This window comes from Ovis aries, chromosome 1, assembly GCF_016772045.2.
Source record: "Ovis aries strain OAR_USU_Benz2616 breed Rambouillet chromosome 1, ARS-UI_Ramb_v3.0, whole genome shotgun sequence".
NCBI lineage: Eukaryota > Metazoa > Chordata > Mammalia > Artiodactyla > Bovidae > Ovis > Ovis aries.
In genome coordinates, this window is record NC_056054.1 from 112,793,972 (window position 1) to 112,915,648 (window position 121,677).

At 55.3% G+C, this 121,677-nt stretch overlaps 40 non-coding genes across 40 annotated transcripts; 26 read left to right on the forward strand and 14 right to left on the reverse strand.

The window, feature by feature from the left end:
• Positions 1 to 7,749: 7,749 nt before the first annotated feature.
• Positions 7,750 to 7,822, reverse strand: TRNAV-CAC (transfer RNA valine (anticodon CAC)). The gene has a single exon. It is a non-coding gene; the product is annotated as a tRNA-Val (tRNA).
• A 37,959-nt stretch (positions 7,823 to 45,781) lies between these two features.
• On the reverse strand, positions 45,782 to 45,853 carry TRNAD-GUC (transfer RNA aspartic acid (anticodon GUC)). The gene has a single exon. It is a non-coding gene; the product is annotated as a tRNA-Asp (tRNA).
• Positions 45,854 to 46,416: 563 nt separating this feature from the next.
• On the forward strand, positions 46,417 to 46,499 carry TRNAL-CAG (transfer RNA leucine (anticodon CAG)). The gene has a single exon. It is a non-coding gene; the product is annotated as a tRNA-Leu (tRNA).
• Positions 46,500 to 47,997: 1,498 nt separating this feature from the next.
• On the forward strand, positions 47,998 to 48,068 carry TRNAG-GCC (transfer RNA glycine (anticodon GCC)). Its single transcript has one exon. It is a non-coding gene; the product is annotated as a tRNA-Gly (tRNA).
• A 692-nt stretch (positions 48,069 to 48,760) lies between these two features.
• TRNAD-GUC (transfer RNA aspartic acid (anticodon GUC)) lies at positions 48,761 to 48,832 on the forward strand. Its single transcript has one exon. It is a non-coding gene; the product is annotated as a tRNA-Asp (tRNA).
• Positions 48,833 to 49,623: 791 nt separating this feature from the next.
• Positions 49,624 to 49,695, forward strand: TRNAG-UCC (transfer RNA glycine (anticodon UCC)). Its single transcript has one exon. It is a non-coding gene; the product is annotated as a tRNA-Gly (tRNA).
• A 276-nt stretch (positions 49,696 to 49,971) lies between these two features.
• On the forward strand, positions 49,972 to 50,043 carry TRNAE-CUC (transfer RNA glutamic acid (anticodon CUC)). Its single transcript has one exon. It is a non-coding gene; the product is annotated as a tRNA-Glu (tRNA).
• A 1,054-nt stretch (positions 50,044 to 51,097) lies between these two features.
• TRNAD-GUC (transfer RNA aspartic acid (anticodon GUC)) lies at positions 51,098 to 51,169 on the forward strand. The gene has a single exon. It is a non-coding gene; the product is annotated as a tRNA-Asp (tRNA).
• Positions 51,170 to 51,879: 710 nt separating this feature from the next.
• TRNAG-UCC (transfer RNA glycine (anticodon UCC)) lies at positions 51,880 to 51,951 on the forward strand. Its single transcript has one exon. It is a non-coding gene; the product is annotated as a tRNA-Gly (tRNA).
• A 276-nt stretch (positions 51,952 to 52,227) lies between these two features.
• Positions 52,228 to 52,299, forward strand: TRNAE-CUC (transfer RNA glutamic acid (anticodon CUC)). Its single transcript has one exon. It is a non-coding gene; the product is annotated as a tRNA-Glu (tRNA).
• A 5,020-nt stretch (positions 52,300 to 57,319) lies between these two features.
• Positions 57,320 to 57,390, reverse strand: TRNAG-GCC (transfer RNA glycine (anticodon GCC)). Its single transcript has one exon. It is a non-coding gene; the product is annotated as a tRNA-Gly (tRNA).
• A 1,481-nt stretch (positions 57,391 to 58,871) lies between these two features.
• On the reverse strand, positions 58,872 to 58,954 carry TRNAL-CAG (transfer RNA leucine (anticodon CAG)). The gene has a single exon. It is a non-coding gene; the product is annotated as a tRNA-Leu (tRNA).
• Positions 58,955 to 59,512: 558 nt separating this feature from the next.
• Positions 59,513 to 59,584, forward strand: TRNAD-GUC (transfer RNA aspartic acid (anticodon GUC)). The gene has a single exon. It is a non-coding gene; the product is annotated as a tRNA-Asp (tRNA).
• A 740-nt stretch (positions 59,585 to 60,324) lies between these two features.
• TRNAG-UCC (transfer RNA glycine (anticodon UCC)) lies at positions 60,325 to 60,396 on the forward strand. Its single transcript has one exon. It is a non-coding gene; the product is annotated as a tRNA-Gly (tRNA).
• A 276-nt stretch (positions 60,397 to 60,672) lies between these two features.
• On the forward strand, positions 60,673 to 60,744 carry TRNAE-CUC (transfer RNA glutamic acid (anticodon CUC)). The gene has a single exon. It is a non-coding gene; the product is annotated as a tRNA-Glu (tRNA).
• Positions 60,745 to 65,785: 5,041 nt separating this feature from the next.
• TRNAG-GCC (transfer RNA glycine (anticodon GCC)) lies at positions 65,786 to 65,856 on the reverse strand. The gene has a single exon. It is a non-coding gene; the product is annotated as a tRNA-Gly (tRNA).
• Positions 65,857 to 67,337: 1,481 nt separating this feature from the next.
• TRNAL-CAG (transfer RNA leucine (anticodon CAG)) lies at positions 67,338 to 67,420 on the reverse strand. Its single transcript has one exon. It is a non-coding gene; the product is annotated as a tRNA-Leu (tRNA).
• A 558-nt stretch (positions 67,421 to 67,978) lies between these two features.
• TRNAD-GUC (transfer RNA aspartic acid (anticodon GUC)) lies at positions 67,979 to 68,050 on the forward strand. Its single transcript has one exon. It is a non-coding gene; the product is annotated as a tRNA-Asp (tRNA).
• A 738-nt stretch (positions 68,051 to 68,788) lies between these two features.
• On the forward strand, positions 68,789 to 68,860 carry TRNAG-UCC (transfer RNA glycine (anticodon UCC)). Its single transcript has one exon. It is a non-coding gene; the product is annotated as a tRNA-Gly (tRNA).
• A 278-nt stretch (positions 68,861 to 69,138) lies between these two features.
• TRNAE-CUC (transfer RNA glutamic acid (anticodon CUC)) lies at positions 69,139 to 69,210 on the forward strand. The gene has a single exon. It is a non-coding gene; the product is annotated as a tRNA-Glu (tRNA).
• A 5,052-nt stretch (positions 69,211 to 74,262) lies between these two features.
• Positions 74,263 to 74,333, reverse strand: TRNAG-GCC (transfer RNA glycine (anticodon GCC)). Its single transcript has one exon. It is a non-coding gene; the product is annotated as a tRNA-Gly (tRNA).
• A 1,480-nt stretch (positions 74,334 to 75,813) lies between these two features.
• On the reverse strand, positions 75,814 to 75,896 carry TRNAL-CAG (transfer RNA leucine (anticodon CAG)). The gene has a single exon. It is a non-coding gene; the product is annotated as a tRNA-Leu (tRNA).
• A 558-nt stretch (positions 75,897 to 76,454) lies between these two features.
• TRNAD-GUC (transfer RNA aspartic acid (anticodon GUC)) lies at positions 76,455 to 76,526 on the forward strand. The gene has a single exon. It is a non-coding gene; the product is annotated as a tRNA-Asp (tRNA).
• Positions 76,527 to 77,265: 739 nt separating this feature from the next.
• TRNAG-UCC (transfer RNA glycine (anticodon UCC)) lies at positions 77,266 to 77,337 on the forward strand. Its single transcript has one exon. It is a non-coding gene; the product is annotated as a tRNA-Gly (tRNA).
• Positions 77,338 to 77,614: 277 nt separating this feature from the next.
• On the forward strand, positions 77,615 to 77,686 carry TRNAE-CUC (transfer RNA glutamic acid (anticodon CUC)). The gene has a single exon. It is a non-coding gene; the product is annotated as a tRNA-Glu (tRNA).
• A 5,069-nt stretch (positions 77,687 to 82,755) lies between these two features.
• TRNAG-GCC (transfer RNA glycine (anticodon GCC)) lies at positions 82,756 to 82,826 on the reverse strand. The gene has a single exon. It is a non-coding gene; the product is annotated as a tRNA-Gly (tRNA).
• A 1,483-nt stretch (positions 82,827 to 84,309) lies between these two features.
• Positions 84,310 to 84,392, reverse strand: TRNAL-CAG (transfer RNA leucine (anticodon CAG)). Its single transcript has one exon. It is a non-coding gene; the product is annotated as a tRNA-Leu (tRNA).
• Positions 84,393 to 84,950: 558 nt separating this feature from the next.
• Positions 84,951 to 85,022, forward strand: TRNAD-GUC (transfer RNA aspartic acid (anticodon GUC)). Its single transcript has one exon. It is a non-coding gene; the product is annotated as a tRNA-Asp (tRNA).
• Positions 85,023 to 85,761: 739 nt separating this feature from the next.
• Positions 85,762 to 85,833, forward strand: TRNAG-UCC (transfer RNA glycine (anticodon UCC)). Its single transcript has one exon. It is a non-coding gene; the product is annotated as a tRNA-Gly (tRNA).
• A 278-nt stretch (positions 85,834 to 86,111) lies between these two features.
• TRNAE-CUC (transfer RNA glutamic acid (anticodon CUC)) lies at positions 86,112 to 86,183 on the forward strand. The gene has a single exon. It is a non-coding gene; the product is annotated as a tRNA-Glu (tRNA).
• Positions 86,184 to 91,245: 5,062 nt separating this feature from the next.
• Positions 91,246 to 91,316, reverse strand: TRNAG-GCC (transfer RNA glycine (anticodon GCC)). Its single transcript has one exon. It is a non-coding gene; the product is annotated as a tRNA-Gly (tRNA).
• A 1,484-nt stretch (positions 91,317 to 92,800) lies between these two features.
• Positions 92,801 to 92,883, reverse strand: TRNAL-CAG (transfer RNA leucine (anticodon CAG)). The gene has a single exon. It is a non-coding gene; the product is annotated as a tRNA-Leu (tRNA).
• Positions 92,884 to 93,442: 559 nt separating this feature from the next.
• On the forward strand, positions 93,443 to 93,514 carry TRNAD-GUC (transfer RNA aspartic acid (anticodon GUC)). The gene has a single exon. It is a non-coding gene; the product is annotated as a tRNA-Asp (tRNA).
• Positions 93,515 to 94,255: 741 nt separating this feature from the next.
• TRNAG-UCC (transfer RNA glycine (anticodon UCC)) lies at positions 94,256 to 94,327 on the forward strand. Its single transcript has one exon. It is a non-coding gene; the product is annotated as a tRNA-Gly (tRNA).
• Positions 94,328 to 94,604: 277 nt separating this feature from the next.
• TRNAE-CUC (transfer RNA glutamic acid (anticodon CUC)) lies at positions 94,605 to 94,676 on the forward strand. Its single transcript has one exon. It is a non-coding gene; the product is annotated as a tRNA-Glu (tRNA).
• Positions 94,677 to 99,726: 5,050 nt separating this feature from the next.
• TRNAG-GCC (transfer RNA glycine (anticodon GCC)) lies at positions 99,727 to 99,797 on the reverse strand. The gene has a single exon. It is a non-coding gene; the product is annotated as a tRNA-Gly (tRNA).
• A 1,482-nt stretch (positions 99,798 to 101,279) lies between these two features.
• On the reverse strand, positions 101,280 to 101,362 carry TRNAL-CAG (transfer RNA leucine (anticodon CAG)). Its single transcript has one exon. It is a non-coding gene; the product is annotated as a tRNA-Leu (tRNA).
• A 557-nt stretch (positions 101,363 to 101,919) lies between these two features.
• Positions 101,920 to 101,991, forward strand: TRNAD-GUC (transfer RNA aspartic acid (anticodon GUC)). The gene has a single exon. It is a non-coding gene; the product is annotated as a tRNA-Asp (tRNA).
• A 742-nt stretch (positions 101,992 to 102,733) lies between these two features.
• Positions 102,734 to 102,805, forward strand: TRNAG-UCC (transfer RNA glycine (anticodon UCC)). Its single transcript has one exon. It is a non-coding gene; the product is annotated as a tRNA-Gly (tRNA).
• A 278-nt stretch (positions 102,806 to 103,083) lies between these two features.
• On the forward strand, positions 103,084 to 103,155 carry TRNAE-CUC (transfer RNA glutamic acid (anticodon CUC)). The gene has a single exon. It is a non-coding gene; the product is annotated as a tRNA-Glu (tRNA).
• Positions 103,156 to 121,677: the final 18,522 nt, after the last annotated feature.

A 121,677-nucleotide genomic window follows, 5' to 3' on the forward strand; every position in this document is an offset into this window, starting at 1 on the left:
CCAGCTGCTGGTCCTCGGAGCCTTCGGGAAAAAACGAGGAAGGAGGGGTTAGGTGGAGCTTGGACGCCCCCAGGAGTACGAAGGCGAAATCACGCTACCAATTAATTTTTGGAGAAATTCGCGATTTTGTAACTTTGTTAATGCGTCCATATCTTCTTTGTCTGTGTAATAAAAGTTTATAACTTCGCCTTTACGTAACTAGATTACTCTCTTCTCATGATATCGTGTGTCTTTTTAGCCTGCTTGAATTCGGCTACCCATTCCAGAAAATATCCACTGACATTTTCACTTAAAGTTAGGTCGCATACACTTCTTTCTATTTAGTCTTAATGGTATTTTTAAAATTTAAAAACATTTGATAATTATTGAATAGGTAATGTATCAGTTCAGTTCAGTCGCTCAGTCGTGTCCGACACGTTGCGACCCCATGAATCCCAGCACGCCAGGCCTCCCTGTCCGTCAGCAATTCCCGGAGTTCACTCAGACTCACGTCCATCGAGTCGGTGATGACAATGTAAAAAAGTAATAAAAATAAATTCATACCCTAAGAAAGTTGATACTGAGACCAAAGGGGAGAGGAATAGGTGAGGGAGGTTAAGTGGTACAAACTTCCAATTACAAAGTAAACGAATTAGGAGTGTAAATAAACAGCGTGGTGCTTGTGTATGCTAGGTGTGGGGAATATAGCAAATGACAATGGAGTATCTTTGTATAGTGACAGACGGTAATCACTTTGAAGTGTATAGAAATACTGAATATGTTGCGCATCAGGAACTAACATAGTATTGTATATCAAACATACCTCAAAACCAAGCAAACTAATAAAAAAAATCAGGGACTTCCCTGGTGGGTCAGTGGTTAAGACTCCACCCTTCCAATACAGGGCCCACACGTTCCATCCCTGACTGGGAAACTAAGATCCCATGTGCCACACCTCCTGGCGTAAAAAACAAAACAAAACTATAAATAACATTTTTTTTAAAGTAACTTAAAGAGAAAGAAAAATATTAGATTTGCAGTCTGGGGAGAGGCAGAATTGGATGAAGATGGTCAAAGGGTACAAACTTCCAGTTATAAGTTAAATAAGTACTAGGGACATAATGTGCAATATGATGAATATAATTAATACACATGGACATCACCAGATGGTCAATACTGAAATCAGATTGATTATATTCTTCGCAATTGAAGATTGAGAAACTCTATACAGTCAGCAGAAACAAGACTGGGAAATGACTATGGCTCAGATCATGAACTCCTTATTGCAAAATTCAGACTTAAATTGAAGAAAACAGGGAAAACCACTAGACCATTCAGGTATGACCTAAATCAAATCCTTTACAATTATACAGTTAAAGTGACAAATAGATTCAAGGGATTAGATCTGATAGACAGAGTGCCTGAAGAACTATGGATGGAGGTTCATGACATTGTACAGGAGGCAGTGATCAAAACCATCCCCAAGAAAAAGACATGCAAAAAGGCAAAATGGTTGTCTGAGGAGGCCTTACAAATAGATGAGAAGGGAAGAGGAGCAAAAGGCAAAGGAGAAAAGGAAAGATACATCCATCTGAATGCAGAGTTCCAAAGACTAGCAGGGAGAGATAAGAAAGACTTTCTCAGTGATCAATGCAAAGAAATAGAGGAAAACAATAGAATGGGGAAGACTAGCGATCTCTTCAAGAAAATTAGAGATACCAAGGGAACATTTCATGCAAAGATGGGTACGATAAAGGACAGAAATGGTATGGACCTAACAGAAGCAGAAGATATTAAGAAGAGGTGGCAAGAATACACAGAAGAACTATACAAAAAAGATCAACATGACCCAGATAACGACGATGGTGTGACCAGTACCAGACATCCTGGAGTGCAAAGTCAAGTGGACCTTAGGAAGCATCACTATGAACAAAGGTATGGAGGGGATGGAATTCCAGCTGAGCTATTTAAAATCCTGAAAGATGATGCTGTGAAAGTGCTGCACTCAATATGCCAGCAAATTTGGAAAACTCAGCAGTGGCCACAGGAATGGAAAGGTCAGTTTTCCTTCCAATCCCAAAGAAGGCCAATGCCAAAGAATGTTCAAACTACCACACAATTGCACTCATCTCACATATTAGCAATGTAATGCTCAAAATTCTCCAAGCAAGTCTTCAACAGTACATGAACTGAGAACTTTCAGATGTGAAAGCTGGATTTAGAAAAGGCAGAGGAACCAGAGATCAAATTGCCAACATCCCTTGAATCATGGAAAGAACAAGAGAGTTCCAGAAAAACATCTACTTCTGCTTCATTGATTACACTAAAGCCTTTGACTGTGTGGATCACAGCAAACTGTGGAAAATTCTGAAAGAGATGGGACTACCAGACCACCTTACCTACCTCCTGAGAAACCAATATGCAGATCAGGAAGCAACAGTTAGAACCGGACATGGAATAACAGACTGGTTCCAAATTGGGAAAGGAGTATGTCAAGGCTGTATATTGTCATCCTGCTTATTTAACTCATATGCAGAGTACATCATAAGAAATGCTGAGCTGGATGAAACACAAGTTAGAATCAAGATTTCTGGGAGAAATATCAATAACCTCAGATACGCAAATGACACCAGTCTTATGGCAGAAAGCAATGAGGAACTAAACAGCTTCTTGATGAAGGAAAAAGAAGAGAATGAAAAAGCTGGCTTAAAACTCAACATTCAAAAAACTAAGATCATGGCATCAGGTCCCATCACTTCATGGCAAATAGATGGGGAAACAATGGAGACAGTGAGAGACTTTATTTTCTTGGGCTCCAAAATCACTGCAGATGGTGACTGCTGCCATGAAATTAAAAGACGCTTGCTCCTTGGAAGAAAAGCTATGACAAAACTAGACAGTGTATTAAAAGGCAGAGACATTACTTTGCCAACAGAGCTGTCTATTCAAAACTATGGTTTTTCCAGTAGTCATGTATGGATGTGAGAGTTGGAGCATAAAGAAGGCTGAGAATGGAAGAATTGATGCCTTTGAATTGTGCTGTTGAAGAAGACTCCGAGAGTCCCTTGGACTGCAAGGAGATCAAACCAGTCAATCCTGAAGGAAATCAATCCTGATTATTCGTTAGAAGGACTGATGCTAAAGCTGAAGCTCCAATACTTCGGCCACCTGATGTGAAGAGCAGACTCATTAGAAGAGGTCCTGATGCTGGGAAGGATTGAAGGCAGGAGGAGAAGGATATGACAGAGGACATGATGGTTAGATGGCATCACTGACTCAATGGACATGAGTTTGACTAAGCTCCAGGAGACGGCGAAGGACAGGGCGGGGCATGCGGCAGTCCATGAGGTCACAAAGAGTCGGACACAACTGAGTGACTGAACAACAAGGGACGTAATGTACAATGTGATAAATATAATTAATACTACTGTATGTTACATATTAAAGTTACTTAAGATAGTAAATTTCTAACAGTTCTCATCACAAGGGAAAAAAACATTTTAATGTTATCTTATTTTGTATCTATATGAGGTAATGGATGTTCACTAAACTAATTATGATAATCATTTCATGATGTATATAAGTCGAATCATTGTGCTGTACACCTTAAACTTATACAGTGCTGTATGTCAACTATTTCTCAATAAAACTGGAAAGGGGGAAATTGTTAAATTAAAGGCTTTGAAAATTTCCTGAGCAGCTTAATTTATCTTATTTTGCAAGACAAGAGAGACTAACTTGACTTGGTCGCTTCTTGCTTATGCCTCTGGAAATCACAGGCACAACTTACACTCTTTACCATGTTGATATGAGGTAACCACTAACCAATTCCTTATCATTTAAGAAAATTCTAATTCTATAACCAATGCCATAAAGAATAAGCAGTCTCTGCATCCTCACTAATACAAGCAGTTTTATAACAATACAGTTGGCCCTCTAATACAAGCACTTTTATAACAATACAGGTGGCCCTCCTTACCCATGCATTCCACATTCTTGGAGTGAACTAGCCAAGAATCAAAAATAGTTGGAAAAAAAAATTCCAGAAAATTCCCCAAAGCAAAACTTGAATTTCCTACAAGCCAGCAACTATTTACATGGAATTTATATTGTATTTACAGCTATTCACATAACATTTGGGCTTCCCTGGTGGCTCAGTGGTAAAGAATCTGCCTGCAATGTAGGGGACCTGGGTTTGATCCCTGGGTTGGAAAGATTCCCATGGAGAAGAGAATGGCAGCCAACTCCAGAATTCCACAGATAGAGGAGCCTGGAAGACTACAGTCTATGGAGTTTTGAAGAGTGGGATACGACTGAATGACTCACACACACACACACACACATGCACTCACACTCACACATACAATAAAAAGAAAAAAAGAATCTATGACGGCATTGTCTGTCATCCATTGGAGTGGGTCACAATCTAGTATCTATAATGGGGGGAAGAAAAGTAAAATGAGTGGGTGCCACTGTGAAATTATTTACATCAGCTGGAAACAAAGACTGAATGTGCACACAGCAAGCTGGGTAGACCCCAAAGTCACATGCTAAGTGAAAACCATATGCGAGATTAGGAAACAATTACACACAAAACAACCACACACCCTGTGAGGATACATACAAATTCATAAGACATAACAAACACATTAGAGAGGGGGCGGAAGTAGGGAATAGGATAAAAGAAAGTAATAAATTGACATGAATAAAGCAAGAGAATGCACCCATCCATGTGAATTAAGGGCAATGAATTGAGATTAACACTGTACCCAAGGTCCACCCCCAAGTTATTCAATGTTATGAATACATAGTTTAATGTCATACAAAAATTTTAATAAGAAACAAAAATATGTATTTGTATGAGCATCCAGAACAGACTTCAAATACACGTGTTGTTTTTTTTTTCTGAGGAATTCTAAAACAATCATTAACAGCTGTATTAGGGCATACTTGACATACAACAAAGTGAACATATTCAAAATGTACAAGTTGTTAAGTTTTGACAAAATGTATAGATCTGTGAATGCATGTTTATAACGGGGGACTGACTGGCCCATTAGGTACAGGAGGCATACACCTTCAAAAATGTGTCAACTTTTTAATTCAAAATGTTTTAATTTTTAAAATTCCTTTAAATTCAAAAGAACATATTAAAATTTTACAAACGTTTTTATGTAATATTAATGTACTATGCTCAGTCACTCAGGCGTGTCTGACTCTTTGCGACCCCACGGACTGTAGCCCTCCAGGTTTCTGTGGCCACAGGATTCTCCAGGCAAGAAGACTGGAGTGGGCTGCCATGTCCTTCTCCAGGGGATCTTCCCGACCCAGGATGGAAGCTTCGTGTTCTGTGTCTCCTGCATTACAGGCAGGTTCTTTAACCCACTTATATCAAAGCAGCTGTATAATATCTTAGATCAATAAATTATATATTATATAATCATATACTACAGTCAGTTATCTGTGGTATATGTAAATAAACTTTATTAATAAATAAAATTTGAATTAAAAATATCAGACAATCCTAAAGGAAATCACTGGAATATTCATTGGAAGGACTGATGCTGAAGTTGAAGCTCTTATACTTTGGCTACCTGATGCAAAGAACTGACTCATTGGTAAAGACTCTGTTGCTGGGAAAGATGGAAGGCAGAAGAAGGGGATGACAGAGGATGAGATGGTTGGGATGGCATCACAGACTCGACAGAGATGAGTTTGAGCAAGCTCTGGGAATTGGTGATGGGCAGGGGAGCCAGGCGTGCTGCACTCCATGGGGTCACAAAGAGTCAGACACGACTGAGCGATTGAACTGAAATATTTCAACATTAATATTTTAATACTTAAACATTATTTTTTATGAGAGGCTCCACGAAGATCAAAGTGTCTAGGGCCAGTGAAAGTCACAATGACAGCCCTGCCACAGTTAAGGTGGACATATCCATTGTTTCCCCTTCCTGACTTTCCTTTTCTAATACTTATTGCCTGCTGTTGTCTTTCCTCTCATCAAGCAATCACTGATCTGCTTTCTGTCATTATAGTTTTAATCTTCTACAATTTTATATAAATGGAATCATACAACACTTTTTTGATTGAAATTTTCCCCCAGCATAAGAGTAATAATAATAATGTTTCCTGAGTAGCATTCCATTTTCTGGATGTAATAATTTATCTTCACCTATTGAGTGACATTTGTATTGTTTCCAGCTTTGGGCTGTTATAAATAAAGCTACTATGAATATTCATATACAATTCAATGCACATACACTTAATTTTCTCTTGTAAATACCTGGGATTAGAATGGCTGAATCATATCATGGTAGTTGAACTTTCCAAGAAATTGTTAACTGTTTTCCTAGGTGGATGTAACATTTTACATTCCCCTCAGCAGTGTATGCGTGTTCCAGTCCCTCCACATTCTGGACATCTGGTATCATATGCACTGTTTTACATGTGTAGTGATTTGTTGTTTTGTTCAGCTGCTAGGCCTTGTCTGACTCTTTGTGACGCCATGGACTGCAGCACGCCAGACACTCCTGTCCTTCCCATCCTTTGCGTTCATGTCCATTGAATCCGTGATGCTATCCAAACATCTCATCCTCTGCTGGCTTCTTCTCCTCTTGTCTTTGATCTTTCCCAGCATCGGGGTCTTTTCCAATGAGTCAGCTCTTTGAATCAGGTAGCCAAAGTATTGGAGTTTCAGCTTCAGCAACAGTCCTTTCAACGAATATTCAGGGTTGATTTCCTTTAGGATTGACTGGTTTGATCTCCTTGCTGTCCAAGGGACTCCCAAGAGTCTTCCCCAGCAGCACAATTCGAAGGCATCAGTTCTTCCGTGCTCAGCCTTCTTTATGATACAACTCTCATATCCATACATGACTACTAGAAAAACTATAACTTTTACTACACAGACTTTTGTTGGAAAAGTGATGTTCTGCCTTTTTATATGCTGTCTAGCTAGGTTTGTCATAGCTTTCCTTCCAAGGAGCAAGCGATGTGTAGTGATATCTCATTGTATTTTAAATTTGCATTTCCCTAATGATTAATGAAGTGGAATATCTTTAGATAGGATTATTTGCTATCCCTCTATCTTTGGAGAAGTGTCTGTGCCAACTGCCCAATGAGGGTGGGAGGAATGTGTGTGAAAATAACTTTTAATTCAAAGAAAATAAATATTGTTTTCCCCTGATTTAGAACCATGGGCCTTAGGGCTTTAGGATTCCCTGTGGGAAAAGACTCAGAGGAGGGAAGGAGGAAGCATCTCCATGACTGGAAACTTTAGTACTGAATGCATGGGAATAGCTTAAAACGAGAATAGAAATAGGAAGGGTGGGTCTGGTAGTGGTGAGAGAGCACAGTGAGTTGGGACACTGGCTCTGCAACTATGTTCCGTCCATTCCTCTGGACTGCAGGGTAAACATACCTGCTGTCAGCTTACAGCGAGATAACATCAGGCACATAGCTGGGTTTTGATACAGGTTTGCAAATTCTCTGCAGGAGACAGCCCCTAGCGGTCCGCGCTGAATTGTCCGGCGCCTGAGCAGAGGACACCGCCCTGAGTCAGAACTTGGTCCAGGGGATCTGGATAGAATCTATGACTTCATCTGAGTGGCCAAAATTATTTACAGTGTCAGAAAAGATAACGAAAAACTGCAAGGGCCGACGTCTGCGAAGGTGCCTGCTGAACTAGTCTTAGGGTTCTGGCAGGAATGAGTCAAGAACCGCTATCCAGTCAGGGATCAACCAGCGGGGGGGAAAAAAAACAAACTCTTTTGTTTCCGCCCGGTTTCGAACCGGGGACCTTTCGCGTGTGAGGCGAACGTGATAACCACTACACTACGGAAACTCCGCAAGGCTAGTTGCTTCAAAAGCTCATCTTGAGAGACATCAGCTTGTCACTGTGTCCGTGGCTAGGAGGAAAGCGTGGGGGGCATCGAGCACAGCCCTGCCTGACCCCAGCGCCTGGCGGTGGCCTGCAAGGCCCTGATGCGCGCCCTGCCTCATGGCCGCAGAGGAAGCCCATCGTGCCTTATCTGGAACTTCAGGCGCAAGTGAAGCTCCAGCCAGTGTTGTTGCTGTTGAAAGCCGGAGTCTGCGGGCCAAAATTCCAGGCTTCCTCAAATGTTTGTCGGGCAATTTTCCCGATCCTGGTGGTCCCGGAGGAACGATGGCGGGGAGCCGGCCCGCCCTGGGGCCAGGTCACCCGCCGGCGCTTAGCTCACGTCCCGTGCTCTGAAACTGGAGAGAAAATGGCGCAGTAGCTACAGTAGGAAGAGACTTGGGTGACAGATTCGGTCACGATAAGGAAAACCAGCTCATGCGTGAAACAAACATGCACCTTAACGTTTGCCCAGTGCTTACTTGTTGTGAAGGCAACTGTAACGGGAAGACACAGTTCTCCCCTTCCCATGTCTTTCTTCCCTTTGCTACTCACGCCAGGACTTCACTTGTGGTTACCAGGCGGGAGGCCCCACCCCCACCCCCCCACCAGGCAAATCTGTCTGACACCAGCTAGGTGTCCTACAATTTAACTCAGTTTTGACACTGACTACTTAGAGATAGTGTCAAGTCCACAGGTTAAAGGCCCAGTCCTTCCTTATAAGAATGCGCCCACTTCCTTCAGATGCCAGTCTCAAGCCCGAGTTATTACCTGCACTTCTTTTTAAAATTGAAGTTTAGTCTATTTGCAATATTGTGTTAGTTTCAGGTGTATAGCAAAGTAGTCTACATGTGATTGTACATTTATATGTATATATTAATTTTTTCCAATTCTTTTCCATTATAGTTCATTACAAGATATTGCATATAGTATTTATGCTATAGGTAAATCCTAGTCGTTTATTTTACGTACGGTAGTATGCATATGTTAATCTGACACTCCGAATATATCCTTTTCTCTTTGGTAACTATTAGTTTGTTTCCTATATCTGTAAGTTTGTTTCTGTTTTGTAAATAAGTTCATTTGTACTTTTTTTTTAGATTCTACATACAAGTGATAGCATATTTGTCTTTGACTTACTTCGCTTACTATGATAATCTCTAGGTCTATTCATGTTGCTGCAAATGATGAATACACCACATCTTAAGTCAATCATCTGTCAGTGGACACGGGTTTTTTCCAATAGTCCCAAATGTCTTGGCTATTACCAGTTATGCTGCTATGAACGTGGAGGTGCATGTATCTTTTCAAATTAGACCTTTCATTTTTTCCCAGTATATGCTTAGGAGTGAGATTGCTGAATCATATAGTAACTCTATTATTAGTGTTTTAAAGAAATTCCATACTGTTTTCATAGTGGCTGCGCCAGTTTACATTCCCACCAACATTGTAGGAGGGTGGGTTGCTTTTTCTCCACACTTCTAGCATTTATTATTATTTTTTTAGCATTTATTATTTATAAACTTTTTGATGGTGGCCATTCTGACTTGTGTGGGGTGATATCTCCTGTTTTATTTGCATTTCTCTAATAATTAGTGATACTGAGCATCTTTTCATGTACCTATTGGCCATCTGTATGTTTTCTTTGGAGAACTATCTATTAAGGTCTTCTGCCCATCTATTGATTGTGTTGTTTGTTTGTTGTTGTTGTTGTTTTTTAGGAATATACACATATATGTATTTAAAGGATCTGATAGTTCCTTGTTAAGCAAAATCAAAGTCTGACTACAGAATGACATGAAATATCTTAAGTTACAGTCAACACAGGTTGCTTACCTAAAGACTTATACCTGTGTTAACATAAACAGCGTATCACCAGCATAAAAGCACACCCCAATTTAACTCTCTTAAGGTACAAGTTAAACATCTGTCTGTTGAGTGGTATCATCTCCAGAAGTCTGTATATTGAGTTCAGGTGTGGATTCAAGATTTTCTTGGGTCTCTCTCAAGGGCTCTCCTTCCCTTCAATATTTCTCACTATGCACATTTTCCTTCTACTTACATGGAATTGCCATTCTTAAATTTAAATTAACTAATAAATTTATTTGGCCGCACCAGGTCTTAGCTGTGGCATGTGCAGAATCTTCAGTCTTCATTTCGTCATGCTGGGTCTTTAGTTGTGGCATGCAAACTCTAGCTGCAGCGTGCAGGATCTAGTTCCCCGACCAGGGAAGGAACCTAGGCCCCCTGCATTGGGAATGCAGAGTCTTAGCCACTTGACCATCAAGGAAGCACCTGCCATTTTAAAATTTAACACCTCATTTTCATCACTTGTCATGTCAGTTCCTTGAAATGTTATTGTCCATAAACCTTGACATGTATTTTCATAACAGAAGCAGAAGCTAAAACATGTGGACACCACACAATGTAATCCAATGAGTATTTAAAAAGTATAAAGTAAGAATTCAGTTGCCAACTTACTGGATATCACACATTATTAAATGTCTATTTTATTTCCATGATCTGAAACTGACTTCTCACCCAAGAAAAGGGATTCATTTCTATGCATTTATGTCTTTCTTTGATGAACACAGAAAAGTTTCCTCTTTGACAAAACTGTCCCAGGGCAAAAAACAAACGCTTTCCAAATTAGAGCACAAGTCTTCCTTAAATGTCAGTGTGAGGTAAAATAAAATATGGTAGCAGTCTTTTAAATTTCATGAAAGCTAGTTAAGATGGTTTTTGCCGTTTTGCAGATGGTCCATCTGAATTAGTTCTGTTATCAGTGTTATTTTCATCTTCTGAATCATCTTCATCATCACCAATTAGCAGTCACTTCCCCGTCCTGGGTCGGGAAGATCCGCTAAAGAAGGGTTAGGCTACCCACTCCAGTATTCCTGGGATTTCCTTGTGGCTCTGTTGGTAAAGAATCCACCGTCCAAGGCCTCGTCGGGAGCCGCCGTCCCCCAGTCCTGTGCTTCCGGCTGTACCTGAGAGCCGAAGAACTCAGTCACCAGCTCCCTCATCTGAGCCACACAGGACAACAAGCTCTGGAAAGGGTCGGTGATGCCCGGCGCCTCACAAGGCACCCGCAGCTGCTGTCGCTGCCCTTCCAGTCCGATGCGCTCGCCCAACAGCTCCATAGCGACCGCTATGCTTCAGGAGCGCACCACAGTGAGATGTTTGTTGTTATTGTTGAGTTGTCTGAGTTGTTTGTATATTTTGGAAATTAAGCCCTTATCAGTTGCATCATCTGCATGTATTTACTCCCAGTCTGTAGGTTCTTTTCATTTTGTTTACGGTTTCCTTTGCTGTGCAAAAGTTTATAAGTTTGATTAGATCTCATTTGTTTATTTTTGCTTTTATTTCTATTGCTTTGGGATTCTAACCTAAGAAAACATTGCTTGATTCATGTCAGAGAATGTTTTGCTGTGTTCTCTTCTGGGAGTTTTGTGGTGTCGTATCTTCTGACCCGCTGCAGATGATAGATTGGGGGTTTCAGTGATCCCTTCATCAGACTGCATTTGCTAGAACTCTTACTTGCACCAACTGCGTCAGTGTATTAAAGAATATGATACAGGATACAGATGGACAACCATATACAGAAATACATCAGGCAAGATCTGGGAGGCTCTCTAGTGCAGAAACTTCTGTCCCTGTAGAGTTAATGTACATCCTCCTCTTGGTGTTCCAGCTTCCAATCTGGAAGCTTTCTAGACCCCATGCTTTTGGGATTTTATTGAGACTTCCCTTTCTGATGGATGGAGCTGAGAATTCCAAGTTTTTAATCATGGCTTGGTCTTTCTTGTGACCAGCCTCAAATCTAGTAGTCAAGCAGGAGCCCATTCAGCGTCACTTCCTTAGAACAGAAGATTCTCCTAGTGCTCTTATCACTTAGGGAATTAAAAGGGTTTTAGGAGTTCTGTGCCAGGAGTCAGGGACAGAGACCAATATGTATATTTTCTCTTTTCTCACAGCCCACTCACCCTGGTCTTTGGCCACTGACCCCTAATCCATCAAAATGATACACAAGTTCAAAAGTACAAGTTCACATTACTGGAATCCAAAGTGGTCATTAAAGATCATTCCTGTCCATCAGCATATTCTATGAGACTGTCTCCCGGGGCAAGACCACTCCGGTTTGCAGGCTTTCATTCCATCTTGTCAAGGTCCGAAAGCAGGCATGCTCTCAGCAAACATATGGTTTCACCCTTTCAGGCATCTTACATAATTGAGCTGAGGCAATATCATGTCTTGCTCTGAGCCTCTTTCAAGGTGTTGATGTAACATGGGAATTTTTCCTTACAATTCATTTATTCTTTACTGTTAACTGCTATTAGTCCTCCTTCTCTCTGTTTATACCCACTCTTTTGCCTTTGGAAGGGATATTGGACAATGCTGGGGTGTCCTGCAGGCAGTAGTACTAGTGTGGGCTGTGCCTCCCCATCAGTCCACTTCTGTTCAGGTGAGCTAAGTTTGCATAGTGCAGAACCAGTAGGCTATCTTAGCCACCAAGCCATATAACTGTCTTCCCTGTTAGCCCCAATTTTGTCAGTAGGTTGAATCCTGCCCCAATAGGCTCTTAGTAATTATGACATAAAGATCAGAAACACAGTTGTACTTTTTGGTTAGGATTATGCCTATTTTCAGCTCTAGCTGTAGCCCTGGTCCTGTGACCACTGCATCAGTAAAGGAGACAAAAAAAATCAAGGTGATGTGGGGAAGAAAGAATGACTAGCATCCTTCCCCACCCCAGTCCCCCAGACCCACCAGTAAAACAGAGATACATTGAGCAGGGAGACTCCTTTAGTCCCTCATATTTTGAGTGTAAGCACCCTCTGACTCAGTTCTGTTCAGTCGCTCAGTCATTAATGACTCTTTGCGACTCCATGGACTGCAGCATGCCAGGCTTCCCTGTCCATCACTAACTCCCAGAGCTTGTTCAAACTCATCGCCATCGAGGCAATGATGCCATCCAACCATCTCATCCTCTGTCGTCCCCTTCTCCTCCTGCCTTCAAACTTTCCCAGCATCAGGGTCTTTTCCAATGAGTCAGTTCTTCACATCAGTTGGCCAAAGTATTGGAGTTTCAGCTTCAGCATCTGTCCTTCCAGTGAATATTCAGGACTGATTTCCTTTAGGATTGACTGGCTGGATCTCCTTGCAGTCCAAGGGAATCTCAAGAGCCTTCTCCAACACCACAGTTTGAAAGCATCAATTCTTCAATTCTCAGCTTTCTTTATGGTCCAACTCTCACATCCATACATGACTACTGGAAAAACCATAGCTTTGACTAGATGGGCCTTTGTTGGCAAAGTAATCTCTGCTTTTTAATATGCTGTCTAGGTTGGTCATAGTTTTTCTTCCAAGGAGCAAGCGTCTTTTTCATGGCAGCAGTCACCATCTGCAGTGATTTTGGGGCCCAAGAAAATAAAGTCTCTCACTGTTTCCATTGTTTTCCCATCTATTTGCCATGAAGTCATGGGACTGGATGCTACGATCTTAGTTTTTTGAATGTTGAGTTTTAAGCCAACTTTTTCACTCTCCTCTTTCACTTTCATTAAGAGGCTCTTTAGTTCTTCTTTGCTTTCTGCCATAAAGCTGGTGTCATCTGCATATCTGAGGTTGTTGATATTTTTCCTGGCAATCTTGATTCTAGCTTATGCTTCATCCAGCTCGGTATTTTGCATGATATACTCTGCATATAAGTTAAATAAGCAGGGTGACAATATATAGCCTTAACATACTCCTTTCCCAATTTTGAACCAGTCTGTTGTTCCAGGTTCAGCTCTAACTGTTGCTTCTTAACCTGCATACAGATTTCTCAGGAGACAGGTAAGGTGGTCTAGTATTTCCATCTCTTGAAGAATTTTCCTGAGTTTGTTGTGATCCACGCAGTAGAAGGCTTTAGTATAGTAAATGAAACAGAAGTTTTTCTGGAATTCTCTTGCTTTTTCTATGGCCCAAGGGATGCTGGCAATTTGATATCTGATTCCTCTGCTTTTTCTAAATCCATCTTGAACATCTGGAAGTCCTCAGTTCATGTACTGTTGAAGACTTGCTTGGAGAATTTTGAGCATTACATTGCTAATATGTGAGATGAGTACAATTGTGTGGTAGTTTGAACATTTTTTGGCATTGCCCTTCTTTGGGATTGGAAGGAAAACTGGTCTTTTCCAGTCCTGTGGTCACTGCTGAATTTTCCAAATTTGCTGGCATATTGAGTTCAGCCCTTTCAAAGCATCATCTTTTAGGATTTTAAATAGCTCAGCTGGAATTCCATCCCCTCAGAGAAGGCAGTGGCACCCCACTCCAGTACTCTTGCCTGGAAAATCCCATGGATGGAGGAGCCTGGTAGGCTGCAGTCCATGCTAAGGGTCGGACACAACTGAGCAACTTCCCTTTCACTTTTCACTTTCATGCATTGGAGAAAGAAATGGCAAACCACTCCAGTGTTCTTGCCTGGAGAATCCCAGGGACGGGGGAGCCTGGTGGGCTGCCGTCTATGGGGTCGCACAGAGTTGGACGCGACTGAAGTGACTTAGTAGCCACTAGCTTTGTTCATAGTGATGCTTCCTAAGGCCCACTTGACTTTGCACTCCAGGGTATCTGGCTCTAAGTGAGTGATTGTGGTTATCTGGGTTATGAAGATCTTTTTTGTATAGTTCTGTGTATTCTTGCCATCTCTTCTAAATATCTTCTGCTTCTGTTAGGTACATACCATTTCTGTCCTTTATTGTGCCCATCTTTGCATGAACTGTTCCCTTGGTATCTAATTTTCTTGAAGAGATCTCTAGTCTTTCCCATTCTATTGATTCTACTTAGCATGTCTAATTAACGTTGCTTGAAGGGTGGATGTACATGAACCATGTACATATCATGTTTTACAATATTAGAGAGGGAAAATATTCTCCAGTCAGATCCAGTGTCCATCCCCATAATACAATCAGGTAGAAGATACATAACCACTTCACATAAAACCTGTTCAAACATACCAATTCTCCTGCCAACTAGTACTGTAATTCCACAAATATTTATGCTCCTAACTGTGGCCTCCACTAGGAGTTCATCAATAGATTTTGAATTTTCAATACTAGGTAAGGGAAGTGTTCCCCAGCCAGACATAATATCCATTTCCAGGAAACATTCACACAAAGGAGACACAGCTTTACATGAATCTTGTTTGGATAGTCCCACTTCTATACTCTTACTGGTGTGCTCACATGTTCAATCCCTGAGTCAGAAAGATCCCCTGGAGGAGGGCATGGCAACCCACTCCAGTGCTCTTGCAGGGAGAATCCCATGGACAGAGATAGGGTCCCATAGATTCAGACACAACTGAAGCAATTTAGCATGCAATCTAACTGAAGATGTCATGGTTTCACCAATAGGTTTTGGTACCATAGTGCATGAGGAATCCTATATCGCCTCTATGTGTATATATATAACACCATCTGTGATTGTTCAATAGTGAACTGTGGGTCCTGTCTTAATGTAAATGTGTCCTTCCACTCAGCAGCATTTAAAACGAAAGACATAGCCCCTAAATTAGTCATTCTCAGCATCCGTTGTAATGAAGGTGCTTCAGGAAGCTGATGCTGCTGGGAGACAACCCTTCACACTATACTCCCTGTTTCAGTGGTTTGTTGGCTTTCCCCTCCCCCCACATTGATGACCTTCTTGCTAACCAGAGGTCTTAGAGGTACTTTATGTTGTCCTGGCATAATTTTTCCCACTGTGGGCAGCCTTGAGGTTAGTGGCTGAAGTTCAGACCAACCCAAGTCTGAGGCTGGATGAACATCAAGTTCTGACCCAGCACTTTCTTTATTTTAGCTATTACAGATAACGATGACCAAGAGATTATATGTTTAGTGTGCTTTTTATTATATGCAGTTCCTTCTTATTAAATGAGTCAGCTCTTCAGGAGTCAGATTTATTCCCGTCTCTAAATTCCATTAGTAGAGACTTGAAGTTTAACACCATGGGTGATCAGGTAGACATCTAGGGGTCAAAGGTTCATCAGACACTACCCTCTTATCCTTTCTCTCCCCAGACCACATGTTTCCATGAGCCAGGGTGGTTCTAGCAAATCCCACTTCACTGACATGAACTATAATTTGGAAAAACCTCAGTTTTCCCCTTCTTATGTTTTTCTTTCCTGTGAGTCTCCTTTATTACTCACACAACACTTCATCCTGTCACCAAATATGTGGAAGGTTTTCTCCATAATAATTCCCAGTCTGTGACACCAGCTTGATGTCCTACAGTGTAACTCACTTCAGACACTACATAGTGTCAAACAGAGAATTACTTGGTGTGGGGGAAAATCTCCACACGTTTGGTGACCAGAGTGATGTGCTGTGTAAGTAAAGGAGACTCATAAGAAAGGAAACATACAGGGGGAAACACTGGGATTTTCCCTACATAGAAGAAGGCGAACTAAAGTTTTCCCTTCTTAGCACTTTCATGCTGTCTCACATTTAATGAGAGTTTTCATAGCACTGCTATGAAGGAAGGGAGGCAGGAGATAGATGGGTCCCAGGCTAAATAGTTTCTCTGCTGTAGACAGATACTCCAAAACACCAGGGGTGAGAGAGGAGCTGGGCCTTGCCCAGATAAGAGATAAAAGACCACATATTCCTCATTCTTCTTTTTTTTTAAATTATTCCTCATTTTTGAAGTCAGAGAACCTCCCCAACTATACCTGTGCAGAAAGGCTCCTTGGAAGTCAAAAAGGGAGGGTCGCCACTCCATAGTAAGTGATGTGATGCCTATCACCCATCAGCCTCTTCACTGGAATTCATCTTGGCCAAGGTGTGTGCACGCACACAAGGGAGGACCCTGTCATATACCAAATACGGATTCAGAACCAGGCAAAGCAAAATGATTGGCCCATAGAAACTTGAAAGAAATGCCCCATAAAGGTGGCTCAGACTACCGCAAGGGTGTCTTTCTCCCTGAGCCCGCCCATGGGTCTGTCTACATGTACTGTACTTGTTTCCCTCCTAGTAAACACTTCTCTTGTTTCATTACTTTCTGTCTCTTGCGGGATATCACTTCTGCACAGCTGATGGGCCAGGGCCTTGTCACTGGCCACAGGTCCCTGGCGGTCTAGTGGCTAGGATTCAGTACACTCAGTGACAAGGCCTGACTTCAGTCTCTGGCTGGGAACCAAAACTCTGCTTCAAGCCACTACAGGCCGAGGCCACCTGAGATAAGATGTGTTAAAGATGTTTTAAAGCGTATAGAGATGAAGAGAGTGAGCTAAGCAAATTTGACTTGCTTAAGATGGAAGAGTCAATTAACATCAAAAAAGAGTGCACGAGCCTGATAGTCTCAGGCTGTATCTAGTCTTACCAGGACTATACCTCATAATCTGAGGAAGCAATAAAGAGTGGAGACCTAAAGACTACACACACTGGAGTGACAGTATGCCTGGAGGGGTTCAGGAAACATCTGTGGATGGTAGGCAGAACCCCAAAATGCTTTGTGTAAAATGATTGCTGAGGTCAAATGACCTCATCTTCTCAATGGTGTCAGGGGTGAAGTTATCTGAGGAGGTAAGAGGTAGAGACAGTTTTGTTGGGTCCAGCCCCGGTGGATCCAGGGTAATTTGAAATGGGGACGGAGTCGGCGATTAAAGAGAGATTAATTAGAAATGTAAAGAGAGATTAGAGAAGAATAATGTAGTGAAAAAATAGAGGAGAAGAGAGACTGATATTTTTTGGTTTACACGGAAAGCTAATAAAGTCTCAAGACAAGAAACTTGTACCGTCTACGTTAGGCCACAGGCGCCTGCTTGAATAGCAGAGGGTGCCCTGCCTTGGGCTCCCTCTCGCATGGGTCTTAGAAGTAGACACATGGGCAAATAGGTAGACATGGAGAGCCTCTGTGTTTCAAGGGATCAGTCTGAAAAAGAGAGGGAGGGAGAGGGAGAAAGAGAGAGAAAGATTCGACAGAGGGGAGGCCAAGCTTGTGTAAAAACCCCATAACTTTATTTTCAAAAGGAGCTTATATACCCTAAGTTTTACATAATGGAAGATACAGAGTCATGTAGGGGGAGCAGTCCTGACCCTTATCAATACCAGGCTTTTTTTCTGCATATCTTTCCGTATACAAAAGGTCTCAGGTGATTTACATTATCTTCTGGCCAAAAGGCATGTTAACATTTTATGGCTCTCTTCCTTAATGAATGTTAATCTCATTTTCCCTGTAGTGTTTTTCTTTAATCTGCATCACCTTCAAAGTACTAAATAAAGCTACATCCTTGTAGAACAAAGGCACAGTGGGTTATAACAAAGAAGGTACTTAACTCAAAAGATCTATGTTGCTATTTGTTTTTTTCTATATACCAACTATATCAACAAATAAAAGATATGAAAATTTGGCAGCAAGTATTGCTCAACAATGAAACCCTTAATCAGTTTTATTCTAATGATTTTCCCTAGAATTTCTTAAGCTTTCAGTGCTTCTCCGGTTGGGAGGCTGTAAACAATTCACATGCGCAGTTGTAAAATTCTGGACAGACCAGTCAGGTAAGTTAGAAAGCTATCAGAGGGGTTTAAGCCAAGACATTCTTTTTAAGTCCAGGAGACTTATTAACTGGAGCTCTAAGTCAATTCCTTTTAGAGGAAGGTGGTGGGGGACAGCCCCTGTTAATGTCAGAAGCATAAGCGAAAAGCATAATGCAGTAAGGCAGGCAGACTCTGGTTTTGGGGCAGATGCACGAGCAGATCCAGCAAGGCTCCCTTAAGGCCTGACTCACCTTTGCCTGTTGGGCCCCTTAACCTCATGACCCTTGCCAGGGTGGGACTCCTCGTGCTGGCTCCTGGCACAGTTTGGGTATACCATGTGAGGAAAACATTGGGAACTTAAGAGAAAGGTGAGAATATTTCCAAAATAGCAGTGGAGACTTACTTGTGGTTGGATGATACACGTTTCTGGGGGACTAGACATGGAACAACAGACTGGTTCCAAGTAGGAAAAGGAGTATATCAAGGCTGTATATTGTCACCCTGCTTATTTAACTTATATGCAGAGTACATCATGAGAAACGCTGGGCTGGATGAAGCACAAGCTGGAATCAAGATTACCGGGAGAAATATCAAAACCTCAGATATGCAGATGACACCACCCTTATGGAAGAAAGTGAAGAGGAACAAAAGAGCCTCTTGATGAAAGTGAAAGAGGAGAGTGAAAAAGTTGGTTTAAACCTCAACATTCAGAAAACTAAGATCATGGCATCTGGTCCCATCACTTCATGGGAAATAGATGGGAAACAGTGGCAACAGTGTCAGACTTTATTTTGGGGGGCTCCAAAATCACTGCAGATGGTAATTGCAGCCATGAAATTAAAAGATGCTTACTCCTTGGAAGGAAAGTTATGACCAACCTAGACAGCATATTAAAAAGCAGAGATATTACTTTGTCAACAAAGGTCTGTCTAGTCAAGGCTATGGTTTTTCCAGTGGTCATGTATGGATGTGAGAGTTGGACTGTGAAGAAAGCTGAGTGCCGAAGAATTGATGCTTTTGAACTGTGGTGTTGGAGAAGACTCTTGAGAGTCCCTTGGACTGCAAGGAGATCCAACCAGTCCATCCTAAAGGAGACCAGTCCTGGGTGTTCATTGGAAGGACTGAGGCTGAGGCTGAAACTCCAATACTGTGGCCACCTCATGTGAAGAGTTGGCTCATTGGAAAAGACTCTGATGCTGGGAGGGATTGAGGGCAGGAGGCGAAGGGGATGACAGAGGATGAGATGGCTGGATGGCATCACCGACTCGATGGACGTGAGTTTGAGTGAACTCCAGGAGTTGGTGATGGACAGGGAGGCCTGGCGTGCTGCAATTCATGGGGTCACAAAGAGCTGGACACGACTGAACAACTGAACAGAACTGAACCAAGAATGGCACCACATTGGCTGACTACTCCAGGAGCTCTAATCTGGCAAGAGCCTAGAGGAGAAAGTGGATATCGGATAAATAAGCAAAGGTTAAGGAAGTTTAAGGAGCTATGAATAGCAGTGTGAGGGCACCAGGGGAGTAGATGTTTGTGGGCTGAGAATGTGCTGAGTGTGAAAAGACATAAGAAATGGCTAATGGACTGAATTCTCAGTGGAGAGTCAGAAGTCTATCAGATGAAGTCATATTAACAGAAAATGGCATAAATTGGCTTGCTGCTGCTGCTAAGTTGCTTCAGTCATGTCTGACTCTGTGTGACCCCATAGACAGAAGCTCACCAGGCTCCCCCGTCCCTGGGATTCTCCAGGCAAGAACACGAGTGGGTTGCCATTTCCTTCTCCAATGCATGAAAGTGAAAGTGAAATGGAAGTCACTCAGTCGTGTCCGACTCTTAGCGACCCCACGGACTCAGCCCACCAGGCTCCTCTGTCCATGGGATTTTCCAGCCAAGAGTACTGGAGTGGGGTGCCATTGCCTTCTCTGATAAATTGGCTTACCTATCCTCAAAATGGCACCATCAGCAACTTGGATTATAGGCTCCGTTGCTGAACAGTAATTGTACTATAGATAAACAGGATGGGATGTGCTTCTTAGTTTGAGCCAATCAGGGCTACTCCTGAAGTTAGAGGTAGGATTAATCCTACCTGGACTCGATGGCTGACAAATTCAAGGTTTTGTGAGGTATGCCAAAGGAGATGGGAATGCTGAGGTGGCAACCCTCAAACGGTCTTACAGAGGATAAGATGGCAAAAAATGACAAAAACTGGGGGGAAGGATGGCATACACTTTCAGCAACTGGAGCAGATGTTAGGAGAATTTCTACTCTAAAGGAGTTTTCCTCTGAGTAGTTCCCACTCTGTGAGGTCAGATGAGACCTAGGACAGCCCAGAACACAGGACCCTCCCCCGTATCCCCACAGACCACTGTCAGTGTGGGCTCGTCTCTGATTCTCCTCCCCTGCCAGGATCAGAAGAGACCGCGTCAGTGCCTTTCCCCATGAGCAGCCTCTGAGGAGGCAGGGCTTTCACACATCGGACCCCAGGGTCAGTGGGTCTCTGCGAGAGCTGCCGGGCTTCACCCTCATCACACCTTATCTGGCTCAGGAGAATCTCTCTTCATCTGCTCCTCACTACTTTTCACCTGGGTTTCTCCCTACAGCAACTCCTTGGGGGAGCTATCTCCCTGAGTACACAGCGACACTGACATATTTAATCACATCATTCTGGGCAGAGGTGGTGGCAATCCTCCAACAAGAAGTTGAAGTTCCCTTTCTGGGTTGCATAACAAAATATTCTTGGCTCTGAAAAGTCATGTCACTCCTCCTGCATCTCACCCCTGCCCCACCCTATCCCACTTCCTTTTAAAACTTGACTCTGTCCCTGACTCTTTGCGATCCCATTGCTTAATGTCTTCCATCACACCCTTCTCCTCAGGACTCTAATACTTATGTAATTTCAGGACTTGGCAAGAGACAATGGGCAAAGGCTTCTTTGTGGCATGGACACAGGTGGTGGTGAGGAGGAGGCAAAGGATGTTCTAGAACTAGTTTCCCGTAGAGGAGGCACAGTCTCCGGGAAGAAAATGACACATTAAATTTGCAATCTGGAGGGGAAGCAGAGTTTTGAAATGAACTTTAATGGCTTCCAGATTTCACTCTCATAACCCTGATGCTAGACAGTGTCTCAAAGAGGCACAGTTGTTTTGATTAACTGCATAGAAAATGAAGCAGAGTCAATAAACGACTAGACTAAGAGAATTCAACAAGGCTGTTGGCTACAAAATGGACACACAAAAATCGATATCATCTACCACATCAGCAGTAATCCCCTAGGAAACTTAAGAGGACATAACCTACTACTTACAACAGAATAAAAGCCTAAAGTACCTACAACAAACCATAGAACAAATTCACTTCATCTTTGTATGGAGAAATATTTTAAATTACTGAAGGACAAGAGGAGAACTATTTAATGAAGACGTCTACATTAGTCACAAATGAAGTAATTTGATAGTATAAAGATGACATTTCCCCCCAAATCCTCCTACAAAATCCATGCAGCATCAATATACCAACAGGGTGGCTTTATAACTTGACAACTGATTTTTAAACTTACATGAGTACATAAATCTGTGGATAATTAAGGGAATTTTGAAAAAGGAGACTGAGTAGAGACTTACTATACATGATATCAAAAGATAATAGAAAGCCGTAGTAATAAAATGGTATTATTCTATCATTGGTATAGGATAGAAATAGCAGCATAAATTAATGAGTTGCTTCATAGATAATCTTGGGTAAAGTGACTTACTGTATATTATAAAAAGAAATTTGGATTGTAACTCACATAATTACAAATTTCCAATAGAATAAATATCAAAAAGTGAAAGATTGAACTACAGGCCGAGTACGAGAACAGGCAGAACAGTGCTTTTGCTACCTGGAGGTGTGAAGGGATTTTTTAAATATAAGATCCTAAAAGCACAAAGCACAGAGAAACACAGATAAATCTGAGCAAATGAAAAGGAAAGACTTCGACACAGTACCACATGGACAGAGTCAACAGCAACAGACAGGGACGAGATATTGCAGCATCTAAAACAAATGAGGGACTAATATTTAGATTCTAGAATATACAAAGACCTTTCTTAAAAAACGGAGATATAATTGACATGTGAGGAACTTCCTCAACCATAATCTCGCCCCTCAAAAAAATAAATAAGAAAGCCAACTGGAAACCCAATAGAAAAAAAAAAATGGGCAAAGACTGTGATTAGTCAATTCTCAGAGGGAAAAAACTAGATGGCTAAAAATTTGAAGAGACGGGGTGAATCTTACTAGTAATTAGAAAAGTAAAAATAAAACTGAGATATCACTTCACATTTTTGAGTGGGAACCATTAGAAAGTTAGTAAGTTTAACTAAAATATAGAGAAATGAGCATACTCATGTCTTATTGGGAGAAGTTCAGATAGGTCAGCATAGTGGAAGCAACCTGGAAGTCCTTACGTAACTGTGCACTCCGACTCAGCAGTCTTCCTAGCTATGTGCCAGAGACACGAACACGTAGGTCTAGTAGGAAATGTGTACCAGGATATTCAGGATAGGATTGTGTGTGACAGTGAGAACTGGATGCAATCCGGATGTCCATGCTAAAGTACAGATTAATTAGTGCTTGACTGACTTACGCTTAGGCAACATGGATCTTGTCAAGGAAGTGATGGTGCCACTGGCTTTTGTAAGTCACTTTATTCACTCTGGAGAAAACGGTATGTACAGATAGGCTACTCTGCACTGTTGTTGACTGGTTTCTGTAAACTGCTAGCCGCTATTCCTTTGCTCTCCCCGTCTCTGTGTTTTCTACCTGTTTAAAATCTCATGCTATTGTTTTACTGAGGGTGGAAGAGAGTGAAATTAGATACGCATATGCAGTCTCCCATCTTCATGTGTAACTTCTTCTTGCTGCTTGTCTTTAGTCCATTCAGGCTGCTATTAACACAACACCGCAGACTCGGTTTGTACACAGCAGAAATGCATCGCTTACCATTCTGGAGAGTAAATGAAACTGCAGAGATGTATGTTCTAACGTGGATTATTACACTGAAGCCAACTGTCATTATTTTAACATATCTTGGCAAAGATCCTTTGACACAAGGGAAGAAAATTAAATATTAGATTTTCTAATGCAGAGGAAAACACAAACATTCCCTCAAAAGAGGAATTATCTCATATATGCATCCATATCTACATATATCTGAAAAGATACAGAATATGCTAGTATCTACTGCTTCTGGGGATAACTACATGGCTGAAAGGTTTTTAAACTTAGAGTTTACTCTTTGCCCTTTCAAACTTTGCAATGTGTACATATTATTTATTTAAAAAATAAAAAAAACTCCTCTGCTTCAGAGTTTATTGTAGTAGGAAAAGGGCAGGCCGCCTTGCTCTCTACAGCAACTGAAAAAATAGAATATTTAAAAAATATATATGATATGATATATTGCAGTTTTATATATAATACATACCATGTGTGCATGCTAAGCTGCTTCATGTGCAACCCAATGAACTGCAGCCCACCAGGCTCCTCTGTCCAAGGGATTCTCCAGGGAAGAAAGCTGGAGTGGGTTGACATGCTCTCCTCCAGGGGATTTTCCTGACCCAGGGATCAAACCTGCATCTCTTACATTTCCTGCATTGGCAGGTGAGTTCTTTACCACTAGAGCCAACTGGAAAGCCCAATACATACAGTATTTTAATATAAATATAATATATAAACTGTATGTAGTTTATGTAGTAAACTGTAAATGTAATACTTTAAAAAGTTATCAGAGGGCTGTGAAGCAAAGAGGACTAGATGAACTAAAATTATACAGAGAAAGAGCCTCAGGTAAGCTGAGATTGTTAGTTGTTCTCTTCCCTCTGAGAATTTTCTGAGTCTGGGACCAAAGTGAGAATTAGATATCATCTAGGCAGAGTATTAAGCAGCAAAGACAGCACTTTGCCAACAAAGGTCCGTATAGACAGTCAAAGCTATGTTCTTTCCAGTAGTCATGTACTGATGTGAGAGCTGGACCATAAAGAAGGTAGAGCACCAAAGAATTGATGCTTTTGAACTGTGGTGCTGGAGAAGACTCTTGAGAGTCCCTTGGACTGCAAGGAAATCAAACCAATCAACCCTAAAGAAAATCAACCCTGAATACTCATTAGAAGGATTGATGCTGAAGCTGAAGCTCCAATACTTGGCCACCTGATGTGAAGAGCCAACATATTGGAAAATACCCTGATGCTGAGAAAGATTGAAGTCAGAAGGAGAAAAGGGCGACAGTTTGTCCATGAACTTGGGCAAATTCTGGGAGATGGTGAGGGACAGGGAGGCCTGGTGCGCTGTAGTCCATGGGGCTGCAAATAGTCAGACATGACTTGGTGACTGAACAATAACCACAAAGGCAGAGGAACCCTACTAAAGGAAAGAAAAACTGGTGGAACTTTGGATGGCCATACTGGTTTGTTGATACATAAAACTCAATGGAACATCAAACAAATGACTATTTCTCCCCACACAACATTTGTTGAAAACTGGGTTAGCATGGGAGGCTGAGTGCTGAGATGAAAAGGCAGAGTGAGACCTCCTGCAATGTCTCAGTGCTTGGGAGACAGGGTGCCGGAGAGAGTGGCCTGCAGGAAGTACATATATTTATATCAGATTTTACTCTTGAGATCATTGATATCAGAGTTGGTCTAATCCTGACTAAAACTGTGCCTATCCATCAGTTCAGTTTAGTTCAGTTCAGTTGCTCAGTCATGTCTGACTCTTTGCAGCCCAGTGAATCGCAGCATGCCAGGCCTCCCTGTCCATCACCAACTCCCGGAGTTCACCTAAATTCATGTTCATTGAGTCAGTGATGCCATTCAAACATCTCATCCTCTGTCATCCCCTTCCCCTTCTCCTCCTGCCCTCAATCTTTCCCAGCATCATGGTCTTTTCCAATGAGTCAGCTCTTCACATCAGGTGGCCAAAGTATTGGAGTTTCAGCCTCAGCCTCACTCCTTCCAATGAACACCCAGGACTGATCTCCTTTAGAATGGACTGTTTGAATCTCCTTGCAGTCCAAAGGACTCTCAAGAGTCTTCTCCAACACCACAGTTCAAAAGCATCAATTCTTCAGTGCTCAGCTTTCTTCACAGTCCAACTCTCACATCTATCCATGACCACTGGAAAACCATAGCCTTGACTAGATGGACCTTTGTTGGCAAAGTAATGTCTCTGGGTTTTAATGTGCTGTCTAGGTTGGTCATAACTTTCCTTCCAAGGAGTAAGCGTCTTTTAATTTCATGACTGCAATCACCATCTGCAGTGATTTTGGAGCCCCCCAAAATAAAGTCAGCCACTGTTTCCACATCTATTTGCCATTAAGTGATGGGCCCGGATGCCATGATCTTAGTTTTCTGAATGTTGAGCTTTAAGCCAACTTTTTCACTCTCCTCTTTCACTTTCATCAGAGGCTCTTTTGTTCCTCTTCACTTTCTTCCATAAGGGTGGTGTCATCTGCATATCTGAGGTTATTGATATTTCTCCCTGCAATCTTGATTTCAGCTTGAGCTTTTCCAGCCAAGCATTTCTCATGATGTATTCTGTATTTAAGTTAAATAAGCAGGGTGACGATATACAGCCTTGATGTACTCCTTTCCCTATTTGGAACAAGTCTGTTGTCCCATGTCCAGTTCTAACTGTTGCTTCCTGATCTGCATATAGGTTTCTCAAGAGGCAGGTCAGGTGGTCTGGTATTCCTATCTCTTTCAGAATTTTCCACAGTTTATTATGATCCACACAGTCAAAGGCTTTGGCATAGCCAATAAAGCAGAAATAGATGTTCTTCTGGAACTCTCCTGCTTTTTCAATGATCCAGGGGATGTACCTATCCATGACCCAGATTAATGCACAATTGGATTAAAGTGATCAACTCTTATCCTCTCTGCCTGACAGAAAAAAATAAAAGGGGAAAAAACCCTTTGGGAGAAAACATCTACTTCAGTCTCTACAGTTATTTTATTCAATGTCCATCATACAATAAAAATTAGAAGACATGAGAAAAAGTAAAATGTGACCATTAATCAGGAGAAAAAGCAAACTGTAGAAGCAGAAACAAAGGTCAGCCAATTGCTTAAAGTTATAGACAAGAACTTTAAAATAACTATGGTTATTATTTAAAGAAAATACAGAGAAACATGAAAAATAGATGAAAAGATGGAGCATTTCAGTAGATATGTAAGAATCCATATAGAGATGCAAATGGACTTCTAGAACTGAACTCTCTGGATGGCTTTAACATCAAACTGGACACAACAGAAGACAGGATTAGTGAACTCAAAGACAGGTCAATAGCAAATATCCAAATTGAAGCACACACATATGCAAATTGAGAAGGCAATGGCACCCCACTCCAGTACTCTTGCCTGGAAAATCCCATGGACAGAGAAGCCTGGTGGACTACAGTCCATGAGGTCTCGAAGAGTCGGACACTACTGAACAACTTCACTTTCACTTTTCACTTTCATGCACTGGAGAAGGAAATGGTAACCCACTCCAGTGTTCTTGCCTGGAGAATCCCAGGGACAGGGGAGCCTGGTGGGCTGCCATCTATGGGGTCGCACAGGGTCAGACACGATTGGTGGGACTTAGCAGCAGTAGCAGCATGTGCAAACCATGGGGAAAAGAGACTATACCAGAAGCATTGCATTTGGTTCCAGTAGGAGAGAAGAAAGATAATGGACAGAAGTGATTTTGAGGAGATAGTGACTGAGAACTTTCCAAAACCGATGAATGACTCTATTTCCAGACTCAAGGAATGCAGCAAACCCCAAGCAGGACAAATACAAAGAAAACCACGTCTTGGTTTTTCTTTAAATTACTAAGTTTCTGAAAAATCAAAGTTCAATTACTAAAAATACAAGTTAAACATAAAAATCATAAAAATAGATAGGGAAAAAAAAGATGTTACTTTTAAAAGAGTACCATATTGAGAGAGTTAATTCTTAGGTAGGTTGATAAGGAGTCTGAATCCCTCAAGGAAGAGAAAAGGACAAGCGTTTTTTTTTATTTGTTTTCCGTTGGTTTGTCTTAGTCACATAAGACTTTTTTTCCTTTAAGCCCAGAGCTAAAGATTACACAACAAAACAACTCATCTTGTTCAAGGGTATGTTTTTCCTTATAAGCTCTGTACTAAAGATTATATGACAACCATGTGTCTCGCTGGAGGACATGTTTCTCCTTCTGAACAAGAACCTTCTGACTAATCTTGCCATATTAAGCTGTATATTGTGGAAGATCTGGTGAGATCTTTCTATTGTTAGTTCTAACCTTGTTAATTTAAGATGTATGTTATGGGAGTGGGTCTGGTAAAAGTATATAAAAGGCCTTGATGAGACTATCAAGGGGGGCACTCTCCGTCCCCGTCCTGATGTCTGTGTCAGAAGCTTTCTCTGCCCTTTTTCACTGTAATAAAACGTCTGCCACACAAAAGCTCTGAGTGATCAGGCCTGGTCCTTGGTCCCAAAGCTAAGTCTTCTTCAGAGATCATGATTGCGATACCATTGTTAGCTATCAAAGTGAATGATGCTGGTTTTCCAACAGAAACCATGGAAGACATGTAATAGCATGTTTAAAATGCTGAAAAATATAAGAGACACCTACCATCCAAGAATTATATGATCAGTGAAAACATCCTTAATATGAAAGCAAAATAAAGACATTTTCAGACAAAACAAAAGCTGTACATTTCCAGCTAAGAGGAGTTTTTTGGATGAAGGAAAATGTCTGCACATAGAAACAGGTATGTATAAGGGAAAAAATGACAACCAGCAAACTGACGCATGTGAATATGAAATAGCATTGCCTGTTTTAAGTGACAGTGATAACCATCATATAACCTATGATGAAGTGAAATATATGACAAAAATAACACAAATGGCAGGAAGGTAAGTAGAGCTGAACTGCTAAGATTCCTGTGTGGCATAAAGTAGTTGTAAATACACTAAGTTAAGTTAAGCTAAAAGAAACCAAGGATGCCTATTGTAATCTCTAGGATAACCACTAAAAGAATACTCCAAAAAGCAATAACTACAAAGTTAATAGAGGAGATAAACTTGAATAACAAAACATACAATCAACATAAGCGAAGTCAGGAAAGAATAATAAGGAAATAAGTAACATATGGAGCAAGTGGAAAACAAAAAGATAAACTTAACTGTATGAGTAACCGCAATAAATGTAGATAGACTGTAGACCCCAATTAGCAAACAAAAGTTGTCAGACTGGATCAATAAACAAACCTAAGACTCAACTATGTGCTCTTTACAATACACAAAATAAACCTCAGGTATTAAGACACAGATTGGTTGAAAATAAAAGGACAGAAAATGATACACCATGCAGACATTAACCGAAAGAAGACTGGTGTGCCAATATCATCTAAAACTGGGAAAAATACCCGTATATCCATTATTCAGTCAGTTCAGTCGCTCAGTCGTGTCCGACTCTTTGCGACCCCATGAATCGCAGCACGCCAGGCCTCCCTGTCCATCACCAACACCCGGAGTTCACTCAGACTCATGTCCATTGAGTCAGTGATGCCATCCAGCCATCTCATCCTCGGTCGTCCCTTTCTCCTCCTGCCCCCAATCCCTCCCAGCATCAGAGTCTTTTACAATGAGTCAACTCTTCGCATGAGGTGGCCAGAGTATTGGAGTTTCAGCTTTAGCATCATTCCTTCCAAAGAAATCCCAGGACTGATCTCCTTTAGGATGGACTGGTTGGATCTCCTTGCAGTCCAAGGGACTCTCAGGAGTCTTCTCCAACACCACAGTTCAAAAGCATCAATTCTTCGGTGCTCAGCCTTCTTCACAGTCCAACTCTCACATCCATACATGACCACTGGAAAAACCATAGCCTTGACTAGACATTAGGAGACTGGATTTTTAAAATGTGATATATAATGGAATACTCATAGCAACAAAATAACTATATACTGATATCCTCAACAATATGATTGTTTTTAATAATCATTATGTGAGTGAGAGATGCTATACACAAAAGAGAACTTACCCTGTGCTTTCATGTATATGAAATTTCAAGAACTGTGATAAATATCAGAACAGTGTCTCCCTCTGGTGGGGAGTACAGATTGAAAAGGAGCAGAAGAGAACCACGTAGAATGCTGGAAATATTCTATATCTTAACTTGAGTGGTGATTGCACAGTTGTATGAATATATACAAACTCACCAAGCCGTAAGTTTATTATTAGTTTAGTGCACCTTAAATCTCAATAAGAAGGAAAAATGAACAAAATGAAATTCCTTAAAAATTACAAATTCATATTTCTGTTCACTTAGCAATTCTTCCATGAATTTATTCTCTGGATATAGCTGCACATTTTCAAAGTGATACTTGTACAGGTTATTCAAGTAGCATAATAGTAACAGATTGGAAATAAACTAAACATTCATTCATAGAGTACTCATTCATAGAGTATTGGTGAAATAAATTATAAACATCTACATGGTCGAATACTATGCAGCTACAAAAAGGAATGAAGAAGATTATTTAATAAGGCAGGTATAGAAAAAAATATGTATAGTATAGTATCATTTGTATAGGACTTCCCTGGTGGCTCAGATGGTAAAGCGTCTGTCTACAATGTGGGAGACCCGGGTTTGATCCCTGGGTCGGGAAGATCCCCTGGGGAAGGAAATGGCAATCCACTCCAGTACTATTGCCTGGAAAATCCCATGGACAGAGGAGCCTGGTAGGCTACAGTCCATGGGGTCACAGAGAGTCAGACACGACTGAGCGACTTCACTTCATCATTTGCATAAAAGGGGAGTATAGACATTAGGTAAACAGACGTGTTTAGGCTGTTCGTGGTTGGTTCTCATTATCCCTCACTTCTTATCATGGCACTTGACTCCTCATGTGGGAAACCACAAAATCTTCACTGTGTGCATCCATGACCCTCTAAGGCACTCTGTGGGAAAGTCTGAACATGTAGCAGCCTCTCTGCAAGAGTGGGATGTTTGAAACAATTGTATCAGATACTGGTACAGGATCTACTATAAATTTTTCTTAATAGGCAGACTTTATTCAAGCCATTTGAGAGGTTGATTAATCTTAGTATGTATATGAATGACTTAAGATTTATCTTTTATCTGCAACAGAAATAGAATGATTCATCATTGTTTAATTTCTCTAAAATTCTAATACAATGCAATATTTGTCCTTTTTGTTTGTTTTCATAACATATTTTATACAGACCCAAAGGGCTGAATCAAATGGGAACTGCATATGTTTGTAGATTATTTTAGCTTGACTCTAACTGGAATGAAATATCTTGTCTGGCACTATATAATCAGTCAATCCAGGATGACAAGTCTACAGAATGGGACATTAAAATAGCCCAGAATGAAAGGTAATATGTTATGCAAGTTGGTCATCAATTTTTAAAGTGTATAAGCATAGTTTCTGAGCTGCTGGGATAAGAATATTTGAACACACACACAAGACTCTATTCTTCTACACAGTGAGTACTTCTGACAGAGACATGTGGTTTGTTCCCCCAACACTGACCAGTTCTCTGACACCAGCTGGGTGTCCTAAATTCAATTGAAATCTGACACTCTCAACCTAGGGTTAGCCCAGACAGGTTAAGTGTTCAGTCCCACAAGATTGCCATCCTCCGTTCATATACCTATTGCAAATCCAGGTGTGGATCTGATCAACCAGTTATGAATTAAAAGTTCTCAAAACTCCTTTCTCAAGTTTGAGAACTTGCTAGAATTACTCATTGAATTCAGGGAAACAGGTTGCTTGCTGGATTATGGATTTATTATTAAAGGATGCAACTCAGAAGCAGCCAGGTGGAAGAAGTACATACGGCAAGATATGCAGGAATGGGCTTGCAGTTTGACGCTCTCTCCAGACACGCCACCTTCCTAGCACCCTCCATGTGTTCACCAACTTGAAAGCCTTTCTGAACTTCTCTAGTTAAGCTCATCTAATAAGCTTGACTATAGCTTGATTTTTTTGATTTGAGGTATAGTTGATTTACAATGTTGAATTGGTTTCTGGTATATAGCAAAGTAATTGAGTTATACATTTATATATGTACATACTCTTTCTCATACTCTTTTCCGTTATGATTTATTACAGGACATTGAGAATGGTTCCCTGTGTATTATGTCATATGTTGTAGTTTGTATCTGCTAATCTGAAACTCCTGATTTACCCCTTCTCCACTCCTTTTCCCCTCTGGTAGCCACTGAGTTTGTTCTCTGTGTCTGTGCGTCTATTTCTGTTTCAGAAATAGGTTCATTTGTGCCATATTTTAGGTTCCATACATAAAAGATGTGCTGCACGCTAAGTCGCTTCAGCCGTGTCCGACTCTTTGCGACCCTCTGGACTGCAGCCTGCCAGGGTCCTCTGTGCATGTGGTTCTCCAGGCAACAACACTAGAGTGGACTGCCATATCTTTCTCCAGGGAATCTCCCTGACCCGAGGATCGAATCCACATCTCTTAAGTCTCCTGCATTGGCAGACGTGTTCCTTACCACTAGCGCCATCCCAAAAGTGTTAGTTGCTCAGTCTGGTAAGATACATCATGTGGTATTTATCTGTCTCTTTCTAACTTACTTCCCTTGGCATGATAATCTCCAATCATCCATGTTGCTGTCAATGGTATTAGTTTCTTCTTTTTAATGGCTGACTGTGTTCCACTATGAGTATATACCGCATCTTCCAAACTCATTCAGCTGTCGATGGAGGTTTAGGTTGCTTCCATGTATTGGCTATTGTAAACAGATGGGCACGCTTGATTATCAACTCAGTTTCCAATCCTCTCCAAAAGATGCCAGTGGGGAAATGGTAGGGGGGCTGAAATGTCCAGGCTTCTTCTAATCACAATGTTCTTTCTAATGACCAGGCCCCATCCTGAAGCTATCCAGGAGCCCACCAAAAGTTGCCTCAACAGAACATAAGACGCTCCTATTATCCAGGAAATTCCAAGGGATTTAGGAGTTCTGTGACAGGAACCAGGTCAAAGGCCAAATACAAGAACAAAAGATGCTCCCAGGAAATTAGAAAGGTTTTTAGGCGCTTTGGCCAGTATCCTGGAATGAAGACCAAAATATGTATTTCTTATTATAACACAATATTTCAGAAACTATATGGAGTCTCTCAGACACTTAGTGTAAGGAGACTGGGAATCTTTATTTTACAAGTCTTAGCACTAGTTATTAAGCCAGACACCAGCCTCTTCTCCCACTTTTGGAGGAAGGGAGGAGAAGGGGTCTACACAGCCACAGTTCTCAAGAGGAACAGGGCAAAGTCTAACACCCAGCTTCTAGGTTGATCAGCACATGAGGGAGGGCTGTGAAGTTTAAAGATGACCTTCAAGTAATTTCAAAATGCCACCCACATTGAGAATCACTGATTCATGCTTTTGGGGGAGTGGGGCACACCTCCTGGCCTGCAGAAGCTTAGTTTGCTGAGCAGGGAACAAACCCAGGCCTGGCAGTGAAAGTCCTGAGTACCAGCCCCTGGGCCTCCAGGGAGTTCCCTGATTTGTATTTAAAAAAATTAATTTTTGCACTGAAACACACACAATATTTTAGATATCTTCTAAATCTTGAAAGGTTAGATTAGCACAGGCACAGCATTAATAATTATGAAAATTTCCCCCATTTTGAAATAGTTAAAATTAGAGTTCTAGGAAATCCAGTAATTTTACCATTTTTGGTCTTTCCACTGGTGGCTGTCACCAGCTGCTTCATAGGGAAGTCCAGAACCACTCAATATACATACCCAGCTTGCAAAATCAGGCATGTTATTCATTTGTATTTCTTGTAAAATAAGAATGTATTTCTGTATAATAACTGGTTAATTTTACTTGTAAGCCAACAAATAAAATGAATAAACAAACGTGATGTGGTAACAAATTAATTAAATGTTTGGGAAATCAAATCCTAATCTCTGTGACAGATGATAATAATCTCTACTATGCTAATAAGGAAGGAGACAGAGTATTTCATCAAGGTTGGTTATCTCCTTCAACTGCCTGGTTCTACCCTGTGTACAACTAGCTAAAGACTCTGATGCTCTGGTCTTTCCCTCTACACTCTGGTCCCATTAGTTCCCAGGTACCACCAGCAGCCAGTCCCCTACCTGTGGGAGAGTAAGACACCAGCATAGGAGTGGGACTTGGTGGAAATGCCAGAAACACTGTTGGCTCTCCATCTCTCCCCCACCCAAACCCATTTCATGCTGCAGCATTGAAGCAGATGGCCATAGGCTGAAGAGGTTGCCCTGCAGTAGCCTGGGAGGATCAGAGATTAGGTTTGGCCAAGTGGCAGGAAAATTCAACAGGATGCTCCGGCGAGAGGCATGCCCTACTCAGCTCCTGCCTGCAAAGAACAGATTGGGAAGAAACAGTCGACTTCTGCCCAACTGGGAAAGGGAAGAAAAGCAATCAATGGGCATAGGGGCCAGCCGGCCACCTGAAGGGAGGTACAGCAGAGGTGTTCCACAGTTCTTTGGCTGCTTGGCCAAGGCCCAGAACACTGGAAATGTTGATGGCACAGTATCAGGAGCTTAGTAGTAATAAAGAAGAGAAATGGATAACAAAAGCAAGACAAACTCTAGCTGGAAAGTTTGAGAAAGAAGTCTTAATAACTAACGCACAAGTATATACCAGGAAACCCAACTTAACCTCTTATACCAGGATCAGGTACAAAATTATGGGGCCCAGAGCAAAATGAAAATGTGAAAAATGCTGTTTGAGGTAGTGAAGCGTAACACCTTTTCCTTTTTGGCTGTGGTCTCTCTCGTGACTTGTTATGGTGTTTTTTACTTGCTATTTAACATCTATGTGAAGAAAAATTAAGAATTTAAAGAGCATGAATTTTATTTATTAACTTTATATCATGCAATGGCAGTTTTATATGCTGACTAAGTTCTCACTGTTGTCCATTCCTTATCCTCTTTATCTTGACCTAACTTTAATCAGGTTTCTCTACTGCCAACAGGCCCTTAAACTTTGGACTGCCCCTGATGAGCATACAGAGTATGTTCCTTCACCAACTTAACCTGAGAATCAGGGTAGACAGGGAGACACATTTCCTGGGAAACTGCTCTGATCCTGCCATCTATTTACATTCCCTTGATTCCTCAACTTCCCCTTAAAAGTTTCTGCTAAGCTCTGCTTACTCCTCCCTCTGAAAGCAACACTCTTTTTTTCTATTCAATTTTGAGATGCTTGTAGATTTCTGAGATTGGAACATTCTCCCTTTTGTCTTTGAAAAGTCTTTGCTTATCTAAGTCTGGATTTGTTTTTATTTGACAATACAAATATAAAATCCATATGCATAGGAATTCAGCATCATTCATATGCTGAGCACTGAGACCCCCACTCCATATTTGATAGCTTCTATGGGCACATAAACTTTTGTCTCTACTGGAATAGTGGAAATGCTGCACAAAACGAACTCAGCTGTATTTGTTTTCTTTCTTGATACACACACGCGTGTATGCTCAGTCACTTCAGTCATGTCTTTCTCTCTGCGACCCTATGACTATAGCCCCCGCAGGCTCCTCTGTCCATGGGATTCACCAGGCAGGAATACTAGAGTGGGTTGCCATTTCCTTTTCCATGGGATCTTCCTGACCCAGGGATTGAATCCATGCCTCTTAAGTCTCCTGTATTGGCAGGTCGGTTCTTTGCCACTAGTGGCACCTGAGAAGTCCTGCTACAAACTACCAACATTTTCTTTGGCTTGCTGATAAGCAAGGACTGAAAGGAAAAGGAACTATGAGTTGTTCTTTTTTTTTTTTTCTGTCATTGTTTTCAGCATAGTTCAGTCAGTTCAGTCACTCAGTCGTGTCCAACTCTTTGCGACCCCATGAAGCGCAGCATGCCAGGCCTCCCTGTCCATCACCAACGCCCAGAGTCCACTCAGACCCGTGTCTGTTGAGTTGGTGATGCCATCCAACCATCTCATCCTCTGTCATCCCCTTCTCCTCCTGCCCTCAATCTTTCCCAGCATCAAGGTCTTTTCAAATGAGTCAGCTCTCCACATCAGGTGGCCAAAATATTGGAGTTTCAGCTTCAACATCAGTCCTTCCAATGAACACTCAGGACTGATTCCCTTTAGGGTGGACTGGTTGGATCTCCTTCTAGTCCAAGGGACTCTCAAGAGTCTTCTCCAACACCACAGTTCTTCTGCGCTCAGCTTTCTTTATAGTCCAACTCTCACATCCATACATGACTACCGTCAACTTTTGTTGACAAAGTAATACCTTTGCTTTTTAATATGCTATCTAGGTTGGTCATAACTTTCCTTCCAAGGAGTAAGTGTCTTTTAATTTCATGGCTGCAATCACCGTCTGCAGTGATTTTCGAGCCCCCCAAAATAAAGTCAGCCACTGTTTCACTGTTTTCCTATCTATTTGTCATGAAGTGATGGGACCAGATGCCATGATCTTAGTTTTCTGAATGTTGAGCTTTGAGCGAAGTGATATCAGAAAAGATATGATAGGATTCACTGGTCATTTGTTTTTCTTACTATGTTGCTGCTTTTTTGCATTTGAAGCAAGTTCTGCTTTGAAGGGCAAGTGTGGCCTCTGGACCACGCAGGTCAGCTTATTCAGTCATAGAAGCAATGTGCCTACATTATGTTACTTATCTTAGGTCTTCGAACTCCCACTGCATAGCGGGTCCATCCAGAATTCTGTGTTCATCAAGCAAAGTAAATGCTATTAACATATACAGATGGGTGACAAGGCAGGTGATAAGAATGTTGCTGATATCAGCTCATTGAGCAGGCTCCACTGTTCCACTGGACTCCAGTTATAAAGCACCCACTCAAAGATAGAATTATTTAAAATTTCAGGAACATTTTTCAGGATCCCTAAAAGTTCCTAATATTTGTTCGAGTGATTCCCAAGATTGTTTTCTAGAAGGTGCTGTCTGTCCTAGTATCCTTTGCTGGTTCTCTGTGGTTAGGATTCAGCATTTTCACTGACTGGGCCTGTCAGGGAAGCTAGTTTTCTTTCTGACCACTCACATTCCACTGTTGCCATGGCTGCTGCAGCTTCCGCAGCTGAGTCTTTAGGAGGCTTGCTTGCCCACACCCCAAGTCATCCTGTCCTGGGGTGTATACTTCTGAAGGGGACAAGGCGACAGTGAAGAGTGAAAAATCCCTCTTTGCAGATACAGACTCCCTTTACATGGGCCTCACCCCACTGGGAATTACTAATTTCTGTGGCTTCTTGTCCCCCACCCTCAGTGCACAATATAAGTAATTTCTATATAAAACAAGTGAGTTATTTCAAATGACTTACAACTGTGTTAAGGGTTGATTGACATAGGCACCATTTTAGTAACAAATGTAATTTTCCCTGTAGTTCATTAAAATCCTAAGAGCAGTTCCAATCAGAGATGTAGCGATCCCAGGTCATTTTACCAGATCCACTGGTGGCAGCAGCTGGATGTTCCAAATTGCCCCACTAGGAAGTTGAAGCCATCTATTACGCTTCTGTATGTATTTTAGGACTAGAAAACCACACTGTACCCATTGGGTCTTTTGTAAAAAGAACGCATTTCTATATGGTAATTGGCTAGTTAACTTAACCTGTAAGACAGGAATTATAATAAAAAAGAACAAAGATGATCTATTAAACTGGCAAGTTGCATAACAGCAGTCCTTAGCTCACAAGAGACGTCGTCCACAATTGTCAAAGTTGACTTCAGAATCACCTGAAAGAAGTTTGAGAGGCTTGAAGATTTCACATGCCACTCGATAATCTGAAAATCCTGGAGTTCAGCATTGGCAAGCAAAAATCAAGAGCCATGTGGTCGCTTGCAGACCCCAAACATTGTGTGCAAGCAAGCCTTGGCTATTAAAGAGGTGGTGGAAGCCTCAACGGCAATAAAATATTGGTGGCCAGAAAGGAAATCCAGCTTCCACTAAAGGGGAATTGAACCCAGGCTTTGATGGTGAAAGCCCCAGGTCCTAGCCACTAGACTATCAGAGATCTTGGTCAAGAGGCTGAAGGCAGCACTTTGTGGGGAAAGATCTTACAAATGATTCAGACACATATTAGAAAACTTTCAAGGACGTCTGAAGAATGCTTTGAAGTGGTATGTGTGGTGGTACTGCAGTGACCATCATCTGGGTCAAAGGATGGAAGGGAACTTTAGTGGCAGAAAAGCTGGAAGAAAGATTGTGATCAGTCAAGCCAAACAAGAAAAGGATAATTTTTCTTACAACACTTTTATCACTGACATTCTGACCACAGAGGTTTCTCTCTCTCTCTTTATTTCTTCTTTCCTTCCCTCCCTTTCTTCCTCCCTTACATTCCTAAAATCTGTATGTCTCTCTTGCTTCTGTAGTTTCCCCATGTTTGACTGAGGAAAACATGTCCTTTTTTCTGTACTCTCCCCCTACAAGGATGATATTCCTGGTCTTCTCCAAATTTCAGTCGGTTCGGTTCAGTTGCTCAGTCATGTTCAACTCTTTGTGACCCCATGGACTGCAGTACGCCAGGCTTCCCTGTCCATCACCAATTCCCGGAGCTTACTCAAATTCACGTCCATCAAGTTGGTAATGCCATCCAACCGTCTTATCCTCTGTCATTCCCTTCTCTTCCTGCCTTCAATCTTTCCCAGCATCAGGGTTTTTTCCAATGAGTCAGTTCTTCATGTAAGGGAGCCAAAGTACTGGAGTTTCAACTTTAGCATCAATCCTTTAATGAATATTCAAGACTGATTTTCTTTAGGATTGACTGGTTGGATCTCTTGGCAGTCCAAGGGACTCTCAAGAATCTACAGCACAGTTCAAAAGCATCAATTCTTTGGTGCTCAGCTTTCTTTATACTCTAACTCTCACATCCACACATGACTACTGGAAAAACCATAGTTTTGACTAGACGGACCTTTGTTGGTAAAGTAATGTCTCTGCTTTTTAATAGGCTGTCTAGTTCGGTCACAGCTTTTCTTCCAAGGAGTGAGCGTCTTTTAATTTTATGGCTGCAGTCACCATCTGCAGTGATTTTGGAGCCCCCCAAAAAAAGTCTGTCACTGTTTCCATTGTTTCTCCATTTATTTCCCATGAAGTGATGGGACCGCATGCCATGATCTAAGTTTTCTGAATATTGAGTTTTAAGTCAACTTTTTCTCTCTCCTCTTTCACTTTCCTAAAGAAACTCTTTAGTTCCTCTTTGCTTTCTGCTATAAGGGTGCTGTCATCTGCATATCTGAGGTTATTGATATTTCTCCTGGCAATCTTGATTCCAGCTTGTGCTTCAACCAGCCCAGCATTTCACATGGTGTGTTCTGCATATAACTTAAAGAAGCAGGGTGACAATATACAGCCTTGACATACTCCTTTCCCGATTTGGAACCAGTCTGTTGTTCCATGTCCAGTTCTAACTGTTGCTTCCTGACCTGCATACAGATTTCTCAGGAGGCAGGTCAGGGGGACTGGTATTCCCATCTCTTGAAAAATTTTCCACAGTTTGTTGTGATCCACACAGTCAAAGGCTTTGGCATAGTCAGTAAAACAAAAGTAGATGTTTTTCTGGAACTCTCCTGCTTTTTCAATGATCCAGCAGATGTTTGATCTCTGGTTCCTCTGCCTTTTCTAAATCCAGCTTGAACATCTGGAAGTTTACGGTTCAAGTACTGTTGAAGCCTGGCTTGAAGAATGTTGAGCACTACTTTGCTAGCATGTGAGATGAGTGCAATTGTGCGGTAGTTTGAACATTCTTTGGCATTGCCTTTCTTGGGGACTGGAATGAAAATTGGCCGTTTCCAGTCCTGTGGCCACTGCTGAGTTTTCCAAATTTGCTGGCATATTGAGTGTAGCACTTTCAAGGCATCGTCTTTTAGGACTTCAAATAGCTCAAGTGGAATTCCATCTCTTCCACTAGTTTTGTTCGTAGTGATGTTTCCTAAGGCCCACTTGACTTCACATTCCAGGATGTCTGGCTCTAGGTGAGTGATTACACCATCGTGGTTATCTGGGTCCTGAAGATCTTTTTTGTACAGTTCTTCTGTGTATTCTTGCTACCTCTTCTTAATATCTTCTGCTTCTGTTAGGTCCATACCATTTCTGTCCTTTATCGAGCCCATCTTTGCATGAAATGTTCCCTTGGTATCTCTAATTTTCTTGAAGAGATCTCTAGTCTTCCCCATTCTATTGTTTTCCTCTATTTCTTTGCACTGATCACTGAGGAAGGCTTTCTTATTTCTCCTTGCTCTTCTATGGAACTCTGCATTCAAATGGGTGTATTTTTCCTTTTCTTCTTTGCCTTTAGCTTCTCTTCTTTTCTCAGCTATTTGTAAGGTCTCCTCAGACAACCATTTTGCCTTTTTGCATTTATTTTTCTTGGGGATGGTCTTGATCACTGCCCCCTGTACCATGTCAGGAACTTCTGTCCATAGTTCGTCAGGCACTCTGTCTATCAGATCTAATCCCTTGAATCTATTTGTCACTTCCACTGTATAAGCAATCATAACAGATTTGACTTAGGTCATACCTGAATGGTCTAGTGGTTTTTCCTACTTTCAATTTAAGTCTGAGTTTGCCAAATTTACCCTTCCCCAATGCAGAGGGTCAATGCGACATGCTCTCTTCCAGTTACACCCTCCCCTAGGCCTGGGAACAACCTGCACAAATGCCTGGGTTCTGATTAGGCCTCTTTTCCCATCAGGACTGCTGAGGTGGACTAGGCCTCCAGTGTGTGCAGGCAGAGATGCACAGATGGCCAAAGGAAGGCTGTTTGCAGGGGTTTGAGAAGAGCTTGGACATGGAAGTGATGTTTACCCTTTCAGTGCAGAAAGGAGCTAGAGTGGATAGAGTCCTCCCTGTATCACCATGCTCAGGCACAGAACTATGAGGAGTTCCATAATTCTAAATGCAACACTGGCCTCATAGATCCTTAGGAGAGTACTTTTGTCAAAGTAGGAAGAAAGATCTTATTTTATTTCACAGTTTACTAGCTTAATTTATAAGTTTAAAACATTTAGGTGTAAGTACGTGGGCCTCCATCTGTACTCATTCACACAGCTGCAGATATTAGGGCATGCTGAAGTCTGTGACTTTCCAGGCTCACCCATGTATCAGGCTGTCAGTTCCTCGCCCAACCCCTTGGATCTAAGGTCCTTCTTTCCCAAACTGAGTCACCTTTCTCCACTCTTCCAACCAGGAACATTTTCCCAGGTTCTACTCCAAGTAAATTACAGCACCCTTGGAAATAAGTTCAGAACCTTTCCTACTCACCATATCCATTAGGGATCAAGTCCTTTCTCTTTTATCCCTTTGGCTTCCCCTCCAGTGAGAACACTGCCAAGTTCTTCGGTGAGTATTTTCACCTCAGTAGCTCAAGTAGTTGCCATGTAGTTTGAAGGTACAGGGCTAACAAATATACATTTTCCTCTTAAAATTGTATTCAGGATCCTGTTTCCAATTTTTAGAAAGGTCCCTTTAACTTGAGGAACACTCAGTATTCCTACTATAAGTTAATCAGAGGAGAGAGAAAAGGGGGCCTGTAAAGCTTCTTGGATGCTGGACTGGATGGATGGCGCATTAGTCAGGTTCTCCTAGAAACAGAACCATGAGGAGATCTGTTGTTGTTGTTGAGTCGCTGAAGTTGTATCCTACTCTTTGCGACCCCATGGACTGCAGCATGCCAGGTCTCCCTGTCCCTCATCATCTCCCAGAGTTTGTCCAAGTTCATGTCCATTGAATTGGTGATACCTTTCAAACATCTCATCCTCTGCTGCCCTCTTCTCCTTTTGCCTTCAATCTTTCCCAGCATCAGGATCTTTTCCAGTAAGTCAGTTGTTCACATCAGGTGACCAAAGTATTGGAGACTCGTACCTATCTATACATTTGTATCTAGAGAGACAGAAGGAGATTATAAAGAATTGACTCATATGATTATGGATCCACAGCATGAGTTGGCAAGCAAGACACTGAGAGCTGATGGTTTGGTTCCAGTTGGAGTTTGAAGGCTTGAGAACCAGGAGAGCTAGTTCAAGGCCAACAGGCTCTAGCCGGGGAAAAGCTGATGTTCCAGTCCAAATCTGAAGGCAGGAAAATCACAATTCCTAGTTTGACAGCAGTTAGGCAGGATGAGTTCTTTCTTCCTAGAGGGATGGCAATCTTTTTGTTCTATCTGGTCATCCAACAGATTGGATGAGGCCCATCCACAACAGGGAGAGAAGTCTGCTTTACTCAGTCTTCTGATTTAAATGTTAATCCCATGCAAAAACAGTCTCACAGAAAGACTTAAGGTCTGACCAAATATCTGGGTACCCCATGGCCCAGTCAAGTTGACACATAAAATTAACCATCACAGATGGTGACACCATTATACTAAGCACACTGAAGAAAAAGAATTCCCTTGGTTGGGCTATAGTTTAGGATAACTGCTTTTTCAGAGCATTTTCGCTTCTGCCCTTTCTGGATGTAGTGCAAACATGCTTTCATCTGCTTACATAAGAGGAATGAATTAAAAAAGAAAAAGTCCCTTCTGGCAGAGAAACATCAGGGCTGAGTAATATTAATGGTAGGCTAAACATATCAATATACTGATTTACAGTTAAACCTACTGACAATTGGACTTCAGAGACCACACTGAATTTTGTTTGTTTTTAAGTGAAATTCACATAACATAAAATCAACCATTTTTAAGTGAACAATTCATTGGCATTTAATGCATTCTGAAAGTTAGGTAACCACCACCTCCGTCTAGTCTGAAACATTTTTATCATCCCCAAATAAAACCCCATATCCATTAAGCAATTATTCCCCAATATACTCTCCTTCCAGTCCTTGGAAACCATCAATTTACTTTCTATTCCTTTGCAGTTATCTATTTTAGATATTTCATATAAGTGGAACCACACATTATGTGACATTTTGTGTCTGGCTTCTTTCACTTCTTTTGGGAGTTCATTCATATTGTAGTATGTATCAGTACTTCATTCTATTTTATGACTGAATAAAATGCCATCATAAGTATCTACCACATTTTGTTTATATATTCATCCACTGATGGATATTTGGGTTGTTGTCACTTTTTGGCTGCTGTGAATAGTTCTGCTATGAACATTCCTATACAAATATTTGTTTGAATATCTTTTTTTACTCAATTAATTCCATCCCTTCTTTACCTTTCCACAGTTTCCTGTCATGTCATTTCTCTACAAATTTATTTTCTTTTGTTAAGACATTATAGTGGTCCAAGTTGTAACCACTCCTTTGAATTAACCATCATGAGGTTTCTTCCTGTGTGATGTGCGCTACATGCATTCACAAACTGTCTTCCTCTTGGCAGTCTTCTATTGGAGTAATTTTATAGTGCACCAGCTGAAAACCCTAAGGGGGTACATTCCCTGCCTGTCACAAAATATTAGAAAACAGAGGTGAACCAAAATGCTCCATTTTTGACTTGAGACAGTTTCCACTCAGCAATATTTTTCAGAGAAAGAAAGAGACTCCACACAAAGATCAAACCCAGGCACGGTCAGAAAAACATGGTCCCAGGGGAAAGAGAAAACTAAGGCTGCACCTACAGGACTCTTTAATTAAGACAAAAGGAAAACTGAAACAAGGCCTCATAGACTCTTTCAGACAGAAAGAACACACTCCGTCTTAAGGGCATGCCTCAAAGACTGCCTTAATGAGGCTTTTTAAAGAATATTAAGGGCCTTGGCCTCCACTAGCCTCACCAAGAGCCCAAAGTAAAAAAAGGGCTTATCTCAAAGAGATTTGTGAGTGTGATTTTTGTCCAATAAGTGAAATATATATTGGCATAGAAGAAACTCTTCAAGTATTTAAAGGGAGTACATCAGCTTGAACTGAAAGGGATAAAGACAAAATTAAAAGAAGCCTTTGGATCTCCAATTTTTGATGAGCAGAAAGCAGGCTAGCGGGGGAAAAAAAAGGATCAGCTGCAAATGCTATTCTTATGGAAGAGTAAGGATAACTCAGTGGATGATTCTGAGAGGCAGAGAATCATTCCCAGTGAGCAGCAGTGTGCCTTACAGAACTGGCAGCATGTGTCAGGCTGGATGTTAAAAGTACTGTGAACCAGTGATTGCTCTGTGCCTCCAATTTCCCCCTTTTGAATGGGAATGGACATTAAACCAAGACCTTCCCAACACTGTATGTGAAGTTACCATGGTGGCAAAAGAAGGGTGTTTTGTGGCTAAATGGTAGTAGAGAGCTGCAGCTATTTTGTGTGATAGCAGCCCCCACTTGTAACAGCCTACTGGCTGTGAGATTCTGTAGGAAAGCCACTCTCAAAGGATTTCCTTCTGGGAAAAAAAAGGACAGGAATGTTTGTTTCACTGCAGATAACTCCAGTCTGATTAGGATGTGGATAACTAAGAAATGTCTCTTACTAGAAAATTGATTCATAGCATTCTGGATTAGAATGATGTCTAAAAGTAAGGTGGAGAAAAAGGAAGACTGCGACGTCAGTTGCTGCTGCTGCTAAGTCACTTCAGTCGTGTCTGACTCTGTGCGACCCCATAGATGGCAGCCCACCAGGCTCCCCTGTCCCTGGGATTCTCCAGGCAAGAACACTGGAGTGGATTGCCATTTCCTTCTCCAATGCATGAAAGTTAAAAGTGAAAGTGAAGTCGTGTCCAACCCTCTGCGACCCCATGGACTGCAGCCTTCCAGCCTCCTCCATCCATGGGATTTTCCAGGCAAGAGTACTGGAGTGGGTTGCCATTGCCTTCTCCTGACTCAAAATTGTAAAGGCCTTGTGGGGAGGGAAAAATGGATAAATGGATCAGTTTGGTGAGGTGTGAAAACTAAACTTCCAGTGCGGAGCATCTACTAGTGTATACAGAAGCAGAAATATATTATCCTACAAATGAAGCTTAAATGTTAGAAAGTGATGTTGCCTCAAAATATTCACTTGATAAACATCCATGAGCAGGAGTGAACCTACAACCCCTCACTAAAGAGCCAAACACATCAACGGGTTATAAAATAGAAACCGAGGAGGCAAGCTCATTACTGCAGATTTTATGCAGAGATCTTTTCACAAACACTGCATTGCTCCAAGACACCTGTTTCCTAGATTTCAAATTGCAAGTATGTCTCACCCAGGTGATTGTAATAATTTAAGTAAAAAAGTTAACCCAGAATACACTACTCGCCCTACTTTCTGATCTCGGAGCAACCCTGGGCTACAAGGGCGCTAGGGTCGTGCCGGGGAGATGAGTGGTTTAAGGAGAGGAAAAATAAACCATTCCCTGCCTGGGAATCGACCCCAGACCGAGGCGAAGATACCGCCGAATCCTAACCACAGACCACCAGGGAGCGTGGGGGTTCGGCCCTCGCCTCCTCCTGCTGAACCCAGCGCCTCCATGCTACACGCCCCTTGCCACTTTGCTGCCCACATCCAGCCTTTGCAAGTCCAGCCGCCCGACCATCCTGCAGTCCGTCTGCTCTGGCGTGCCGTCTTGCTTTCAACATTCTCAAAACACTGCGCGCGCCGGCGGCTTCTAGCACGCACCCCAAAAGCAGCGGGCTCCCAGCTCCCAGCTCTCTCTCCCCCGAATGCCCCATGACGGGAGGAACTCAGCAAAATGTCGGCCCGCTGCGTTGTCAGGGATCGAACTCGAGTCAACTGCTTAGAAGGTAGATATGCTCACTACTAACCACGACAGCTACAAAGACAGGGGAGAAGCCGGCACCGGGCTCAGCCCAGGACACTTTCGCCGCCACTGCCGCATCCCTGCCAGAACGCAACGTCATTCAGGGCTCTGCGCCGCCGCGCCGCCACCAGCAGCCGCGCGGCTCCCCATTCGCGCCAGCACCACGCGCCTGCGGGGATACACTGGAACGAACGCCACCGGGAAGGGCTACGGCGGGCTTGCGGCCCTCCGGCCTTTTGTTCCCCGCCGCAGCCCGCGAACGCCATTATCACCGAGGGGCAATGCAGGGCACGCAGCTGGCCAAAGCCCGTCTCCACCGGGCGCTGGGCGAGGCCACTTCCACGACAATAGGGGGACCAGGACCCACCCGCCTACACGCGTCCCAACGCTGTGCCGACCGCACGGAGGGGTCGTCGCGGGCCCACGAGCCCACTCAGGCAGCCACTGGGGGTCGGCGCGTGGGCGGGCGGCCGGCCGGCCGCCAGATCCGGCTATGGTCGGGCAAGGCCGTGGGGTCGCCAAGGAGGCCCTCGCTCCGCCGTGGCGACCGTGCGCCCGCCGACGACAAAGGGCTCAGGCTGGAGCGCTGCACGGGCAGAGGGGGTCGCCGGGAGCTAGGCCGGGGCACCGCCGTCGGCGGCGCCCTGGCGCCTCGCCCAAAGACGGCGGGAGGAGACGAAGGGCCCTTGGGGGCCTGGCGGCAGGACAGAGAGCGACCGCGGCCACCAAAAAGGGTGTGTTGCCTCCCCGTCGGGGAATCGAACCCCGGTCTCCCGCGTGACAGGCGGGGATACTCACCACTATACTAACGAGGACGGCGGCGACCGTCCTGCCGCCCGGCCGCCCTCGGGCTCTCGGGCTGCCTGCCCACGCCTCCCCTTGCCCAGCACGGGCCGCCGGCCACCACGGGTCCCGACCCAACCGCGCACCAAACCAACCGCCTCGGTCACAGCGGCAGCCCGCCACCCCGACAGGGACCCGGACCCCCGGGGCACTGGACCCTCCCCAGCGCGCCGCCTCTTGCCTCCAACGCGGGCGTTCCGCCGGGAGAAGGGGGCGCGAGAAGGCAAGCGGGGCTGCGACGACACGGTGGGCGCGCGCCGGCCGGCGTCGGGCCAGGAGAGGCGCGGGTGGGGAGGGGCCGGCCCGCCCAGGGCCCTCTGGGTCCGCGGCGCGAGCGGCGGCGGAGCCAGGCGCCTCGGCCGGCCGCCGCGCGCCGGCTCCGTCGACCCCCACTCCGGACGCCCGCCCGCCTGCCTGCCTGCCTGCCTGCCTGCCTGCCTGGCGTGGCGCCCCGCGCGGCCCGCCAAGGGCGCCGGTGCTCGCGCCGCGTCGGGTCCCAGCCAGGCGAGCGGCCACGCGCCCAGCCAGGCCCGCCGTCAGGATGGCCGAGCGGTCTAAGGCGCTGCGTTCAGGTCGCAGTCTCCCCTGGAGGCGTGGGTTCGAATCCCACTCCTGACAAGCCAGCCTTTTGGCCCGCCGGACAAACGCACCCGTCCTCCGCGCGCCACTGCCTTTCTCCACACACGCCCTCCCGCCGCCACCTGCACCCCCACAGAAGGCACCTTCAGTCCTCCTCAGCGCATCTTTCCTCGCCAGCTGGCTGCAGCTGCAGCTGCTGCTTTTCCTGCCTCCCTGCCTCCCCCTGGCCCACACTCGCCCACCCTCCCACTCCCACTCCCACAGCCCCGCCAAGCCCCGCCCCCGGCCGCGCCGAAGCACGCAGCCCCGCGGCGGGTGGCAAGCCCTCCTCCCTTCGCCGGCGCTCCGACTTCTGCCCGGGGAACGGCCTACTCGCCCTCGCAGCCTTGCTTCCACGGCTGCCCCCGCCAGCTCTCCCGCCAGGCCGGCACCCCGTCCTCCGCGCCCGCCCCGCCGGCCCGCCTGCGCTCCCCAGCCACAGCGAGGCGGCCGAGCCCCCGCCTTGCCCGCCAAGGGGCTGCCGCGTGCCCTCGACCCTTGTCCGCCGTGCGATCTTGGCCGGGCCGCAACCTGCCTGCCGCCCGCCCGGGACGCGTGCCATCCAGCCTTCCTGCTGGCCAGCGCACACCGGCCTTCCTTGCACGAGTCCGTCCCGGGAAGGGTGCTCCGCTGGGGAGGGAGCGGAAGCCCTGCGTGCCCGTCCAGCCCACCCCCCGGCGCCCGGCCCGCGCCCCCGACCTCGGCGCCACGGCGCCCGTTCCCGTGGGAAGCCGCTGCCCCGGCCGGAGCCAAGCCCGCCCTGGCGCGCTCCCTGCCTCTCAGCCGGCAGTCCCCGAGCCAGGAGCCGCTCTGCCAAAGGGCCCCTGCTCACCACCACCACCCAGTCAGAGCCGGACCCCGGGAGCGCGGTCGGCCAGAGCGCAGGAGCCAGGCTCACACGCCTTTGGGTCCTTGGGCCCGAGCGCCGTTATTGGGCGGGGCGGGGGCGGCGGCGGCGGCGGGTCTAAGGATGGGCTAGGGGTGGGGGGGCGGTGGCGGAGGCGCTCGGAGGCGTCGCCCTCCCGCGCTCGCGCTTCCGGCACAGCTCCAGCCCGGCGTCCCGGCCCGCGCCCGCTCTCGCGCCCCACCCCGGCCCGGCCGGAAAGCCAGCCCGCCAGGGGGACTTTGGGTCGGGACCCGGAGTCGCTGAGAGGAAGGTCTGCGCGCGGACCTAGCGACCACGCAGGGCATGCACCTGACAGGGATCCCGGCGCCGCCTCCCGGCCCCCAGGCGCGACAACCAAAGGGTCGCGGCGGCCGTGGTCGGCGCAGAAAACGTGGGACGGGCCGAGTGGGCTCGCGTCCGCCGCTCCGGGATCCCTCCGAGAGCGCCGCGCCCCGCGGTCCTGCACGTGCCCGGATCCTGTCTTACAGGTCGCCCGCCCGTGGTCTCCTGCTCCAGTGGAGCAGATAGATGCCCACGGGCGAGCAATGAGCAATGACGGGCGGGTGGCGGCCAGCAACTCTGGGGCAGCGACGGGCGGCGCTGGCCACCGGTGCATGGGTGGTTCAGTGGTAGAATTCTCGCCTGCCACGCGGGAGGCCCGGGTTCGATTCCCGGCCCATGCAGCCACAGCATCTCATTTTGGTCCCGAAGTGGAGTCCCAGAGCCGAATTAGTTTTGCTCCCGGAAACCCGCTCAAGACAGCGCTCCTGCAAACGGAGCCTGTTACCTGCAGCCCGCTGGCTCTCCCACGCAGTCGATCAGGACCCCTACCGCCCTCATCCATAAAAGGGCCTGAGGCCAAGTCTCCGTGGCCCGAAACCAGCGGGCTCAGCCGCCCTTGTGCCTCATCGCAGCATCAGCCCGGCCCAAGAGCATCACCACATCAGCATACAACCTCAGCATCCCCCTAAAACGCATACGAATTTTGAGACTTAGAATATGTCAGTAGGGCTGCCCTAGTGGAAAGGCAGACTACGATCGCACTGGCACTCAGAGCGAGACAAGAAATACTATAGCGTAGATAAGCAACAAAGCCTTCCTGTGTAATATGAGAAGGATTCGTATCTCGCCTTAACCTAAACAGGAAAATCACATGGAAAAGAATCGTGGACTGAGTCACTTTGCAGTCCAAGGAACGAATCCCTGCCAAGGTCGAGGGCTGCCGATGTGACCGAGGCGGTTGGTTTGGTGCGAGGTTGGGTCGGGACACGTGGTGGCCCGGGGCCCCGAGCTGCGCAGGCGGAGGTGTAGGCAGGCAGCCCGAGAGCCCGAGAGCGGTAGGGGGGCAGCGCTCTCGGAGGACGGATCGCCGCCGTCCTCGTTAGTATAGTGGTGAGTATCCCCGCCTGTCACGCGGGAGACCGGGGTTCGATTCCCCGACGGGGAGGCAACACACCTTTTGGTGGCCGCGGTCGCTCTCTGTCCTGCCGCCAGGCCCCCAAGGGCCCTTCGTCTTCTCCCGCCGTCTTTGGGCGAGGCGCCAGGGCGCCGCAGACGGCGGTGCCCGGCCTAGCTCCCGGCGACCCCCTCTGCCCGTGCAGCGCTCCAGCCTGAGCCCTTTGTCGTCGGCGGGCGCACGGTCGCCACGGCGGAGCGAGGGCCTCCTTGGCGACCCCACGGCCTTGCCCGACCATAGCAAACCTTCGGTTGTCGCGCGTGGGGGCCGGGAGGCGGCGCCGGGATCCCTGTCAGGTGCATTCCCTGCGTGGCCGCCCGCCCACGCGCCGACCCCCAGTGGCTGCCTGAGTGGGCTCGTGGGCTCGCGACGGCCCCGCCGCGTGCAGGCAGGTGGGTCCCGTGTCCCCTTGTCGTCGTGGGAAGTGGCCTCGCCCAGCGCCCGGTGGAGTAGGGCTTTGGCCAGCTGGGTGCTGGAAGCTGCGTGCCCCGCGTTGCCCGCCGGGGGTGAGGGCGGGGAGGCGTTGGCGGGCCGCGGCGGGGAGCGAAGGGCCGGAGGGCCGCAAGGCCGCGGGGGCGCCGCCCTGGGGCGGTGGGGCCGGTGGATTCCCGGCGACCGCGTGGCGCTGGCGCGCTTGGGGCGCCGCGTGGCTGCTGGGGGCGCCGGCGGCGGCGGCGCAGAGCCTCCGGCTGACGGGGCGTCGGGCAGGGATGCGGAGGCGGCGGCGAGAGTATGCTGGGGCGAGCCCGGGGCCGGCGTCTGGCGGCCGCCCGGGCTGTGGAGCGTTGGTGGTATAGTGGTGAGCATAGCTGCCTTCCAAGCAGTTGACCCGGGTTCGATTCCCGGCCAACGCAGCGGGCCGACCTTTGCTGAGTTCCAGCGCTCTCCCGGCAGGGGCGTTCGGGGCACAGAGAGGTGGGAGCAGGAGCCAGCCCGCTGGCCGGCGGCTTTTGGCGTGTGTGCGAGAAGCCGGCGGCGCGCGCAGTGTTTTGAGGGTGCTGAAAGCAAGACGGCACGCCAGGGCAGGCGGCTGGACTTGCAAAGGCCGGGTGTGGGCAGCAAGGTGGCACGGGCGGGTGGCATGGAGGCGCGGGGCTCACCAGGAGCAGGCGAGGGCTGAACCCCGACGCTCCCTGGTGGTCTAGTGGTTAGGATTCGGCGCTCTCACCGCCGCGGCCCGGGTTCGATTCCCGGTCAGGGAAGCCTTTCTTCTTCCTCTCCGCCTGCCACCTGCCCACGTCCTCGCTGGACACCCTGCCACCCTTTTCTTAGCCTACGCTTGCTCAGCGCTGCGCCAGAGGCCCCCGGGACCCTGCCCGTCCAGCCCCAGCACGATTCAGGCCACCTCCGCCGTCCCGCGGGGCAAAGGTTTTGGCCGCAGTGGCAACCTCGCGCCGCTTCCACCACGACGCGCCTGAGGCCTCCCATCCACCACACCCCCCCGCCTCCCTCCCTCCTGAGGGGCTGCGGCTGCTGCCCCTGGTGGTGGCGGTGATGCTCCTGGGCTTGGGCTGGTTCTCCTGCTGGGGGTGGTGGTGAGGAGGTGGGCTTGGATAGGGCGGGCGGCGGTAGGGGTGGGGGTAGGGCTGTGGCGGTCGCCAGCTGGGGGCCAGCAGCGGCAGGGCGGTGGCCACAGCCGAAGGTGAGCGAGGGGATCTGCCTCTGGGAGTGGGGGCCGTGGCCACGGACCGCCTGCCTTGTCGTGTCTCTCATGCCAGCCACCTCTCTGGGCGGCTTGGCCAGTGCGTGCCAGGTCCCGGGCTGGCTGTGACTCCCCGTGTGCCGCTGGCGGGGTTCTGGTCTTGAGTGGGCTCTGGGAGGCGGACCACGGCGCCCGGGAGGCATGGGTAGCAGTTCAGTCGCCCAGAGGCAGCGACGCCTGCCAGGGAGGACAACCCGACCATCGTGCTGTTTCCCTTGCCTGACCACAGCTCTCAATCCTACTGGACTGAGGCAAGCCAGGGAGGTGGGCACTCGGGTGCAGCGCCCTTCCACACCGACATCGGTGCCAGGTCCCCACACCGGGAACTCTGCGCGGTGTTCTTTCACATAGACCCGGAAAGGTTCCACAGAACTCCATTCCAGCAAATCAACGTCCTGTATCGTCAAGGGTCCAGTCCCTGTCGGGGTGGCGGGCTGCCGCTGTGAGGTTGGGTCGGGACCCGTGGTGGCCGGCGGCCCGTGCTGGGCAAGGGGAGGCGTGGGCAGGCAGCCCGAGAGCCCGAGGGCGGCTGGGCGGCAGGACGGTCGCCGCCGTCCTCGTTAGTATAGTGGTGAGTATCCCCGCCTGTCACGCGGGAGACCGGGGTTCGATTCCCCGACGGGGAGGCAACACACCCTTTTGGTGGCCGCGGTCGCTCTCTGTCCTGCCGCCAGGCCCCCAAGGGCCCTTCGTCTCCTCCCGCCGTCTTTGGGCGAGGCGCCAGGGCGCCGCCGACGGCGGTGCCCGGCCTAGCTCCCGGCGACCCCTCTGCCCGTGCAGCGCTCCAGCCTGAGCCCTTTGTCGTCGGCGGGCGCACGGTCGCCACGGCGGAGCGAGGGCCTCCTTGGCGACCCCACGGCCTTGCCCGACCATAGCCCACGCGCCGACCCCCAGTGGCTGCCTGAGTGGGCTCGTGGGCTCGCGACGGCCCCGCCGCGTGCAGGCAGGTGGGTCCCGTGTCCCCTTGTCGTCGTGGGAAGTGGCCTCGCCCAGCGCCCGGTGGAGTAGGGCTTTGGCCAGCTGGGTGCTGGAAGCTGCGTGCCCCGCGTTGCCCGCCGGGGGTGAGGGCGGGAGGCGTTGGCGGGCCGCGGCGGGGAGCGAAGGGCCGGAGGGCCGCAAGGCCGCGGGGGCGCCGCCCTGGGGCGGTGGGGCCGGTGGATTCCCGGCGACCGCGTGGCGCTGGCGCGCTTGGGGCGCCGCGTGGCTGCTGGGGCGCCGGCGGCGGCGGCGCAGAGCCTCCGGCTGACGGGGCGTCCGGGCAGGGATGCGGAGGCGGCGGCGAGAGTATGCTGGGGCGAGCCCGGGGCCGGCGTCTGGCGGCCGCCCGGGCTGTGGAGCGTTGGTGGTATAGTGGTGAGCATAGCTGCCTTCCAAGCAGTTGACCCGGGTTCGATTCCCGGCCAACGCAGCGGGCCGACCTTTGCTGAGTTCCAGCGCTCTCCCGGCAGGGGCGTTCGGGGCACAGAGAGGTGGGAGCAGGAGCCAGCCCGCTGGCCGGCGGCTTTTGGCGTGTGTGCGAGAAGCCGGCGGCGCGCGCAGTGTTTTGAGGGTGCTGAAAGCAAGACGGCACGCCAGGGCAGGCGGCTGGACTTGCAAAGGCCGGGTGTGGGCAGCAAGGTGGCACGGGCGGGTGGCATGGAGGCGCGGGGCTCACCAGGAGCAGGCGAGGGCTGAACCCCGACGCTCCCTGGTGGTCTAGTGGTTAGGATTCGGCGCTCTCACCGCCGCGGCCCGGGTTCGATTCCCGGTCAGGGAAGCCTTTCTTCTTCCTCTCCGCCTGCCACCTGCCCACGTCCTCGCTGGACACCCTGCCACCCTTTTCTTAGCCTACGCTTGCTCAGCGCTGCGCCAGAGGCCCCCGGGACCCTGCCCGTCCAGCCCCAGCACGATTCAGGCCACCTCCGCCGTCCCGCGGGGCAAAGGTTTTGGCCGCAGTGGCAACCTCGCGCCGCTTCCACCACGACGCGCCTGAGGCCTCCCATCCACCACACCCCCCCCCCCCCCCCGCCTCCCTCCCTCCTGAGGGGCTGCGGCTGCTGCCCCTGGTGGTGGCGGTGATGCTCCTGGGCTTGGGCTGGTTCTCCTGCTGGGGGTGGTGGTGAGGAGGTGGGCTTGGATAGGGCGGGCGGCGGTAGGGGTGGGGGTAGGGCTGTGGCGGTCGCCAGCTGGGGGCCAGCAGCGGCAGGGGCGGTGGCCACAGCCGAAGGTGAGCGAGGGGGATCTGCCTCTGGGAGTGGGGGCCGTGGCCACGGACCGCCTGCCTTGTCGTGTCTCTCATGCCAGCCACCTCTCTGGGCGGCTTGGCCAGTGCGTGCCAGGTCCCGGGCTGGCTGTGACTCCCGTGTGCCGCTGGCGGCTCCAAGAGGGTTCTGGTCTTGAGTGGGCTCTGGGAGGCGGACCACGGCGCCCGGGAGGCATGGGTAGCAGTTCAGTCGCCCAGAGGCAGCGACGCCTGCCAGGGAGGACAACCCGACCATCGTGCTGTTTCCCTTGCCTGACCACAGCTCTCAATCCTACTGGACTGAGGCAAGATTTACCCAGGCCTCCCTCCCCCACTCGTAACCAAAGGTGGGCACTCGGGTGCACACACACACACACACACACACACACAGAGCGCCCTGTTCCACGCACCCCTCCCCTAGTTATGACATCGAATAGTTTCCCATTCTCTCCAAATTGTCTATCCAGGATCCACTCCATCCCTCTCCCCACCCTGTCACCGTCTTCCCCTAGGAACTCTGCGCGAGGGTGATCCTCCAGCACAGTCTCCTCTTGGCCCCGTCTCGGCTGGTCTATCCCCAAAGGGTTTCACGTCTGTTCAAGGACTGTGTCCTTCGGAGGGGAAGTGGACGGCAGACGAAAGGCACCAACGTGCGGCGAGGGCGGCACACTCGGGTGCGATGGCACAAAGGCGAGTCCCCTGTGGGAAAGGAGCCCCTGTGGCCCGACGTGTGCTTGCCGTCGCCAAAGGAGGTTTCTCGAGGCCCTGCCGGGCTGTGGGCGTCAGAGTGCATGGGGAGAGTATCGGAGGAAGGTGCTTGGGGCCATGGCTGGTGGGCGCCCCACGTGGATCAGGGACCCGGGCAGGGCGATCGCGAGCAGAGGCGCGGCGGCGAGCAGGGAGCTGGGAGGCAGGCCCCGGGGTGCTCGGTCGGGGCGTCTGCATGGACGGCCGGCGGGAAGGGGGCGGCGTGGGGCTCTCGGGGACCTGGCCGAAAGATCGGCAGGCCACTGGAGCAGGGCGTCTACAGAAGCATGGGCGTGGCGGCGAAGCCGTGCCAGGCACATGTGAGAGGCTGGGACGGATCTGCGGTAGGTAGGGGTGGGCGTGGGGGTAGGGCTGGGGCTGCCGAGCCAGACGGAGGCCCGCACTGGTGAACGCCAGGGCAGGGCAGGCCAGGGCAGGACGTGTGAGGGATAGCCCGAGCTCCAGGGGGATGTTGGTGGGGAGGTGGGGCCGAGCCTGGAGTCTGGCGGGAAAGGCAGAGGGCAGCCCGTGACTGTGAGGGGGCTGTGGCGTGAGGAAGATGGCGGGTGAGCACTCCATTTGGGTGGGGTGGCGGGTGAGCGGGGCGAGCCACACTGGTGCTCGGTGCCACAGGCTGCTCAGGCTCGGCGGCGGGGCTGTGGCTCCGGGCGGAGGCTAGGACGCAGGCAAGCGAAGGACAGAAACGGAGTGCCAGCGCCAGCTGGGGGCCAGACCCGGTCCGAGATGGGTGGGCCCACCGTACCGCCCCAGAGACCAAAGTCACCACCCATCAGGAGGGAGTGTCCAGTGTCGGGGTGACACTGCTGGGGCCTCAGGGTGGGATGGGGCGGGGTGGCTGGCAGCGCAGGTGGCTGTGATTTCATGAGGGCCAAGGAGAGCTCCCATGTGACCGAGCACAGTCATCCCTCCAGGGTACACGCCCGCAGAGGGCAAACCTCGGGGAGGTCTGAGGGTCCGGACACCGCCACCGCCACGGCAGCACCGCCTGCCAGGGCCCGTACACGGAGCAAACCCCAGCGCCCAGCCACACACGGCGGGCCCAAGAACGGGTGGCATCGATGCAGCATGGAGCCATCACTCAGGCATCAGAAACACGTCAACTATTGCCATTTGTCACAAGCAATGATGCAGCTGGAGACTCTTACACTCGGCGGAGAATGTCAGACCGCGTTGGACAGAGGCATGTGGAGCATGGAAAATAATACAAAACGAAGCTATTTGCCAGGAGAAACCGACTCCCGCAGAAACCCACCTTAGGGTAACGCAAGCGGAAAGGCAGCGCTGGAGGGATGACTGGGGAGCTGCAACGCACAGATACGCAGGACCCTGTCTAAAGGGAGAAGCGCCAAGGTCATCCAGTTCAACACAGGAATCAGCGTCAGTGCCCTGGAGTAACCTCAAGGGAAAAGAATCTGAAACCATATATGACACTCGAGATCTGCACAAGCAAAACAGGATCACTCTGCGGTCCACCGGAAACCAGCACAATATTGGGAATCCACTGTACTTCCGCAACAACCGTGACTACGACGTCGGAGTAAGCTTTCAAAAGAAAACTAACTCAGCAGGCAATGAAGTCAGCGGAAAACAGGTGAGCTATGCCAACCCCACCCTGGGTACATATCCACGAAAGTCGCACCTCTTCATCCGGAAAGACACATGCAACCCCCACAGTCACAGCAGCACCGTTTGCCATAGCCGAGACGTGGAGAAAACCCTAGTGCCCATCCCCAAAGGCTCAGCCACCAAGATGCAGTATCAGAGAAAGGGAGAGAACGGGATGTCACCGAGCCGTCCACAAGAGGCAGATAGTGTCACTGGCAGCAACGGCGGCTGGAGCTGCAGAATATTACCCTTGGTGAGGGAAGTCAAACAGACAAGGTCACGGATGGGTGGACTCTAAAGTGTTGTACAAATGAATCCCTGGGCCAACCAGACACAGACTCTCAGACACAGGAAAGCCGCTTGGGGCTTCCCAAGGGTGCAGTCAGGGACGGAGGGATGAATGAGGAGCTGGGCTCAACGGATCAACCGTACCAGTACTGCGTAGGAAGGGGAGGAGGAACAAGGACACGCGGGATACCGCAGGGAATGAGATCCCATATCCTGTCATCACCCGTAATGGAAACGAGCTGAACACATAAGCCCCCCCACCCACAGACAGGACTGAACCCCAACGCTGTACAGCGGAAACGGACACCAGGTTGTAGATCAACTACGCTTCCAGGACAAGTGCTACTCCGTCGAAGTCAGTCAGTCGAGGATCAGTCCAGCAATAGGAAAAGAAGAGCTTCCATTATGATCCAGGAAAGCCAACCCTGGGCACGCGTCGGAAAAGACGACAAACACCCCTAATGGGGAGAGATGCAGGCATCCCCAGGGTCACCGCAGCCCTCTGTGCCGGAGCCGAGACCCGCGGGAAACGCCCAAGTGCCCGTCGGCACGTGGCCGGCACAAGAAGGTGAGGGATATCTGTACCGTGGAATATGACGCAGCCCTCAAAAGGAGCCGCCATCGCCATGGGCCGCAAGGTCAGACGGACCCACAGAAGGGTCCGCTCAGTGAAGTGAGTCGCTTGGATAGGAGAAAGCTCTGTGGACTCTAACGACGAATACAGACGAATCTATGCGCAAAGGGAAAGTGACCTTGAGACCTCGAAAACGTACATAGGGCTACCCAAGGGAAAGGCAGGGAGGGACGAAGTTGGAGTCGGATCAAGAGATAGGAAAGACTGTGCTTACAGTAGAAGAGCAACAGAGCTTTCCTCTGTAGCAGGAGAAGTGTATTTGTATCTCGCCTTCACCTACACTCGAAGACCACCTGGCAAAGAACAGGGACTGAATCACTTTGCCGGGCACCTGAGACTCACCCAGGAATGTGAATCCGTTCTACTTGTGTTCGAAGAAGCAGAAAAAGGAGCAGGCCGTGGCTTGAAGTGGGGGGTGGGGGGAGGCAGGCCAGTGGGACAGATGCAAAGGCAGGTTCCTTGGCAAGAGTGGGATTTGGAACGGCTCAGGGAGGAACGGGGCGTGGGGGCGGGGTGTGTGGAGATGGGGAGGCGGGGAGCTGGGGGTGGGATGGGTGCATGTGGGGGAGTAGGGGGACGGTGAGGCTGCAGGCTGAGGTGGGGGGTGCTCTTGGGGCAGGGCTGATGCTGAGGTGAGGCGCGCAAGAGGGTTTCAGGGGGAGGGGTGGTGTTTGAGGTGGTGAGGGCGTTGCTGTTGGAAACCTATTTCTGCCGAGGCCAGGCCCGAGGGCGAGGGCCGGCAGCTGGTGGACTTCTTTGGAACTCGTCCTGCAAGACGTGGTCCAGGGACCCTGCAGGCAAAGGGAGGTATGCTTGCCAGATGTGGCAGCTCCCTTGCTCCTGGCTGTGCAAACGTAGTGTGATTGATTTCTCTCGGAGTGTGGGGAGAGTGAGGCAGGGAGCTTGGAGACGGACGTTGTGAAAGATGAAGTGTGGTGCGGGCGGCTGCCAGCGGTGGGGTATTCCTGCCAGTGCAATCCCCGAGCCCTCGGCTGGGTCCGGGTGAGAACGCGAGCAAACACAAGAAAGGTGCCTGGACGCACGGGCGGCTGAGCCCGCAGGGTTTGGGGCCACGAAGGCTTGGCAGCAGGGCCTTTTGTGGGTGAGGTGGGGAGGGTCCTGGGCGTCTGCGTGGGAGAGGCAGCGGGCGGCAGGTAGCAAGCCAGCGTTTGCAGGAGCGCTGCCTCGAGCGCGTTTCAGCGGGCAGACCTAGTTGGGCTCTGGGGGCCGCACCGTGGGACCAAAAGGGGACGCTGGGGCTGCATGGGCCGGGAATCGAACCCGGGCCTCCCGCGTGGCAGGCGAGAATTCTACCACTGAACCACCCATGCACCGGTGGCCAGCGCCGCCCGTCGCTGCCCCTCAGGCGCTGGCCGCCACCCGCCCGCCGCTGCTCACTGCTCGCCCGTGGGCATCTCTCTGCCCCGTTGCAGCAGGAGACGACGGGCGGGCGACCTGTAAGACAGGATCCGGGCACGTGCAGGACCCCGGGGCGCGGCGCTCTCGCAGGGAGCCCGGGGCGACGGGACGCGGGCCCACTCGGCCCGTCCCGCGCCTTCTGCGCCGACCACGGCCGCCGCGACCCTGTCGCTGTCGCGTGAGGGCGCCGGGAGCCGACGCCGTCTGCCCGGCGCCGGGATCCCTGTCAGGTGCAGGCGCTGCGTGGTCGCTGCGGCCGCGCGCCATCGTTCCTCTCAGCGACCGCCGGGTCCCGACCCAAAGTCCTCTGGCGGGCTGGCTTTCCGGCCGTGCCGGGGTGGGGCGTGCGAGAGCGGGCGGGGGAACGGACGCCAGGCTCGGTCTGTGCGGGAAGCGCGAGCGCGGGAGGGCGACGCCTCCGAGCGCCTCCGCCACCGCCCCCCCACCCCCCATCCCATCCTTAGAACCGCGCTCAGGCCCAAGGACCCAAAGGCGTGTGAGCCTGGCTCCTGCGCTCTGGCCGACCGCGCTCCCGGGGTCCGGCTCTGACTGGGTGGTGGTGGTGAGCAGGGGCCCTTTGGCAGAGCGGCTCCTGGCTCGGGGACTGCCGGCTGAGAGGCAGGGAGCGCGCCAGGGCGGGCTTGGCTCCGGCCGGGGCAGCGGCTTCCCACGGGAACGGGCGCCGTGGCGCCGAGGTCGGGGGCGCGGGCCGGGCGCCGGGGGGTGGGCTGGACGGGCACGCAGGGCTTCCGCTCCCTCCCCAGCGGAGCACCCTTCCCGGGACGGACTCGTGCAAGGAAGGCCGGTGTGCGCTGGCCAGCAGGAAGGCTGGATGGCACGCGTCCCGGGCGGGCGGCAGGCAGGTTGCGGCCCGGCCAAGATCGCACGGCGGACAAGGGTCGAGGGCACGCGGCAGCCCCTTGGCGGGCAAGGCGGGGGCTCGGCCGCCTCGCTGTGGCTGGGGAGCGCAGGCGGGCCGGCGGGGCGGGCGCGGAGGACGGGGTGCCGGCCTGGCGGGAGAGCTGGCGGGGGCGGCCGTGGAAGCAAGGCTGCGAGGGCGAGTAGGCCGTTCCCCGGGCAGAAGTCGGAGCGCCGGCGAAGGAGGAGGGCTTGCCACCCGCCGCGGGGCTGCGTGCTTCGGCGCGGCCGGGGGCGGGGCGCGGCGGGGCTGTGGGAGTGGGAGTGGGAGGGTGGGCGAGTGTGGGCCAGGGGGAGGCAGGGAGGCAGGAAAAGCAGCAGCTGCAGCTGCAGCCAGCTGGCGAGGAAAGATGCGCTGAGAAGGACTGAAGGTGCCTTCTGTGGGGGTGCAGGTGGCGGCGGGAGGGCGTGTGTGGAGAAAGGCAGTGGCGCGCGGAGGACGGGTGCGTTTGTCCGGCGGGCCAAAAGGCTGGCTTGTCAGGAGTGGGATTCGAACCCACGCCTCCAGGGGAGACTGCGACCTGAACGCAGCGCCTTAGACCGCTCGGCCATCCTGACGGCGGGCCTGGCTGGGCGCGTGGCCGCTCGCCTGGCTGGGACCCGACGCGGCGCGAGCACCGGCGCCCTTGGCGGGCCGCGCGGGGCGCCACGCCAGGCAGGCAGGCAGGCAGGCAGGCGGGCGGGCGGGCGTCCGGAGTGGGGGTCGACGGAGCCGGCGCGCGGCGGCCGGCCGAGGCGCCTGGCTCCGCCGCCGCTCGCGCCGCGGACCCAGAGGGCCCTGGGCGGGCCGGCCCTCCCCACCCGCGCCTCTCCTGGCCCGACGCCGGCCGGCGCGCGCCCACCGTGTCGTCGCAGCCCCGCTTGCCTTCTCGCGCCCCCTTCTCCCGGCGGAACGCCCGCGTTGGAGGCAAGAGGCGGCGCGCTGGGGAGGGTCCAGCGCCCCGGGGGTCCGGGTCCCTGTCGGGGTGGCGGGCTGCCGCTGTGACCGAGGCGGTTGGTTTGGTGCGCGGTTGGGTCGGGACCCGTGGTGGCCGGCGGCCCGTGCTGGGCAAGGGGAGGCGTGGGCAGGCAGCCCGAGAGCCCGAGGGCGGCCGGGCGGCAGGACGGTCGCCGCCGTCCTCGTTAGTATAGTGGTGAGTATCCCCGCCTGTCACGCGGGAGACCGGGGTTCGATTCCCCGACGGGGAGGCAACACACCCTTTTTGGTGGCCGCGGTCGCTCTCTGTCCTGCCGCCAGGCCCCCAAGGGCCCTTGTCTCCTCCCGCCGTCTTTGGGCGAGGCGCCAGGGCGCCGCCGACGGCGGTGCCCGGCCTAGCTCCCGGCGACCCCCTCTGCCCGTGCAGCGCTCCAGCCTGAGCCCTTTGTCGTCGGCGGGCGCACGGTCGCCACGGCGGAGCGAGGGCCTCCTTGGCGACCCCACGGCCTTGCCCGACCATAGCCGGATCTGGCGGGCGGCCGGCCGCCCGCCCACGCGCCGACCCCCAGTGGCTGCCTGAGTGGGCTCGTGGGCTCGCGACGGCCCCGCCGCGTGCAGGCAGGTGGGTCCCGTGTCCCCTTGTCGTCGTGGGAAGTGGCCTCGCCCAGCGCCCGGTGGAGTAGGGCTTTGGCCAGCTGGGTGCTGGAAGCTGCGTGCCCCGCGTTGCCCGCCGGGGGTGAGGGCGGGGAGGCGTTGGCGGGCCGCGGCGGGGAGCGAAGGGCCGGAGGGCCGCAAGGCCGCGGGGGCGCCGCCCTGGGGCGGTGGGGCCGGTGGATTCCCGGCGACCGCGTGGCGCTGGCGCGCTTGGGGCGCCGCGTGGCTGCTGGGGGCGCCGGCGGCGCGGCGCAGAGCCTCCGGCTGACGGGGCGTCGGGGCAGGGATGCGGAGGCGGCGGCGAGAGTATGCTGGGGCGAGCCCGGGGCCGGCGTCTGGCGGCCGCCCGGGCTGTGGAGCGTTGGTGGTATAGTGGTGAGCATAGCTGCCTTCCAAGCAGTTGACCCGGGTTCGATTCCCGGCCAACGCAGCGGGCCGACCTTTGCTGAGTTCCAGCGCTCTCCCGGCAGGGGCGTTCGGGGCACAGAGAGGTGGGAGCAGGAGCCAGCCCGCTGGCCGGCGGCTTTTGGCGTGTGTGCGAGAAGCCGGCGGCGCGCGCAGTGTTTTGAGGGTGCTGAAAGCAAGACGGCACGCCAGGGCAGGCGGCTGGACTTGCAAAGGCCGGGTGTGGGCAGCAAGGTGGCACGGGCGGGTGGCATGGAGGCGCGGGGCTCACCAGGAGCAGGCGAGGGCTGAACCCCGACGCTCCCTGGTGGTCTAGTGGTTAGGATTCGGCGCTCTCACCGCCGCGGCCCGGGTTCGATTCCCGGTCAGGGAAGCCTTTCTTCTTCCTCTCCGCCTGCCACCTGCCCACGTCCTCGCTGGACACCCTGCCACCCTTTTCTTAGCCTACGCTTGCTCAGCGCTGCGCCAGAGGCCCCGGGACCCTGCCCGTCCAGCCCCAGCACGATTCAGGCCACCTCCGCCGTCCCGCGGGGCAAAGGTTTTGGCCGCAGTGGCAACCTCGCGCCGCTTCCACCACGACGCGCCTGAGGCCTCCCATCCACCCCCCACCCCCCCCGCCTCCCTCCCTCCTGAGGGGCTGCGGCTGCTGCCCCTGGTGGTGGCGGTGATGCTCCTGGGCTTGGGCTGGTTCTCCTGCTGGGGGTGGTGGTGAGGAGGTGGGCTTGGATAGGGCGGGCGGCGGTAGGGGTGGGGGTAGGGCTGGGGGTAGGGGCGTGGGCTGTGGCGGTCGCCAGCTGGGGGCCAGCAGCGGCAGGGGCGGTGGCCACAGCCGAAGGTGAGCGAGGGGGATCTGCCTCTGGGAGTGGGGGCCGTGGCCACGGACCGCCTGCCTTGTCGTGTCTCTCATGCCAGCCACCTCTCTGGGCGGCTTGGCCAGTGCGTGCCAGGTCCCGGGCTGGCTGTGACTCCCGTGTGCCGCTGGCGGCTCCAAGAGGGTTCTGGTCTTGAGTGGGCTCTGGGAGGCGGACCACGGCGCCCGGGAGGCATGGGTAGCAGTTCAGTCGCCCAGAGGCAGCGACGCCTGCCAGGGAGGACAACCCGACCATCGTGCTGTTTCCCTTGCCTGACCACAGCTCTCAATCCTACTGGACTGAGGCAAGATTTACCCAGGCCTCCCTCCCCACTCGTAACCAAAGGTGGGCACTCGGGTGCACACACACACACACACACACACACACACAGAGCGCCCTGTTCCACGCACCCCTCCCCTAGTTATGACATCGAATAGTTTCCCATTCTCTCCAAACTGTCTATCCAGGATCCACTCCATCCCTCTCCCCACCCTGTCACCGTCTTCCCTAGGAACTCTGCGCGAGGGTGATCCTCCAGCACAGTCTCCTCTTGGCCCCGTCTCGGCTGGTCTATCCCCAAAGGGTTTCACGTCTGTTCAAGGACTGTGTCCTTCGGAGGGAAGTGGACGGCAGACGAAAGGCACCAACGTGCGGCGAGGGCGGCACACTCGGGTGCGATGGCACAAAGGCGAGTCCCCTGTGGGAAAGGAGCCCCTGTGGCCCGACGTGTGCTTGCCGTCGCCAAAGGAGGTTTCTCGAGGCCCCTGCCGGGGCTGTGGGCGTCAGAGTGCATGGGGAGAGTATCGGAGGAAGGTGCTTGGGGCCATGGCTGGTGGGCGCCCCACGTGGATCAGGGACCCGGGCAGGGCGATCGCGAGCAGAGGCGCGGCGGCGAGCAGGGAGCTGGGAGGCAGGCCCGGGGTGCTCGGTCGGGGCGTCTGCATGGACGGCCGGCGGGAAGGGGCGGCGTGGGGCTCTCGGGGACCTGGCCGAAAGATCGGCAGGCCACTGGAGCAGGGCGTCTACAGAAGCATGGGCGTGGCGGCGAAGCCGTGCCAGGCACATGTGAGAGGCTGGGACGGATCTGCGGTAGGTAGGGGTGGGGCGTGGGGGTAGGGCTGGGGCTGCCGAGCCAGACGGAGGCCCGCACTGGTGAACGCCAGGGCAGGGCAGGCCAGGGCAGGACGTGTGAGGGATAGCCCGAGCTCCAGGGGGATGTTGGTGGGGAGGTGGGGCCGAGCCTGGAGTCTGGCGGGAAAGGCAGAGGGCAGCCCGTGACTGTGAGGGGGCTGTGGCGTGAGGAAGATGGCGGGTGAGCACTCCATTTGGGTGGGGTGGCGGGTGAGCGGGGCGAGCCACACTGGTGCTCGGTGCCACAGGCTGCTCAGGCTCGGCGGCGGGGCTGTGGCTCCGGGCGGAGGCTAGGACGCAGGCAAGCGAAGGACAGAAACGGAGTGCCAGCGCCAGCTGGGGGCCAGACCCGGTCCGAGATGGGTGGGCCCACCGTACCGCCCCAGAGACCAAAGTCACCACCCATCAGGAGGGAGTGTCCAGTGTCGGGGGTGACACTGCTGGGGCCTCAGGGTGGGATGGGGCGGGGTGGCTGGCAGCGCAGGTGGCTGTGATTTCATGAGGGCCAAGGAGAGCTCCCATGTGACCGAGCACAGTCATCCCTCCAGGGTACACGCCCGCAGAGGGCAAACCTCGGGGAGGTCTGAGGGTCCGGACACCGCCACCGCCACGGCAGCACCGCCTGCCAGGGCCCGTACACGGAGCAAACCCCAGCGCCCAGCCACACACGGCGGGCCCAAGAACGGGTGGCATCGATGCAGCATGGAGCCATCACTCAGGCATCAGAAACACGTCAACTATTGCCATTTGTCACAAGCAATGATGCAGCTGGAGACTCTTACACTCGGCGGAGAATGTCAGACCGCGTTGGACAGAGGCATGTGGAGCATGGAAAATAATACAAAACGAAGCTATTTGCCAGGAGAAACCGACTCCGCAGAAACCCACCTTAGGGTAACGCAAGCGGAAAGGCAGCGCTGGAGGGATGACTGGGGAGCTGCAACGCACAGATACGCAGGACCCTGTCTAAAGGGAGAAGCGCCAAGTTCATCCAGTTCAACACAGGGAATCAGCGTCAGTGCCCTGGAGTAACCTCAAGGGGAAAAGAATCTGAAACCATATATGACACTCGAGATCTGCACAAGCAAAACAGGATCACTCTGCGGTCCACCGGAAACCAGCACAATATTGGGAATCCACTGTACTTCCGCAACAACCGTGACTACGACGTCGGAGTAAGCTTTCAAAAGAAAACTAACTCAGCAGGCAATGAAGTCAGCGGAAAACAGGTGAGCTATGCCAACCCCACCCTGGGTACATATCCACGAAAGTCGCACCTCTTCATCCGGAAAGACACATGCAACCCCCACAGTCACAGCAGCACCGTTTGCCATAGCCGAGACGTGGAGAAAACCCTAGTGCCCATCCCCAAAGGCTCAGCCACCAAGATGCAGTATCAGAGAAAGGGAGAGAACGGGATGTCACCGAGCCGTCCACAAGAGGCAGATAGTGTCACTGGCAGCAACGGCGGCTGGAGCTGCAGAATATTACCCTTGGTGAGGGAAGTCAAACAGACAAGGTCACGGATGGGTGGACTCTAAAGTGTTGTACAAATGAATCCCTGGGCCAACCAGACACAGACTCTCAGACACAGGAAAGCCGCTTGGGGCTTCCCAAGGGGTGCAGTCAGGGACGGAGGGATGAATGAGGAGCTGGGCTCAACGGATCAACCGTACCAGTACTGCGTAGGAAGGGGAGGAGGAACAAGGACACGCGGGATACCGCAGGGAATGAGATCCCATATCCTGTCATCACCCGTAATGGAAACGAGCTGAACACATAAGCCCCCCCCACCCACAGACAGGACTGAACCCCAACGCTGTACAGCGGAAACGGACACCAGGTTGTAGATCAACTACGCTTCCAGGACAAGTGCTACTCCGTCGAAGTCAGTCAGTCGAGGATCAGTCCAGCAATAGGAAAAGAAGAGCTTCCATTATGATCCAGGAAAGCCAACCCTGGGCACGCGTCGGGAAAAGACGACAAACACCCCTAATGGGGAGAGATGCAGGCATCCCCAGGGTCACCGCAGCCCTCTGTGCCGGAGCCGAGACCCGCGGAAACGCCCAAGTGCCCGTCGGCACGTGGCCGGCACAAGAAGGTGAGGGATATCTGTACCGTGGAATATGACGCAGCCCTCAAAAGGAGCCGCCATCGCCATGGGCCGCAAGGTCAGACGGACCCACAGAAGGGTCCGCTCAGTGAAGTGAGTCGCTTGGATAGGGAGAAAGCTCTGTGGACTCTAACGACGAATACAGACGAATCTATGCGCAAAGGGAAAGTGACCTTGAGACCTCGAAAACGTACATAGGGCTACCCAAGGGGAAAGGCAGGGAGGGACGAAGTTGAAGTCGGATCAAGAGATAGGAAAGACTGTGCTTACAGTAGAAGAGCAACAGAGCTTTCCTCTGTAGCAGGAGAAGTGTATTTGTATCTCGCCTTCACCTACACTGGAAGACCACCTGGCAAAGAACAGGGGACTGAATCACTTTGCCGGGCACCTGAGACTCACCCAGGAATGTGAATCCGTTCTACTTGTGTTCGAAGAAGCAGAAAAGGAGCAGGCCGTGGCTTGAAGTGGGGGGTGGGGGGAGGCAGGCCAGTGGGACAGATGCAAAGGCAGGTTCCTTGGCAAGAGTGGGATTTGGAACGGCTCAGGGAGGAACGGGGCGTGGGGGGCGGGGTGTGTGGAGATGGGGGAGGCGGGGAGCTGGGGGTGGGATGGGTGCATGTGGGGGAGTAGGGGGACGGTGAGGCTGCAGGCTGAGGTGGGGGTGCTCTTGGGGCAGGGCTGATGCTGAGGTGAGGCGCGCAAGAGGGTTTCAGGGGGAAGGGGTGGTGTTTGAGGTGGTGAGGGCGTTGCTGTTGGAAACCTATTTCTGCCGAGGCCAGGCCCGAGGGCGAGGGCCGGCAGCTGGTGGACTTCTTTGGAACTCGTCCTGCAAGACGTGGTCCAGGGACCCTGCAGGCAAAAGGGAGGTATGCTTGCCAGATGTGGCAGCTCCCTTGCTCCTGGCTGTGCAAACGTAGTGTGATTGATTTCTCTCGGAGTGTGGGGAGAGTGAGGCAGGGAGCTTGGAGACGGACGTTGTGAAAGATGAAGTGTGGTGCGGGCGGCTGCCAGCGGTGGGGTATTCCTGCCAGTGCAATCCCCGAGCCCTCGGCTGGGTCCGGGTGAGGACGCGAGCAAACACAAGAAAGGTGCCTGGACGCACGGGCGGCTGAGCCCGCAGGGTTTGGGGCCACGAAGGCTTGGCAGCAGGGCCTTTTGTGGGTGAGGTGGGGAGGGGTCCTGGGCGTCTGCGTGGGAGAGGCAGCGGGCGGCAGGTAGCAAGCCAGCGTTTGCAGGAGCGCTGCCTCGAGCGCGTTTCAGCGGGCAGACCTAGTTGGGCTCTGGGGCCGCACCGTGGGACCAAAAGGGGACGCTGGGGCTGCATGGGCCGGGAATCGAACCCGGGCCTCCCGCGTGGCAGGCGAGAATTCTACCACTGAACCACCCATGCACCGGTGGCCAGCGCCGCCCGTCGCTGCCCCTCAGGCGCTGGCCGCCACCCGCCCGCCGCTGCTCACTGCTCGCCCGTGGGCATCTCTCTGCCCCGTTGCAGCAGGAGACGACGGGCGGGCGACCTGTAAGACAGGATCCGGGCACGTGCAGGACCCCGGGGCGCGGCGCTCTCGGAGGGAGCCCGGGGCGACGGGACGCGGGCCCACTCGGCCCGTCCCGCGCCTTCTGCGCCGACCACGGCCGCCGCGACCCTGTCGCTGTCGCGTGAGGGCGCCGGGAGCCGACGCCGTCTGCCCGGCGCCGGGATCCCTGTCAGGTGCAGGCGCTGCGTGGTCGCTGCGGCCGCGCGCCATCGTTCCTCTCAGCGACCGCCGGGTCCCGACCCAAAGTCCCTCTGGCGGGCTGGCTTTCCGGCCGTGCCGGGGTGGGGCGTGCGAGAGCGGGCGGGGGAAGGGACGCCGGGCTCGGTCTGTGCGGGAAGCGCGAGCGCGGGAGGGCGACGCCTCCGAGCGCCTCCGCCACCGCCCCCCCCACCCCCCATCCCATCCTTAGAACCGCGCTCAGGCCCAAGGACCCAAAGGCGTGTGAGCCTGGCTCCTGCGCTCTGGCCGACCGCGCTCCCGGGGTCCGGCTCTGACTGGGTGGTGGTGGTGAGCAGGGGCCCTTTGGCAGAGCGGCTCCTGGCTCGGGGACTGCCGGCTGAGAGGCAGGGAGCGCGCCAGGGCGGGCTTGGCTCCGGCCGGGGCAGCGGCTTCCCACGGGAACGGGCGCCGTGGCGCCGAGGTCGGGGGCGCGGGCCGGGCGCCGGGGGTGGGCTGGACGGGCACGCAGGGCTTCCGCTCCTCCCCAGCGGAGCACCCTTCCCGGGACGGACTCGTGCAAGGAAGGCCGGTGTGCGCTGGCCAGCAGGAAGGCTGGATGGCACGCGTCCCGGGCGGGCGGCAGGCAGGTTGCGGCCCGGCCAAGAACGCACGGCGGACAAGGGTCGAGGGCACGCGGCAGCCCCTTGGCGGGCAAGGCGGGGGCTCGGCCGCCTCGCTGTGGCTGGGGAGCGCAGGCGGGCCGGCGGGGCGGGCGCGGAGGACGGGGTGCCGGCCTGGCGGGAGAGCTGGCGGGGGCGGCCGTGGAAGCAAGGCTGCGAGGGCGAGTAGGCCGTTCCCGGGCAGAAGTCGGAGCGCCGGCGAAGGGAGGAGGGCTTGCCACCCGCCGCGGGGCTGCGTGCTTCGGCGCGGCCGGGGGCGGGGCGCGGCGGGGCTGTGGGAGTGGGAGTGGGAGGGTGGGCGAGTGTGGGCCAGGGGGAGGCAGGGAGGCAGGAAAAGCAGCAGCTGCAGCTGCAGCCAGCTGGCGAGGAAAGATGCGCTGAGAAGGACTGAAGGTGCCTTCTGTGGGGGTGCAGGTGGCGGCGGGAGGGCGTGTGTGGAGAAAGGCAGTGGCGCGCGGAGGACGGGTGCGTTTGTCCGGCGGGCCAAAAGGCTGGCTTGTCAGGAGTGGGATTCGAACCCACGCCTCCAGGGGAGACTGCGACCTGAACGCAGCGCCTTAGACCGCTCGGCCATCCTGACGGCGGGCCTGGCTGGGCGCGTGGCCGCTCGCCTGGCTGGGACCCGACGCGGCGCGAGCACCGGCGCCCTTGGCGGGCCGCGCGGGGCGCCACGCCAGGCAGGCAGGCAGGCAGGCAGGCGGGCGGGCGGGCGTCCGGAGTGGGGGTCGACGGAGCCGGCGCGCGGCGGCCGGCCGAGGCGCCTGGCTCCGCCGCCGCTCGCGCCGCGGACCCAGAGGGCCCTGGGCGGGCCGGCCCTCCCCACCCGCGCCTCTCCTGGCCCGACGCCGGCCGGCGCGCGCCCACCGTGTCGTCGCAGCCCCGCTTGCCTTCTCGCGCCCCCTTCTCCCGGCGGAACGCCCGCGTTGGAGGCAAGAGGCGGCGCGCTGGGGAGGGTCCAGCGCCCCGGGGGTCCGGGTCCCTGTCGGGGTGGCGGGCTGCCGCTGTGACCGAGGCGGTTGGTTTGGTGCGCGGTTGGGTCGGGACCCGTGGTGGCCGGCGGCCCGTGCTGGGCAAGGGGAGGCGTGGGCAGGCAGCCCGAGAGCCCGAGGGCGGCCGGGCGGCAGGACGGTCGCCGCCGTCCTCGTTAGTATAGTGGTGAGTATCCCCGCCTGTCACGCGGGAGACCGGGGTTCGATTCCCCGACGGGGAGGCAACACACCCTTTTGGTGGCCGCGGTCGCTCTCTGTCCTGCCGCCAGGCCCCAAGGGCCCTTCGTCTCCTCCCGCCGTCTTTGGGCGAGGCGCCAGGGCGCCGCCGACGGCGGTGCCCGGCCTAGCTCCCGGCGACCCCTCTGCCCGTGCAGCGCTCCAGCCTGAGCCCTTTGTCGTCGGCGGGCGCACGGTCGCCACGGCGGAGCGAGGGCCTCCTTGGCGACCCCACGGCCTTGCCCGACCATAGCCGGATCTGGCGGGCGGCCGGCCGCCCGCCCACGCGCCGACCCCCAGTGGCTGCCTGAGTGGGCTCGTGGGCTCGCGACGGCCCCGCCGCGTGCAGGCAGGTGGGTCCCGTGTCCCCTTGTCGTCGTGGGAAGTGGCCTCGCCCAGCGCCCGGTGGAGTAGGGCTTTGGCCAGCTGGGTGCTGGAAGCTGCGTGCCCCGCGTTGCCCGCCGGGGGTGAGGGCGGGGAGGCGTTGGCGGGCCGCGGCGGGGAGCGAAGGGCCGGAGGGCCGCAAGGCCGCGGGGGCGCCGCCCTGGGGCGGTGGGGCCGGTGGATTCCCGGCGACCGCGTGGCGCTGGCGCGCTTGGGGCGCCGCGTGGCTGCTGGGGGCGCCGGCGGCGCGGCGCAGAGCCTCCGGCTGACGGGGCGTCGGGGCAGGGATGCGGAGGCGGCGGCGAGAGTATGCTGGGGCGAGCCCGGGGCCGGCGTCTGGCGGCCGCCCGGGCTGTGGAGCGTTGGTGGTATAGTGGTGAGCATAGCTGCCTTCCAAGCAGTTGACCCGGGTTCGATTCCCGGCCAACGCAGCGGGCCGACCTTTTGCTGAGTTCCAGCGCTCTCCCGGCAGGGGCGTTCGGGGCACAGAGAGGTGGGAGCAGGGAGCCAGCCCGCTGGCCGGCGGCTTTTGGCGTGTGTGCGAGAAGCCGGCGGCGCGCGCAGTGTTTTGAGGGTGCTGAAAGCAAGACGGCACGCCAGGGCAGGCGGCTGGACTTGCAAAGGCCGGGTGTGGGCAGCAAGGTGGCACGGGCGGGTGGCATGGAGGCGCGGGGCTCACCAGGAGCAGGCGAGGGCTGAACCCCGACGCTCCCTGGTGGTCTAGTGGTTAGGATTCGGCGCTCTCACCGCCGCGGCCCGGGTTCGATTCCCGGTCAGGGAAGCCTTTCTTCTTCCTCTCCGCCTGCCACCTGCCCACGTCCTCGCTGGACACCCTGCCACCCTTTTCTTAGCCTACGCTTGCTCAGCGCTGCGCCAGAGGCCCCCGGGACCCTGCCCGTCCAGCCCCAGCACGATTCAGGCCACCTCCGCCGTCCCGCGGGGCAAAGGTTTTGGCCGCAGTGGCAACCTCGCGCCGCTTCCACCACGACGCGCCTGAGGCCTCCCATCCACCACCCCCCCCCCCCCGCCTCCCTCCCTCCTGAGGGGCTGTGGCTGCTGCCCCTGGTGGTGGCGGTGATGCTCCTGGGCTTGGGCTGGTTCTCCTGCTGGGGGTGGTGGTGAGGAGGTGGGCTTGGATAGGGCGGGCGGCGGTAGGGCTGGGGGTAGGGCTGGGGGTAGGGGCGTGGGCTGTGGCGGTCGCCAGCTGGGGGCCAGCAGCGGCAGGGGCGGTGGCCACAGCCGAAGGTGAGCGAGGGGGATCTGCCTCTGGGAGTGGGGGCCGTGGCCACGGACCGCCTGCCTTGTCGTGTCTCTCATGCCAGCCACCTCTCTGGGCGGCTTGGCCAGTGCGTGCCAGGTCCCGGGCTGGCTGTGACTCCCGTGTGCCGCTGGCGGCTCCAAGAGGGTTCTGGTCTTGAGTGGGCTCTGGGAGGCGGACCACGGCGCCCGGGAGGCATGGGTAGCAGTTCAGTCGCCCAGAGGCAGCGACGCCTGCCAGGGAGGACAACCCGACCATCGTGCTGTTTCCCTTGCCTGACCACAGCTCTCAATCCTACTGGACTGAGGCAAGATTTACCCAGGCCTCCCTCCCCCACTCGTAACCAAAGGTGGGCACTCGGGTGCACACACACACACACACACACACACACACAGAGCGCCCTGTTCCACGCACCCCTCCCCTAGTTATGACATCGAATAGTTTCCCATTCTCTCCAAACTGTCTATCCAGGATCCACTCCATCCCTCTCCCCACCCTGTCACCGTCTTCCCCTAGGAACTCTGCGCGAGGGTGATCCTCCAGCACAGTCTCCTCTTGGCCCCGTCTCGGCTGGTCTATCCCCAAAGGGTTTCACGTCTGTTCAAGGACTGTGTCCTTCGGAGGGGAAGTGGACGGCAGACGAAAGGCACCAACGTGCGGCGAGGGCGGCACACTCGGGTGCGATGGCACAAAGGCGAGTCCCCTGTGGGAAAGGAGCCCCTGTGGCCCGACGTGTGCTTGCCGTCGCCAAAGGAGGTTTCCTCGAGGCCCCTGCCGGGGCTGTGGGCGTCAGAGTGCATGGGGGAGAGTATCGGAGGAAGGTGCTTGGGGCCATGGCTGGTGGGCGCCCCACGTGGATCAGGGACCCGGGCAGGGCGATCGCGAGCAGAGGGCGCGGCGGCGAGCAGGGAGCTGGGAGGCAGGCCCCGGGGTGCTCGGTCGGGGCGTCTGCATGGACGGCCGGCGGGAAGGGGCGGCGTGGGGCTCTCGGGGACCTGGCCGAAAGATCGGCAGGCCACTGGAGCAGGGCGTCTACAGAAGCATGGGCGTGGCGGCGAAGCCGTGCCAGGCACATGTGAGAGGCTGGGACGGATCTGCGGTAGGTAGGGGTGGGCGTGGGGGTAGGGCTGGGGCTGCCGAGCCAGACGGAGGCCCGCACTGGTGAACGCCAGGGCAGGGCAGGCCAGGGCAGGACGTGTGAGGGATAGCCCGAGCTCCAGGGGGATGTTGGTGGGGAGGTGGGGCCGAGCCTGGAGTCTGGCGGGAAAGGCAGAGGGCAGCCCGTGACTGTGAGGGGGCTGTGGCGTGAGGAAGATGGCGGGTGAGCACTCCATTTGGGTGGGGTGGCGGGTGAGCGGGGGCGAGCCACACTGGTGCTCGGTGCCACAGGCTGCTCAGGCTCGGCGGCGGGGCTGTGGCTCCGGGCGGAGGCTAGGACGCAGGCAAGCGAAGGACAGAAACGGAGTGCCAGCGCCAGCTGGGGGCCAGACCCGGTCCGAGATGGGTGGGCCCACCGTACCGCCCCAGAGACCAAAGTCACCACCCATCAGGAGGGAGTGTCCAGTGTCGGGGGTGACACTGCTGGGGCCTCAGGGTGGGATGGGGCGGGGGTGGCTGGCAGCGCAGGTGGCTGTGATTTCATGAGGGCCAAGGAGAGCTCCCATGTGACCGAGCACAGTCATCCCTCCAGGGTACACGCCCGCAGAGGGCAAACCTCGGGGAGGTCTGAGGGTCCGGACACCGCCACCGCCACGGCAGCACCGCCTGCCAGGGCCCGTACACGGAGCAAACCCCAGCGCCCAGCCACACACGGCGGGCCCAAGAACGGGTGGCATCGATGCAGCATGGAGCCATCACTCAGGCATCAGAAACACGTCAACTATTGCCATTTGTCACAAGCAATGATGCAGCTGGAGACTCTTACACTCGGCGGAGAATGTCAGACCGCGTTGGACAGAGGCATGTGGAGCACGGAAAATAATACAAAACGAAGCTATTTGCCAGGAGAAACCGACTCCCGCAGAAACCCACCTTAGGGTAACGCAAGCGGAAAGGCAGCGCTGGAGGGATGACTGGGGAGCTGCAACGCACAGATACGCAGGACCCTGTCTAAAGGGAGAAGCGCCAAGGTCATCCAGTTCAACACAGGGAATCAGCGTCAGTGCCCTGGAGTAACCTCAAGGGGAAAAGAATCTGAAACCATATATGACACTCGAGATCTGCACAAGCAAAACAGGATCACTCTGCGGTCCACCGGAAACCAGCACAATATTGGGAATCCACTGTACTTCCGCAACAACCGTGACTACGACGTCGGAGTAAGCTTTCAAAAGAAAACTAACTCAGCAGGCAATGAAGTCAGCGGAAAACAGGTGAGCTATGCCAACCCCACCCTGGGTACATATCCACGAAAGTCGCAACTCTTCATCCGGAAAGACACATGCAACCCCCACAGTCACAGCAGCACCGTTTGCCATAGCCGAGACGTGGAGAAAACCCTAGTGCCCATCCCCAAAGGCTCAGCCACCAAGATGCAGTATCAGAGAAAGGGAGAGAACGGGATGTCACCGAGCCGTCCACAAGAGGCAGATAGTGTCACTGGCAGCAACGGCGGCTGGAGCTGCAGAATATTACCCTTGGTGAGGGAAGTCAAACAGACAAGGTCACGGATGGGTGGACTCTAAAGTGTTGTACAAATGAATCCCTGGGCCAACCAGACACAGACTCTCAGACACAGGAAAGCCGCTTGGGGCTTCCCAAGGGTGCAGTCAGGGACGGAGGGATGAATGAGGAGCTGGGCTCAACGGATCAACCGTACCAGTACTGCGTAGGAAGGGGAGGAGGAACAAGGACACGCGGGATACCGCAGGGAATGAGATCCCATATCCTGTCATCACCCGTAATGGAAACGAGCTGAACACATAAGCCCCCCCCACCCACAGACAGGACTGAACCCCAACGCTGTACAGCGGAAACGGACACCAGGTTGTAGATCAACTACGCTTCCAGGACAAGTGCTACTCCGTCGAAGTCAGTCAGTCGAGGATCAGTCCAGCAATAGGAAAAGAAGAGCTTCCATTATGATCCAGGAAAGCCAACCCTGGGCACGCGTCGGAAAAGACGACAAACACCCCTAATGGGGAGAGATGCAGGCATCCCCAGGGTCACCGCAGCCCTCTGTGCCGGAGCCGAGACCCGCGGAAACGCCCAAGTGCCCGTCGGCACGTGGCCGGCACAAGAAGGTGAGGGATATCTGTACCGTGGAATATGACGCAGCCCTCAAAAGGAGCCGCCATCGCCATGGGCCGCAAGGTCAGACGGACCCACAGAAGGGTCCGCTCAGTGAAGTGAGTCGCTTGGATAGGGAGAAAGCTCTGTGGACTCTAACGACGAATACAGACGAATCTATGCGCAAAGGGGAAAGCGACCTTGAGACCTCGAAAACGTACATAGGGCTACCCAAGGGGAAAGGCAGGGAGGGACGAAGTTGAAGTCGGATCAAGAGATAGGAAAGACTGTGCTTACAGTAGAAGAGCAACAGAGCTTTCCTCTGTAGCAGGAGAAGTGTATTTGTATCTCGCCTTCACCTACACTCGAAGACCACCTGGCAAAGAACAGGGGACTGAATCACTTTGCCGGGCACCTGAGACTCACCCAGGAATGTGAATCCGTTCTACTTGTGTTCGAAGAAGCAGAAAAAGGAGCAGGCCGTGGCTTGAAGTGGGGGGTGGGGGGAGGCAGGCCAGTGGGACAGATGCAAAGGCAGGTTCCTTGGCAAGAGTGGGATTTGGAACGGCTCAGGGAGGAACGGGGCGTGGGGGGCGGGGTGTGTGGAGATGGGGGAGGCGGGGAGCTGGGGGTGGGATGGGTGCATGTGGGGGAGTAGGGGGACGGTGAGGCTGCAGGCTGAGGTGGGGGTGCTCTTGGGGCAGGGCTGATGCTGAGGTGAGGCGCGCAAGAGGGTTTCAGGGGGAAGGGGTGGTGTTTGAGGTGGTGAGGGCGTTGCTGTTGGAAACCTGTTTCTGCCGAGGCCAGGCCCGAGGGCGAGGGCCGGCAGCTGGTGGACTTCTTTGGAACTCGTCCTGCAAGACGTGGTCCAGGGACCCTGCAGGCAAAAGGGAGGTATGCTTGCCAGATGTGGCAGCTCCCTTGCTCCTGGCTGTGCAAACGTAGTGTGATTGATTTCTCTCGGAGTGTGGGGAGAGTGAGGCAGGGAGCTTGGAGACGGACGTTGTGAAAGATGAAGTGTGGTGCGGGCGGCTGCCAGCGGTGGGGTATTCCTGCCAGTGCAATCCCCGAGCCCTCGGCTGGGTCCGGGTGAGAACGCGAGCAAACACAAGAAAGGTGCCTGGACGCACGGGCGGCTGAGCCCGCAGGGTTTGGGGCCACGAAGGCTTGGCAGCAGGGCCTTTTGTGGGTGAGGTGGGGAGGGGTCCTGGGCGTCTGCGTGGGAGAGGCAGCGGGCGGCAGGTAGCAAGCCAGCGTTTGCAGGAGCGCTGCCTCGAGCGCGTTTCAGCGGGCAGACCTAGTTGGGCTCTGGGGCCGCACCGTGGGACCAAAAGGGGACGCTGGGGCTGCATGGGCCGGGAATCGAACCCGGGCCTCCCGCGTGGCAGGCGAGAATTCTACCACTGAACCACCCATGCACCGGTGGCCAGCGCCGCCCGTCGCTGCCCCTCAGGCGCTGGCCGCCACCCGCCCGCCGCTGCTCACTGCTCGCCCGTGGGCATCTCTCTGCCCCGTTGCAGCAGGAGACGACGGGCGGGCGACCTGTAAGACAGGATCCGAGCACGTGCAGGACCCCGGGGCGCGGCGCTCTCGCAGGGAGCCCGGGGCGACGGGACGCGGGCCCACGCGGCCCGTCCCGCGCCTTCTGCGCCGACCACGGCCGCCGCGACCCTGTCGCTGTCGCGTGAGGGCGCCGGGAGCCGACGCCGTCTGCCCGGCGCCGGGATCCCTGTCAGGTGCAGGCGCTGCGTGGTCGCTGCGGCCGCGCGCCATCGTTCCTCTCAGCGACCGCCGGGTCCCGACCCAAAGTCCCTCTGGCGGGCTGGCTTTCCGGCCGTGCCGGGGTGGGGCGTGCGAGAGCGGGCGGGGAACGGACGCCAGGCTCGGTCTGTGCGGGAAGCGCGAGCGCGGGAGGGCGACGCCTCCGAGCGCCTCCGCCACCGCCCCCCACCCCCCATCCCATCCTTAGAACCGCGCTCAGGCCCAAGGACCCAAAGGCGTGTGAGCCTGGCTCCTGCGCTCTGGCCGACCGCGCTCCCGGGGTCCGGCTCTGACGGGGTGGTGGTGGTGAGCAGGGGCCCTTTGGCAGAGCGGCTCCTGGCTCGGGGACTGCCGGCTGAGAGGCAGGGAGCGCGCCAGGGCGGGCTTAGCTCCGGCCGGGGCAGCGGCTTCCCACGGGAACGGGCGCCGTGGCGCCGAGGTCGGGGGCGCGGGCCGGGCGCCGGGGGTGGGCTGGACGGGCACGCAGGGCTTCCGCTCCCTCCCCAGCGGAGCACCCTTCCCGGGACGGACTCGTGCAAGGAAGGCCGGTGTGCGCTGGCCAGCAGGAAGGCTGGATGGCACGCGTCCCGGGCGGGCGGCAGGCAGGTTGCGGCCCGGCCAAGAACGCACGGCGGACAAGGGTCGAGGGCACGCGGCAGCCCCTTGGCGGGCAAGGCGGGGGCTCGGCCGCCTCGCTGTGGCTGGGGAGCGCAGGCGGGCCGGCGGGGCGGGCGCGGAGGACGGGGTGCCGGCCTGGCGGGAGAGCTGGCGGGGGCGGCCGTGGAAGCAAGGCTGCGAGGGCGAGTAGGCCGTTCCCCGGGCAGAAGTCGGAGCGCCGGCGAAGGGAGGAGGGCTTGCCACCCGCCGCGGGGCTGCGTGCTTCGGCGCGGCCGGGGGCGGGGCGCGGCGGGGCTGTGGGAGTGGGAGTGGGAGGGTGGGCGAGTGTGGGCCAGGGGGAGGCAGGGAGGCAGGAAAAGCAGCAGCTGCAGCTGCAGCCAGCTGGCGAGGAAAGATGCGCTGAGAAGGACTGAAGGTGCCTTCTGTGGGGGTGCAGGTGGCGGCGGGAGGGCGTGTGTGGAGAAAGGCAGTGGCGCGCGGAGGACGGGTGCGTTTGTCCGGCGGGCCAAAAGGCTGGCTTGTCAGGAGTGGGATTCGAACCCACGCCTCCAGGGGAGACTGCGACCTGAACGCAGCGCCTTAGACCGCTCGGCCATCCTGACGGCGGGCCTGGCTGGGCGCGTGGCCGCTCGCCTGGCTGGGACCCGACGCGGCGCGAGCACCGGCGCCCTTGGCGGGCCGCGCGGGGCGCCACGCCAGGCAGGCAGGCAGGCAGGCAGGCGGGCGGGCGGGCGTCCGGAGTGGGGGTCGACGGAGCCGGCGCGCGGCGGCCGGCCGAGGCGCCTGGCTCCGCCGCCGCTCGCGCCGCGGACCCAGAGGGCCCTGGGCGGGCCGGCCCTCCCCACCCGCGCCTCTCCTGGCCCGACGCCGGCCGGCGCGCGCCCACCGTGTCGTCGCAGCCCCGCTTGCCTTCTCGCGCCCCCTTCTCCCGGCGGAACGCCCGCGTTGGAGGCAAGAGGCGGCGCGCTGGGGAGGGTCCAGCGCCCCGGGGGTCCGGGTCCCTGTCGGGGTGGCGGGCTGCCGCTGTGACCGAGGCGGTTGGTTTGGTGCGCGGTTGGGTCGGGACCCGTGGTGGCCGGCGGCCCGTGCTGGGCAAGGGGAGGCGTGGGCAGGCAGCCCGAGAGCCCGAGGGCGGCCGGGCGGCAGGACGGTCGCCGCCGTCCTCGTTAGTATAGTGGTGAGTATCCCCGCCTGTCACGCGGGAGACCGGGGTTCGATTCCCCGACGGGGAGGCAACACACCCTTTTTGGTGGCCGCGGTCGCTCTCTGTCCTGCCGCCAGGCCCCCAAGGCCCTTCGTCTCCTCCCGCCGTCTTTGGGCGAGGCGCCAGGGCGCCGCCGACGGCGGTGCCCGGCCTAGCTCCCGGCGACCCCTCTGCCCGTGCAGCGCTCCAGCCTGAGCCCTTTGTCGTCGGCGGGCGCACGGTCGCCACGGCGGAGCGAGGGCCTCCTTGGCGACCCCACGGCCTTGCCCGACCATAGCCGGATCTGGCGGGCGGCCGGCCGCCCGCCCACGCGCCGACCCCCAGTGGCTGCCTGAGTGGGCTCGTGGGCTCGCGACGGCCCCGCCGCGTGCAGGCAGGTGGGTCCCGTGTCCCCTTGTCGTCGTGGGAAGTGGCCTCGCCCAGCGCCCGGTGGAGTAGGGCTTTGGCCAGCTGGGTGCTGGAAGCTGCGTGCCCCGCGTTGCCCGCCGGGGGTGAGGGCGGGGAGGCGTTGGCGGGCCGCGGCGGGGAGCGAAGGGCCGGAGGGCCGCAAGGCCGCGGGGGCGCCGCCCTGGGGCGGTGGGGCCGGTGGATTCCCGGCGACCGCGTGGCGCTGGCGCGCTTGGGGCGCCGCGTGGCTGCTGGGGGCGCCGGCGGCGCGGCGCAGAGCCTCCGGCTGACGGGGCGTCGGGGCAGGGATGCGGAGGCGGCGGCGAGAGTATGCTGGGGCGAGCCCGGGGCCGGCGTCTGGCGGCCGCCCGGGCTGTGGAGCGTTGGTGGTATAGTGGTGAGCATAGCTGCCTTCCAAGCAGTTGACCCGGGTTCGATTCCCGGCCAACGCAGCGGGCCGACCTTTGCTGAGTTCCAGCGCTCTCCCGGCAGGGGCGTTCGGGGCACAGAGAGGTGGGAGCAGGGAGCCAGCCCGCTGGCCGGCGGCTTTTGGCGTGTGTGCGAGAAGCCGGCGGCGCGCGCAGTGTTTTGAGGGTGCTGAAAGCAAGACGGCACGCCAGGGCAGGCGGCTGGACTTGCAAAGGCCGGGTGTGGGCAGCAAGGTGGCACGGGCGGGTGGCATGGAGGCGCGGGGCTCACCAGGAGCAGGCGAGGGCTGAACCCCGACGCTCCCTGGTGGTCTAGTGGTTAGGATTCGGCGCTCTCACCGCCGCGGCCCGGGTTCGATTCCCGGTCAGGGAAGCCTTTCTTCTTCCTCTCCGCCTGCCACCTGCCCACGTCCTCGCTGGACACCCTGCCACCCTTTTCTTAGCCTACGCTTGCTCAGCGCTGCGCCAGAGGCCCCGGGACCCTGCCCGTCCAGCCCCAGCACGATTCAGGCCACCTCCGCCGTCCCGCGGGGCAAAGGTTTTGGCCGCAGTGGCAACCTCGCGCCGCTTCCACCACGACGCGCCTGAGGCCTCCCATCCACCACACCACCCCCCCCCCCCCCTCCCCTCCTGAGGGGCTGCGGCTGCTGCCCCTGGTGGTGGCGGTGATGCTCCTGGGCTTGGGCTGGTTCTCCTGCTGGGGGTGGTGGTGAGGAGGTGGGCTTGGATAGGGCGGGCGGCGGTAGGGGTGGGGGTAGGGCTGGGGGTGGGGGCGTGGGCTGTGGCGGTCGCCAGCTGGGGGCCAGCAGCGGCAGGGGCGGTGGCCACAGCCGAAGGTGAGCGAGGGGGATCTGCCTCTGGGAGTGGGGGCCGTGGCCACGGACCGCCTGCCTTGTCGTGTCTCTCATGCCAGCCACCTCTCTGGGCGGCTTGGCCAGTGCGTGCCAGGTCCCGGGCTGGCTGTGACTCCCGTGTGCCGCTGGCGGCTCCAAGAGGGTTCTGGTCTTGAGTGGGCTCTGGGAGGCGGACCACGGCGCCCGGGAGGCATGGGTAGCAGTTCAGTCGCCCAGAGGCAGCGACGCCTGCCAGGGAGGACAACCCGACCATCGTGCTGTTTCCCTTGCCTGACCACAGCTCTCAATCCTACTGGACTGAGGCAAGATTTACCCAGGCCTCCCTCCCCCACTCGTAACCAAAGGTGGGCACTCGGGTGCACACACACACACACACACACACAGAGCGCCCTGTTCCACGCACCCCTCCCCTAGTTATGACATCGAATAGTTTCCCATTCTCTCCAAACTGTCTATCCAGGATCCACTCCATCCCTCTCCCCACCCTGTCACCGTCTTCCCCTAGGAACTCTGCGCGAGGGTGATCCTCCAGCACAGTCTCCTCTTGGCCCCGTCTCGGCTGGTCTATCCCCAAAGGGTTTCACGTCTGTTCAAGGACTGTGTCCTTCGGAGGGGAAGTGGACGGCAGACGAAAGGCACCAACGTGCGGCGAGGGCGGCACACTCGGGTGCGATGGCACAAAGGCGAGTCCCCTGTGGGAAAGGAGCCCCTGTGGCCCGACGTGTGCTTGCCGTCGCCAAAGGAGGTTTCCTCGAGGCCCCTGCCGGGGCTGTGGGCGTCAGAGTGCATGGGGGAGAGTATCGGAGGAAGGTGCTTGGGGCCATGGCTGGTGGGCGCCCCACGTGGATCAGGGACCCGGGCAGGGCGATCGCGAGCAGAGGGCGCGGCGGCGAGCAGGGAGCTGGGAGGCAGGCCCCGGGGTGCTCGGTCGGGGCGTCTGCATGGACGGCCGGCGGGAAGGGGCGGCGTGGGGCTCTCGGGGACCTGGCCGAAAGATCGGCAGGCCACTGGAGCAGGGCGTCTACAGAAGCATGGGCGCGGCGGCGAAGCCGTGCCAGGCACATGTGAGAGGCTGGGACGGATCTGCGGTAGGTAGGGGTGGGCGTGGGGGTAGGGCTGGGGCTGCGCAGCCAGACGGAGGCCCGCACTGGTGAACGCCAGGGCAGGGCAGGCCAGGGCAGGACGTGTGAGGGATAGCCCGAGCTCCAGGGGGATGTTGGTGGGGAGGTGGGGCCGAGCCTGGAGTCTGGCGGGAAAGGCAGAGGGCAGCCCGTGACAGTGAGGGGGCTGTGGCGTGAGGAAGATGGCGGGTGAGCACTCCATTTGGGTGGGGTGGCGGGTGAGCGGGGGCGAGCCACACTGGTGCTCGGAGCCACACTGGTGCTCGGTGCCACAGGCTGCTCAGGCTCGGCGGCGGGGCTGTGGCTCCGGGCGGAGGCTAGGACGTAGGCAAGCGAAGGACAGAAACGGAGTGCCAGCGCCAGCTGGGGGCCAGACCCGGTCCGAGATGGGTGGGCCCACCGTACCGCCCCAGAGACCAAAGTCACCACCCATCAGGAGGGAGTGTCCAGTGTCGGGGGTGACACTGCTGGGGCCTCAGGGTGGGATGGGGCTGGGGTGGCTGGCAGCGCAGGTGGCTGTGATTTCATGAGGGCCAAGGAGAGCTCCCATGTGACCGAGCACAGTCATCCCTCCAGGGTACACGCCCGCAGAGGGCAAACCTCGGGGAGGTCTGAGGGTCCGGACACCGCCACCGCCACGGCAGCACCGCCTGCCAAGGCCCGAACACGGAGCAAACCCCAGCGCCCAGCCACACACGGCGGGCCCAAGAAGGGGTGGCATCGATGCAGCATGGAGCCATCACTCAGGCATCAGAAACACGTCAACTATTGCCATTTGTCACAAGCAATGATGCAGCTGGAGACTCTTACACTCGGCGGAGAATGTCAGACCGCGTTGGACCGAGGCATGTGGAGCATGGAAAATAATACAAAACGAAGCTATTTGCCAGGAGAAACCGACTCACGCAGAAACCCACCTTAGGGTAACGCAAGCGGAAAGGCAGCGCTGGAGGGATGACTGGGGAGCTGCAACGCACAGATACGCAGGACCCTGTCTAAAGGCAGAAGCGCCAAGGTTATCCAGTTCAACACAGGGAATCAGCGTCAGTGCCCTGGAGTAACCTCAAGGGGAAAAGAATCTGAAACCATATATGACACTCGAGATCTGCACACGAGAAACAGGATCACTCTGCGGTCCACCGGAAACCAGCACAATGTTGGGAATCCACTGTACTTCCGCAACAACCGTGACTACGACGTCGGAGTAAGCTTTCAAAAGAAAACTAACTCAGCAGGCAATGAAGTCAGCGGAAAACAGGTGAGCTATGCCAACCCCACCCTGGGTACATATCCACGAAAGTCGCACCTCTTCATCCGGAAAGACACATGCAACCCCCACAGTCACAGCAGCACCGTTTGCCATAGCCGAGACGTGGAGAAAACCCTAGTGCCCATCCCCAAAGGCTCAGCCACCAAGATGCAGTATCAGAGAAAGGGAGAGAACGGGATGTCACCGAGCCGTCCACAAGAGGCAGATAGTGTCACTGGCAGCAACGGCGGCTGGAGCTGCAGAATATTACCCTTGGTGAGGGAAGTCAAACAGACAAGGTCACGGATGGGTGGACTCTAAAGTGTTGTACAAATGAATCCCTGGGCCAACCAGACACAGACTCTCAGACACAGGAAAGCCGCTTGGGGCTTCCCAAGGGTGCAGTCAGGGACGGAGGGATGAATGAGGAGCTGGGCTCAACGGATCAACCGTACCAGTACTGCGTAGGAAGGGGAGGAGGAACAAGGACACGCGGGATACCGCAGGGAATGAGATCCCATATCCTGTCATCACCCGTAATGGAAACGAGCTGAACACATAAGCCCCCCCCCACCCACAGACAGGACTGAACCCCAACGCTGTACAGCGGAAACGGACACCAGGTTGTAGATCAACTACGCTTCCAGGACAAGTGCTACTCCGTCGAAGTCAGTCAGTCGAGGATCAGTCCAGCAATAGGAAAAAGAAGAGCTTCCATTATGATCCAGGAAAGCCAACCCTGGGCACGCGTCGGGAAAAGACGACAAACACCCCTAATGGGGAGAGATGCAGGCATCCCCCAGGGTCACCGCAGCCCTCTGTGCCGGAGCCGAGACCCGCGGGAAACGCCCAAGTGCCCGTCGGCACGTGGCCGGCACAAGAAGGTGAGGGATATCTGTACCGTGGAATATGACGCAGCCCTCAAAAGGAGCCGCCATCGCCATGGGCCGCAAGGTCAGACGGACCCACAGAAGGGTCCGCTCAGTGAAGTGAGTCGCTTGGATAGGGAGAAAGCTCTGTGGACTCTAACGACGAATACAGACGAATCTATGCGCAAAGGGGAAAGTGACCTTGAGACCTCGAAAACGTACATAGGGCTACCCAAGGGGAAAGGCAGGGAGGGACGAAGTTGAAGTCGGATCAAGAGATAGGAAAGACTGTGCTTACAGTAGAAGAGCAACAGAGCTTTCCTCTGTAGCAGGAGAAGTGTATTTGTATCTCGCCTTCACCTACACTGGAAGACCACCTGGCAAAGAACAGGGGACTGAATCACTTTGCCGGGCACCTGAGACTCACCCAGGAATGTGAATCCGTTCTACTTGTGTTCGAAGAAGCAGAAAAAGGAGCAGGCCGTGGCTTGAAGTGGGGGGTGGGGGGAGGCAGGCCAGTGGGACAGATGCAAAGGCAGGTTCCTTGGCAAGAGTGGGATTTGGAACGGCTCAGGGAGGAACGGGGCGTGGGGGGCGGGGTGTGTGGAGATGGGGGAGGCGGGGAGCTGGGGGTGGGATGGGTGCATGTGGGGGAGTAGGGGGACGGTGAGGCTGCAGGCTGAGGTGGGGGGTGCTCTTGGGGCAGGGCTGATGCTGAGGTGAGGCGCGCAAGAGGGTTTCAGGGGGAAGGGGTGGTGTTTGAGGTGGTGAGGGCGTTGCTGTTGGAAACCTGTTTCTGCCGAGGCCAGGCCCGAGGGCGAGGGCCGGCAGCTGGTGGACTTCTTTGGAACTCGTCCTGCAAGACGTGGTCCAGGGACCCTGCAGGCAAAAGGGAGGTATGCTTGCCAGATGTGGCAGCTCCCTTGCTCCTGGCTGTGCAAACGTAGTGTGATTGATTTCTCTCGGAGTGTGGGGAGAGTGAGGCAGGGAGCTTGGAGACGGACGTTGTGAAAGATGAAGTGTGGTGCGGGCGGCTGCCAGCGGTGGGGTATTCCTGCCAGTGCAATCCCCGAGCCCTCGGCTGGGTCCGGGTGAGAACGCGAGCAAACACAAGAAAGGTGCCTGGACGCACGGGCGGCTGAGCCCGCAGGGTTTGGGGCCACGAAGGCTTGGCAGCAGGGCCTTTTGTGGGTGAGGTGGGGAGGGGTCCTGGGCGTCTGCGTGGGAGAGGCAGCGGGCGGCAGGTAGCAAGCCAGCGTTTGCAGGAGCGCTGCCTCGAGCGCGTTTCAGCGGGCAGACCTAGTTGGGCTCTGGGGCCGCACCGTGGGACCAAAAGGGGACGCTGGGGCTGCATGGGCCGGGAATCGAACCCGGGCCTCCCGCGTGGCAGGCGAGAATTCTACCACTGAACCACCCATGCACCGGTGGCCAGCGCCGCCCGTCGCTGCCCCTCAGGCGCTGGCCGCCACCCGCCCGCCGCTGCTCACTGCTCGCCCGTGGGCATCTCTCTGCCCCGTTGCAGCAGGAGACGACGGGCGGGCGACCTGTAAGACAGGATCCGAGCACGTGCAGGACCCCGGGGCGCGGCGCTCTCGCAGGGAGCCCGGGGCGACGGGACGCGGGCCCACGCGGCCCGTCCCGCGCCTTCTGCGCCGACCACGGCCGCCGCGACCCTGTCGCTGTCGCGTGAGGGCGCCGGGAGCCGACGCCGTCTGCCCGGCGCCGGGATCCCTGTCAGGTGCAGGCGCTGCGTGGTCGCTGCGGCCGCGCGCCATCGTTCCTCTCAGCGACCGCCGGGTCCCGACCCAAAGTCCTTCTGGCGGGCTGGCTTTCCGGCCGTGCCGGGGTGGGGCGTGCGAGAGCGGGCGGGGGAACGGACGCCAGGCTCGGTCTGTGCGGGAAGCGCGAGCGCGGGAGGGCGACGCCTCCGAGCGCCTCCGCCACCGCCCCCCCACCCCCCATCCCATCCTTAGAACCGCGCTCAGGCCCAAGGACCCAAAGGCGTGTGAGCCTGGCTCCTGCGCTCTGGCCGACCGCGCTCCCGGGGTCCGGCTCTGACGGGGTGGTGGTGGTGAGCAGGGGCCCTTTGGCAGAGCGGCTCCTGGCTCGGGGACTGCCGGCTGAGAGGCAGGGAGCGCGCCAGGGCGGGCTTGGCTCCGGCCGGGGCAGCGGCTTCCCACGGGAACGGGCGCCGTGGCGCCGAGGTCGGGGGCGCGGGCCGGGCGCCGGGGGGTGGGCTGGACGGGCACGCAGGGCTTCCGCTCCCTCCCCAGCGGAGCACCCTTCCCGGGACGGACTCGTGCAAGGAAGGCCGGTGTGCGCTGGCCAGCAGGAAGGCTGGATGGCACGCGTCCCGGGCGGGCGGCAGGCAGGTTGCGGCCCGGCCAAGAACGCACGGCGGACAAGGGTCGAGGGCACGCGGCAGCCCCTTGGCGGGCAAGGCGGGGGCTCGGCCGCCTCGCTGTGGCTGGGGAGCGCAGGCGGGCCGGCGGGGCGGGCGCGGAGGACGGGGTGCCGGCCTGGCGGGAGAGCTGGCGGGGGCGGCCGTGGAAGCAAGGCTGCGAGGGCGAGTAGGCCGTTCCCCGGGCAGAAGTCGGAGCGCCGGCGAAGGGAGGAGGGCTTGCCACCCGCCGCGGGGCTGCGTGCTTCGGCGCGGCCGGGGGCGGGGCGCGGCGGGGCTGTGGGAGTGGGAGTGGGAGGGTGGGCGAGTGTGGGCCAGGGGGAGGCAGGGAGGCAGGAAAAGCAGCAGCTGCAGCTGCAGCCAGCTGGCGAGGAAAGATGCGCTGAGAAGGACTGAAGGTGCCTTCTGTGGGGGTGCAGGTGGCGGCGGGAGGGCGTGTGTGGAGAAAGGCAGTGGCGCGCGGAGGACGGGTGCGTTTGTCCGGCGGGCCAAAAGGCTGGCTTGTCAGGAGTGGGATTCGAACCCACGCCTCCAGGGGAGACTGCGACCTGAACGCAGCGCCTTAGACCGCTCGGCCATCCTGACGGCGGGCCTGGCTGGGCGCGTGGCCGCTCGCCTGGCTGGGACCCGACGCGGCGCGAGCACCGGCGCCCTTGGCGGGCCGCGCGGGGCGCCACGCCAGGCAGGCAGGCAGGCAGGCAGGCGGGCGGGCGGGCGTCCGGAGTGGGGGTCGACGGAGCCGGCGCGCGGCGGCCGGCCGAGGCGCCTGGCTCCGCCGCCGCTCGCGCCGCGGACCCAGAGGGCCCTGGGCGGGCCGGCCCTCCCCACCCGCGCCTCTCCTGGCCCGACGCCGGCCGGCGCGCGCCCACCGTGTCGTCGCAGCCCCGCTTGCCTTCTCGCGCCCCCTTCTCCCGGCGGAACGCCCGCGTTGGAGGCAAGAGGCGGCGCGCTGGGGAGGGTCCAGCGCCCCGGGGGTCCGGGTCCCTGTCGGGGTGGCGGGCTGCCGCTGTGACCGAGGCGGTTGGTTTGGTGCGCGGTTGGGTCGGGACCCGTGGTGGCCGGCGGCCCGTGCTGGGCAAGGGGAGGCGTGGGCAGGCAGCCCGAGAGCCCGAGGGCGGCCGGGCGGCAGGACGGTCGCCGCCGTCCTCGTTAGTATAGTGGTGAGTATCCCCGCCTGTCACGCGGGAGACCGGGGTTCGATTCCCCGACGGGGAGGCAACACACCTTTTGGTGGCCGCGGTCGCTCTCTGTCCTGCCGCCAGGCCCCCAAGGGCCCTTCGTCTCCTCCCGCCGTCTTTGGGCGAGGCGCCAGGGCGCCGCCGACGGCGGTGCCCGGCCTAGCTCCCGGCGACCCCCTCTGCCCGTGCAGCGCTCCAGCCTGAGCCCTTTGTCGTCGGCGGGCGCACGGTCGCCACGGCGGAGCGAGGGCCTCCTTGGCGACCCCACGGCCTTGCCCGACCATAGCCGGATCTGGCGGGCGGCCGGCCGCCCGCCCACGCGCCGACCCCCAGTGGCTGCCTGAGTGGGCTCGTGGGCTCGCGACGGCCCCGCCGCGTGCAGGCAGGTGGGTCCCGTGTCCCCTTGTCGTCGTGGGAAGTGGCCTCGCCCAGCGCCCGGTGGAGTAGGGCTTTGGCCAGCTGGGTGCTGGAAGCTGCGTGCCCCGCGTTGCCCGCCGGGGGTGAGGGCGGGGAGGCGTTGGCGGGCCGCGGCGGGGAGCGAAGGGCCGGAGGGCCGCAAGGCCGCGGGGGCGCCGCCCTGGGGCGGTGGGGCCGGTGGATTCCCGGCGACCGCGTGGCGCTGGCGCGCTTGGGGCGCCGCGTGGCTGCTGGGGGCGCCGGCGGCGCGGCGCAGAGCCTCCGGCTGACGGGGCGTCGGGGCAGGGATGCGGAGGCGGCGGCGAGAGTATGCTGGGGCGAGCCCGGGGCCGGCGTCTGGCGGCCGCCCGGGCTGTGGAGCGTTGGTGGTATAGTGGTGAGCATAGCTGCCTTCCAAGCAGTTGACCCGGGTTCGATTCCCGGCCAACGCAGCGGGCCGACCTTTTGCTGAGTTCCAGCGCTCTCCCGGCAGGGGCGTTCGGGGCACAGAGAGGTGGGAGCAGGGAGCCAGCCCGCTGGCCGGCGGCTTTTGGCGTGTGTGCGAGAAGCCGGCGGCGCGCGCAGTGTTTTGAGGGTGCTGAAAGCAAGACGGCACGCCAGGGCAGGCGGCTGGACTTGCAAAGGCCGGGTGTGGGCAGCAAGGTGGCACGGGCGGGTGGCATGGAGGCGCGGGGCTCACCAGGAGCAGGCGAGGGCTGAACCCCGACGCTCCCTGGTGGTCTAGTGGTTAGGATTCGGCGCTCTCACCGCCGCGGCCCGGGTTCGATTCCCGGTCAGGGAAGCCTTTCTTCTTCCTCTCCGCCTGCCACCTGCCCACGTCCTCGCTGGACACCCTGCCACCCTTTTCTTAGCCTACGCTTGCTCAGCGCTGCGCCAGAGGCCCCCGGGACCCTGCCCGTCCAGCCCCAGCACGATTCAGGCCACCTCCGCCGTCCCGCGGGGCAAAGGTTTTGGCCGCAGTGGCAACCTCGCGCCGCTTCCACCACGACGCGCCTGAGGCCTCCCATCCACCACACCCCCCCCCCCCCCCCGCCTCCCTCCCTCCTGAGGGGCTGTGGCTGCTGCCCCTGGTGGTGGCGGTGATGCTCCTGGGCTTGGGCTGGTTCTCCTGCTGGGGGTGGTGGTGAGGAGGTGGGCTTGGATAGGGCGGGCGGCGGTAGGGCTGGGGGTAGGGCTGGGGGTAGGGGCGTGGGCTGTGGCGGTCACCAGCTGGGGGCCAGCAGCGGCAGGGGCGGTGGCCACAGCCGAAGGTGAGCGAGGGGGATCTGCCTCTGGGAGTGGGGGCCGTGGCCGCGGACCGCCTGCCTTGTCGTGTCTCTCATGCCAGCCACCTCTCTGGGCGGCTTGGCCAGTGCGTGCCAGGTCCCGGGCTGGCTGTGACTCCCGTGTGCCGCTGGCGGCTCCAAGAGGGTTCTGGTCTTGAGTGGGCTCTGGGAGGCGGACCACGGCGCCCGGGAGGCATGGGTAGCAGTTCAGTCGCCCAGAGGCAGCGACGCCTGCCAGGGAGGACAACCCGACCATCGTGCTGTTTCCCTTGCCTGACCACAGCTCTCAATCCTACTGGACTGAGGCAAGATTTACCCAGGCCTCCCTCCCCCACTCGTAACCAAAGGTGGGCACTCGGGTGCACACACACACACACACACACACACACACACACACACAGAGCGCCCTGTTCCACACACCCCTCCCCTAGTTATGACATCGAATAGTTTCCCATTCTCTCCAAACTGTCTATCCAGGATCCACTCCATCCCTCTCCCCACCCTGTCACCGTCTTCCCCTAGGAACTCTGCGCGAGGGTGATCCTCCAGCACAGTCTCCTCTTGGCCCCGTCTCGGCTGGTCTATCCCCAAAGGGTTTCACGTCTGTTCAAGGACTGTGTCCTTCGGAGGGGAAGTGGACGGCAGACGAAAGGCACCAACGTGCGGCGAGGGCGGCACACTCGGTGCGATGGCACAAAGGCGAGTCCCCTGTGGGAAAGGAGCCCCTGTGGCCCGACGTGTGCTTGCCGTCGCCAAAGGAGGTTTCCTCGAGGCCCTGCCGGGCTGTGGGCGTCAGAGTGCATGGGGAGAGTATCGGAGGAAGGTGCTTGGGGCCATGGCTGGTGGGCGCCCCACGTGGATCAGGGACCCGGGCAGGGCGATCGCGAGCAGAGGCGCGGCGGCGAGCAGGGAGCTGGGAGGCAGGCCCCGGGGTGCTCGGTCGGGGCGTCTGCATGGACGGCCGGCGGGAAGGGGCGGCGTGGGGCTCTCGGGGACCTGGCCGAAAGATCGGCAGGCCACTGGAGCAGGGCGTCTACAGAAGCATGGGCGTGGCGGCGAAGCCGTGCCAGGCACATGTGAGAGGCTGGGACGGATCTGCGGTAGGTAGGGGTGGGCGTGGGGGTAGGGCTGGGGCTGCCGAGCCAGACGGAGGCCCGCACTGGTGAACGCCAGGGCAGGGCAGGCCAGGGCAGGACGTGTGAGGGATAGCCCGAGCTCCAGGGGGATGTTGGTGGGGAGGTGGGGCCGAGCCTGGAGTCTGGCGGGAAAGGCAGAGGGCAGCCCGTGACTGTGAGGGGGCTGTGGCGTGAGGAAGATGGCGGGTGAGCACTCCATTTGGGTGGGGTGGCGGGTGAGCGGGGCGAGCCACACTGGTGCTCGGTGCCACAGGCTGCTCAGGCTCGGCGGCGGGGCTGTGGCTCCGGGCGGAGGCTAGGACGCAGGCAAGCGAAGGACAGAAACGGAGTGCCAGCGCCAGCTGGGGGCCAGACCCGGTCCGAGATGGGTGGGCCCACCGTACCGCCCCAGAGACCAAAGTCACCACCCATCAGGAGGGAGTGTCCAGTGTCGGGGGTGACACTGCTGGGGCCTCAGGGTGGGATGGGGCGGGGTGGCTGGCAGCGCAGGTGGCTGTGATTTCATGAGGGCCAAGGAGAGCTCCCATGTGACCGAGCACAGTCATCCCTCCAGGGTACACGCCCGCAGAGGGCAAACCTCGGGGAGGTCTGAGGGTCCGGACACCGCCACCGCCACGGCAGCACCGCCTGCCAGGGCCCGTACACGGAGCAAACCCCAGCGCCCAGCCACACACGGCGGGCCCAAGAACGGGTGGCATCGATGCAGCATGGAGCCATCACTCAGGCATCAGAAACACGTCAACTATTGCCATTTGTCACAAGCAATGATGCAGCTGGAGACTCTTACACTCGGCGGAGAATGTCAGACCGCGTTGGACAGAGGCATGTGGAGCATGGAAAATAATACAAAACGAAGCTATTTGCCAGGAGAAACCGACTCCGCAGAAACCCACCTTAGGGTAACGCAAGCGGAAAGGCAGCGCTGGAGGGATGACTGGGGAGCTGCAACGCACAGATACGCAGGACCCTGTCTAAAGGGAGAAGCGCCAAGTTCATCCAGTTCAACACAGGGAATCAGCGTCAGTGCCCTGGAGTAACCTCAAGGGGAAAAGAATCTGAAACCATATATGACACTCGAGATCTGCACAAGCAAAACAGGATCACTCTGCGGTCCACCGGAAACCAGCACAATATCGGGAATCCACTGTACTTCCGCAACAACCGTGACTACGACGTCGGAGTAAGCTTTCAAAAGAAAACTAACTCAGCAGGCAATGAAGTCAGCGGAAAACAGGTGAGCTATGCCAACCCCACCCTGGGTACATATCCACGAAAGTCGCACCTCTTCATCCGGAAAGACACATGCAACCCCCTCAGTCACAGCAGCACCGTTTGCCATAGCCGAGACGTGGAGAAAACCCTAGTGCCCATCCCCAAAGGCTCAGCCACCAAGATGCAGTATCAGAGAAAGGGAGAGAACGGGATGTCACCGAGCCGTCCACAAGAGGCAGATAGTGTCACTGGCAGCAACGGCGGCTGGAGCTGCAGAATATTACCCTTGGTGAGGGAAGTCAAACAGACAAGGTCACGGATGGGTGGACTCTAAAGTGTTGTACAAATGAATCCCTGGGCCAACCAGACACAGACTCTCAGACACAGGAAAGCCACTTGGGGCTTCCCAGGGGCGCAGTCAGGGACGGAGGGATGAATGAGGAGCCGGGCTCAACGGATCAACCGTACCAGTACTGCGTAGGAAGGGGAGGAGGAACAAGGACACGCTGGATACCGCAGGGAATGAGATCCCATATCCTGTCATCACCCGTAATGGAAACGAGCTGAACACATAAGCCCCCCCCCCACCCACAGACAGGACTGAACCCCAACGCTGTGCAGCGGAAACGGACACCAGGTTGTAGATCAACTACGCTTCCAGGACAAGTGCTACTCCGTCGAAGTCAGTCAGTCGAGGATCAGTCCAGCAATAGGAAAAAGAAGAGCTTCCATTATGATCCAGGAAAGCCAACCCTGGGCACGCGTCGGGAAAAGACGACAAACACCCCTAATGGGGAGAGATGCAGGCATCCCCCAGGGTCACCGCAGCCCTCTGTGCCGGAGCCGAGACCCGCGGGAAACGCCCAAGTGCCCGTCGGCACGTGGCCGGCACAAGAAGGTGAGGGATATCTGTACCGTGGAATATGACGCAGCCCTCAAGAAGGAGCCGCCATCGCCATGGGCCGCAAGGTCAGACGGACCCACAGAAGGGTCCGCTCAGTGAAGTGAGTCGCTTGGATAGGGAGAAAGCTCTGTGGACTCTAACGACGAATACAGACGAATCTATGCGCAAAGGGGAAAGTGACCTTGAGACCTCGAAAACGTACATAGGGCTACCCAAGGGGAAAGGCAGGGAGGGACGAAGTTGGCGTCGGATCAAGAGATAGGAAAGACTGTGCTTACAGTAGAAGAGCAACAGAGCTTTCCTCTGTAGCAGGAGAAGTGTATTTGTATCTCGCCTTCACCTACACTGGAAGACCACCTGGCAAAGAACAGGGGACTGAATCACTTTGCCGGGCACCTGAGACTCACCCAGGAATGTGAATCCGTTCTACTTGTGTTCGAAGAAGCAGAAAAAGGAGCAGGCCGTGGCTTGAAGTGGGGGGTGGGGGGAGGCAGGCCAGTGGGACAGATGCAAAGGCAGGTTCCTTGGCAAGAGTGGGATTTGGAACGGCTCAGGGAGGAACGGGGCGTGGGGGGCGGGGTGTGTGGAGATGGGGAGGCGGGGAGCTGGGGGTGGGATGGGTGCATGTGGGGGAGTAGGGGGACGGTGAGGCTGCAGGCTGAGGTGGGGGGTGCTCTTGGGGCAGGGCTGATGCTGAGGTGAGGCGCGCAAGAGGGTTTCAGGGGGGAGGGGTGGTGTTTGAGGTGGTGAGGGCGTTGCTGTTGGAAACCTATTTCTGCCGAGGCCAGGCCCGAGGGCGAGGGCCGGCAGCTGGTGGACTTCTTTGGAACTCGTCCTGCAAGACGTGGTCCAGGGACCCTGCAGGCAAAGGGAGGTATGCTTGCCAGATGTGGCAGCTCCCTTGCTCCTGGCTGTGCAAACGTAGTGTGATTGATTTCTCTCGGAGTGTGGGGAGAGTGAGGCAGGGAGCTTGGAGACGGACGTTGTGAAAGATGAAGTGTGGTGCGGGCGGCTGCCAGCGGTGGGGTATTCCTGCCAGTGCAATCCCCGAGCCCTCGGCTGGGTCCGGGTGAGAACGCGAGCAAACACAAGAAAGGTGCCTGGACGCACGGGCGGCTGAGCCCGCAGGGTTTGGGGCCACGAAGGCTTGGCAGCAGGGCCTTTTGTGGGTGAGGTGGGGAGGGTCCTGGGCGTCTGCGTGGGAGAGGCAGCGGGCGGCAGGTAGCAAGCCAGCGTTTGCAGGAGCGCTGCCTCGAGCGCGTTTCAGCGGGCAGACCTAGTTGGGCTCTGGGGCCGCACCGTGGGACCAAAAGGGGACGCTGGGGCTGCATGGGCCGGGAATCGAACCCGGGCCTCCCGCGTGGCAGGCGAGAATTCTACCACTGAACCACCCATGCACCGGTGGCCAGCGCCGCCCGTCACTGCCCCTCAGGCGCTGGCCGCCACCCGCCCGCCGCTGCTCACTGCTCGCCCGTGGGCATCTCTCTGCCCCGTTGCAGCAGGAGACGACGGGCGGGCGACCTGTAAGACAGGATCCGAGCACGTGCAGGACCCCGGGGCGCGGCGCTCTCGCAGGGAGCCCGGGGCGACGGGACGCGGGCCCACGCGGCCCGTCCCGCGCCTTCTGCGCCGACCACGGCCGCCGCGACCCTGTCGCTGTCGCGTGAGGGCGCCGGGAGCCGACGCCGTCTGCCCGGCGCCGGGATCCCTGTCAGGTGCAGGCGCTGCGTGGTCGCTGCGGCCGCGCGCCATCGTTCCTCTCAGCGACCGCCGGGTCCCGACCCAAAGTCCCTCTGGCGGGCTGGCTTTCCGGCCGTGCCGGGGTGGGGCGTGCGAGAGCGGGCGGGGGAACGGACGCCAGGCTCGGTCTGTGCGGGAAGCGCGAGCGCGGGAGGGCGACGCCTCCGAGCGCCTCCGCCACCGCCCCCCCCACCCCCCATCCCATCCTTAGAACCGCGCTCAGGCCCAAGGACCCAAAGGCGTGTGAGCCTGGCTCCTGCGCTCTGGCCGACCGCGCTCCCGGGGTCCGGCTCTGACGGGGTGGTGGTGGTGAGCAGGGGCCCTTTGGCAGCGCGGCTCCTGGCTCGGGGACTGCCGGCTGAGAGGCAGGGAGCGCGCCAGGGCGGGCTTGGCTCCGGCCGGGGCAGCGGCTTCCCACGGGAACGGGCGCCGTGGCGCCGAGGTCGGGGGCGCGGGCCGGGCGCCGGGGGGTGGGCTGGACGGGCACGCAGGGCTTCCGCTCCCTCCCCAGCGGAGCACCCTTCCCGGGACGGACTCGTGCAAGGAAGGCCGGTGTGCGCTGGCCAGCAGGAAGGCTGGATGGCACGCGTCCCGGGCGGGCGGCAGGCAGGTTGCGGCCCGGCCAAGAACGCACGGCGGACAAGGGTCGAGGGCACGCGGCAGCCCCTTGGCGGGCAAGGCGGGGGCTCGGCCGCCTCGCTGTGGCTGGGGAGCGCAGGCGGGCCGGCGGGGCGGGCGCGGAGGACGGGGTGCCGGCCTGGCGGGAGAGCTGGCGGGGGCAGCCGTGGAAGCAAGGCTGCGAGGGCGAGTAGGCCGTTCCCCGGGCAGAAGTCGGAGCGCCGGCGAAGGGAGGAGGGCTTGCCACCCGCCGCGGGGCTGCGTGCTTCGGCGCGGCCGGGGGCGGGGCTTGGCGGGGCTGTGGGAGTGGGAGTGGGAGGGTGGGCGAGTGTGGGCCAGGGGGAGGCAGGGAGGCAGGAAAAGCAGCAGCTGCAGCTGCAGCCAGCTGGCGAGGAAAGATGCGCTGAGAAGGACTGAAGGTGCCTTCTGTGGGGGTGCAGGTGGCGGCGGGAGGGCGTGTGTGGAGAAAGGCAGTGGCGCGCGGAGGACGGGTGCGTTTGTCCGGCGGGCCAAAAGGCTGGCTTGTCAGGAGTGGGATTCGAACCCACGCCTCCAGGGGAGACTGCGACCTGAACGCAGCGCCTTAGACCGCTCGGCCATCCTGACGGCGGGCCTGGCTGGGCGCGTGGCCGCTCGCCTGGCTGGGACCCGACGCGGCGCGAGCACCGGCGCCCTTGGCGGGCCGCGCGGGGCGCCACGCCAGGCAGGCAGGCAGGCAGGCAGGCAGGCGGGCGGGCGTCCGGAGTGGGGGTCGACGGAGCCGGCGCGCGGCGGCCGGCCGAGGCGCCTGGCTCCGCCGCCGCTCGCGCCGCGGACCCAGAGGGCCCTGGGCGGGCCGGCCCCTCCCCACCCGCGCCTCTCCTGGCCCGACGCCGGCCGGCGCGCGCCCACCGTGTCGTCGCAGCCCCGCTTGCCTTCTCGCGCCCCCTTCTCCCGGCGGAACGCCCGCGTTGGAGGCAAGAGGCGGCGCGCTGGGGAGGGTCCAGCGCCCCGGGGGTCCGGGTCCCTGTCGGGGTGGCGGGCTGCCGCTGTGACCGAGGCGGTTGGTTTGGTGCGCGGTTGGGTCGGGACCCGTGGTGGCCGGCGGCCCGTGCTGGGCAAGGGGAGGCGTGGGCAGGCAGCCCGAGAGCCCGAGGGCGGCCGGGCGGCAGGACGGTCGCCGCCGTCCTCGTTAGTATAGTGGTGAGTATCCCCGCCTGTCACGCGGGAGACCGGGGTTCGATTCCCCGACGGGGAGGCAACACACCCTTTTTGGTGGCCGCGGTCGCTCTCTGTCCTGCCGCCAGGCCCCCAAGGGCCCTTCGTCTCCTCCCGCCGTCTTTGGGCGAGGCGCCAGGGCGCCGCCGACGGCGGTGCCCCGGCCTAGCTCCCGGCGACCCCTCTGCCCGTGCAGCGCTCCAGCCTGAGCCCTTTGTCGTCGGCGGGCGCACGGTCGCCACGGCGGAGCGAGGGCCTCCTTGGCGACCCCACGGCCTTGCCCGACCATAGCCGGATCTGGCGGGCGGCCGGCCGCCCGCCCACGCGCCGACCCCCAGTGGCTGCCTGAGTGGGCTCGTGGGCTCGCGACGGCCCCGCCGCGTGCAGGCAGGTGGGTCCCGTGTCCCCTTGTCGTCGTGGGAAGTGGCCTCGCCCAGCGCCCGGTGGAGTAGGGCTTTGGCCAGCTGGGTGCTGGAAGCTGCGTGCCCCGCGTTGCCCGCCGGGGGTGAGGGCGGGGAGGCGTTGGCGGGCCGCGGCGGGGAGCGAAGGGCCGGAGGGCCGCAAGGCCGCGGGGGCGCCGCCCTGGGGCGGTGGGGCCGGTGGATTCCCGGCGACCGCGTGGCGCTGGCGCGCTTGGGGCGCCGCGTGGCTGCTGGGGGCGCCGGCGGCGCGGCGCAGAGCCTCCGGCTGACGGGGCGTCGGGGCAGGGATGCGGAGGCGGCGGCGAGAGTATGCTGGGGCGAGCCCGGGGCCGGCGTCTGGCGGCCGCCCGGGCTGTGGAGCGTTGGTGGTATAGTGGTGAGCATAGCTGCCTTCCAAGCAGTTGACCCGGGTTCGATTCCCGGCCAACGCAGCGGGCCGACCTTTGCTGAGTTCCAGCGCTCTCCCGGCAGGGGCGTTCGGGGCACAGAGAGGTGGGAGCAGGGAGCCAGCCCGCTGGCCGGCGGCTTTTGGCGTGTGTGCGAGAAGCCGGCGGCGCGCGCAGTGTTTTGAGGGTGCTGAAAGCAAGACGGCACGCCAGGGCAGGCGGCTGGACTTGCAAAGGCCGGGTGTGGGCAGCAAGGTGGCACGGGCGGGTGGCATGGAGGCGCGGGGCTCACCAGGAGCAGGCGAGGGCTGAACCCCGACGCTCCCTGGTGGTCTAGTGGTTAGGATTCGGCGCTCTCACCGCCGCGGCCCGGGTTCGATTCCCGGTCAGGGAAGCCTTTCTTCTTCCTCTCCGCCTGCCACCTGCCCACGTCCTCGCTGGACACCCTGCCACCCTTTTCTTAGCCTACGCTTGCTCAGCGCTGCGCCAGAGGCCCCCGGGACCCTGCCCGTCCAGCCCCAGCACGATTCAGGCCACCTCCGCCGTCCCGCGGGGCAAAGGTTTTGGCCGCAGTGGCAACCCCGCGCCGCTTCCCCCCCGACGCGCCTGAGGCCTCCCATCCACCCCCACCCCCCCCCCCCCCCCTCCCTCCTGAGGGGCTGCGGCTGCTGCCCCTGGTGGTGGCGGTGATGCTCCTGGGCTTGGGCTGGTTCTCCTGCTGGGGGTGGTGGTGAGGAGGTGGGCTTGGATAGGGCGGGCGGCGGTAGGGGTGGGGGTAGGGCTGGGGGTAGGGGCGTGGGCTGTGGCGGTCACCAGCTGGGGGCCAGCAGCGGCAGGGGCGGTGGCCACAGCCGAAGGTGAGCGAGGGGGATCTGCCTCTGGGAGTGGGGGCCGTGGCCGCGGACCGCCTGCCTTGTCGTGTCTCTCATGCCAGCCACCTCTCTGGGCGGCTTGGCCCGTGCGTGCCAGGTCCCGGGCTGGCTGTGACTCCCGTGTGCCGCTGGCGGCTCCAAGAGGGTTCTGGTCTTGAGTGGGCTCTGGGAGGCGGACCACGGCGCCCGGGAGGCATGGGTAGCAGTTCAGTCGCCCAGAGGCAGCGACGCCTGCCAGGGAGGACAACCCGACCATCGTGCTGTTTCCCTTGCCTGACCACAGCTCTCAATCCTACTGGACTGAGGCAAGATTTACCCAGGCCTCCCTCCCCCACTCGTAACCAAAGGTGGGCACTCGGGTGCACACACACACACACACACACACACACACACACAGAGCGCCCTGTTCCACACACCCCTCCCCTAGTTATGACATCGAATAGTTTCCCATTCTCTCCAAACTGTCTATCCAGGATCCACTCCATCCCTCTCCCCACCCTGTCACCGTCTTCCCCTAGGAACTCTGCGCGAGGGTGATCCTCCAGCACAGTCTCCTCTTGGCCCCGTCTCGGCTGGTCTATCCCCAAAGGGTTTCACGTCTGTTCAAGGACTGTGTCCTTCGGAGGGGAAGTGGACGGCAGACGAAAGGCACCAACGTGCGGCGAGGGCGGCACACTCGGGTGCGATGGCACAAAGGCGAGTCCCCTGTGGGAAAGGAGCCCCTGTGGCCCGACGTGTGCTTGCCGTCGCCAAAGGAGGTTTCCTCGAGGCCCCTGCCGGGGCTGTGGGCGTCAGAGTGCATGGGGGAGAGTATCGGAGGAAGGTGCTTGGGGCCATGGCTGGTGGGCGCCCCACGTGGATCAGGGACCCGGGCAGGGCGATCGCGAGCAGAGGGCGCGGCGGCGAGCAGGGAGCTGGGAGGCAGGCCCCGGGGTGCTCGGTCGGGGCGTCTGCATGGACGGCCGGCGGGAAGGGGCGGCGTGGGGCTCTCGGGGACCTGGCCGAAAGATCGGCAGGCCACTGGAGCAGGGCGTCTACAGAAGCATGGGCGTGGCGGCGAAGCCGTGCCAGGCACATGTGAGAGGCTGGGACGGATCTGCGGTAGGTAGGGGTGGGCGTGGGGGTAGGGCTGGGGCTGCCGAGCCAGACGGAGGCCCGCACTGGTGAACGCCAGGGCAGGGCAGGCCAGGGCAGGACGTGTGAGGGATAGCCCGAGCTCCAGGGGGATGTTGGTGGGGAGGTGGGGCCGAGCCTGGAGTCTGGCGGGAAAGGCAGAGGGCAGCCCGTGACTGTGAGGGGGCTGTGGCGTGAGGAAGATGGCGGGTGAGCACTCCATTTGGGTGGGGTGGCGGGTGAGCGGGGCGAGCCACACTGGTGCTCGGTGCCACAGGCTGCTCAGGCTCGGCGGCGGGGCTGTGGCTCCGGGCGGAGGCTAGGACGCAGGCAAGCGAAGGACAGAAACGGAGTGCCAGCGCCAGCTGGGGGCCAGACCCGGTCCGAGATGGGTGGGCCCACCGTACCGCCCCAGAGACCAAAGTCACCACCCATCAGGAGGGAGTGTCCAGTGTCGGGGGTGACACTGCTGGGGCCTCAGGGTGGGATGGGGCGGGGTGGCTGGCAGCGCAGGTGGCTGTGATTTCATGAGGGCCAAGGAGAGCTCCCATGTGACCGAGCACAGTCATCCCTCCAGGGTACACGCCCGCAGAGGGCAAACCTCGGGGAGGTCTGAGGGTCCGGACACCGCCACCGCCACGGCAGCACCGCCTGCCAGGGCCCGTACACGGAGCAAACCCCAGCGCCCAGCCACACACGGCGGGCCCAAGAACGGGTGGCATCGATGCAGCATGGAGCCATCACTCAGGCATCAGAAACACGTCAACTATTGCCATTTGTCACAAGCAATGATGCAGCTGGAGACTCTTACACTCGGCGGAGAATGTCAGACCGCGTTGGACAGAGGCATGTGGAGCACGGAAAATAATACAAAACGAAGCTATTTGCCAGGAGAAACCGACTCCCGCAGAAACCCACCTTAGGGTAACGCAAGCGGAAAGGCAGCGCTGGAGGGATGACTGGGGAGCTGCAACGCACAGATACGCAGGACCCTGTCTAAAGGGAGAAGCGCCAAGTTCATCCAGTTCAACACAGGGAATCAGCGTCAGTGCCCTGGAGTAACCTCAAGGGAAAAGAATCTGAAACCATATATGACACTCGAGATCTGCACAAGCAAAACAGGATCACTCTGCGGTCCACCGGAAACCAGCACAATATCGGGAATCCACTGTACTTCCGCAACAACCGTGACTACGACGTCGGAGTAAGCTTTCAAAAGAAAACTAACTCAGCAGGCAATGAAGTCAGCGGAAAACAGGTGAGCTATGCCAACCCCACCCTGGGTACATATCCACGAAAGTCGCACCTCTTCATCCGGAAAGACACATGCAACCCCCTCAGTCACAGCAGCACCGTTTGCCATAGCCGAGACGTGGAGAAAACCCTAGTGCCCATCCCCAAAGGCTCAGCCACCAAGATGCAGTATCAGAGAAAGGGAGAGAACGGGATGTCACCGAGCCGTCCACAAGAGGCAGATAGTGTCACTGGCAGCAACGGCGGCTGGAGCTGCAGAATATTACCCTTGGTGAGGGAAGTCAAACAGACAAGGTCACGGATGGGTGGACTCTAAAGTGTTGTACAAATGAATCCCTGGGCCAACCAGACACAGACTCTCAGACACAGGAAAGCCGCTTGGGGCTTCCCAAGGGGTGCAGTCAGGGACGGAGGGATGAATGAGGAGCTGGGCTCAACGGATCAACCGTACCAGTACTGCGTAGGAAGGGGAGGAGGAACAAGGACACGCGGGATACCGCAGGGAATGAGATCCCATATCCTGTCATCACCCGTAATGGAAACGAGCTGAACACATAAGCCCCCCCCACCCACAGACAGGACTGAACCCCAACGCTGTACAGCGGAAACGGACACCAGGTTGTAGATCAACTACGCTTCCAGGACAAGTGCTACTCCGTCGAAGTCAGTCAGTCGAGGATCAGTCCAGCAATAGGAAAAGAAGAGCTTCCATTATGATCCAGGAAAGCCAACCCTGGGCACGCGTCGGGAAAAGACGACAAACACCCCTAATGGGGAGAGATGCAGGCATCCCCCAGGGTCACCGCAGCCCTCTGTGCCGGAGCCGAGACCCGCGGGAAACGCCCAAGTGCCCGTCGGCACGTGGCCGGCACAAGAAGGTGAGGGATATCTGTACCGTGGAATATGACGCAGCCCTCAAAAGGAGCCGCCATCGCCATGGGCCGCAAGGTCAGACGGACCCACAGAAGGGTCCGCTCAGTGAAGTGAGTCGCTTGGATAGGGAGAAAGCTCTGTGGACTCTAACGACGAATACAGACGAATCTATGCGCAAAGGGAAAGTGACCTTGAGACCTCGAAAACGTACATAGGGCTACCCAAGGGGAAAGGCAGGGAGGGACGAAGTTGAAGTCGGATCAAGAGATAGGAAAGACTGTGCTTACAGTAGAAGAGCAACAGAGCTTTCCTCTGTAGCAGGAGAAGTGTATTTGTATCTCGCCTTCACCTACACTGGAAGACCACCTGGCAAAGAACAGGGGACTGAATCACTTTGCCGGGCACCTGAGACTCACCCAGGAATGTGAATCCGTTCTACTTGTGTTCGAAGAAGCAGAAAAAGGAGCAGGCCGTGGCTTGAAGTGGGGGGTGGGGGAGGCAGGCCAGTGGGACAGATGCAAAGGCAGGTTCCTTGGCAAGAGTGGGATTTGGAACGGCTCAGGGAGGAACGGGGCGTGGGGGGCGGGGTGTGTGGAGATGGGGAGGCGGGGAGCTGGGGGTGGGATGGGTGCATGTGGGGGAGTAGGGGACGGTGAGGCTGCAGGCTGAGGTGGGGGTGCTCTTGGGGCAGGGCTGATGCTGAGGTGAGGCGCGCAAGAGGGTTTCAGGGGAAGGGGTGGTGTTTGAGGTGGTGAGGGCGTTGCTGTTGGAAACCTATTTCTGCCGAGGCCAGGCCCGAGGGCGAGGGCCGGCAGCTGGTGGACTTCTTTGGAACTCGTCCTGCAAGACGTGGTCCAGGGACCCTGCAGGCAAAAGGGAGGTATGCTTGCCAGATGTGGCAGCTCCCTTGCTCCTGGCTGTGCAAACGTAGTGTGATTGATTTCTCTCGGAGTGTGGGGAGAGTGAGGCAGGGAGCTTGGAGACGGACGTTGTGAAAGATGAAGTGTGGTGCGGGCGGCTGCCAGCGGTGGGGTATTCCTGCCAGTGCAATCCCCGAGCCCTCGGCTGGGTCCGGGTGAGAACGCGAGCAAACACAAGAAAGGTGCCTGGACGCACGGGCGGCTGAGCCCGCAGGGTTTGGGGCCACGAAGGCTTGGCAGCAGGGCCTTTTGTGGGTGAGGTGGGGAGGGTCCTGGGCGTCTGCGTGGGAGAGGCAGCGGGCGGCAGGTAGCAAGCCAGCGTTTGCAGGAGCGCTGCCTCGAGCGCGTTTCAGCGGGCAGACCTAGTTGGGCTCTGGGGCCGCACCGTGGGACCAAAAGGGGACGCTGGGGCTGCATGGGCCGGGAATCGAACCCGGGCCTCCCGCGTGGCAGGCGAGAATTCTACCACTGAACCACCCATGCACCGGTGGCCAGCGCCGCCCGTCGCTGCCCCCTCAGGCGCTGGCCGCCACCCGCCCGCCGCTGCTCACTGCTCGCCCGTGGGCATCTCTCTGCCCCGTTGCAGCAGGAGACGACGGGCGGGCGACCTGTAAGACAGGATCCGAGCACGTGCAGGACCCCGGGGCGCGGCGCTCTCGCAGGAGCCCGGGGCGACGGGACGCGGGCCCACTCGGCCCGTCCCGCGCCTTCTGCGCCGACCACGGCCGCCGCGACCCTGTCGCTGTCGCGTGAGGGCGCCGGGAGCCGACGCCGTCTGCCCGGCGCCGGGATCCCTGTCAGGTGCAGGCGCTGCGTGGTCGCTGCGGCCGCGCGCCATCGTTCCTCTCAGCGACCGCCGGGTCCCGACCCAAAGTCCCTCTGGCGGGCTGGCTTTCCGGCCGTGCCGGGGTGGGGCGTGCGAGAGCGGGCGGGGGAAGGGACGCCGGGCTCGGTCTGTGCGGGAAGCGCGAGCGCGGGAGGGCGACGCCTCCGAGCGCCTCCGCCACCGCCCCCCGCCCGCCATCCCATCCTTAGAACCGCGCTCAGGCCCAAGGACCCAAAGGCGTGTGAGCCTGGCTCCTGCGCTCTGGCCGACCGCGCTCCCGGGGTCCGGCTCTGACTGGGTGGTGGTGGTGAGCAGGGGCCCTTTGGCAGAGCGGCTCCTGGCTCGGGGACTGCCGGCTGAGAGGCAGGGAGCGCGCCAGGGCGGGCTTGGCTCCGGCCGGGGCAGCGGCTTCCCACGGGAACGGGCGCCGTGGCGCCGAGGTCGGGGGCGCGGGCCGGGCGCCGGGGGGTGGGCTGGACGGGCACGCAGGGCTTCCGCTCCCTCCCCAGCGGAGCACCCTTCCCGGGACGGACTCGTGCAAGGAAGGCCGGTGTGCGCTGGCCAGCAGGAAGGCTGGATGGCACGCGTCCCGGGCGGGCGGCAGGCAGGTTGCGGCCCGGCCAAGATCGCACGGCGGACAAGGGTCGAGGGCACGCGGCAGCCCCTTAGCGGGCAAGGCGGGGGCTCGGCCGCCTCGCTGTGGCTGGGGAGCGCAGGCGGGCCGGCGGGGCGGGCGCGGAGGACGGGGTGCCGGCCTGGCGGGAGAGCTGGCGGGGGCAGCCGTGGAAGCAAGGCTGCGAGGGCGAGTAGGCCGTTCCCCGGGCAGAAGTCGGAGCGCCGGCGAAGGGAGGAGGGCTTGCCACCCGCCGCGGGGCTGCGTGCTTCGGCGCGGCCGGGGGCGGGGCTTGGCGGGGCTGTGGGAGTGGGAGTGGGAGGGTGGGCGAGTGTGGGCCAGGGGGAGGCAGGGAGGCAGGAAAAGCAGCAGCTGCAGCTGCAGCCAGCTGGCGAGGAAAGATGCGCTGAGAAGGACTGAAGGTGCCTTCTGTGGGGGTGCAGGTGGCGGCGGGAGGGCGTGTGTGGAGAAAGGCAGTGGCGCGCGGAGGACGGGTGCGTTTGTCCGGCGGGCCAAAAGGCTGGCTTGTCAGGAGTGGGATTCGAACCCACGCCTCCAGGGGAGACTGCGACCTGAACGCAGCGCCTTAGACCGCTCGGCCATCCTGACGGCGGGCCTGGCTGGGCGCGTGGCCGCTCGCCTGGCTGGGACCCGACGCGGCGCGAGCACCGGCGCCCTTGGCGGGCCGCGCGGGGCGCCACGCCAGGCAGGCAGGCAGGCAGGCAGGCGGGCGGGCGGGCGTCCGGAGTGGGGGTCGACGGAGCCGGCGCGCGGCGGCCGGCCGAGGCGCCTGGCTCCGCCGCCGCTCGCGCCGCGGACCCAGAGGGCCCTGGGCGGGCCGGCCCTCCCCACCCGCGCCTCTCCTGGCCCGACGCCGGCCGGCGCGCGCCCACCGTGTCGTCGCAGCCCCGCTTGCCTTCTCGCGCCCCCTTCTCCCGGCGGAACGCCCGCGTTGGAGGCAAGAGGCGGCGCGCTGGGGAGGGTCCAGCGCCCCGGGGTCCGGGTCCCTGTCGGGGTGGCGGGCTGCCGCTGTGACCGAGGCGGTTGGTTTGGTGCGCGGTTGGGTCGGGACCCGTGGTGGCCGGCGGCCCGTGCTGGGCAAGGGGAGGCGTGGGCAGGCAGCCCGAGAGCCCGAGGGCGGCCGGGCGGCAGGACGGTCGCCGCCGTCCTCGTTAGTATAGTGGTGAGTATCCCCGCCTGTCACGCGGGAGACCGGGGTTCGATTCCCCGACGGGGAGGCAACACACCCTTTTTGGTGGCCGCGGTCGCTCTCTGTCCTGCCGCCAGGCCCCCAAGGGCCCTTCGTCTCCTCCCGCCGTCTTTGGGCGAGGCGCCAGGGCGCCGCCGACGGCGGTGCCCGGCCTAGCTCCCGGCGACCCCCTCTGCCCGTGCAGCGCTCCAGCCTGAGCCCTTTGTCGTCGGCGGGCGCACGGTCGCCACGGCGGAGCGAGGGCCTCCTTGGCGACCCCACGGCCTTGCCCGACCATAGCCGGATCTGGCGGCCGGCCGGCCGCCCGCCCACGCGCCGACCCCCAGTGGCTGCCTGAGTGGGCTCGTGGGCTCGCGACGGCCCCGCCGCGTGCAGGCAGGTGGGTCCCGTGTCCCCTTGTCGTCGTGGGAAGTGGCCTCGCCCAGCGCCCGGTGGAGTAGGGCTTTGGCCAGCTGGGTGCTGGAAGCTGCGTGCCCCGCGTTGCCCGCCGGGGGTGAGGGCGGGGAGGCGTTGGCGGGCCGCGGCGGGGAGCGAAGGGCCGGAGGGCCGCAAGGCCGCGGGGGCGCCGCCCTGGGGCGGTGGGGCCGGTGGATTCCCGGCGACCGCGTGGCGCTGGCGCGCTTGGGGCGCCGCGTGGCTGCTGGGGGCGCCGGCGGCGGCGGCGCAGAGCCTCCGGCTGACGGGGCGTCGGGGCAGGGATGCGGAGGCGGCGGCGAGAGTATGCTGGGGCGAGCCCGGGGCCGGCGTCTGGCGGCCGCCCGGGCTGTGGAGCGTTGGTGGTATAGTGGTGAGCATAGCTGCCTTCCAAGCAGTTGACCCGGGTTCGATTCCCGGCCAACGCAGCGGGCCGACCTTTTGCTGAGTTCCAGCGCTCTCCCGGCAGGGGCGTTCGGGGCACAGAGAGGTGGGAGCAGGGAGCCAGCCCGCTGGCCGGCGGCTTTTGGCGTGTGTGCGAGAAGCCGGCGGCGCGCGCAGTGTTTTGAGGGTGCTGAAAGCAAGACGGCACGCCAGGGCAGGCGGCTGGACTTGCAAAGGCCGGGTGTGGGCAGCAAGGTGGCACGGGCGGGTGGCATGGAGGCGCGGGGCTCACCAGGAGCAGGCGAGGGCTGAACCCCGACGCTCCCTGGTGGTCTAGTGGTTAGGATTCGGCGCTCTCACCGCCGCGGCCCGGGTTCGATTCCCGGTCAGGGAAGCCTTTCTTCTTCCTCTCCGCCTGCCACCTGCCCACGTCCTCGCTGGACACCCTGCCACCCTTTTCTTAGCCTACGCTTGCTCAGCGCTGCGCCAGAGGCCCCCGGGACCCTGCCCGTCCAGCCCCAGCACGATTCAGGCCACCTCCGCCGTCCCGCGGGGCAAAGGTTTTGGCCGCAGTGGCAACCTCGCGCCGCTTCCACCACGACGCGCCTGAGGCCTCCCATCCACCACACCCCCCACCCCCACCCCCCGCCTCCCTCCCTCCTGAGGGGCTGCGGCTGCTGCCCCTGGTGGTGGCGGTGATGCTCCTGGGCTTGGGCTGGTTCTCCTGCTGGGGGTGGTGGTGAGGAGGTGGGCTTGGATAGGGCGGGCGGCGGTAGGGGTGGGGGTAGGGCTGTGGCGGTCGCCAGCTGGGGGCCAGCAGCGGCAGGGGCGGTGGCCACAGCCGAAGGTGAGCGAGGGGGATCTGCCTCTGGGAGTGGGGGCCGTGGCCGCGGACCGCCTGCCTTGTCGTGTCTCTCATGCCAGCCACCTCTCTGGGCGGCTTGGCCAGTGCGTGCCAGGTCCCGGGCTGGCTGTGACTCCCGTGTGCCGCTGGCGGCTCCAAGAGGGTTCTGGTCTTGAGTGGGCTCTGGGAGGCGGACCACGGCGCCCGGGAGGCATGGGTAGCAGTTCAGTCGCCCAGAGGCAGCGACGCCTGCCAGGGAGGACAACCCGACCATCGTGCTGTTTCCCTTGCCTGACCACAGCTCTCAATCCTACTGGACTGAGGCAAGATTTACCCAGGCCTCCCTCCCCCACTCGTAACCAAAGGTGGGCACTCGGGTGCACACACACACACACACACACACACAGAGCGCCCTGTTCCACGCACCCCTCCCCTAGTTATGACATCGAATAGTTTCCCATTCTCTCCAAACTGTCTATCCAGGATCCACTCCATCCCTCTCCCCACCCTGTCACCGTCTTCCCTAGGAACTCTGCGCGAGGGTGATCCTCCAGCACAGTCTCCTCTTGGCCCCGTCTCGGCTGGTCTATCCCCAAAGGGTTTCACGTCTGTTCAAGGACTGTGTCCTTCGGAGGGGAAGTGGACGGCAGACGAAAGGCACCAACGTGCGGCGAGGGCGGCACACTCGGGTGCGATGGCACAAAGGCGAGTCCCCTGTGGGAAAGGAGCCCCTGTGGCCCGACGTGTGCTTGCCGTCGCCAAAGGAGGTTTCCTCGAGGCCCCTGCCGGGGCTGTGGGCGTCAGAGTGCATGGGGGAGAGTATCGGAGGAAGGTGCTTGGGGCCATGGCTGGTGGGCGCCCCACGTGGATCAGGGACCCGGGCAGGGCGATCGCGAGCAGAGGGCGCGGCGGCGAGCAGGGAGCTGGGAGGCAGGCCCCGGGGTGCTCGGTCGGGGCGTCTGCATGGACGGCCGGCGGGAAGGGGCGGCGTGGGGCTCTCGGGGACCTGGCCGAAAGATCGGCAGGCCACTGGAGCAGGGCGTCTACAGAAGCATGGGCGCGGCGGCGAAGCCGTGCCAGGCACATGTGAGAGGCTGGGACGGATCTGCGGTAGGTAGGGGTGGGCGTGGGGGTAGGGCTGGGGCTGCGCAGCCAGACGGAGGCCCGCACTGGTGAACGCCAGGGCAGGGCAGGCCAGGGCAGGACGTGTGAGGGATAGCCCGAGCTCCAGGGGGATGTTGGTGGGGAGGTGGGGCCGAGCCTGGAGTCTGGCGGGAAAGGCAGAGGGCAGCCCGTGACAGTGAGGGGGCTGTGGCGTGAGGAAGATGGCGGGTGAGCACTCCATTTGGGTGGGGTGGCGGGTGAGCGGGGGCGAGCCACACTGGTGCTCGGTGCCACAGGCTGCTCAGGCTCGGCGGCGGGCTGTGGCTCTGGGCGGAGGCTAGGACGCAGGCAAGCGAAGGACAGAAACGGAGTGCCAGCGCCAGCTGGGGGCCAGACCCGGTCCGAGATGGGTGGGCCCACCGTACCGCCCCAGAGACCAAAGTCACCACCCATCAGGAGGGAGTGTCCAGTGTCGGGGGTGACACTGCTGGGGCCTCAGGGTGGGATGGGGCTGGGGTGGCTGGCAGCGCAGGTGGCTGTGATTTCATGAGGGCCAAGGAGAGCTCCCATGTGACCGAGCACAGTCATCCCTCCAGGGTACACGCCCGCAGAGGGCAAACCTCGGGGAGGTCTGAGGGTCCGGACACCGCCACCGCCACGGCAGCACCGCCTGCCAGGGCCCGTACACGGAGCAAACCCCAGCGCCCAGCCACACACGGCGGGCCCAAGAACGGGTGGCATCGATGCAGCATGGAGCCATCACTCAGGCATCAGAAACACGGCAAGTATTGCCATTTGTCACAAGCAATGATGCAGCTGGAGACTCTTACACTCGGCGGAGAATGTCAGACCGCGTTGGACAGAGGCATGTGGAGCATGGAAAATAATACAAAACGAAGCTATTTGCCAGGAGAAACCGACTCCCGCAGAAACCCACCTTAGGGTAACGCAAGCGGAAAGGCAGCGCTGGAGGGATGACTGGGGAGCTGCAACGCACAGATACGCAGGACCCTGTCTAAAGGGAGAAGCGCCAAGTTCATCCAGTTCAACACAGGGAATCAGTGTCAGTGCCCAGGAGTAACCTCAAGTGGAAAAGAATCTGAAACCATATATGACACTCGAGATCTGCACAAGCAAAACAGGATCACTCTGCCGACCACCGGAAACCAGCACAATATTGGGAATCCACTGTACTTCCGCAACAACCGTGACTACGATGTCGGAGTAAGCTTTCAAAAGAAAACTAACTCAGCAGGGAATGAAGTCAGAGGAAAACAGGTGAGCTATGCCAACCCCACCCTGGGTACATATCCACGAAAGTCGCACCTCTTCATCCGGAAAGACACATGCAACCCCCACAGTCACAGCAGCACCGTTTGCCATAGCCGAGACGTGGAGAAAACCCTAGTGCCCATCCCCAAAGGCTCAGCCACCAAGATGCAGTATCAGAGAAAGGGAGAGAACGGGATGTCACCGAGCCGTCCACAAGAGGCAGATAGTGTCACTGGCAGCAACGGCGGCTGGAGCTGCAGAATATTACCCTTGGTGAGGGAAGTCAAACAGACAAGGTCACGGATGGGTGGACTCTAAAGTGTTGTACAAATGAATCCCTGGGCCAACCAGACACAGACTCTCAGACACAGGAAAGCCGCTTGGGGCTTCCCAAGGGTGCAGTCAGGGACCGAGGGATGAATGAGGAGCCGGGCTCAACGGATCAACCGTACCAGTACTGCGTAGGAAGGGGAGGAGGAACAAGGACACGCTGGATACCGCAGGGAATGAGATCCCATATCCTGTCATCACCCGTAATGGAAACGAGCTGAACACATAAGCCCCCCCCCACCCACAGACAGGACTGAACCCCAACGCTGTGCAGCGGAAACGGACACCAGGTTGTAGATCAACTACGCTTCCAGGACAAGTGCTACTCCATCGAAGTCAGTCAGTCGAGGATCATCCAGTCATAGGAAAAAGAAGAGCTTCCATTGTGATCCAGGAAAGCCAACCCTGGGCACCTTTCGGGAAAAGACGAGAAATATCCCCAATGGGGAGAGATGCAGGCATCCCCCAGGGTCACCGCAGCCCTCTGTGCCGGAGCCGAGACCCGCGGGAAACGCCCAAGTGCCCGTCGGCACGTGGCCGGCACAAGAAGGTGAGGGATATCTGTACCGTGGAATATGACGCAGCCCTCAAGAAGGAGCCGCCATCGCCATGGGCCGCAAGGTCAGATTGACCCACTGAAGGGTCCACTCAGCGAAGTGAGGTGGTTGGAGCAGGAGAAAGCTCTGTGGACTCTAACGACCAGTACAAATGAATATGTAGTCTGAGCAGGACCCAGCCTCCTTGCCTTAATTGACCTGGTCTTCTTGCCTTGGATTTTCTGTCAATAGAGAATGAATCTCTGAATGCTTTATCTAGGGGTGGGAGGGTGGGAGAATATACCTCCTGCCTCAAGCCCAGACTGGCTCACAATGAGCCCAAAGTGTCATAGTTCTTGCAAGGGAATGAGCCTGGATAGAATAGAGAGAAAATTTCAAATAGCGCAAACTGGAGCAAATCATCACCAAGTGAAGCACAATATGGTCGTAGCTCAGGAGGTTTCTTGGCTCCGAAAAGCTTCATGCTGGGATGGCTGGGGCCTGTCAGGAAGAGTCCCTATATCTTCCCGAGAGCAAAGTGAGCTCATGCAGCTGCTAGAGACTCAAGAGGCTGTTCCTAGCTGTAGTCAGCCTGCCATGGACAGAGACTCCTGACTGGGTCACCAAACTCAACTTTGTGTGCCTAACAGTAAGGCCAAACGAACGGAAACTTCAGAGTTTGGAGCAGAGAAAATTTTATTGCAGGGCCAAGCAAGGAGATTGAGTGGCTTGTGCTCATAAAAAGAGGAACTCTCTGATAGTGTTGGGGGAGAATTTTTATGGGCAAATTTAGAGTGAGGGCTGCAGGGTGTATGAGTTTTAATCAGGTGATGGTGAGGAAACAGGGTGGTGTTCCAGGAATCAAAGGCTCAGTCTGAAGTTAGCACCCTTTACCTGAGTGAGGACCTTAGTTTCTGCAGAACTGAAGGGTATTGTTATGTATAATCCTTGGACTTCCCTGGTGGCTGAGATGGTAAAGTGTCTTGTCTACAGTGCGAGAGACTCGGGTTCAATCCCTGGGTTGGGAAGATCCCCTGGAGAAGGAAGTGGCAATCCACTCCAGTATATTGCCTGGAAAATCCTATGGTCAGAAGAGCCTGGAAGGCTACAGTCCATGGGGTCGCAAAGAGTTGGACACGACTGAGCGACTTCACTTCACTCAGGAGGAACCAGGACCTTGCCCAGAAGATGCCTTGACTTGACTTCTTGACTGCTTCTCCTTTGTTTGTGCACTCCCTCACTTCCCTGATTAGGAAGTGTTTCAGTTTGCCCTTTGGAAATCAGTGAAAGTGTAGGAGGCTGAAGCCTTTTTTTCTGAAAATAAGAAAGGGAAGCAGAAAATACCTGCACTCCAGAGGGCCCCACAAGGTCCTGTTCATTTCAGTTTTCATTTAGAAACATCTCCTTGTAATTTGTTCTTTCTTTAGTCTTTTCTCAGCTGTGATGGGAAAGAGAGATATGTTTTTGTTATATCAGTTCAGTCGCCCAATCATATCTGACTCTTTGTGACCCCATGAATCACAGCACGCCAGGCCCTCCTGTCCATCACCAACTCCTGGAGTTTACTTAAACTCATGGCCATCGAGTCGGCAATGCCATCCAGCCATCTCATCCTCTGTCGTCCCCTTCTCCTCCTGCCCCCAATCGCTCCCAGCATCAGGGTCTTTTCCAATGAGTCAGCTCTTCGTATGAGGTGGCCAAAGTACTGGAGTTTCAGCTTTAGCATCAGTCCTTCCAGTGAACACCCAGGACTGATCTCCTTTAGGATGGACTGATTGGATCTCCTTGTAGTCCAAGGGACTCTCAAGAGTCTTCTCCAACACCACAGTTCAAAAGCATCAATTCTTCAGCGCTCAGCTTTCTTCACAGTCCAACTCTCACATCCACACACATGACCACTGGAAAAACCATAGCCCTGACTAGACGGACCTTTGTTGGCAAAGTAATGTCTCTGCTTTTGAATATGCTATCTAGGTTGGTCATAACTTTCCTTCAGAAGGAAAAATAGTTTTCTCTCTATTCTTCTAGGGTCTTGGCTGAGATGACCCTCCTCCATCTGCCCTATGATAAAACATTAATGGAAGACTTCTCTGGTGGTCCGTTTATTAAGAACATGCCTGCCCATGCAGGGGACGTGGGTTCAATCCCTGGTTCAGGAAGATGCCACATGCTTTGGGTCAACTAAGCTTGTATGCCACAACTACTGAGCCCATGCATTGAAATTACTGAAGGCTGTGCACTCTAGAGTTCCTGCTCTGCCACAGGAGAAGCCATGCCAATGAGAAGCAGGCACACTGCAACTAGAGCATAGCCCCTGCTAACCACAACCAGAGAAAGCCCACACACAGTGATGAAGACCCAGTGCAGCCAAAATTAATTGTATATAGGAGGTATACATATTATTAAAGTTGTTTGTTTTCCTCCATCAATTATTTTTAAATTTATTTTCGGTTGTACTGGGTCTTTGTTGCTGTGTGTGGGCTTTCTCTAGTTGTGGTGAGTGGGGGTAACTCTAGTGGCAGTGCATGGGCTTCTGAACTCGGGGAGATGGTGAGGGACAGGAAGGCTCAACGTGCTGCAGTACATGGGGTCTCAAACAGTCAGACTCGACTGGGAGACTGCAGAGCAACAGCACACCTCCTGTATACACGAGAGATACCCAGGAAAGCTGAATGGCTCCCTGAAACGGCTCAGGGCATTACCTTAAATACTATATTCCGCTAAAGACAGAAGAAAGATTTTGGAAGTAGGGGAGTGAGTTATTAGGAAAAGTGCATTAAAGGGTAAGATTGTTATGCATTTAGCCTGCAGAGATAATGATTTCTTATGATTTAGGGTGATTCTTCTCTTCCTGGTATATATAGAGATATAGCTGTACAAATGGGGATTTCCCTTCCAAATATAACTTTCCCTTACACAGAGAAAATTCTGCTTAGCTTTCAGAGCTTGTCTAGTGTCTGCTGTTTCTAAAAAATAAGCAGTTCAAGATAATCCTTATGACAGTGAGGCATATTTTGGGGTGGTATATTCTGCTTTTCTTCTCAACCAGTAACAGAGACACCTAGGTGAGAGAGCTAATTCTTAGGTAGGTTGATAAGGAAACCAGGGACCTCAAGGAGGAGGAAGGGACAACCTTTTTCTTCTACATTCCTACATCTTTGTCATATAAGATGTTTTTTTCTTAAGCTCTGAGTTATTAATGGAAACAATCTATTTTGCCTTAAACTAACTTTCTTTAAGCCTAGAGCTAACGATTACACAACAAAACACATCTTGCTCAAGGTATGTTTTTCCTTAAGCTCTGTACTAATGATTATGTAACAACAAGGTATCTTGTTTGAGGACAGGCTTCTCCTTCACAGAAACCTTCTGACTAATCCTATTATCTTAAGATGTGTGTTGTGGGAGTGGGTCTGTTAAGACCCTTACAACCTTGAGATATTCTTTTGATCTATTGCTAGTAACCAATTGAAAAAGTATATAGATCCCTTCTCTGGCTGCTGTCTATGGGGTTGCACAGAGTTGGACACGACTGAAGCGACTTAGCTGCAGCAGCAGCAGCAGCATAGATCCCTTGCTAAGTCTGCCCCCTTCTGATGTCTATGTCAGAAGCTTTCTCTGTCCCCTTTTCACCTTAATAAATCTTTTGCTGCATGAAGCTCTGAGTGACTGAAGCTGCATCTTTGGTCCCGAAGCTAAATTCTCTCCTTTTGAGATGATAAATATGACTTTGTTCACCATAAGCTATCACTAGGTTTTTCTAAAACAATGCAAATATTTGAGCTATAGCCAGTCAAATAATTTCCTTGCTCTTTTCTCTAAAATAGTCTTTCTCCAAGTTCCTATTTGTGGACTACTCAGTCACTTCTGTGGAGCCCTATACCAAAGTCATAGGTGTGGAGCCCTGAACCAAGGTCACAGGACAAAAATCCCTGGAAGTGACCAAGCCCCATAGGAACTGCTGCCATGAGCCTTCGGATCTAAACCAGTCAGTTTCCTGACTCCATATCAGGCAAAATACCCACCCCATTACCCATCCTGTAGCATCCTATGTGCATGCATGCTCAGTCACTTCAGTTGTGTCTGACTCTTTGCAACCCCATGGACTGTAGCCTGAAAGGCTCCTCTGTTCATAGAATTCTCCAGAATACTGGAGAATGCTGGAGTTGGTTGCTGTTCCCTCCTCCAGGGGCTCTTCCTGACCCAGAGGTCAAACCTAGGTCTGCATGGCAGACAGGTCCCTGAGCCACTGGGGAAGCCCATAGCACCCTAACCAGTTACCTAATGCCACCATTCCAGTAGGAATTTTCTCTGTCTTGAGGCTATAAAAATTGGCTACTAGCCTGCGAAAGGTTCAGATTTCCCTTGCAGTTCTAACAGTGTCTCCCACTGTAATAAACCTTAATTTCCTCTCATTCTGCCTTATGTTTAGAAATTCTTTTCCAATCCATGCACAGACCACACTATTTTGGTGGCCTATACAGGGATTTGGGGTCTCTTCCCTCACCTGTTCTTTCTCAGAGGAGCCCTCTATGAGCAGGCAAGAGCCTGTGGCAGCAACTGAGGACCTCTGGCCAGGGTTACCGTCTGGTGTATTCCAAAGGCCCTACTGCCGACTGTGCCCCAGTAGCTACCACCCAAATGGGTGAGGGTCTCACTTTTTGACTTCTTTCTGTTAGGTAGGTAGAATAGGGAAAAGGAGTCCAAAATGGCAGTGGCTAAAAAACAAGGAAGGTCAAAGGAAGGTCCGAGGACCAGAGTGAAGACTTCAGGTAGAACAAACAGCACTCCTGGCTAAGCCCAATTTGCATAGGGCAGGCCTGGGGGAGGAAAACATATAAAAGGAGGAGCCAAAGCGCTTTCTCTCTCTTTCTCTCCCACGTGCGTGCACTCTTTCTCTCTCTCTCCCCCTCTCCCATGCGCTCCTCCACTGATTTGCCTAAGAGCTATAACATGGTTTGTCCAAGACCCGAGAGCTGTGATGCGCCGAGGGCTTTAATGTCCGCCGCTCCGAATCTTTGCTGTGATGAGACAAAGAACTGAGGAACACACGCTCACGTGACATTTCCAAATGATGACTAGGCCAATCAATATTGTGCAGGCATGGGTCGGACACTTAAGAGACATTAGGGTGTCTGGCGCTTGAAAGTTCCCTTGAAGGATAAGGGAGTTATGGGATGGACCAGACCACAAGGGCATCCACCCTCAACAAGACAACTTGCGTGCTCCGTGTCACATGTTACTTTGAGCAAAACAGCCCATTGTCCCCTGGCCACTGCTTCCCCGACAGGATTGTAAGGTGGAATCCTCAGCCTGTCTTCCCTGTCACTTTCACTTCTTTTCCTTTCCATCTGGGTTGATTTAAGGAGCCTAGGTGTTGCCTGTGAGCCATCCCAAGAGTGCCTTCCACATTTCAGGGAATTGCCAAATGGTGCTACCCACCGTGCTCCCAGGTGCTCCCAGGTGCTCCCAGGTCTTTCCCAGCCTGGGTCACATGGTTCTTTAGCTGCTAGGTTCTCAAGGGTCACCTCTCACTGTCAGATGCGACTCTTAGGGTGATTAGCCGTCTTGTGCCATAAGTCGCATGGAGAGATCACTGGGACAAAGGGATGCCTTTCTGTAAGCTGGTGACTAAGTACTTGCAGTCTAAGGCATGTAGGCTAAGAATGGTATATCCCAGGAACCTCTCTCAGACACAGCCCTTGCCTACATTCTCAGGAACTGAAAAAAATTTGATCTTTAAAATCTCAAAAAGGACTGGCCCCAATATAAATAGGAGGACCAAAAAAAAAAAAAAGCCCTTTGAATGGCACACCAGATTGTAGCATAATCCTTCAACTTAATCTCTTTTGGCACAAGCAGGAAAGGACTCAGAGGTTCCTGATGTTCAGTCCTTCACGGCCCTGAGTCAGAATTCAGATTTGAGGGACTCATGCCACATGTGTCTTTCTGTTGTTGCCTTATCCCCCATCCCTCTCTGTCTCCTTCTCCATCAGATTTCCTAGATGACCTCTACTTGACCTTTCCTATCCATGTGCACATGTACTAAGTCACTTCAGTCGTGTCCGACTCATTGCAACCCTATGGACTGTAGCTTGCCAGGCTTCTCTGTCTATGGGATTCCCCAGGCAAGAATCCTGGAGTGGGTTGCCGTGCCCTCCTCCATTAGTATCCACATTTGATCTCTGTTGTCAGAGACAAGGAAAGGTTTCTGAGGTCTCCTTTGGCCTAGGACTTTCTCCTATAACCAAACGCCTGAGGGATCAAAAACCCTCCTAACATTCTAAAGAAGCTCCTTCTAACTACTCCTACCTCTCAGGGTGGGAAGGGACCAAACTTCCCCCACCCCTCCAGATTCTGATCATAGGAAGACCTCACCTCCCCAGAGGGACAGTCTCTGCTGGGACAACATCTTATCAGTCAGTCTGCCCCTGTTATCAGAGCCGATTTGAATGCTATCTAAATTTTAGCTCTGAGTCCATAACCACAGAAAGAAAAAGACAATATGGCCATGATATTAGACTCTGGAGAAAACTGGTTAAAATGAAACCTTTTTGAAATTACAAAACTGTTCTTACATATGCAACTAGAAGAAGTTAGCTTGTTAAACAAAAATATGCCTAGGAGAAAGCTTGAAGTTAACTTATCATGTCCTTTGCCTGAGACTTCAGCGTTAGGCAAATTAGAACCTCAAGCCAAAAAAGTGGGGGAGGGTAAAGAGACAGTACATCTCAAGTGGAAAATTATGAGATCTCTCTCTGTGTTTATTGTATGTCTCTGTGTGTCTTTGTCTTTGGGTAATATTGCTGAAGTTAATTTGTAAATGAGCTCTAATTTAACTGGCCTAAATAAAAGTAAATGCTTACAAATAAAACAATTCTAAATACAACAGAAATTAAGCTAAATGAATTTCAGCTTTGTGCAAACTGGGAGATATTTAGTATTAAATTCATATTTGGTATTAATGCTTGTTTGCTAGCCTAATTATTCATAATGATCTGGTATGTCCTGGTAAAATATCAGTCCTAATTCTAGTTATTATCTAAGTGTTGCATGTAACAGCAGTAACCAAGTTACTTTTTTAAAAACAAACTTTATATGGGGACCATTTTGAAGTCTTTATTGAATTTGTTACAATATTTCTTCTGTTTCATATTTCAGTATTTTGGCCAGGAGGCATGTGGAATCTTAGCTCCCTGAGCAGAGATCAAACCTGTACCCCCTACATTGGGAGGTGAAGTCTTAACCCCTTTACCACCAAGGAAGTCCCCAAGTTACTTTTTTTCAGTGGCATTGTAGTCAGATTTTAAATGTGCCTTCTTGTCATCATAGAAAACTACGGTTTCACTCTGATGCCTTTGCAAAATATATGTATATAACCTCTTCAAGATTTGTGGACAGGACTTTCTAAGGTTAAATTAATAGTAAGCTGGTATCAGACTGGAATTCGGTTTTCCGTCTCTGTTAAGAGAACAAGGTTTACTTGGAATGTGGCTTTTGATAAGACTATGTGAACTTTTTGCCTTTAAATAATTTATGTTTGTTTCTAAAGCATTTTGTTACTTTGGTAAAGTAAATAAATATCATTTCACAATTATCTATGAAGATTATGGTACATGTAGATAAAACTCATTCTGCTTCTACGAAAAATCAACCCCTCACTGTCAGACTTTTGCTATTCCGATGTCCTTAAAACTTGACATTAATCTACTCCTCAATCAGGGAATTTAAAATGGGTAAATAATTGCTGTAAATCAAGCAATCAGGGCTTTGGAAATCCAAGAAGGCCACTTGGTTTCCCAGCTCCCTGAAAAACCGCATTTTTATTTGATGGCTTAAACCCTTTTCAGGCTGTAGTGTTAATGCCCTCACAATGAAAAAGAAATTATGTTTCACTGAATCTTAAATTCTAGTTATGTTAATTAAGGTCTGTGTTTACTATGACTCATTTCTGAGATAGTTGTTTTGTTATATTGCTAGAAGTTTTATTTAAGCTATTAAAAGAGACACTCTAAATTTGTTTCTAAAGCATATCTCAATAATCAGTCTTTGGATGAAGACCAGATGCTCCATGATTTACAACCAGGAAATTAACACCAGGCTACAGTCATTTAACAAGCTGTCAGATGGCCTGGGAATGTAATGAACTATGCTTAATGGAAGTTCTTGACTTAAATTCTTACTTTTGACATTACTAATAACAGCTAGGTATATTATTTTCTATGTCGCTTGTTTCAGAAGATTGTTTTTTACATTACCAAATGTGTGACTGAGTGTCTGATAAAATGCTGATATATACTTTCATATGAGATCAGACATGGGAAGAAGCAACAAGAGGGAATATTTTCCTGGACCAAGAGGCTAGTAACACAAGTGTGGTCCAGAGACTTTTGCTACTTGCAAGTTCTGGTCCAATAACAGCACATTGAGAGGCCTATCAACAAAAGCTTCAACAGAACTGGGAATGGGCATTCCTAGCACCATGGGACACAATGGCCATGAAATGCCCCCAAACCAGGGTCAAATTTATGACCCAAAGGGGTTCTGCCGACTGGAAATTGCACTTGCCATCTGCCTCTACAAAGATTAAATCATGACCCCTGCAAGCTTCTGACCTTCAGGGTCAGCTGAAAGGAGTTCAGGGTGGTGATCAGAGGCACGGGGAAAAACTGGAAGAACAGGCCTTCAGACAGTCAGACATTTTCAGGTAAAGAATTTTATGAGCATCTTCTCATACCTAGAGAAACACTCACCTCACAGACTGCTTTCTGGTCCTGGTCCTCCTGGCCAGCCCCTCTTCTATACCCTGAAGTTTTTCTACTTCTATTAATCTTTGGGCCATGTATCTTTAACCTTCTTATTAAGTTTCTTTCTTCTAGAATGCAACAAATAAATCACCAAGTGGTGGTAAGACAGGGATATCACTCTGCCAACATCCAGACAATGCTGGAACAAGCTGCCTTATCATTTCATAGACTCTCATCTCCCTCCATAATTGCCCCCTGACAGAAAGTGGACCCTATGACACCCCTGTCCAGGTTGAAGAAGTCAGAGAGGTCATCACCCCTCTCCCCAATGAGTCTGGGTCCCCAGACTGAGTCCCCATGGTCTATCCCATAGGTAGACAGTTACAGTCATGAGCAGGCTGTTAAGGGGCCAGAGATATGGCCCACAAGTAGAAAGAGGGGGTAATGTGGAACCCTATACCAAAGGCACAGGTGTGGAGCCCAAGGTCATGGGATTAAAAATCTCTGGGACTGACCAAGCCCCATAGCAACTATTGCCATGAGCCTCCAAATCTAAACCAGCCAGTTCCCTGACCCCATATTAGGTAAAATATCTACTGTATTACCCACCCCATAGCATCCTAACCAATCATCTATGGCCACCATTCCAGTAGGGATTTTCTCTATTTTGAGGCTATAAAAGTTGGCGACTAGCCTGTGAAACGGCTCAGCTCTCCCTCGAGCTGCCCTGCCGTTTTAACAGTAGCTATCACTCGAGCTTTATTCTCCTCTCATTCTGCCTATGTTTCGAAATTCTTTTCCAACCTGTGTATGGACCATGACCACTTCCAATTTGGTGCTGCTCAGTTGGAACTGATTATTGCTCAAATGAACTCTTAAAATTTTTTAAAAATATTTATCTTTTAACAGTTTCTTTTTGTGCAAATGACGGTGTAAGGCTTCAGAAAGAGTCTTCTGCAAAATGCCATTTTTGTGTGAGAATTATTTTACGCTAAAGGCAATGGAAATCAAGCCGGACTCTGCTGGGCCCTCCCCATATCTGGTGGCCTCAGCCTGCAGTAGCTTGAAGCAGGATTTCAGTCCCTGGGAGGCTGAAGTCAGGTTGTGGTAGTGAGAGCACTGAACACTAGCCACTAGACTTCCAGGGACAGTGGCCTGTGACAAGGCCTCTGCCTGAGGGCTTTGTAGAAATGAATTCCCACAAAGATATGGAAAATAGTGTAACAAGTAAAACGTTTATTAGGAGGAAAAATGGTATGTGTGAATAGGCACACAAGGGCAGACTCAGAGAGACAGCGTCATGGACCTGTGGTAGTTTGAATCACTTACATTGGGCGAATCTTCTAAGTTTCCTTTAACTGATCATCTTGCTTTGCCTGAGTCCCTGTTTGGTTTATCTCAGGGTCCTCCCATGTGTGTAGACACGTCTCTTAGCCAAGATGAATTCTATTGAAGAGACCTATGGGTAGGTTGACATCACCTACTATTGGGGGGGTGCCGCCTCCCTTTCTGATCTTCAGGGAGGCTTTCTGCACATGTGTAGTCCAGATGGTCTCCGTGACTTTGAGAATGAGGAAAATGTGGTCTCTGTCTTTTCATCTGAGCAGGGCTCAGCTTCCATTATTATCCTCCTGCTATTATCCTCATCTTAGAGTATCCAGAAGTATTGAGAAGACTCCAGTTTCTCAGCCCGGGGTCCACTGTCTCCTGCCTCACTCCTGGGTAAATAAGCTTTTCCATGTTTCTTGTGCTTTATTTGTAGGGAAGAGGCTTCAGCCACCTAGAAATTCTCTGGTTCCAAAGGGCAGATGCAAGCAGTTTCTAATTAGGGAAGAAGTGAGGGAATGCAGAAGCAAAGGAAAAGCTGTCAAGAAACAATAATGTAGTGATATAACACAGAGTCTAGTTCCTCCTCAAGGGATATACCTAGCAATATGACACATATCTTTAAGTTCTGCAGAAACCAATGCTGAAAAATTGGCCTCTCTGCACCAGTGCTGAATCAAATCTCAAAGAGAATTTTGGGTGAAGTAGAAAAGAATAACTATCGCTTTACTGGGCAAAGGGGAACACAGCAGACTTGTGCCCTGAAAAGCTGTGTTCCAATCCAGGAAGATCTGTTCAGGAGTTTTACAGGAATGGTTCAAAGGCAGGGTTGTTGATAAAATTAGGGTGTGTGCAGGGCCTTCAGCCCTTTAGTCTGGCTGGAAGTGGCTCTGATTCTCAAGGATATCAAACCCTAACCTCTCTGGAATGAGTTTTGTTTCATTATTAGTTCATATTCCACATGTTAGAGGTTTTAGTTTTGTAGACGAGCTAAGAAAGTTATGTATATCCCTTGAAGCAGAACCAGGACCCTGCTCCAAGGCCACACTATTGTTTCTTGGCTGCTCCTCTCCTGACTTGTCTCTGTATCTCCTCGCTTCCCTGCTTAGCAACTGTTTGAATCTGCCTTTTGGGACAGAGGGAAGGCGCTGAATGTGGAGTCTACTCCCTGCAAACAAGGGGCAGAGGGCCCTGAAAAGCTTCTGTGCCCATGAGCCCTGCAGGCTCCTGCTTGGTTTCAAAACTAAGCTTCCCCTTCACTCCACCCCCTGCTCCAGGTGGAGGATGGTGACTTCATGCTGAGCACCGGATTCCTGGAAGACTGTCCTATTACCTCACCATCCACCAATCAGAAGAAAGTCATACACCATGCAGCTCTCACCCCAAATTTTCCTTATAAGAACTTTTTCTCCCAAACTGAAATCAGACATCCTAGTCGGTCCTATTCTTTGGGTAAGATACGCTGGCTAAAGCTGAGTTGGAGAATTGTGATTGGTGGATGTTAGGTTGCCCGCACAGGCGTTTTCTGTCAGTGCAGGCTGACGTAGATTTACGTGTGTAGTGTTGTGAGCTGGGCCTACAGTACGGAGGGCAGTCTCCATGTGAAGGATCCTGATATGTAAATTAATTTTACTGATTCCACGCCCCTTTGATCACACTTTCCATTGTATTGAGAGGATTGATCAACATTAAAGTATTGGCACAACTCTGAGCTACCATAGAATCATATTGGCTCTCTGGCTGGAATCTAGAGGTTAGGATATTGAGGTCTCAGTCCCATAAGTGGCAATTTTCATCATCCCATCTTTGGCATTCTAGGTGAAGGTAGATCATTTGTCTGGTCTCCTGCAGCTGCACACGTGCCTTTAAGAGAAAATGCATGAGCACCAGGGAGACTATCAAAAAGATTATAAGCAGAATAATTCCCAACGTTTGCAGAGTGCTCAAACACCACGGTCCCCTGGCCCAAAACAACTTAGATCAAATAGATCAAAGAAAGGCTGCAGCAAAGGAGACACTTTACTAAGCAAAGTGACTTTTCAGTTATCTCAGGTAACTGAGTTTCAACTTCCCCAGAAGTGTTAATCCAACTACAGCAAGTGGTGTTGGCAATGGACAGACACTTCTTGCTCCTCTACAAGATATCAAGGGCTATCCTATTACAAGAACAACACTGGTCAGAGAATCCAGGGATTTTGGTTGGGCTGCTATTGTTTTAACAGTAGATTTCTATGATATCTTCAAGACTTAAGGGTAGGTTCCTAATCACAGCCTCATTTGCACTGACTCCTAGCCTAGGAAATAGGGATCTGCCAAAGGAAGAAAAAAATTTTAATTAATTAATTTATTTTAATTGGAGGCTAATTACTTTGTAATATTGTAGTGGGTTTTGCAATACATTGACATGAATTAGCCATGGGTGTACATGTGCTCCCCATCCTGAACCCCTCTCCCACCTCCCTCCCCATCCCATCCCTCAGGGACATCCCAGTGCACCAGCCCCAAGCACCCTGTCTCATGCATCGAAACTGGACTGGCGATCTATTTCACATGGTAATATACATGTTTCAATGCTATTCTCTCAAATCATCCCACCCTTGCCTTCTCCCACAGAGTCCAAAAGTCTGTTCTTTACATCTGTGTCTCTTTTGCTGTCTCTCATATAGGGTCATCGTTACCATCTTTCTAAATTCCATATATATGCGTTAATATACTATATTGGTATTTTTCTTTCTGACTTACTTCACTCTGTATAATAGGCTCCAGTTTCATCCACCTCATTAGAATTGATTCAAATGCATTCTTTTTAATAGCTGAGTAATATTCCATTGTGTATATGTACCACAGCTTTCTTATCCATTCATCCACTGACAGGCCTCTAGGTTGTTTCCATGTCCTTGCTATTATAAACAGTGCTGTGATGAACATTGGGGTACACGTGTTTCTTTCAATTCTGGTTTCCTCAGTGTGTATGCCCAGCAGTGGGGTTGCTGGGTCATATGGCAGTTCTGTTTCCAGTTTTTTAAGGAATCCAAAGGAAGAAAAATTTGAATTGTGGATGCCTCTTGGTAATTCCCATTGGATCTGTAATGTAAATAGATAGGTGCAACCTAGTGTGAAGCCTTGGTTTGACTGTGGACAGTCAGAGACATAGTTAGCTCAGACCACAGCTTCCCACCATTTCCCAATTATTTAAACACAGAGTTTCCCATGTGTGAAGGGCACTATCATCCTTAGACAAAGATAAACCTGGGAACAGTGCAGGTGTCCTACCAAAGGAAATATTCCCATGGTGGAGAATGCTGGAATAGGAGTGCAGAGAGGTCAGATGATTTATGACTAAAGAGTTAAGGGTCTGTAGATTGCACACAGTATTGTTCTGATTTCTTTTTGTAGAGTTGTCAACTGGAAGCAGAGAAATTGACTTGCAGAGTCAGGGTTAGGAGTCGGAACTTCATTTGGTCCAAAGAAACTGAGGCATTGGAAATCAGGGAGAAGTTTGTAACAGGCAGAACTACAGGATTACCGGTATCATAGTAATTGTTGCTTTGGTGGCAAATGTAATAATCAGGTAAGTCTCCCCTTTTGCAAGAGCCCCAGAAATACAGATGATAGCTTTATCTTTACAAGTGACAAGAAGGAAAGAAGAATGGTGAAGCAAGTACAAAGGGGAGAAGGTGTTTCATGATGAGAGTCAAAGGGACTAGGATTCTTGCCCGTTACAGTGTCTTGGGTGCAAGCAGTCTACTTCATGATGTCAATAGCTTCTCATTCTAGTAAGCTTGACTGTGAGTTCTCCACCATTTGTACAGAACCAGATGTCAGGTGGACCCTTTTCCAGTTGTGAAATGTACGTGCAAGGTTTTGATGTCAAAAGCTCAGCTTCTCTGTACACCAGTGCTCAATAAAATCTTGGAGACAGTTTTGGCTGAAGCAGAAAAGACTAGCTTTTTTGCTTTGCCAGGCGAAGTGGGCCACAGCAGGTAATGCCTTCAAAACCATGTGTCCCAACCTGGGGAAGATAGTGAGAAGTTTTATAGTAATTGTTCGAAGAGAGCGTGATTAGCTTGTGCACATTCTTCTCATGGGTTGGTAGTAATGTAAGTAGGAGTTAATATCATCAACCTTCATGGTCTGGGATCTAGATGCTTGTGGGCAGCATGCCATCTTTAATCACTAACTTCTCCCACCTGGACGGGGTTTCAGTGTCTGCAAAATAGCTCAAAGGTATTGTTGTGTGTACCCATTGATGGGAAATAGGACCTTGCCCCAAGGCTACACTTGACTGTTTTTCCCTGGTTTCGAATCCCCTCCTTTCCCTAATTAACAATGGCTTGAATATGCCCATTGGAACTTAGGGAAGTTCCTGGAGTCTGAATGAAGGCTGTTTACTGTAACCAAAGAAATTGGGACACAAAGGCCTTGTGCCCAGGAGCCCCACAGCGCCCTGCATGGTATCAGTTTGCCACCGGTGATTTGGCAACAGTGTGCTGCTGCTGCTGCTGCTGCTAAGTCGCTTCAGCCGTGTCTGACTCTGTGCAACCCCAAAGATGGCAGCCCACCAGGCTCCTCCATTCCTGCGATTCTCCAGGCAAGAACACTGGAGTGGGTTGCCATTGCTGTCTCCAATGCATGCATGCATGCTAAGTCGCTTCAGTCGTGTTTGACTCTATGTGACCCTATGGACAGCAGCCCACCAGGCTCCTCTGTCCACAAGATTCTCCAGGCAAGAATACTGGAATGGGTTGCCATTTCCT